The 144,179-nt window shown below is 35.7% G+C and overlaps 1 protein-coding gene and 1 non-coding gene across 5 annotated transcripts; one reads left to right on the top strand and one right to left on the bottom strand.

Moving 5' to 3' along the window:
• Window positions 1-35,779: 35,779 nt before the first annotated feature.
• LOC149072940 (uncharacterized) lies at window positions 35,780-138,457 on the top strand. 4 transcript variants are annotated; one of them, XM_089246873.1, is made up of 3 exons: window positions 35,780-36,004; window positions 132,701-132,801; window positions 136,294-138,457. In XM_089246873.1, the coding sequence occupies exons 2-3, from the start codon at window positions 132,711-132,713 to the stop codon at window positions 137,865-137,867; spliced, it is 1,665 nt and encodes a 554-aa protein (XP_089102999.1). In that variant the 5' UTR covers window positions 35,780-36,004; window positions 132,701-132,710; the 3' UTR covers window positions 137,868-138,457. The 4 variants fall into 4 exon arrangements, with proteins under 4 accessions (XP_089102999.1, XP_089102998.1, XP_089102997.1 ...); XM_089246872.1 differs by having other exon boundaries at window positions 132,696-132,801; XM_089246871.1 differs by having other exon boundaries at window positions 35,780-36,047.
• TRNAA-GGC (transfer RNA alanine (anticodon GGC)) lies at window positions 101,711-101,782 on the bottom strand. Its single transcript has one exon. It is a non-coding gene; the product is annotated as a tRNA-Ala (tRNA).
• Window positions 138,458-144,179: the final 5,722 nt, after the last annotated feature.

Below are 144,179 nucleotides of genomic sequence, written 5' to 3'. Positions count from 1 at the left end.
CTATGTTCGTGCCATTTTGATCTTTCCTAAGCATAACGAAAGGAAATATATGTAATGGTGAAATATTATAGAGACCAGCTCCGGAATTTTTAATTATTGCATCAATAGCCGAATTTCGATTCATTTTTCGGATTTACCACCGCACATAGTCTTTAGTTCGAAAATTTTCTCAAAATGTGGAAGATCAAACCTTAAACCTTTAAGCAATTTTTTAAAATTTCCCTGATCCCCATTATAACTGCCAATCCGTTTCTAGGACTCCGAAGATTCTGGGTGTGAACTTTTACAACGGCTCCTGTGCATAACCGATGGTTATCAGTAAACCAACACTGAAAAAATTACCATAATTCGCAAGAGATGGAATGAAAACGATACCAGGACAAAGTCTAGTTTTGTGTGAATATGTATAATTTATAATCTCGATGTCAAAGCCCTCAAAATCTCCGCTTTCAACACTAAATCGCCACAAAATGCACTCCAAGTCAAATCGATGTCTCTGTGAGACACTGCTGTCTAGCTTTGTAAATAAGAAGTGCGCAATGTAGGACGATAAAATGTTTCCAGAAATTACTGACTATTAGTTCTATGTCAGATATTATTGCAAAACATCTTTGTAAAAGTTATTTTCTTCAGAACTTCATAAAGCTTGAAATGATCCTCTGTTGGATATGAGAAGTGGTATCTGGTGGCGGTATCTTTACTTTGATGAAATATAATTCTTCAAATCAAATTCTGTCAAGAAAAAAAATTGTAATCTCAGACTTCTGAAATATGCTTCTTTCGGGAATAGAATCGTTTTGCCAGTTCGTAAATCAAAATTAAGTCGTAAACCGAATCCTTTTTAGTTGTTCGGAAACCGAGACGTTCATAAACCGAGGGTTGACTATATATCGATATGGTTCCTTGTAACCTGAATTTAAGGAATTCTGAGATGAATTTTTATCCGTGAAGTTATGGATACCGAGTTTGGTAGCACGTAATCCCGACGGAAGCTTCAGTTGATGGTAAAAACTTCCATTATGATGACTTAATGCCACCTGACTCTATTTGGCGATAAATCTCTATTTGCTATTTTTTTAATACTAGTTCAGGCGGCAAGGGCCGAAACTGTCCCGTAAAACAACGATTCAAAGAAAGAAGCCCAACCAGCAAAGTGTCCAAAGCAAGACACTAGAGTTGGGCTACCTTCCTTTCCCTCGGAGGATTCTGGTCGCTGTTTTAGTGGACTTTAATCTGGGGCACTATAACATCAGTTAGCAAGCTATGGATTTCTCAAGGGCGCAAGATTCTGTATCTTGATCGTAGGAAAGTGTCCCAAAAAAAACCCCGAAAAGATCGGTACCTATCCAATCTTCGGTTTTGTTTACTCTGGGTTCCCATAGACCAAAACCTATGGGTCACGGTCCAATCTTTGGTCGCAGGGGCTTCCGAGATGGGTCATTGAGCTATGTGTCCTGACCGATACTGTATTCGCAGGGAGGTTCCGAGAACTGTCATACGAATCTACTTACAGCTAGAGATTCTTGACCTATGGATCATGACCCAAACTTCATTCGCAGGGGATTCCGAGATGGGTCATACAAATTCACCTTTGGCCAGGAATTCTTCAGGTATAGATCACGAGCTAAACTTCATTCAAAATGGTTTCCGAGAAAAGGGTCGTAGCAATCCACTTACAGCAAAGGATTCTTGAGCTATGAGTCACGACCCAGTCTTGATTTTCAGTGGCTTCCAGTTGGGTCGTAAAAATCCACTTACAGTCATGTTATAAATACATTTATTACGTCACTGGTTTCACTAATTTCGACTTGACTTGACTAGAATATTATTCAGGGCTTTATGCATATATGGCCATACCCTGGAATGAATCATGGTAAGAGGAAAAGGTAGACACACATATATATACTTTAGAGGAGATATTCCTCTCCTGAAAAAAAATTAAAGAAATGTATGATGAAAAGTATTCCCTTGATGAGTATTTGAAAAATTGGAAAAAAAAAATCGGAGAGAAAAATTTACAGAAACATGTGAGCAAAATTTAGAAATTAGAAAAACGTTTACATTTAGTTATATATTCTCTCTTCCAAAGTTTTCATGCTTTCAATAAGGTTGTGTGAGCAAAAATCATGACCAATCTTTAATATTTGGATGTTTATTATTGAAGGTGCAGTCACGGAAGTGCGTGAAGAAAACGAGAGTATAAGTGAAGAGAAAATGGACAGAAGATTCGAGAACCTTACATACGGCATAATCTGGACTATCTCGCTCTTTTATGAAATGAAGATAAGAATTAAGAGCAGCTGTCAACAATAGGTTTGTAGAAAAGGTTTTCAAATCTTCTAAATGTGAAAAGATGAGAATATTTAGTGCAGCATTTGTAAAAGATGAAAAAACTGGGGAGTGAATACTGAAGGGAATATTGTGTATAGAAGATTTGAATTTGAGTCGAAGAATGGCTTTAAGACCTTCAGGGTACATATGATGTTGGATGAGGAGGCCTTATTTCTGACTCTATTGTCAGTGATTTCATTCATAATGATATCAGAGTGGCTAGGAACCCAAATTAGATGAATGTACGTAGAATAAGAACTAGCCCACACACAAGACATGAAAACAGAAGATGAATGACTGAGTGAGATTTATATATATAAAAGAGAAAAACTTCAGTGCCACGAGAACAGATTTACAATCTGAAAAAATTATGAGAGGACGGTTATGAATAGTTAATGATTTTTCAAAGCCATTATAATAGCGATTGCTTCACCAGTAAATACTGAAGAATTGGTGTTAATATACCAGGTTTTCATAATGTTGAGTGAAGGGATGTAAGCACCACAAGCAACTTGCTGGAGGCGTCCGTGGCCAATAATATTGTGTGTAGGTCCAGAGAGTCCACATAAACCTGAAAGAGGTGTTGAAGGTCAGAAAAAATTTAGGGAAGTTTTGACATAACAATGAATCAGTAGTGGTGGTGGTAACATTTTCTGGGAGCCATGGTTTATCAGGATGTATAGGTTGCAAAAGTGACTGGAGGGTGAATTGAGTGAATGAGAAAAACTGTCCAATATTGTTTTTTGGAGAGAGGAGGGCACTTTTCTGAAGCCAGTGTCTATACGGTTGGAAGTACCTTGGGTGGGCGATGTAGTTGAGTTGATATGCAGAAGCTACTGATTGTTAAAAGAAGGTGATCAACCAGAGTGGGATAATTCAGTATAATTCTCATTTTCTCAAAATTTTTGTAGCGCGAGGTAAAAGAAAGGTGGATCTCATGATAGAGTTGTAAATGGAGTTTGGCTTTTGTAGACCAAAGTCTGAAGCATTCAATCAGACAACAGCTCCATACCCAATGATACCAATGATTATGTTCAAGAAGATACGTTTTACATACATGCAAGGAATATTTCTAGCTGAGTGTTGATGGATCTGCAAATATTCATACTTTAGCTTGAAGACTTTGTAAGTGTTTTTCCCAACGTAATGTGCTATCGAAATAGTCACCCAGGATTTTCATATATGGTACCGAAGGAATGTTTATGTTGTTGATAGAGAAAGAAGGAAAAATTAATCTTATATATATATACACTGCTCAAAACAATTAGGGGAGCACATGGTTTTAACAAAATTACGCAAAGATGTGTACCGATAAGTAAGATAAAATGAATCATCCATAATTTAAAGCCTAGCAGGAAACGGAAGAAGAAAACTTCATATGCAAATCAAAGTTCATGACGTCAAAAACCAGAAAAAGGAGATAAGGGCAGAAATCGCGATGTTGCAGAAACGTCTGTTTTACTGCCGTACCTGTGAAATTCGATTGCGCAGTATTGTTTTTTGAGACAAGGTGACTTGAGGATGTCTCAACAACGTGATTTACCGGAATCCATGGTATGGCGTGTTATAGGCAGACTGGAATCCGGGCAAACACAACGTAGTGTCGCGGACGCTGTAAGAGTCGCCAGAAGTGTTGTTGCAAGGCTGTGGATTCGATTCCAAGAAACAGGAAATGTTAGACGTCGACCAGGGCAAGGTCGGCCACGCGCCACTACAGCAACTGATGACCGGTATATACGGTTAACAGCCCGTCGAAACAGAACAGAGAATGCTACGCAGCTGCAAAGACGGTTGCTCTTGGCGACAGGACGAAGGGTGTCCAGCCAAACAGTACGTAATCGGCTTAATGAGGGAGGGCTCTATGCACGTAGGCCAATGGTCTGCATTCCGTTGACCCCAAGCCACCGTGCGGCCCGAAGATGGGCTGCTGAACATCGAGATTGGGAGCAACATGATTGGAGCCAAGTGCTGTTTACAGACGAGTCCCGATTCAGTCTGGAGTGTGACACCCGACGTGTTCTGGTATGGAGAGACAGGGGCACTCGAAATAACCCCGCATACAGACGAGCTGGTTGGATGGTATGGGGTGGAATCAGCATAGGCGGACGTACGGACCTGCATATCATTCGAAATGGCACTTTGACGGCCCGAAGGTATGCAGACGAAATACTGCGACCTCATGTCATCCCTTACGCTGGAGCCATTGGAGATTCCTTTGTTTTCCAGGATGATAATGCCCGACCGCATAGAGCTCGTCTGGTGGAGAACATGCTTGAAGCTGAAACAATACAGCGTATGGAATGGCCAGCGTGCTCTCCTGACCTGAATCCGATGCATTGCTGCGCGACCAAGGCCGCCTGTTACTGTCCGAGACTTGCAGATTGCACTTCTTGAGGAGTAGAACAGTATTCCCCAAAGTCTGATCGATCACCTCATCGCATCCATGGCAAACAGGTGTGCAGCAGTCTTAGCTGTTCGAGGAGACCACACGCCCTATTAAAACTCATGCATCATGTCTAAACAGTACTTTTTTTTATTGTTTACATGTAACCAAATTGTTGCCCTAAATCATCTTTTCATGTTTTTTCCATATTTTCAAAGAATTAAAGCTTAATTCCAAATTTTTTTACGTCTTTTTTCTGTATTGCGCATTGATACGCGTGTACTATCCATTGTATGCCAATACGTGGCTGTCTCGCACGGTTTTCTTCACTTTTTTGCTTGCTCCCCTAATTGTTTTGAGCAGTGTATATATATATGTTTGTGAGTAAAAATCGAGAAGTTGGATTTATCCAAGGATATCTCAAGTTGGAGGCCCACATTAAAATTTTTGACATGGTAATGTTGCAGAAAATAATTTAAATGAATCCATCAGATGAACTACTCATAATAAAAATATTATCTGCAAACAGGAAAGTTTTGGTGTGAGGAATAAATTCAGTGATGTCTAATGTAAGATTATTTTTTAAGCCATGCGAGGAAATCCTTTAAAAAACCCATCTTAGCCAATTTGTGTAAATGCAAACAGAAAGGAACTGAATCATAAGCACTGTGAATATCTATATCCATAATGTAGCAGAGTTCATTTTTCTGAAAAGAATTGTGAATTTCTGATGCAATGTCTCTTAAGCAGGCATCAGATCCTCTTTTAGGTCTGAAACCATAAAAGCAAAACTGAAAAATCTCATATTCAAGTGTAATCCAGATAAGCCTGTTAGAATAATTCTTTCAAAAATCTTGATGGAGGTTTTCCTGATTTGTGGATAAAAATTATAATACCTTCTTCGAAAGCTTGTGGGACAGACGAGGAAAGCCATGTTATTGAAAGATTGTAGAAATTTCAAGCCTTTCTTAGGAAGAAGTCTGAAAGTTTTAAGTGGTGTCCCATCAGAACCTGGAGTATTAGATCTACCAGTCTGCTTTGAGAAGTTCACTTTCTGTAAATGGGATTTCTAAAATATTGTTTAAGTCACGCGAGATGGATTGATAAAGTGGAATGATAAATTTTTTGTTTGGCCTAAAAGGAATGTGGGCAGATTTCAATAAGTTAATTTGATCCATGGGATCAGTAATATGATTCTGACCTACATTAAAAATATGATTAAACTGATCCCAAGTCTTGGAGGCCACATAGCGATGTTTGTGAAGAATGCTATAAATTTTTGATGGGATGAAACAAGAAAGATGGGAATCGAATTTAAGATGTAAAAACTGGCATAACAAGTTTTTCACGACAGAAATCAAACAAATAAATAAGTTCCATAAACCTAATGGAACCATAAACAAACAGTTTCATAAACCTAATGGAAGAAAGAAATAAGAAGGAAAATATTTTTTTTTTCAGCTCTCTTCACCCCGACCCACCAAAGCAGCATCAAACTTGATGGGTCTGTAAGAAATTGCTTGATTCACAAATTTAGAGGAATTGGCTTTCTTATGAGGTCCCAATGGAATTCCCCAATGGAAGTCCTCCTTTGTGGAGAGGGGTTGCAGCTGATTCACAATCGTAGTAATTAAAATTCGGGGATGAATTCCTTGATGGAACTAGTTATAGCTTCCGCTATACTGATTTTCAGATCGGCCATTTTATAGAGTCTTTCATTTTTTTTATTTCCTCAGACAACTATTTGTTGAATTTCATTTCGGATGGAGCTAGTATATCCTTGGTAGGGTTGATAAACACTACGTTAGCGTATGAATCTCTCGGTGATCGGCAGGATCTTCTTGCTTCATGAAGAGGAACATTATGTAATGCCTTGTACTTCAATATTCTTTGTTCATGCATGATTTTTATCTGTAACAATGTGATCAGTTGATCTACAACTCAGACATTTTTTTTTTATTACTGCAGTCTTTCGCTAAATGAGAAGCACCACAGAACAGGCATGATGGAAGTGAATTAGAACAAAGCTTTGTTCTATGTGTATATTGAAAACACTTCTGACACAGCCGAGACCTATCTATAAACAATTGGGGGCGGAAAATTTGCCACCAAAGCTTCAGCTCACTAGGGAATGTTGCACACCAATTACAGTAACAATAATAGATGTGGTAGGTACTTTTTTATGTACTATTCGCCTAATATTAAGAAGAATTATGTTATTTTGTTCTAGTTCATCAGCCAATTCAGCCAAAGTGATAGATGTGGGAATATTCCTAATAAGAAATTTCAATGAGAGAGTGTCCGTCAACAAACGTGTAGAGATTGTAATGTTGAGGATAGAGGATAAATTCAACAATTCTATAGCAGCGAATGCTGATGAAGTTGAAATCATAACGTCACCTGCTCTAGAGAGAATCTGATTTCCTTGATAGAAACTTAAGATGCTATGAAATCTTTAACTTGTTCAAGGCAAGAGCTTGGAATACTTTTGTCACCGATGACAATTTTATGGTAAAGCAGTTTTTTTCCTCTTTTGATGCAATGTCAATGATATCTTTACCCAGAAGAGCTGAATTCCATATAACCACATTGTCCCCTACGTCATTACTAGGCGCACTTGCAATGTCGCTACCGTCCATTTTTTCCGTCATCTTGAGAATAAGTTATTCAACATATTGGTAAACACATGATACAGCTTTTTAAAGGCCGGATATATATTAAGAGCTTTACAAATGAACCTTGTACACACTACGATGACCAGATGGGGAGCCTTCTCACCAGTGGGCCACGCCCTGGGAGCTTAAACCTAATGTGAAGAACTTAATACCTAGATCGATACTACAAAAACTCCACAGAAATAAATGAATAAAGTTATAAGATATACGGAAGACTGGATGTTGTGAAGATATTTATTATTTGAGATGTTAATTTTTTTAAGGAAGGAAAAACTCATCTCTGCCTCTACCGGGAGTCGAACCCGGGTTCCTCGATTGCCAGACGAGTGCTCTGACCACTAAGCTACAGAGAAGATAGAGATTTTCCTTCGCTAGAGCGTGTGTGTGTGTGTGTGTATATATATATATATATATTAACAAATGAAGAGCGACATTCATGTCACGAATAAAGTTACGATAGTCTCATGGGTCGCGATGCTGACCTTGTTGCTGATTTTGGGTCGCGGCTGAAAAAGGTTAACCTCTGCCATAGATGGTGGGTTTTCAAATATTTCATGCCAGTGTCTCAGTTCGGCGCGATGCCCTTGACGAAGTTTGGTGACACACACTTTAAGGTTATTTACATACGAAATCAGTGTTCTGCGATTTCCCATAGACCAACATCACAGATCCATGGTCTCCCATCTTGGATAGATGTCATTATGTTTTATAGTCTGAATGTAGGTGTGGAGAGAGACGCGTGACTAAGTCGATAGACCGTCATTAGATTTATTCACGATTTGTCGTCAGAACATTCGCGGTATTTTGTCTACAGTGTGGACTTGGCTTAAGAAACACTCGTATAGCCTGAGATGTGCTGGTGGCATTGCAGCGTTGAGCGAACTAGAGGCACGTCCACACTCATAGACGCAATCACGCAACACGTGTCTGTAGACAATGTTCTCTGCGACTGTCTATAGACAGTCACGCAACAAATTGGGTATTCTGCAACTTCTCACAGACTAAAGTCGCAGGTCTTTGGTCTGTCATCTCGAATGGAAAACTTGATACAAGTTACCTTAGTGACAATAAGTCGAGTGTGTGCGTGTGTGTTGGAACCATCTCTTATTACCACTTCTCGTAAACTTAGCATATCAATGAGCTAAATGAAAATGGTTTCATATTCTGTCCTGCAACGGTCATCTACTAGAGACTAGACTAGAATTAACTAGAGCAAGGGTGCTCAACCTTTGGGAGAATGCGGGCCACTTCACTGGTTTGAAAATGGCCACGGGCCACTTAATTAAGTGATCTCGGACAGCGCCGCTGGTCACTCAAGTGATCCGTAAATATGTCGCGTGTCTCTTAAGTGATCTGTAAATGTGCCGCGGACCGCTCAAGTGCTCTGGAACTGTGCCGTGAGAATAAGCTTGTTTCAATTGAGTGATCTGTAAATGTCATGTGGGTCACTTAAGTGATCTTAAGTCTTCTTAAGTGATGTGTCTGAGGCCACTTGAAGGTCTTGAAACTGTGCTGCAGTTCACTTAAGTTACTTGGAAATGCGCCACACGTTACTCGAATGATATAAATATGCCTCCTTCAGTGACCTGTTCAGTTAATGTGCCGCTTAGCTCATTTTTATAAAATTATGTTTGAAGTCGCAGGCCCCATCAGATGACTCCGAAGGCCACATAAACTACAGACTAGATAGAGAACCGCAATTTGAAGCCGGTTACCAACAATGCCTCTCCCCAAACTCAGACCAAGCTACGTTGAGCACCTGAATGCAAGTTGGCTCCTGGCGCATGAACATCCTTACCAACATTATTTAAACACAATCCTTATCGTAAATATTTCAAAACATCGAATAATCATTAATTATAGTTACTACATAAGCCTAAAGAAATAGCTTAAGAAACAATTTATTAATTAAGAAATAATGCAATTAATCCACTAATTAAATTTCTCAATAAATATCTCCCAATAAAATAGAGGAAAAAAATACGATTTAAAATCCACAAATCTATTTTTCAGTTAAAAATAAATAGAAACAATTCAAACAAGCTTATAATTATGAACCAATTAAGCGCTTAATTGTAAAACAAAATGGCTTTCGTTCATTTTTTTCACTATTCAAATCAGAATCATTGAGATTCACTTTTTACACGTTATTTAAGAAAAAAAAATTAATTGCAAATTGAAATCCACATGACCAATATTTGCATAGTTTATGACGTCATTTGCATATGGTGAAGAAACTTCAATTACGTGTTGTTTTCTTTCACACGTGATTGCCGGTTAGTGAAAATAAAAATTATTTTAATTATTAGTACTGATTGGGTGTTAATGAGAGATATGTAGATTGTGTGTACTCGTTTAACGAGATAAGATGTGACGCGTGATTAAATTGAACCTCGTGTAATGGATACTTACCAGTATTTTTTTTCTGGGACGCATTAAGTAGTTAACTACTCTCTCGTGGGCAAAAAATACATTAAGTTGCGTACTAAGTATTTTAATGATGCCTACGTGTATGTCTAATACTACTAACAAAACCTTCGTGGGAATTACTTATATACGTACTACAACCACGTAATTTTACAATGTGCATGTGAAGTCCGGGTTATATAACAAGGGCTGTCCCATGAGGCGCTGGAGTCGGTACCAGCTGACGTCACGCGTGACGTCATTTCCCCTGAAGAATAGAGTGATCCCGCTTTGCTGCAGCCTTGTTAATTATGGCAGTTTGCACAATCGCTGTACTGTACATTTTACTGAATTATGTCTAAAATTATCTGTTCTCTCCATTGTCATTAATATTTGTATATTTACTTTGGTTTGCTCCGTTCAACCATTTAAACATTTAAAATAGTTAAATGTTTAATGTGCGTTTGCTTATGAAGTGACTTCCAGTAAGAATATTTTCCTCAGATCTCTATTTCCGGTTGAATCACTACGTTATTCGTATACCTCTCGTTGAGTTGATTGAAAGCAAACTAGACAGATAATTTCAATCGTGGGCGGATGTACGGTGGGGGGGCATTGCCCTCTAGCGTCAAAGGTGGAGTCGACTGATCTAATGTATATATGTATTGACATGATCATCATCATCGTGCCCCATAGACCTTCAAGTCTATCTTCGCCATGGCCCCCACATAGGGGGGTTGCTTTTTCACGCTATAAATTAACTACAGAAGGGGTCCGCAAAAGATCCCAGCCTAGGGGCCCCGCTACAGGATGTGGGGGGCCATGATCTTCGCTTATGATTTGAATTGTCTTTTTGAAATAACCGAGTAGAAGGCAGTCGTAAGGAAGCACTCGACACCGTTGTATGCAGAAGAACACAACGGAGATTTAGTCCTTTAATCCCTTATGGAGTTAATAAGAACTAATTAATTAATGCATTGGAAACAAACAATTGCGCATTTAAACATACTGGCCTCGAGCACACATAAGCATCACAATGCAATGAAAAGGCATAATGAAAAAGCATGCGTACTGGAAGACATAATGGAAGGCCCCAACTCACGGTGTTGCACGGGATATATATAGATATACAAATATTTCAGTGGTGCCACCTAAGGTTACAACCATGAACAGATATGCAACACTTTTGAACTTTCTAGAATTTTAATTATATAGTTCAATTATGTGTATAGCTTTAAGATGATTTCATTATTACCAATACAACTGCAACATAAAAACATGGGAAACCGGTGGCATTGGAGCCAGCCATGCTGTGGGGTGTTCGAGCACCCACGGTAATTTATAGTATGGGTCTGAGCACCCACTGAACTGATTCAGAAATCTAAATTTCATATGTAAAGATCAAGATGAGCACCCACAAGTTCCAAACGATTCCGACGCCCTGTGGGAAGCAAATATAAAAAAAATTCCTATGCAATGATTTTCTTAAAGAGAAATTTCGAGCTCTTAGCCTTCAAATAGTATTCAAATTAACAGAAATTTTGATTCATATAAAGATATTTTCATTCGAAATTTTAATTTTTTTTAAATATTTCTTGCATTAAAAAAAGTAAAAAAAAAATGTATCGTCTGGGGACTACGAGCCCCCCCCCCTCCCCGCGTACGTCTCTGATCCCACCAATACGCGTTAGGAGGTAGGGGGCAGAACTGACGAAATTTTGCTGACAAGGGGGGGGGGGCCAAAAATTTCTAAAAATTTGCTAACGTAATACCTGAACGGGCCCATACTTCTTCGAGGAAAAATACGGAAACAGAAGTCCTAACTATATGGTAAAAATGAAGGAACATCGTCATTTCTCGAAAAAAAAAGATGCCGAAGCTAGGAAAAATTGCCAATTATGGCTGCAATCGTTAAAAAATTTATAATTTGCGTAGTGAATTTAAAAAAAAAACAATGAAAATTATCTTCATTTACGATTTGAGAGTTAAGATTACAAATTCAAATGAGCTTCATTTAAAACACGGAAAAACAGGCATTATTATTCGAAAAAACAGTTGAAAAAAAGCCGACGTTCTGGAAAAATACAGGAATGCTCCATAAATACGGGTCACAAGGTCACCCTGACTCATACTTGCTCAACCCATGGCAAGCGGGCCAAGTGTCGCCGTCGGGTTCATATGATATAGCCCGTGATCTCGAACTTAATTTTGCAAAAATGAACTAACAGTAAGCAGCACATTTACCGATCACTTGAGTGACTAGCAGCACAGTCCCAGATCGCCTAAGTGGCCCGCGGCACATTTACAGATCACTTAAGTGACTCGTGGTTCAGTCTCGCATCACTCAAGTGGCACGCAGTACATTTCCAGTTTACTGAAGTGACCCGTGGCATATTTCCAGATCACTTGAGTAACCTACGGTGCTGCTCCAGATTACTTAAGTGGTCCACGGTGGGTGCGGTTCCAAATCAAAAGTTACCCGTCGCACAGCTTCCTTCAAATCACTCAAGCGGCCCGTGGCATATTTATAGATCACAAGTGAACCGCGATCACTGTTCCAGATCACTTGAGTGAAGTGACCTGCGGCGCTGTTCGAGATCACTTAAGTGGCCAGCGAGACGTTTTCAAACCAACAAAGAAAATGACCCGTACTTTTCTAAAGGTTGAACACTCTTGCTCTAGCTAATTGCAGTTTTACTGTATGTAGAGTGTAAACATTGGACGAAGGTCAGTCTGAGTGTATTTTATCTTTTACTGATTGTATTAGTAATGCTCCACATCCAGAGGCGCATTTACAGGGCGGGGGCTGAGCAGGCTATAGCCCAGGGTGGCAAATTAAAGGAATGAGTGATCAAAAAAATTGAAATCGAATGATAGAAGGTTCAAAAATTAGTAGATTCCACAGGTGGCAGAAATATTAATCCACCTCTGCGTAGTAGAGGGTAAGGGACTAATTAGGTCAGTGTGCGACCAAAAGAGTGACCTAGAGAGTGTGCAAGCATGTAGGTAATCAAAAGAGTGGCCTAGAGAGTTAGGAATCAGGTCAGTGAGCAGCAAAAGACCTAGAGACCATGCAAGCCCGTGAGTGACAAAAAATTCTGGTAATCTGTGTCATAGACACGACCGCAAGTTTTGACATGAATACGTTCTTTGTGCCTTGAATCGCGTGGTAGGTACTGATTTAGTGGAATGGACACATCATCGGATTTCTCCTTGGAATATCTAACAGACGATGCTGCCATTGTCCTCTATTTACGTTGATCTGCCGTACGGAAGATCCTCCGCACGAAGATAATTGCTTTCTCCTTCACACTATGTGCACTTAGCTATTCTGTGTGTGAAATATGGAGAAAATCAAATTATTGCTTTATTACAGAGTAACTTCGTACAGCTGAATGTCCGTAGCGTGCGAATGCATGCATATAGTCACGTAGGCCACTGTGTTCTCGGAAACGGCACGGCAGCCGTCTGTTGTAGTGGTAGTTGACGGCAGCTTCACTGCACGGTGACTTGTCCGTATCATGTAAAATGTAAAAGCTACCCCAATTGCTCATGCCACTAATTGAATGTCTCCGTACGGAGGATCTGATATCGATCCACTATCTATACGAAGCTGTTCTGAGTGGTTTGGTTATAAGGTTTTCATTCATTTTACTGTATTTAATTAAAATTGAGTTCTTAGTTCAGTATTTGTTCTCTCTAAATTTCACTTTCAAAATTAGCAAGAATGGCGGCTATATTGATAGTGAAGTTCCTGTTACATTGGTTGAATATACTTGATTATTACTTGCCAAATAACCTGAAATAAAGTTATATTGGGTTATAAATCCCTAAACAGGAGGAGTGGGGATGGTTGAGCTTGCAGTAGCCCAAAGAACGGCAAGTTCTGAGAGGCGACAAATTTGATTAATGAGTGATCAAGAAAGATGTACCAGGATGGTAGAAAGGCAGCAAAACTATATAGTCACCTCCGTTTATATAACAATCAACTATTTAATTTTACTTCCTAACACTTTCGAGACATCCATCACCACAACTTCCGACTTAAATTTCCAAAAGATGACGCACAGCGACACACTCAACCGAACCTAAACAGTACAGCACGTTCTTGGAATTATTATCCAAAAATCACGTGGGCGTAAAAAGTCTCTTAGAAACATAAAATTTCGCTGACTTAAACATTCCCTTAACGACATTATCATTATCATCATCATCGCATAAAATGCGCGTCTCTCAGACATGACTTTTTCCCACCACATACCTGAATACACACAATGCATATAAAACCAACACAGCTCCAGGGTATTAAGTTAAACGTATCATTTTTCAGCCGACGTCCATAGAATTTTTTTATTTCTCATTCTCCGAGAAGATGCGAGAAAGAACGAGATTCCAACGTGATATAACAAATGTGGATTCGGTAATTTCACGTATTTTAATGATTTACCCTAAAGCGGTAAAAATGCGGTTTTTACTTCAAAGATTTCAATTTGGAAAATCAGCACACACACACGCACACACAGAAAAAAAATTATTACGCATAAAATACAAGTGAACAAACCAACTTTTGTAAAAATTTTCTCTTTCTTTCCTTTTTAAATAAATAATAAAAAATTATAAAAACCGCAATTTTTAAGGAATTCTAATTTATGTAAATTTTTTTTTCTTTATATACCGATATTTAAGATGTATGCAAATTAAAAGGGTTTTTTTCCCCCCACCGATGTTACGCTTATTCAACCTGAAATTAGACTGATTTTCTCTGTGAAAGAGAATACGATATTTCTCTCTACGAGATATTGAAAGAGGGAGAAAAATATTTGGAATATTTTTGAAGGTGAAATCCCAAAAGCACCCGATTACGTGAGCAAATATTTAACTAAATTACGGAATGTTCCGTTCACGGAAAGTACACATGGGTAGTTTCCTATAATTTGATTTCCTTTAAATGACTCTATTTTCTGATTTCTGTAAGGAAATCGCTTTTTAAACGGCAATATTTAGCGCTTATCGGCTATTGCAGACTTTTATTAATAATTTTTTGTCAATAAGTATGAACAGGGTGTCTGGAAAATGACTATACAAATTCGAAGCTGATTGAAAAATGATTACTGATAGAAATTATCTGAATGCTGAATTTTTATTGAAAAGCCCATAAATTTTGGAATTTCTAAATTACTTAACAAGTTCTGCCTAAAGATGTCACTACAGGTGATTTTCCGTACCTTGATGTTAAAAATCATGAAAAAATCAGCAGATTGGCGTACGGGGTTGCTTCTTGTGCTCTTAGGCTTGTCGAAGAGTCAAATTTTGTTTGACACAAGAAAAAACTAGTAAAATTATGATCAATAGGCAGTGCTGTTTAGTCATGTTTCCTGATGATAAGCAAATTTAATTCTTTCAAAAGACACAACACACAACTATCTTATAAACAAATTCCTTTCTAGACTTTTGTGAATGTAGATCAAATTACGGCTTTGTTGCATTATTATTTTTACGATTTTTAAAAATTCATCCAAATTTATGGGACACCCTGTATGTTACAGCATAAACGTAAGTCTTCATCCGCGTGCTTTGCGTTTTCATTGAGTGGTTTGCTGAATTTTTCCATCAATGTGTACGTATGTCACAAAATATTTCATTGCAAACCAAGACACACGCAATATACGAACGTCATACTAGGGACAACTCGCTGACGTTCTGTACATCGAAGTGGCTGGAGTTGCGCCTCTTGGAATTAGTTCGGTGAAAAGCTGGCGTGGTGCTGCGATCGCAACCAGTTTGTGCGTGGGCGGAAAAAGAATAAAAAGCAAAAGTTAAATCTGTATTTATTTTGATCCCCACAATGGGGTCAAATATATTCGAATTCAAAAATCGGAGCAAAAGTTGGTGAAAGGACAGAATAAATGAGGGAAAGGGAAGCGTTGTCCGCTAGTTTTTGCTGTTCTTTCATAACTTTTCTCTCTCGTCGATGCTTGAATTCAATTATCTTGGAGAATATTGCACTAAGAAACATGTAGTGGGTTTTTTTTTTCTGTTGGCCTCAGGAGATACAGGGCAACAACTTTCTAACTGGAAGTTAGAGAACAAGGGGACCGTATAGAAATTTAGATTTTTTATTTTGTAACGCGCTGTATTTTCACTTTCAAAACTGGCACAAGGTAATTTTTGAACGCCCTTTGAGCATTTTTTCAATTGAAATCATAGCTTTACGGCGGACGGTTGATGAGATAAACGCCATATTAGCACTTACAGGACACCCTGTATATCCTCAACTACACCTTTCAAAGGGGTTCAAAAGTTAACACCTTTTACACCTTTAAAATGGGTTTAGTGTCTGAGTAAAGTGAACGTCTTTTAAAGTCATGGGTGGTCTTCACACACCATTATTAAATGCGTATTTTTGAACTTATTACCCACGTTTTGCATATAAATGCAAACCCCTAGATGTTCAGATTGAAAAATCCAAGTTTAACTGCTCATAGTAAAGTATCGCTTTATTTTATTTTGTGATCAAAACACATCCGAGCTCATTAGGTTCCATGATAAGAACTCCAGACAGATCCGTCTGGACTCTTATCATACGTATAATATACCACGTCTGTACAGTATATTCTACCATCGATTTCGAGTGAAAACGAAGATTGTGTGCTTTGAACACGAGTATCTGGCATGTTCCGCCGCGTGTTTTACATACTCGTTCTACGTTTGGAGACGAGTGAATGCGCGGAAACTTTTATGGCCCGTTGCATTTTGCCGGTTATTCTAGCTCTTCGTATATAACTAATCCTTTCTCACAAACATAACGCTCATAACTCACGGGCGGCTGATTACAGGGGACAGAGAAAATAAATTCTCTGGTATTTCTCAAATGAAATCTTCAACTAGAATGATCTATAAAACCTTTTCCCGCAGGATTCATGAAGAGAACTTCGTTATACATCACCAGTACCGTAGATATAATAACACGCGATTCTGTAATCTATTCTTAAGTATTTATAGCAATTTATATCCATTTATAAATCCATTAAACTCATCGATTAGTTTGGGGAAAATAGTTCAGATTATTCCATGAAAAGAGGAATTTATACTTAGAAATATATTCCTGAGGCTGATATTTGAAATAAAGTGAAACCTGTCGAAAAAGTCCGCGTTTCGTTCTTCTGAAAATCCTCCGTTGGTTACAAATTTGTACGGTATATAGTTGAAGTATCAGAGATATATCTCAGAAACTTGTATCTTTGCTGAGATTTGGGAAATAAAAGGGAAAAAAGATGAAATGAACAGGGTTTTTTTCCTTCTTTCTTTCCCGGTCGCTCTTCCTCTATGAGTAATGTTGAGGTAAAGGGAAAAAATTGGATCCCGTTCATAGGGTTACCAACGAAACGTCACGAGGATTAGAGGGAAAGAAAAACAGAGAGAGAGAGGGTTGCAAAAAGGAGCGTTTTCCAACCAATGGTTCGTAAATTAGAAGTTGTCCGTGATTATTGGATAGGTAGTCCGCAGACAGACTTGATAATTTGATTCTAATTGGATGAAAAACTATCCGATTGTGCAATTGATATCAGCGATATCTTCATGGGTAACAATATTTCATAGAGGAAATATCGGATATTGTTAATCTTAACCAAAAAATTCAATTTACAAATAACTTTTGTAATTATTGTAAACAAAAATGCTAAAGAGCGGAAAAAAAAGGGCTACTGCAAATCGCAGTTAACAAAAATGTGTTTCGAGGAAAAAAATCCACTATGACTAGGGCAACAATTAAGAACATTAAAGGAAATTGGGATCTTTACACATCTCTTATGCAGGCAATTTTCAGCTGTAATGGTAAGAGTGTTTTATCGTTTCTTTTAGGAGTAACATTGGCCCGATATTTGCAACCCTGTTACCCTTCTTTCTTTTCTTTCCCTCTCTCATCAGTATACAAAAGGAAGGGAAAAATAATCAGTTCGAACACCATTTCTTTTCCCTCGTTTTAAAAATGTAACAAAGGATTCCCCACTCGGCAACTTTCTGCAGCTGAATAATGACTTTTGAATTCCAGTCCAAGAAGAGGTTGGACTGTGATTTCACTCCCCTGCTTGCGATGTGTTACATACGACAAAATACGGGACATCGCGAATTGTCGCCATAAACGAGGCCATGAGTCACTAGTTATTGCTAAAACTAATGAAAAATTACCAGTGATCGGGAAATGAAGAGGTTGTTGCAAATCGTAATGAACAGAAATGCAGTTCACGGAAAAGGACGTTGAACATGAAAAATACATGAGATTGATATATATATATTTATTTATAGCCATAATTTATAAATTATAAAAATCATCTGCATCCACGGTTTTTAGTATAAAGATTATAAATTCAAATAAGCTTTGTTGAAGAAACGGGGCAAGTTGTATAAAACAATCGGAATACCAAAGACACAAGAATATCCCGTAAAATATGGTCACTCGACTCGTACTGTTAGTAGTGATCGAATTTTTGCAGACATTTTACCGGTCCTTGGGTTTAGAAAAGTTGAGAATTACTCTGCTGTAAAGTACTTCTTCTAGCTATTGTACAGGGTGATACAGAAAAGATGAGAAAAACTCTAAGAGGTGATAGTACACACCAATACAAACAATTGTCATCGAAGAATACATGGCCTAACATGACACACAAATGCGCTAGCGCGTTTCGAAACGGTCACTCCGCAAACGTTAAAACGGCATTCCTGTTGAAATTTATCGGGAGAAAAAGAACACTATATATGCAAACGTAACCTGGGGAAGAAGAAGAAACCGTATACAAATCTGCGTCACAGTGAATAAAAGGTGTGGACACCAGCCCTGTGAAGTTATTTTAGCGTTCAATCGCGCGCGTTCTAACAGTTGTAACGTACGGGATAATGGCGCACTTTATTAATACTGAAAAAGCAGACGTGCATTTCATTTACGGAACTGCAAACGGAAGTACCACACAGGCAGCACAAATATACGGTGAGCGGTATTGTGCAGTTGTGCGAAACGGGATCCTTTCTTGCTTCCCGGTCTGATGCATGTCGTACAAGGTTGTGACGCTTATTTGTGCATACGGTTCCTTCTTCTTCCCCAGTTTACCTTTGCTTGCATAGTGTTCTTTTTTTCCCGATAAATTTTAACAGGAATGCCGCGTTAACGGAGCGCGTTTTCGTTTCATGTTAGACCATGCATTCTTTGATGACAATTGTTTGTATTGGTGTGTACTATCACCTCTTAAAGGTTTTCCCATCATTTCTGAATCACCCTGTGTAGCAGGAGATATCTCGTTTTTTTTTACGGGGAGATGTTAACTCTTAAATGCATAATTTGCATTTGGGAAAGGATCCTTTAAATGTTCATTATTACAGCCAGTTTGACGATAAAAATTCAGAATCACCTTTGCATATAAAGCGAGGTCGTATTCTTTCCATTTTATATTTTGAATTTCTTGGTAGTTGTCTCAATTAACGACAACAACTCAAATGTGGCCGTTATTTCACTAATTTGTTAAAATGCTTTGTTTGTTGTCCGAATTTTTGATTTATAATTTGAATCACAAAGAAGGTAGTTACATATTTGGAAACTAATATATATATTATCTATTTATTATTTAGCGCAAAAGAAATTTACAAACATACATACACAAATAGAGACAACTTTTCATCCAAGATGAACATGACTGTCACGTACTGGACGATGGGCTTTTGATATATAATCCAAAATATTTAAGATGCTGATAAATATAATGGGAAATAATCAATAACTTTAATTAGTGTGGGGACAAATGTTTAAAAAACATTTAAAGATGCACTAATGTTACTTCAATACACTGAGTTTATATGCGATTTTTGAGGCTCTGTACGTGCTCTTTGTGGCCCTGTATAAGCTGTACACAACTCGAAATCGATTTTTTTAATGTATTTTTTGCCTTCTTTCAATACGTGTCACTAACTATGGAAAAAAAAATATCAGCTTGAGAAAAAAAACCATGCATTTCAGGCTGGGCGCACACCGGTTAGACACAACCAACAGACAAACTTAGTGATAGTTGTTCAGGTTAATTTGTATGGCACAACGCACACCGGTTAGTAAGATAAGTTGAAACGTTGCGTCATACAAATCAATAATGTGAACAAAAATGACTAAGCTCGTCTATAAAGCTGTCTTGTCTTGTTGTGTCTAACTGGTGTGCGCCCATCCTAAGAATTAACAAAGGTGCATCGAAAAAATTCTTGAACAAAAATAAAAGCGACCTAAAACAGATTTTGCTGTAGTTGTTATTCTTTGGCTACATTTGACTTAGCAATTATTATTTCTGATCTTTACCCGTTCGATACATATTACAACAAACAGCAATGCTTTCGTTGTATTTTCAATTGTTAGAAGTGTTTCCACAAAGTATTGTCACCGTTTAAAACTCGGGTCAAGGAACCTCAATATCTATGATTCACCTCTTTAATGTGTGAACACATTTTCAAGTTATGAAATCTCGACGTTTCTTGAATGTAAGTAGACCTATCATATTGCAATTCTCGGGAAAATCATACGGCGAAATATCAAATACATGAAATACATAGCCTTTGTATACTCGGTGTATATCGCCTACCGGAACAGTATTATCTCCTCGGTACGTCTTCTCCATTAGTCTCCATTGCGGGACGATACAGAATTCCAGATGACGAATCTCCATCAATGTTTCCTTTGATATCTTTCATTTGGAAGGACCCAGACTTATTGACCGACCTTGTATCCAGGATTCGGTTATTCGGCTGGACATTCGTACTGCAGGCAAAGAGGTATGGGGGGGAGGATGTGAAAGACGAAGACGTGTGATGAATGAGTCCCTTCAGAATCTTCTATCAGAGTAAGATGTCAACTTTTGGCTTTAGGAAAGTGGGCGCCGCTAATGCAGTTTTATGTGAAGTGGATTGAATTTTGATGTCAGCTGAATCCCTAATATCAAACGGTGCTACCGAACGGCTTGCGCGGACCGTGACCGACCTCGACATTGACGATGAATGTATTTATCGATTTGTTGAGACTAAGCTCACATGGTTCCGTAACTGAAACCCGTAAAGATCTAAAATGCATCAGTGTTCTCCTCTTAGTGCGCCACTGGAGAATTTCTATCGCTGAAATGTACACACACTGTATACAGTATCGTTTGAATGGGAGTCACATTTCAAGTAGCTTCTGTTGGTAGAGATTCGTTTAGAAATTGTTTTTTTCGCCGTTTATTTTTCAACTTCCAAATGGGTTTCGGTCCAGTGTTTAGTACAGTATTTTGCATTCGTTAATACCTATTCTAAAAAGTCCGTTCGATTCGCTAAAATTTGTGAATTTTCAATCTATTTATTTTTCAAGTTCCATATTTTATCGCTCCTTTAATTATTTTATATAATTACCAAGACTAGTTATACAGAGGGGTTCACCGTTTAAATCAGATTCCCACTTGCAACAAAGACATTCGTGCTATAGTTATGATTTTACATTGCTTTTTGACTAGATTTTTGTATTCTGCCCTTTTTTCAATCCGTAGAACCCTGTAGTGCAGTGTTTCTTAACCTTTATTTGCCCGTGGCCCCCTTTGAACCATATTTTTTTTCTCGTGGCTCCTCTGTCTTACCCAGAGTCTTCGACCCTCATCTAGAAGCAAGATCCTTTATATGTATTGAATTGATTTTTTCAGTGAATTTATACTAAACGAAAATTTTGCAAATAAGATTGGCCTCCAGACCACTAGCCTAGAATTTATTGAGCTCCCGCTAGTCCGAATTCTATTCAGGACCGTCTCAACATCATGGGCACCCCCCTCAGGCAAAGTGATGCTATGGTAGTCCCATACTTGGCTGGAAATAAACAGCCAACATATTTCCTACTTATTTTCAAAATTTATTGTACTATACAAAATATCATAAGGTGGGGGTCACTTATGGACCTGAGACCCCCGGGCATGACCCCTCACAAGAGTGGGACTGACAGAGCTGCAGAGCGGGGCCTGATATTGTTTTCATCCTTTTTTGTTTTTTTCACTCTATAAATTTAATATGGGGGGGGGGGGGTTCTGAGAAAAATCTAGCCGGGGTCAGCGAAAAACCCCATCCTAGGGAACCTGCTGTAAATGTAGGTGGTGAGGCCCGGGTGGGTGCATGGCCTAAGACGGCCCTGGTTTTATGGGTGGTTTTGTTGTATTCTGTAAGTGTATAGTTACTAATATAAAAACTTTATTTCTTCACACCTTAATTTTTCTTCTCAGCTCTCTGCAGCCCTCCAAACCACCTGTCATGGCCCCTTTCTCCATTTTCTTCCGTGGCCCCCTTGATGTATCCCAATACCACTAGGGGGCCATAACCACTGCTGTAGTGTACCCATTATTCTCTAGATTAACCAACCGGAAAGAACGATTCTTATTTCGCACTAAGGTAATTTAATTACACGATGATAAATTAGACCTCGACCCACATTTACAGGATAATTTCCAACTTTTACTGCTTATGTACCCGATATGAGATTCAAACTACACGCCCATTCAACCAGAGGTTAGTACGCAAACCCTCACGGTTACCAGGAAAATTCATTTTAACCCAGCAGAGTGCGTGGAGTCCAACAGACTCCAGTCCTTATAAAGTAGACTCGTCCTCTCAACCCACGGACTTGAGCTTCTTCATTCCTTCAGTACCTGAATTTGAGGTCGTTATCTTCACAGTGCTGTTAAAAATACGTATCATTTTGGTCATAAATCGGGTTTTTCGATAGGGGAAACGAATTGGTGTTTAGCAAGATAATTCTTGTTTACGCGCGATTTTCAGAATGGGTCGCAAGAAGGGGATTCAGAATCAATTACTTGTCCTATGAAAAAACGTAGAGATGATAAGTTATTCTGGCTGCCAAAAATCGTACAGATGAAGAAACGCTCGAAGGCAACGAGGGCAACGTGCATGAGCATGAACGCCAGGGTTTCTGCCACCGGACTTATCCCGTTGTCGAGATCTCTTCCAGCCCAGCTTCGTGGCAGAGTCTGGAACAACAACGAGGGCAACGAGAAAATGAGTGAAGAAGTATTTTGCAGTGCCTATGATTTTGACTCGCAGTTTACAGTGTGACAGACCAGATAAAAAAAACAAAGAATGTAATTTAATCGAAGAAAACTCTCTAAGTTAGCGTTGACATTGATTTTTTTTTAAATTAAAAAATACAAATTCCTGTACTTTAATACTCATATCATGAAAATGAACATCAGAATCTGATAGACCCTACGAGCATCGTCGAGCGCGAACTACAAATGATAGTGATTTATATTAGAGTCCCATGCTTTTCATGAAATTATTTGATCAGGATTCAAGTAACGAAGTGTAAAAATATTAGTAAACATCAAACAGTTAACGCGTTGAAAACGAAAATTTAGTCTTTCATCCAAAACTAACGAACCAATCTCTCACTGCCATGAAAATTTGCAAACACAGAATCCTTTCAATCACATGATCCGCTATTGAAATTGAAAATAGTCGTGGGAATCGAACCATTCTCGAATTTGAAGATGTACAAAGAGTGTAAGCCCCCATTTTATTTTGAAGATATACGGGATTGTATGTATTTCCAGTAAAACACGTGGACTTTCGATATTTTCTTTTCCATAAATTCGCGAGACGCTTTCTAATAATATACCTCTCTTAATCAGATTTTCAAGAAAATATCGTTCTCGACAATAGCGAATTCAAAAATGTAAGTTTTTCAAAAATAAAGTATTTCTCTAGGTATATTTTAAGTGTTCTACGATATTGCCTCCCTAAATTGTTGTCACGCACAGTCTATGTTGCCGTGATATTTTCTGAGAAAATTCTAGTCACGGAAAATGGCCGTCTATTGCTATATATGTTGATGAATACTTTATTATCAGAAAGCAAGTAATACAACCTTGTGAATATATCTCGTATTTCACGATATGAAAGTCAATAGTTCGATATTTTTATGAAAATATCGGAAAGCTTTAAATTTTTCTCGAACTCGCCACTCACTCTTGCCAGTCTGTATTCGAATAGAAAACTTGATCTCTTGGTAATAATTGGATGACAAATATTTACTGCGGGAAATCCAATAATATTTCCACAAGACAATTTGATATTTATGCACATTTCCAAAACAGTTACTAAACCATTTATTTCCTTACATATTTTAGCATTAAAGCTCATGAATTCGCTATGGTCAGCCGCAGATTAAATCTCAATATCTTATTAAGTCATGCATAAGGTTAAACAGTGAAAGCTGGAATTACCTTGACGTCACAAAATTGAATATGCCAATAAGTTACCAAAAAATATGTACAGAACCAAATTATGTGGTATATACAGGGTGGGCAAAAAGTCCGTATAAACTTTAAAAATTCATAGAAACAGGAAAAATAACCGAAATAAGGAACGGTTTGCAAGGTTAACATCGCCAGGTCACGGGAATTTTTTTAAGACAGGAAAAAAAAACTAGAAAAAAAAACTGTCGATAGGTGGCGCTGACATACACAAGTCAAAGAAAAGATACACAAATAACGAAAAGAATGCCTCCAAATCGTTTATTACAGCAGCAAGTGTTCCACGTGACCACCACCACAGGATATAACACATTGCAGGCGAGTCACAAATCCAGCAACGGCAGAGTGCAGCAGATCGGGATGTATACATGGCGCCTCTCGGCGGATCACATCTTTCAGTTTCGACAGATTGGACGGACCGGATCGATACACTTTTCTTTGACTTGTGTACGTCAGCGCCACCTATCAGCTGTTTTTTTTAGTTTTTTTTTTTTTTTCGTATGTTAAAAAAATTCCCGTGACCTAGCGATGCTAACCCTACAAACCGTTTTTTATTTCGGTTATTTTTCCAGTTTTTATGCATTTTTCAAATTTCTACGGACTTTTTGCCCACCCTGTATTATGTACGTAGCATCAAAACAAATAGACAGGGTGAACGAGGAGTCCTGTACACATTTTAAAAATTAATAACAAATCAACTAATTGAAATAAAAAGGTGTGGTTTGTATTAACATACTTATCATGACAGGTTTTTTTTTGATAAATTTAAAAAAATCAAATTTCACTCACAGGTGACGCTGTAAAACGAAAAATCGACATAACACAAAATTCACCATAAATAGTGTATAATTAATGTTTATGACAATTTGCGTTACATAAAACTCCCATATTTCAACATCAGCACCCGTTTAGATGTAGCCCGAGCTAAAAAGGGCGCTCATATTGGAATGTGATAGTTCCGTGTAACGAGATTGTCATAAACATTAATTATACACTAATTGTGCTACATTTTTATGTGTGTTTTATCGAGTTTTTCGTTTTACAGCGCCACTTTTGAGTGAAATTTGAACTTTTTTTTTCAAATTTATCAAAAAACACTTCAAGCCATGATGAATATTTTAGTGCTGACCGCACCATTGCACCATTTTATGTCATATGGTTGACTTGTTATTAATTTCTAAAATGTGTCCAGGACTTTTCCTCCATCCTGTATTTTTTCCCAAGTTTTCCAGGAATGTTAACAGTGTTTAATTAACAAAAATTGAAATGTCCAGAGGAGAAAAGTTTTTAGGGGTGCCCACTAAGCAAGTGGAGTACCCTGTAATGCTATATATAATAAATATTTATATATATTTAATAAAATATGGGACGTTGCACTTCAGGTTGCACACTATACTTATATGATTTACATAGATTTGAATAGTATAAAAATGTCATTTATTGTTTGCCAACTTACTTTTCTATCATTGTTGAAGAATGCACAGCAATATGTTCTCTCCACACATGGTATTTCCCTCTGAAATGCAATGGTCGAAAATCGTTCTTTCTTGGCTTGTCAAGAAGAAGGAGGAATGTGTACCTTTAAGCCATTCGGCTGATAATTAGAGAAACTTCATGAACAGCTCACAAGTAAAAATCGAATGTTTAGGAGTTGCAGAATCATCAATGCCGAAACTAGCTCGAAATTTAAAATGTATTTATTTGAAAAATATGAGGAATTCATGCTGTGTGTGTGCCAAACAAAGGGTTAAGAAAAATTCAAAAATTTTATTTAATTTTTTCTTGAATTTTATCCCAAAGATATATCTTTTATTTTGCTCTAATAAAGACTTGATATAAGTCAGAGTACTGAAAGCCTTACGTGTAGTTTGTCTCTCTCAAATCGAACTCACAATAAGCAGTTAAACTTGTCTAGCGTCTATTGTCCAAGATTTATTATCCGTAAGTAATAAGAAGTTTTTTATTGATGCTCCGCCGTTTAATGAAAGTTAACTCTCGACGAAAAGTCATGACTTCTTGAAAGATAGAGGCACTTTCATTACAGAAAGTTGGATAATTCAACTGCTTACGCCTCATCGTATCAATCCCATCGGGAGAAATACGTGATGTCTAGGATATGTATATAATCAACGACTTCAATTTCGTCTTTATATAGCGAGAATAACATGCCTGTCACTTTATGCTGACTACATTTGATCATCGAGTTTTTTGTAATTCAATTGACTCTAGAATGATCATAACTCACGCTTTTTATGGAAGTATTTAAACTTGGATAGGCGTTAACATTAGCACCTAGGCATTTTCAGGCCTCTCTGCAAAGTTGGCTTTGAAGTAAATACTCCACTAAAATTCTTTCTTTTCTGTTCAAACTTAATTTTCGCGTTGGCCTTGTAAAAATCGGACTTTTGGTAGATATTCCCTTGAAATTCAAGGCTTTTTCAGCCCTCGTTCAAATTCGGCTTTATGATAGATACTCTCCTTAATTCTTTCCTTTTTGTGTATAGGCCTGTGATATTTTCCGGCCTCACGTACATTCAGCTTTATGTTAGATTACTCCAACGGAATTCTTTCTGTTTTACTTAGAAAATAATCGCGTTATCATTGCGAAAATTTGCTTTTGGGTAGATACTTCCTTGGAATGTAGAGGTTTTCACGCCTTTTGTAAAGACGGCTTTGTAGCAGATACTGACCTTAATTTTTTGTTTTTTTCCTTTTCTATACAGGATGTCCTGTAAGTGCTAATGCTGTCTTTATCTCATCGACCGTAAGTCGTAGAGGTATAGTTTCAGTTTAAAATCTGCTCAAAAGACGTTCAAAAATTACCCTGCACCAGTTTTGAAAATGACAATACTGTGTGTAACAAAATAAAAAAATCTGAATTTATATACGGTCCCCGTCCCTAACCTTCAATTAAAAAATTGTTGCCCTGTCTCTCCTGAGGCCAACAAAAAACTTCCAAGTTTTTAAGTGCAGTATTCGCTGAGATATTCCAATTTAAAAACAGAGTGAAGGTGGGAAAGGAGCGTTGTTCGTGTTTGCTGTTCTTTAATTATTTCCCTCCGATTTTTGAAATCAAATATCTCTGCGAATACTGCACTTAGAAACATGGAAATTTTTTCTGTTTGACTCAAGAGATACAGGGCAACAACTTCCTAACTGGAAGTTAGAGGACAAGAAGACCGTATAAAAATTTAGATTTTTTTTTATTTTGTGACACACTGTATGTTCACTCTCAAAACGGGTAGAGGGTAATTTTTGAACGCTTTTTGAGCATTTTTTAAAAATTGGAGTCATAACTCTACGATGGACGATTAAAGGGATAAAAGCCACATTAGCACTTACAGGACACCCTGTATGAGTCTGGGACATTTTCATGCCTCAATGTAAAGTTGGCTATGTGATAGATACTCCATTCGAGTTGAGGAGATTATTTTCAAAAGGTAAAAGTGGAAAAATGTTACCTTTTGATTAACGTTTGAGCTTGTCAAGTCTGAAAAATTGGAAATTTCTACGTCACCTATTGGTTTCAGAAGGTTTACCATGCCCAGGAAGGTGCCTTTTCTGCCCTCTCGTCATCAACATGAGAAACACGATCAGTCTACAGCGGAACCTCCTATAACGGACTCTCCCCGTTACCGGACACCTTCACTAACGGACACTTTTTTTGAATTACGTCGATGGGACTCCCTGTATTTTAGTATCCATTAACGCGCACTCCTCGTTAGCGGACAAAATTTTAGGTCCCATGGGTGACCGTTATCGAGAGGTCCTACCAAAAAATACCGAAGTGAATGGACGAGGTGGATATGCTCCCTTTTGGTAGAAACGACTAACTTTACATTGTAATTTTTACCAAAAATATTTCCATTGGAATAAACCCTGTTGCACAATTCGGTATAGCCCATCCCAAAGATTCAGAAGCCGTTTGAAAATAAATTTCATAAAGAAAAATGGAAATTTTCCCTTTTGAAAAAACTGCTCATTTCTTTTTCTGTTCCAATGTAAAACATTTTTGCGTCAGAATTGCAGAAATTCCCTTTTTGATATAGATATTCCCTTTATTGTGGCTTCCCGTTAATTCAGCTTTATGGTAAGTACCCCTTGAAATCTTTCTTCTCTGCATAATCATGTATGTGAAAGCAAAAGCTAATTTACAGGAACACTGCCTACATCAACCCAAAAACAACCTCATCGACGACAGTGGTGTGACATTTCTATCTAACGGTGTCAATGTTACGGGAAATGTGATAAATCGGTTATTATGCATACTTACTTATCGTTTTGGTAAGTTTGATATGTATATGTGTGTATATCACTTTAACGGTGAATACGCATAATACCCAAGCGTCGTTGGTAAATTTGATAAATACTTAGCAAATTATCTTATTTAGCGGTGATTATGCATAATTAACCAAGTGTGGTTGTAAATTTCATAAATACTTGAAATTTATCCCCTTCATCTGTGATTATGCAATACCCTAGTGCATTTGGTAAATTTGTTAAATATGAAAAAAATTCCTGATATAATGATAACAAATTTTATCATCATACCCTGATATAATGATAACAAATTTTATTATTATACCCCGATATAATGATACAATACGTGTATGAATTATCGTGTATGGTATATAATATAGTACGATCTACCATGTTTATCAACGACACGATAACCACATGCTACAAGGAATAATTTAGGGAAATTTATCAAATTTACCAACGACGTTTGTGTACTATGCATAATCGCCGGTAAAAGTGATTAATTTAGGGTAATTTATTAAATTTATCAACGACAATTGGGTACTATGCATAATCGCAGGTAAAAGTGACTAATTTAGGGAAATTTATCAACTTTACCAACGACGCTTGGATACTATGCAAGTAAAAATAATTGATTTAGGGAAATTTATCAACTTTACCAACGACGCTTGGGTACTGTGCAAGTAAAAATGATTGATTTAGGAAAATTCATCAAATTTACCAACGACGCTTGGGTACATAACCGCAGGTAAAAGTGAATAATTTAGGGAAATTTATCAAATTTACTAACGACGCTTACGTGCGTCTCAATCCTGCGGTAGACCCTGATACAACTGGCCAATGAAAACACGTATTTTAATGACGTCACTAAATAAAGAGAACGCGAAGCATTGTGGGTTAAAGATGAGGGAGCTCTTCCAATTCACTGAAAAGAGGATTTCCCTCTCAGCGTTTGAAGTTCTTAAGCATTCACTCTGAAAATTCACAGCCAATTCTTGTAAGCGTGTGTCGTCACGTCGAGAGAAATTTGTCATTTTTCCAAAAAAGGTTGTTTATTGTAAAAATTTGATGTGCAGATCACATTTTTTTTATTTAATATTTTACTAAATACAGGATCAAATTTTATTTCCTACGAAGTTCAACAACATTTCTCAAATTTGGTTTAAAAATTGGAATTTATTATTTTTAATTCATTTAAATATCATTAAAAAAAGGGTGGAGCGGTGAATTAAAAGTTTATTAAAAGTCATTTAACCAATTTGGTGGTGACCAATTTGTTTCAACATGACGACACATGGAACAAAGGATTATTTTAAAGATAAATTTCTGAAGAAAAAATTATGTGACACGAGTTCAGATGCCCTCGAAACATTTGGGCCCTTTTTTTGTTCTATTATGTTTACCAAACATTACTTAATTTAAACCTAGTACCGTATTAATGCATTGGTCCACCCGGGCACGGCCCGTGGGCCTCAAGTACAGAGGGGACTCGTGAAAATTAGATCTGATTCAAATTTTAGAGAATAAGCATATGCTAGGAATGATTGTCTACAAATTAACATGTTAATTGGTAGGCAATCATTTCTGGCCAGGGGAGGGGGGGGGGGGGCCTCAGAAAAATCACTGGACCCAAGCATTTTCACTATCTAGTCCTTTAATCGAATTGCTGATCACAAATACACTTCAATATTGAAGAGAATAAAATTTTAAAAAAAAATAAATTCTTTTGATTTTGGGACCTCTTATATTTCATTTGTGACCTCTAGCCAGTGCCATAACTTGGATTTTTTTAAGGGTGCGGGGCGAAAATCATTTTGTCGCCCCATCACTGTGGAATTCGATTATTTTATAAAGGTAATTTTTTTCTCAAATGAAATTTGCTGCCACTCTAAATTGTGCCGCCAGAGGCAGTTTCTGACTCTGTTCAAGTCATAGCCCCTCCAGATACCCCCGTGGTTACAAATTTTCCGGGTCCCATAAGCAGTTAAATTAGGACGTTACTTGAAGTACTGTATAAGTAAGAGTAATTATAAATTTGAATTTATTGAATGTTATGTACTGTCTTCAGTTCGATCTGGAACGAAAAAAGAAATTAAAAAATGTATCATTTATTTTATTTTTAAATCTTGGTGGTAATAATTTTTCAATCAAACCTGAGCGGCAAAATTAGTTTAGAATTTATATAATTCATGGAATTCATATCGCACATATTGCATTTCAAATTTGCGAGTTTATATTAAAAGAAGACAATTTTAAATTTTTGAATGAATTAATTCATTTATACGCAAATAAATTACTAGCTATAATGTTCTCGTTCTCGGCGAACAACTCGAGGAAAAGTACACTTGACGGACTGCTCATGCGCACTCTCAATTCACTGACGTAATAGAGTGCTGTTTTTCCATTGGGTATTGTCAGGGTCTACCGCAAAATGGAGAAGCTTGGGTACTATGCAGGTGGTAAAAGTGATTAATTTAGGGAAATTTACCAAATTCACGAAAATACTTGGTAAGTATGTATAATAACCGACCGAATTTATCACAGTTACCCCGTAACATAATACAGTATACATTTAAAACTTCATTTCTAAGTAACAGGTTTCCAAATATTGCTCAGTGGAACTTCATGGTTTTACAAAAGCTTTATTGCGTTTCCACGATATCAAAAGCTGTGGAATTCGTCATTGATGTTTCAGTAAAAAACTTTATAGCAGAAAAAATTCCATAGGAGCCTAAAATAGAAATTTTAGGTTTCTATGGAACAAAATTTAGGAGATTAGTATCAAGTAACAATTAAGGGCTCTATGGGAATATAAATGTTAAAAATTGCTAAGTTTTTTCGACAAGCAATGCCCATTTTATTACCTACAAGCTGTTACCAGTGGCTCCAATCGCGTGGCATGGTAATCTGAAAATTACTCGGCGATGATTCCCCCATACAACATTTGAAACTATCATGATCCCTTGGTTGTTGAATTTTCAGAAATACTGTCGTAGAGTAGGTGTCTACATTATAAAATATAATGCTAACCAAATTTCATATTTATAGCTTCAGCAGTGATTGCTCCATATATAACCTTTGAACCCCACTTAAGGGGGTGAATTTTGAAAAACCCCTTTTTAGTGAGTCTCTACATTACATAATAAAAATACGGACCAAATTTCATATTTTTCACTCCAGCGGTTTCAGTTCGTCGTGTTTTCTCTATATAACCTGAGAATCAACTTAGGTGTCGAATTTCAAAAAAATCCTTCTTAGTGAAGCTTTACGTCATGAAATAAAACTACTGACCACACAAATTTCGTGTTTTTAGCTTCAGCGGTTTCGGCTCAGCGATGATGAATCAGTCAGTCAGTCAATGAGTGAGTCAGAACATGTTATTTTATATGTATAGACTGAAAAATGGTTGTAAGTAAAACCTTAACGGAACCTGTATTAAGTGGAAACCCGTCTTCAACGGAAAAAAAATCTTGGTTCCCGTGATTTCAATGCCAAAATACCATTAAGAAACCTGGATTAAACGGAACCTGTCTAATATGGAAACGGAGTGAAAAATTAAACACTCTAACCGGAAAATTTCACGCAAACACTTCAACTTTCTCGCGGTCACTGTAAACAAACGGATCATACAAAATGTTAAAGTGCTCTATCGGAATTTTTTTATGCAATCCTTGCTTGAAAATGTGAGTTCTACTTCGGCCTACAATTATATTAGCAAAGACCTTTTCCGTACTTGATGCTGTTGCTTTAAAAAGCCAGATGTAGTGGAGCAGTTGCTTTCTGAAATTGTAACAAAAGTTTTCGGGAATAGCGAGCTTTTCTACGGGAGAAATCAGTTCAAGAGTGGGATTGATTTTCAAATGATATGAGAAACTTGCAAAATTGTACGCAAGCTGCTTTCCGTGATCATAGTGCTGAGCAGGGCCGGAATTGGAGGGAAGCGAAGGAGACGATTGCCCTGGTTGCAAAATTTAGAGATGGCAAATTTTAGGTGGGAACAAAACCACCGTTGTAAAATCATCAAATTTCACAGTGGTCGGGATAGCAAAATCATGTTGCCAACCCCCCCCCCCTTCCCCCTCACAAAAATCCTAGTTACTGCCGTAATACTGAGGATTAAATGAATATAGATGACAATGTACAAATTGAACCTGACACGACAGACATTGAAAATTTTAGAGAAGGTCAAATGAACGGTCTTGTATATGAAATTTGGGAGAAAACAGCTCTAAAAATGCGGAAAACCCGTTTCACCCGCATTTTACGCTGTCCCCCCCCCCCCCCACACACACACAAATTTCCTCCGTTTTTCGAATTCGTATATCTCAGTGAATATTGCACTTATATAAATATAGAGACGCGGCAATTTTTTTTTTGCTGGGATCACAGAAGAGACAATGCAACATCTTTTTAATTGGAAATTAGAGGGCGGGGGACTGTATAAAAAATTAAATTTTGTTTCTCGATACACATATACGGCCCCTAGTGAAATAAATGACATATCTAAGATGGACATGTTATTTGAATACTTTATCTAATTGAAAGTATGATTCTACAACCAACGGTTCAAAAGGTAAACAGTGTCTAAGGACTTGAATTCACACCCCGTATATATATTTCAATTAATTATTTTATTTCAATTAATTATTTTATTTCAATTAATTATTTTATTTCAATTAATTATTTTATTTCAATTAATTATTTTATTTCAATTAATTATTTTATTTCAATTACATACGAGGTCATTACATAACTTTACACATTATCCCAATGGAACCTTAATTAAGCGGAAACCTGTGTTGAACGGAAACAAATCGCGGTCCCTTGCGGTTTCGTTGAAGACGGGTTTTACTGTATTATTTATCTCGATGCTTGGTTTCAAGAAAAAATTGATCAATTATTGCAATTATCAATTATTATCAATCATTGATCAATTAATTAAACTTGAGACTTGATATGCAGTTAATCTGACAGACTAAAAATGATGTCTGACAAATGAATCGTGTCATATCTATCACTAGACGTCACATTCATGTGTCCGATATGGTACTTTATACAGGGTGATCCCATAATTCCGAGAAAAGGATGGAAAAGAACGGAATAAATGAGGGAAAGAAGCGTTGTCCGTTGGTTTATGACGTTCTTTCCCAACTTTTCTCTGTTTTTCGAATTCAAATATTTCACAGAAAATTGCTATCTCTTGACGTGGATGTTTCTTTTTGCTGGCCTTCACGTTGCAAGGGGTTGTATAGTTATCAAAATATAAAAATTGACTTTTTCTACGGACACCCTGTCCTCAAAAACCCGATTAGAAGGTTGTTGCTCTGTCACAAAAAAATCTACGTCTGCAAGGGCAATATTCACAGAAATATTTGAATTCAAAAATCGGAGGAAAGTTGAGAAAAAACAGCAAAACCCAACGGATGTAACACTTCTTTCTCTGATTAATGCTGTTCCCCCCCCCCTGAATTTTTTTCCGATTTTTAAATTCAAATATCTCTGTGAATATTGCACTTATAAACGTAGAATTTTTTTTTTGCCTCGGGGAGACAGAGCAACAATTTTCTAAATGGGTTTTCGTATAGTTATTTGGATAATTTTCCAGTAGCAGGTATGCTTCTAGGATTAACGGTTCACCACTAAAATATTGAAAAGGAAATCAAACACTTCACGTACAAGAGTTTCTTTTCACTCTCACCCTACGTGTTCTCTTTCACTCTTATATGTATATAGTAGAAAGATACATTATGTATGTGTGGGGGGGGGGAATCATTAACAGGAGTATAGAAAAAGGGAGAGAAAGAAAAACTACTTCAGTAAGGGTTACTATAAAGCTTCGCAATGGTGAAGAGAGAGAGAGAAGAAAGAAAACACAGAGAATTTGTTTAAATTTATTCCACTGGTGTTTGGGCGCAATGTCACGTCCGTGATCGTAAATAGGGTTAACTAATCACCCTGTGTATACTGCCCATAGTAAAATAAATGACGCATCTAAGGTGAGCGCATCATTTGGATACTTTTCCTAATTGAAAATGTGTTTCTATAGTCATCGGTTTGTGAATTATTTGAGGTAAAACCGTCAGGTTTTCACCCTGTATATCGACACATCACCGTCTCAAACATAACGACTACGGTGGAACCTCCCCTTACGGACACTTCCCGTTAACGGACAGCTCCCTATAACGGACACTTTTCTGATCCCCGGTCCCGTGGAATACGGCTTTAATGTATTTCGTTCCCCCATTAGGGACACTCTCAATAGCGGACAGTAAAATCAAGCAAACTCTAATTTCTTCTCTAAAATTTAATTTTTTTCCAAACCCTCATTTATTCATTTTTTGGTCATAAAAATCAAGAATTCATAATATTCAACTAAGACTATGTTTAATCCCAAGCTCTAGTTGGTAAACATGATAAATCGTCAATTACTTAATTAACTGAACATAACTGAATTCGAATGGTAATGTTGGTTTTGTTTATTAATACGCGTGACGAAAGCCAACATTACAAGACTGATAATGTTGTTATGAAAGTTCTTATGTTCTTCATCTTCCTCATACTCATTTTAATTTAATTTAATTCAATTTTTATTGTAAAATATGTGTAATGCACACACATATCATGTGTATAAGTAAAAATAATTATTTTTTTCAATGAAGAGTTTCTTATTTATTACACTTTCTAACTTTGGGAATTATGCATAATCGTCGATAAAAGTGATATAACTGCAGTAAAATTTAATCGAACTTTCTTTATCGAGACGATAAGTGATTATGCATAACCACCGGTGTGTATCACTTTTGCGCGCACACACACACACAGTAACATATATTCAAATGTATAGGAACAAATTGTGAACGAAGCCAAACGTCGTATAAATGTGAAATCGTATAATTGATGTTCCACTGTATATCGCACGTCCCCCATTAACGAACACTCCCCGTTTAGTGGACAAAATTTTTAGTCCCACGAGTGTCCGTTATCGCGAGGTTCTACTGTATCTATAACACAATATCTCAGACATTTCAGGGAAATAAAAAGCTCAATACACATCTGTGGAATGTACTGTCTAATATCAACCATAGATAGAAAAAAAATAAAATAAAACAAAAGTATATAAAAAGCGCGTATATATATAAAATATAGACAAGAAAATGCAACCATGATTGAAATTAAGTGCACATAAACTCTCAGAGACAACCGGAGAAACTCTGACTTTATCAAATATGACGTCACGGGAAAAGCAAAAAGAAACGTAACGAAAATCGCACCAATCAGGGATCGAGCCGCGCATCTGCGCAGATACGTCACCAGTTGAGTTTTCTTACCCTAGTTATGAAGGGGGAGTGGAAAATTCCACAGGAAAAACTGGATAAAACAGGGTAGGAGACACACATAGAGATTTATATATCTATACATACGGGGATCCTGGAAGAAAAGGACTTAGAGAAGTAGTGGGTGGGAGAATTAGATATACAGCGGGGGCGAAAAAAAGCGGTAAAGGGGGCGTAGGCGCAGCTAACTTAAAAGCGATTTCCCGCGAAAATTCCTCACTCAAACATTCTGCACTTAACGGGAAACAAGTTGTCAAGATGCTCGCTTTTTGAACGCTTTCCGACGGGAAAAAACTCCAACACATCAAGGTAAGAAGCTTCAATCTTGGACGTGGGCCGTTTCGACAACAAGGTAAGTTTGCGCTTGTTTCCATTTTAAATATTAAAAAAATTTAGTTTTTTTTAAATTTACGAAAAATTCCAATTTTCATTATTATCGTATGTTCGATTCGTGTTACTCGAATCCCGTGTGTGTTCGCGGAATCCGTGTGTATTCGCACCTATTCGCCTCGAGGAAGCTCCGCTTTAATTTCCCGTTATTAAACTATTTAACTTACCGGAATTTGATTGAATTTATTTTATATAAATTATTTGAAACTTTTGAAATTGTGATACGAAAGTTTCCGTCGATATGGTTTAGTACGTTTAAGGCGACTGCCTGCCTTCGGGGTATTTTTTGTGTGAAAAAAAAGTCATTTTTGTATAAAACGAATGCGGCTTTGGTTTGGATGTAATATAAAATTAGGAAAATAACTATTATTTCATGAATATTTTGCCAAAAGAAATTTTTATTGATAATTTTAGATGTAAAATTAGCACATTTTCAGTACTTCTGCTAGACATTGTACACTAAAAGCTACTGCAACATGTTCTGCGCACAGATTATTGCTATGACATTTGTGTGCGCAATGAACTGAAAGTTTTAGAATACTATGAAAACTGTAGATGGCAGATTCATGAGTCTCCAGTGGTGTAGATGGTAGCATGCTTACCCGGTATGCAAGAGGGCCTGGGTTCGAATCCCGGCGGAGACGTGGTGAATTTTCTTTCCGAGCTCACCTCAGCATAATATCCGGAAAATAACTGTTTCCTTACTATGAAAACTGTTTGACATATGGTTGTTTATGCGAAAAAATTCACATTTCTTATAAGAAATGCTTGATATTCTCAATCCGAAATCATATAAATCAAAAACGTTTCCAACAAATCACTTACAGTTTTATTTCGTTGCACAGTCAGAGCTGTTTAAAATATAGTGAGAAAGTTCATTTTGAAAAATGTTATTCATGAAGTGAAAGCAAAGAAAAAAAACAACACAAATCTTCACAAAACACATTCAAAGATTTCATTTTCATTAAATTCAAGAGCTTTTAGTTCGTTTTATTTAATTCACAATAACTTTGCTTCTGGATATTGTAGGAATGAAAGTGAAACAGTTTTAGATTCTAGAATAACTTCACTTTCAAATTAGCAAATGAAAACAATTTTGAGAATTATAAAATTCGTCATTTGAAGGCAGGCAGCCGTCTAAATAAGACTTGATTCTAACTGAGACGAATTTTATCATTATACTCATGGAGTTAACATTTTTACGGCCAATGTGTTCCCCCGGGAACATCGGTTTTACTAATTAGAAAAAAATATTTTCATGAAAGCACTTGATTTTTTCCCCTGAAAGTGCGAGATTCCACAGAAACTTTATTTACAAAACAAAAATTTCATTCATTTCAGCGCTTACGGATCGGAAGGAGAAATATAAAACGGAAAAAATTAAGAAAATCAATCCAAATATATGAATTCGGCTTGTAAAAGCTTTAATTAAATCAATTCTAATCTATTTTTAATTGGTCCATTATTTTGATTGGTTTACTTTTTTGCTCAATGAGCATTAGAAGCAGTAATGTTCATGTAATATCAGTTTTTTAACAATGTCTGTGCATGTTGAGTTTTTACTGCGGAAAAATATAGAGATAAGCTTCTTGGTGTCGATAACGTGTCATTTTCTGGTGTTGACAAAATAAGTCATTTATTGTCATTTCCGTCTATATTTTCATTATCAATCGGCTGATCAATAATTTTTCCGGCCGATAACCGGCTGATCAATCATTTTTCTGGGTGGATATACGATCGTATCATAAAAAAGGTATCACTTTTATTAAATTGAAGTTATATTTTCCCCCTATCTTTTAATTAAATTGATACAATGAAATCTCGATATAACGATACTCTACGAACGAAGAAAAAATGTCATTGTAGAGAGGTTAACGTTACATCGAGAGGTAGCATTATCATTAGTCGCCATTTTTATGCTGTTCGCATCTTTTCTCAATTGGCGTTGTTTGTACTACTATAAAATGCATTATTAAGCATTTATTCGCAAGTAGTTATAATTGATTATAACTTCAAAAAGTTATAATTGATTAATTTACTAATAAAATTCAGTTGTCTTTCACACTGTAAAGTGGTTTACCGCACAACATTTTTGTGTACTACACAGAAAGTAACTTCACGGAAACTTCATTAACACTTTCGGAGGGTAGATATTGCTAAATACCGATGTTAATAAACACTATCGAAAGAACAAACACTGATAAAGAATATAAAAATATACCAGAGTGAAATATAAATAATATCGTCGTAACAGAGTTTCGAAATATCGTCAAAACATATCGTTATAGAGGGGTTTATCGTAGTAAGAGATATCGTTGTATCGAGAGGAGTTTAACATTAGACATTTAGGTAATTCCAAACAAGATTTGAAAAAATATCATTGTAGAGGGATTTATCTTTATATCGAGTATCGTTGTCTCGCCAGGTTTCACTGTATTTCGTATATATTTGGATTCAAGAGGTATCACTGCCCCTGAAATTATAATTTTTCAAAAATGAGTAATAATAATTAAAGATATTTCATTCGATTACAAATCAAATGTAAAAAATTTCGTGTCAACCGAATTGCAATTGACTAATGAGAAGTATTTTAAAAAGTGTTGAAATCAGAGATTTATGAAGTTTTTATATTTTTTCCAATTTTAAATATTCATAAAATACCAACGAATAGTCCAAGAAGAATATCCAAGTTCGATATTCAGTTTACTAACACATGTCGAATAAGCATTTCTGCAAAATTTCAGGATTTTTAGTGCAGTTGTTTTTTTTTTCTGTTTAAATTTTACGGATGAACTGAAAAAACTGCAATCTGAGAAAATCACGGTCAAAATGTTTTTTCTCGTACACATTTACACTATAATTCATTAATTCTTTCATAAATTTTGAAAGAATGAATTAACCGATTGACACGAAATTTTTGCCTTTGATTTGCAATCGAATGAAATATTTTTCAGTCATTCTCGAAAAATCGACTTCAGGGGTCGTGACACTCCCTTAATTTGCCCGGAAAAATGACTGCGGCATTAAAGGGTCTCCTACCTTTTAACATGATAAAAAAAAACTTTCTTATGTAAAAATATTATTAAAAATATTATTTATTCATTGATTTCAAATTTTTACCACATGTATTTGATTGTATATGCTATCCTATACGAGTATAAAAGTTTACATATCTTTAATACTCAAAGTTTTACAAATTTTCCAAAAAAAGCTTTAAAAACAGCTTGCTCGCAGAATAAATTAACATGAAATTTAACAAAAATTAATTCAGAATAATGGAACCTGTCCAGTTCATAAAATGACAAGAAAGATTTGAGATCCATTCATAAATACTTAGGTTATAAAAAATTTTAAATTTTTCCGAACTCTTTTTTGAAATTTAACTTTAAATAAGATTGAGTCGATAAAATCTCAATTTTTTCACCATTTTATGAAAATTTTTCTTTATTTTGAAACATTTTTTTATTCAAATTATATTGATTTAATGCAATTTTATTATCAAACTGTTTTTAATTGATTTTTCGAAATTTGTAAAAAGTCAAGTATTAAAGATATCGGAAATTATGTGGTGTCATAGGATAGCACATACAATTAAATATATGTGGTAAAAATTTGAAATATAAATGAATGGATAAATAATATTTCAATTATATTTCTACATAAAGTTTTTTACCGTGTTAAAGGTAGGAGACCCCCGTTATATATATAATTTCAAATTTAGCCGTCTTTGTGATAATTTTTGTGTTTTTTTTCGTCAATAAATATTTTATTACCATCTTATATCGAATCTACAAGGGTCTTTAATACCTAGGGAAAGTATCGATTAAAAAATATGTGCACTTCATATTCTATCTTGATTTCTCATGAATTCCGAAACTATCAGTTAATTGGAATTACCTTTCGTGGTGATGTTAACAAGAGTGAAAATGGTTTCGCTAATACTTACCTAGTTGTTATAATTTGTTTTCCCAGCCAAAAACCTCCCTTTTAATGCAAATTTGTCAGCGGGATGTTTGTTCGGCCAAAGCCGATCGAACGCTTGTTCGAACTGACCGCAAAATCAGTTCCTGGTAAAGATTCGTGAATTATTGTGTTGGGAAACAACGGAAAAAGTAATTTCGCCTTGTTTGTTTCAGTAACTGGGGATAACCCGTTTTTAATTAAAACGAAAATGGCCAGATTAGCTGAGGGAAGGCATTGCTGAATTCTATCAGCGTTTGCTGTTCGACCTGATAAGCACGTCAAGATCGTGGGACTGAAAATTACATTATTACGTCGCGTCGTGTTGAAAATTACATTTGCTTTTGGAAGCATATTTCATTGGAGGTTTTCCCATCAATATATTCGAGATAAAATTTTAAAATGACAGTAATTTTTGAAATATTCATCTTTTCCATTCGCTTATCACTCGTGTATGTTTTAGGATTATCTGCAGTTCAAAGAGTAGCATTATTGCGGATTCCGAAAGAGTTATGCGTTCATCATTCTTTTGTAAAAGTTTAAGAATCATAATAACTAAACTTGTCGTAACATAGATAGCGGAACACTAGTTCGGACATAGACAACAAACTATGAATATCCTCATCATCATTTTTACAGTTTTTTATTCTATGGACTCGATAACTTTCTGTCCAGCATAAAAACATCCACAGTTTAAGGATGATATTGTTTTCTCACAAACATAATGCCACTTATTATGGAACAGTATGCAATGACAAATTACAGCGAGGTCGCAGTGTTTAGTTACCAAATGAATATTCAACAAAATTTGACACATTTCTCTGAGAGTTATGTGTTTAGAAGTGCTGCCATTTTGCAAATTGGGTGTGAAAATTTTGCAATAGAGTGGATTTTTATATATATACGGAGTGTAAATTTTTGTGCTCTGTGGCAGAGTTTGATTTCTTGGGCCCATAATTTAAACAAAATATTCACTAACAATCATATTTCACCCTGGTCGTAAGGTTTGATACTTGCCCTCCCAAATCAATGCCCTCCCAGTCCCTAATGTAATATTGATAAGGTTGAATAGCGACCCGATTTCAACCATTAAATGCATAATTTTTTTTCCAGCTGATAATTTTATTCATAGTTACTGACACGCGTAGAAAGCCAGAAAATCACTTTAAAAAATCTATTTCGAATTGTACAGCTTATACAGGGCCACAAAGAGGACGTACAGAGCCTCAAAAATCTCATATAAACTCAATGTATTGAAATAACATTACTTTCCAAATACTGTATGTAACTACCTTCTTTTTGTTATTCAAACTATAATAAGAAAGAAAATTCGGGTTGCAAAATTCAAGGTGAAAAAAATGCAAACAAAACATTTTAACAAATTAGCAATATCACAGCCTCACACGCTCTGCAACAAACAAAGAAATTTGCCGTTAATTGGGACATCTACCAGCAAATTCAAAATATAAAATTGAAAGAGTATGACCTCATCTTATGTGGCAAAGGCGATTCTGAATTTTTATCTTTAAACTGGCTGCAGTAATGAACTTTTAAAGGACCCTTAGCACATATGCAAAGCAGGGTTATTGTTTTCTCAAAAATCTCAAATTTCAGTCACCTTGTTTGACATTGTGCCTGTTTGGACGGTTGAATTAGTATTTGTATTTATATGAAATCAGTCACTTGTCAGTTCAGCCAACAACGGCCATTTTAGGATCTAATCAGATAAAGATATACAAAAGCCGATTCCGAAAACCGGATACAAAGACATTCCATGCGCAAGTTGTAGTTTATATGATGAAAAGCACATACGGCTGGAGGCAGCATATGCATTAATACAATTCATCTGCTATTTCCATATACCCACGTATAAAATTCATTTCCATTTTAACAAACGTCATTCAACTCATTTACATTCTGATGCATTTCTAGCATAAAATATCTAATTAAAACTTACATTGTGTCCATATATATGCATTTGCTTATAAGAGAGATAACAAACTCAATACAAATGCACTTTTATATAACTGATAACGAAATCTATTAATGTGGTCTATACGACGCAGACCAAACCGTTCGTTGCCTTTTAAATTTATGAATTTAAAATGGCGTGCTGGGATATAATGTAGAAACCTTTTTAGTATTTTTTGACTGAACCGAATGTTCAATATTCTTGGGCGTCATACTTTAAAATGGAGTGAAGGAATTGTATTGTTGTCTGAAATTTTATCGCATTTTATGCTCGAAATTTAGGAGCAAGAAGAAATCGAATTTTATTTAGAATTCAGAAAATTTGCATTCGTTTCTATTATAATACGCACTTGAAAGGCACACAAAATGTCTTGGTATAAATATTTTATCATTTATTGTAGAAAGAATTTATATCTACAAGATTGTTTCTCTGTCTTGTTCCGGAAGAAAATAAAATCTAGAAAACCGAGGAATCACCTCGGGAAAATGTATAAATATCTATGTATATTTCAAAAAATCAAATTTTCCGGACGGAAATGTACCTGCAAGTAAAGAGAAATGCAACTGAAATGATCATTTTGACTTCTCGTGTTCTTTCAGCAATAATATTACCCTAAAAAAAAAATTGCATTTTTTTTTTATGAAATTTGAATATTTCACTTTTGATATTCATTCCAACTGAAATATGTCTTTATTCATTTTCTTCCCTGGAAACAAATACATTATTACCTTTCCATGGAGATGTCGTGTAATAAGTGAAAAACCTTAACTAAATCTTTTATTGAAAATCAAAAGAGAGGATGTATATAGATATTCTCGTTTATTTCTGTATTGATGTTCTTTCGCCAGCCACTTCTTATAATGAATCCTTTTCATCCTCTCTACCTTACAAACCTAGCTTTATTCGACATCCAACAGCGTGTACAGTATGATGTATCCTCTCTCTCTTACTGTCAATCCTACTTGCCTAATCAAGCTTGAGTTTTGTTCATCTAAGCATGATGAATTGAAACCAAAGCTCTGTGTATGTAACAAAACCTAGAGAAGCATCTTTTTTTACTTTGCTTTCCTCTCATGCACGGGGACAGCAGATTCTACGAAAAGTATGTTCACATCGACAAACATGGATATACATTCAGTAAATTAGAAGTAGACTTCCTCACCATTTCTCGTTATTTCCTATTTGATTTCGGATACACAATATCCTGAAATGATTTTTTTTTGTTAAAAACATAAAGACCAAAAATAATTGCTAAAAATAGTGATAGTCTATAGTGATATAGTCTTCTAATATACATACATCAATCAAAGAACTGTGCTCGAGAATGAGCACGAGAAGTAAAACGGAAAATCAGTTGAATAAGTTCTTTTATTTCCATACTAGCTTATAATTCCCGGTGCTGCCCGGGTTTTCTTCAATTACTGGGAGGATTGGAAAAGTGACAAACCATTATAAACGAATAAACTGTTACAAAAATACTGGCAACATTAAAGAACTGACAAACCATTGTAAAGGCATGTGCATGTCCAACACGCATTGCTAGAAAACCACGGTAACCAAAATAAACATTCCAAGAGTCATTGTTGAGGTCCAGGAACCATTGTTGTCCGACAGTTTTTGCCAATTTCGGACATTTACCCTGCTCTGAGAAACCTTTAAAGTAGCCTATCATTTAATTCGGGTTCTATTTGGTATACATGAGAAATTTGGCGACGATCGATCTGAAATTGTAGATTTGTATAGAGAACATACACACACACAGAAAATAAATCTTATAAATTTCCATATAGTCTGTTTTTCCGAAAAAAAAGGTACCGGTATCAACCATGAAGATGTTATGGAGAAATATATCGTCTCTACTTGTTAATACAAGATTCCTCGAAAGACTGGTTATATTTGGAGACGATGACGGTGACTTTGAGAAGAAAATATATTAGTCTTTCGAGGAATCTTCTATGAAGATGTTACTATAGCAATTTAACATTCAATAAAAACGTACTTCTGCGTACCGTTGCTTACTACCAGGAAAAACTTCTGGTTTAGAATGAAAAGCTCTGATTCCATCTAAGCCTTTTCCTGGGAAAAAAACTCAAGTTCTCCATCCAAGCCTGGATCAGGAAAAAAGCTCTGGTGTCACACTATCGCAGGAACACATTGTTACTCATTGATTCCATACGTAGAAATAGGTACGTTTTGCAATCTGAGAATTTAATTAGCAGATTTGTCATTAGAACGACGGTTAAAGATTGGAAAAGGCTGATCACTCACACACACATCGTAACGTGAACACTAGTAATGCTTACTTTGAGAAAATAGTGAACGCTAACGTTAGTAAAAATCAAAACAAATTTTCTAATAGCAGGGTTAAGAGCGACGTGAATTGTATAGAAAATTAATGAGCGAAGGAGAGCTGATAAATTGCGATTTTTCTGTAGCGCAAAAACTGTGTTGCCAACCCCAAGCTCGGCTGTGTAACACACAATAACCATTTTTACCAAAAAATCCACAAGTTTGTAAAATAATTTCGAATTTCTTCTAAACAATATCCATGTTCACACAACCGGAATCTGACTCTGATTTGGTTGGATTAGTGCTTTGTGGACCAAATCTTGGTCCGACAGGTCTGAGGGAGTTCTGGGATTGCATGGAAGAACAGAGCCGTAGTTGGAAGGGCCACAATTTAATTACCTCTCGTGTGTATGAAATGATTATGGTGCGAAAAATGCGATCAAAATGATTGCTGTGCCAATCATTCTGTTACCGCAGTAATCAGGGGAATTATGGGAAGAAGGATGGTAAGACAAAAATAAGTTTGGGAGACTGTGAGACAGTCGATGTATTTAACCCTCTATGGTCCCCTGTATATTTGAATATACTTGGCAAATGCATGGTCGAAAAAAATTCATTATACCAATTTTTTTCTCAATTTTTGTGGTACTTTAGAAAGTATAATTAGTGTCATTTCATTACAAAATACGGCTATATATGTATATATTTATATAGGCTAAATAATTCAACGTAAAAACTATTCAACTTTGCTAAACAAGATTTTATCTGTTTACAAGATACGTGTTACATTAAAATCAAGGTAAACTGCATATTTTACCACTTTATATAATAAAAAATCCACTGTAATTAATTAAATTGCTGTGCTGGCTTATTGTTTCAATTAAAAATATGCTAACAGCACCCAATTTCATCAGTATTTTAAAAAATTTCAATACGTTTTCATGGGGATGAACCATAGAATGTTAAGTTATTTGCGAGTTCTCCATCTGCCGTCGCTGATTTATGATTTTATAAAGACCGAAAAAAACATTTTCATACCCATGAACCAGAGGTCTTCAACCTTTTTCTAGTCGCGAGCACTGCCTGTATCCATCATCAAAAGAAGAGCACCCTTACGGCAAGTTTGACGTACAAATGCATGAAATCAAGGTGATTTTAATCCTTTAATGAAATTTGTACAAGGTGTTAAATTGGAACGTTGGTCAAGAGTGCTCGTGAGCACGAAATTGAACACGAGCATCGAGCACTCTGGGTGCTTCAATGAGCACCGTGGTGCTCGCGAGCAACGGATTGAAGATGCCTGCCATAAACAGTACAAGAACACGGGTGCACAAAGTTTTTAGTCCGCGAGCCAGATATAGGATATTTCTGCTTCTCGCGGGCCAGAAATCGGGTGTATAGGTAATTGTACACATAGGGTGACCATATGATCAGTATTTTACGGGACATTCCCGTAATTTTGGCCGTTCCAACTTTTTTATAAAATGTCCCTTTGCTTTATTTTCAAAGAGGCTTATAGTTGAATTTTTTTCAAATCAAGAATTAAGATTATTTCCATGAGTTTAAATTACATTATGATAATTACGAATCTAATAATTATCATAATTAATTATAGTCATATAAATATATTCATCTCACATATTTGTCAAAGTTGTCTAAATCAAGTCTAACGATAGTTGGCAAACTTGCCAACAACTCCTATTTGTTGGCAAGTTTGCCAACTATCGTTAAAATTTTTGAGAAATTGTCAATCGCGGAAAATGCTGGGTATTGCAAGTCAAAATGTAATTCGCCAGAAAACGTATATGTTTGATTGCCTTTGACATTTGTTTTGGCTGTGCATGGCATTTCGGCGGCAAAATAGCCACTTCACTTGCCTTTTGGCTGCAACTGACAACTTTACTTCCGATTGTTATTTTATTTTTGGCTGAAACTATAAACTTTACTTCCCTTTGACAATTTTTCTCTCTGTAACTGTCAATTTTATTTTTCTTTGGGTAGTTTTCACCGACAGGATTTAAACTATAGTCACAATTTTTGGAAAAGGAGATCGACACAAATTGGTTAAAAACCTGAATTTAACTAATCCTTGTCGATCTCCTATCCAGAAATTGTGACTATAATTTAAATCCTGTCGGTGAATTTCACCCTTTGACAATTTTTGGGCTGTAAATGTCAACTATACTTGCTTTAAAAAAATTTTGGCAGTAACTGGCAACTTTACTTGACTTGATAATCTTTTTTTGGAGATAACCGTATTTTAATGAAAAAGTATGGTCACTCTAGGTATTTATAGTGTTGTATATATATTGATACTTTTCTATCGGAACAACTTTTGCGGGCCGGAGATTCTGCACCTCAGGTCAAGAGCTTGAAACCCTACACACGAGATTCATGATACTTCAATAAAAATACATTCGAACACCGTTTTAACACCACCATTCATCCCAAAGAATTTTGGCGTTATACCAGATCACGGTAGGAATAGCGTTTCAGAAAAGCCTCGTTTTATAAATTCATACGTTTACGAACTACTGTGTATTTCAGTGTCTTATCAGTGTCACTCCATAAATAAAATAACCTATTTTGTACACATTCAATTTAAAGTTGAGAAAATTGTGTGTGATGAAACTGTAATTATTTAAATATGTCTGCATATAAAACTTGACAAAAACATACACTTACCACTGAAATTATTGTAATTCTGCATAAATTTAGAGACGCATTTCATAAGTGCAAAAACAAAATAAGCAAAATGAAGTAATGGCTGCATTGCTTTTTTTTTTACTCCATATTGGTTTCATAATAAAAAGTTTTCCGGATTTCAGATATTGAAAGAACTCTTTTTAACATTATTGAATGAAGCAAATCGAGGTAGATGATTTCTTAATGACCAGGGCTGCAACTAGGCGGGGTAGCAGGAGGGTCTGGGTCTGGGGCTCCAGGCGTCGGACCAGAGGGGGCTTAAATTTCATCCTTTAACCTCTCCATCAACATTATCAGAATGAACCAAAATGCATGCTTACCCCGACTGACCAAGCACCACGTTGCAGCCCTGTTGACTACCCATACCACTTTAACTTTAAGACCAGTCGAGGCCCAGGCTCTGTCCCTAGTGGGATGTAAGCCTTATACCCCGAGGGGTTGGACCACGCTGGAGAAACCATACCACTGGAAATGTAATGACCAGAGAAGTAAAAAACATGCACTACTGAAAAACTTATCTTGTCAACGTTGAACAAACTGGTGCACAGCACGCTTTCCCTTATCAATAAATCCGTTTCTTTGAATACCTTGGTTTTATTTAGCTCTAAAAGGTTCTTACACATGCTCAGGTATTCATGAGAAATGTGCTCTAGACCCCTGACCACACCATTCTTTATTTTTAAGTCATTCGCTTTAAACTATTCTTATGTTGACGGATAATAACACTGGAGAATGAAAAAAGAATAAAACCTCTCTCTCTCTCTCTCTCTCAATCGAAAAAAAAACTATGGTAGAAGAAATTGGAAAAATTCTCGGAAAATAACACATAAACTTTGTTTTATAGATCCAAACAATAGTTGGCGTTATAACGAATTGCAGCTAAGACGGGGTTTTTTTTTGCATTATAATCCCTATATGGAATATTTGTTCACTGAACGTTTGTGGTACTAAGCGGGGTTCGACTGTAACTTACATGAGTAGGACTTGAATTTCACAAACCAGCTGTCACTGGGGGGGAGAATCCAAATTTTATCAACAGAAATCCATCCTGACAATACACGAAATTGGGGCACGAATATCGTTCACAATACAGTCCAACAAGCCCCACTTCCTCTAACATTGAATCATATTCCTATCACACACACACGTACGGAAAGATAAATATTTTCCATTGCTATTTCAATAGAACGTCGGCGAAGAGCTGTTATAGTTTCCGTGAGAGAGAGAGAGAGAGAAAATGTGTTTTAAAAGAAATCCTCTTACTTCAAAGAAACTCGATTTTAAGCCAGAGCCGATGCAGATTTCGTACTGAATATCTAATCAGCCCACGTTGGGAAAAATGTGAGGAAGCCATATTGTTTTTCAGCTATAATATATACATACCTGGGTATATATAAAAAGAAATATCCTACATGACTTTCCACTCTATTTAAATGGATGTGAAAGGCGATTATAAAAGAAATCTCGAGATCTTCTAGTAGTGATATTTATTGTTGATGCATACTTATAATGAATTCTTTAATATATTATTAAACATTTTTATGTATTGAAAGCCACACTTGTGTCATAATCTAGTCCAAAAGAGGACACGTCTAGGTCTATCCTCTAAGACATATATGTTCAATCCATGGCCCGCAGGCCAAATGTGGCCCTCGGAAACATCTGATGTGGCCCGTGACATTTAACATACATTTGTAAAAATGAACTAAGCCGCACATTACCAAATCACTTCATGTGCCCAGCAATGCAGTCCCACATGAATTAAGTGGTTCGCGGCACATTCCGAGTTCACTTCAGTGAAACACAGCACATTTACAGATCACTTCAGTGACTTGGGACGCTGTTTCAGATCACTTCAGTGACTTGGGACGCTGTTTCAGATCACTTCAGTGACTTGGGACGCTGTTTCAGATCACTTCAGTGACTTGGGACGCTGTTTCAGATCACTTCAGTGACTTGGGACGCTGTTTCAGATCACTTCAGTGACTTGGGACGCTGTTTCAGATCACTTCAGTGACTTGGGACGCTGTTTCAGATCACTTCAGTGACTTGGGACGCTGTTTCAGATCACTTCAGTGACCTGGAACGCTGTTTCGGATCACTTAACTGGCCTGCGACACATTTTCACTCCAATTCAGTTTCCCCCGGCAAACTTCCAGATAACTGAAGTGCCCCGCCACACATTTAGAGATCACTCAAGTGACTTGGGGCACATCCACAGATAACTTAAGCAGACCGTTGCACATATTTTATTCAATTTTGTTATGAATTCTATAATAACATCTTAGAAAAAAAAAGTTTTCCTTAAAAAGGGATTCACATTGTTCTTATAACCCATTTGCACCCACTCTACACATTTGAGTACAGTGAGGATGTGGCTTCGTATAATATTTTAGCCTTGCAGCTAAATGTTGTATATTTTAGCAGGTGTAGATGACAACCCTACTCAGAGATTGGCATCGAAAACATTCTCGAGAAGTCATTTCTGTTTCAGATATTGACACCCCCCCCCCCTGAAGTTGGTGTTTTTTGTGCCCAATTGAGAACACTTGTCGTCCAGCGTCATACTTCCTGTTGATGTATTTAAAAAATCTCTTAATTGGTGCGATTTCAACAAAGTATACCAATATTGAAATGGAATTCAAAGCGAATCGGAGGTGTGGGCACACAGACGGGTTAAAAAATTAATTTCACGGTCTAATTAGCAAATATGGGTTAATGTACATTTTTAGGCAGTAGTTGTAGTAAGATGTCATTTATGTAAAGCGTTTTTATGATACTGAAACTTGAAAGAGATATTAAAATCGGAGTGAGATATCATCGGGTTAGTATTTGCAATACCCATCTGACGATACCATTGATTTTGATTTGCGTTGGGAACTTTCCGAGATATAACGGAAAACAATTTCGTTACGAATCAGGGCAGCGGTCCTGGTGCCCGGACAAGAAGAGGTATCGAAACCGGAAGAGTGTCATCGGATTGGTTTTTGTAATGCCCATCTGACGATACCATTGAATTTGATTTGCGTCGCGTACTTTCTGAGGTATGAGCGTTTAAAGCATTTCGTTACTCAACTTTTTGGTGATGTACCAGGTATCGTCAGATGATTTAGAGGACGTATTCACGTCAAAATGTCACCACAATTAATTGTATAATTTTGCGACACATTGAACTACATGACTTTACACTCTATTTAAATGGACGTGAAAGACGATTATAAAATAAATCTCAATCTTCCAGTACTCATATTTATTGTTGACTTATAATCCATTCTTTAATACATTATTAAAGTTTCTGTGTATTAGCAGCTATACCTGTAGCTTATTATGTCATAATCTAGTCCAAGAGAGGACATGTCAAGGTCTATCCTCCAAGATAAGTTAAATATCCAGAAAATTTCACCACAAAAAGGAATACCGAGATCGGAAGAGTAAAAAAGTAAAAAAATAGTCATGTAGATTTTAAACTAGATTTAAATTTTTCATGTATTCTAGTATAGTATCTTAAAATTTTTTCCTTAAAAAGGGATTCATTTTGTGTTTTGAAAAATAATTTCACGGTCTAACGAAGTAGCAAATATGGAGTTGATGAACATTTCTAGGCAGTAGTTGGAGTAAAATTTCATTTATGTAAAGCCTTTTTATGATTTTAAAACTTGAAACCAAGTAACTACGGGCTTTATTTCAAGTGAAATCTTCGTTTTACGGTTCATTTTCAGGAGCCAAAAAATGTCACCACTGTTAATTGTATAATTTTGCGATACGTAAAGAGAGAGAGAGAGAGAGATTTTTTACTTTAATTATGACATACTGAATTCAACAATGCGTACTTGAATTTCAACGCTGAACGTTTTAAAACTAAATTCACGAGACAAAGCGTTTTTTTTAATAGACTATAAATCAGGTTTCAGATTCGAGCGATAAAAGCTTCCAAAGCTTTGAAAATAGCTTTTTTTACCAGAAAATGGTAAGTTTCTTTTTTATTGTTATTATTCCATAAAAAGAATTTTAAAGATAGTGTGGGGAGCAATTTTTGTTTAGGAAAAACCTTAAAGTAAGTTTTATAGACTTTCATACATCTTAATGTTGGGGGGAAATATGCTCGATTTCTTGTGGAATAATACCAAAGGTAAGGCTGTTTTTAAACAACTGACGTTTGTTTGTTCAGTGGATGAATATGAATATTTGTGATTGTGGGGTGTTAAATATTATTTATGGATTTATAAGTTTGTTATATTTCTGCATTTAACATGTTTTATTTTAGTTGATTTATATGGTGAAAATATTTGAAATTGATGTAGCATGTACATCGGTTTGTTGGCTTATGTGTAGTCTATTTTGTTAAAAAGAATGGATAATCAACAAAATATTTTAGGGTTTTTTTTTCAAGGAAGAAACTGCCAAAAAAAGACTAAATATGGGTAGAATATTTTCAACCTTTTAGATGATACGCAGTTTTCGATAAAAGTGGTGGAAATGTATGTGAGTCCACAATCCTTGAGGAATCATATGGGCACAGAAAAAAATTGAAAACTTTTTGTTTGTCAATCTGTTTCTTCTCTTTCTCTGAAGAAGTGTAAGTTCCAAAATAAAGCTAGAAAATATCTAAAACTGGGATGTAACTGATAAACTGGTCGGGCTTTCCTTCTACATCCAATAGACAGACATAAAAAAGAAAAAGTAACCGAAGTCTTTGCTTTCTGTGATTTCCATTCTATCATTCCTAGCTCTTCATACTACCTCAATATTAGCGTGCAAGTGTGCTTGAGCGTAACGTCGAAAAATTTTATTATGAACCAGTTTGTTTCTTGTAACTCTGGAACTAGAAGAAGTGTGTTTACTCAACGGCGTATTTTGTTAATGGCATTTCTTAATTTCCAAGAGGTTACTATTTTCTCGGTCATATTTTCTGGAGGGGGGGGGGAGATTTAGGGGAAGGGGATAAGAATGGTCCTGGAGTTTGTTAGAAACCAACTTAATAGGCTGAATACACGCGAAACCTGTCATCTGATATGTGATACTAAAGCCGGTTCTCCACCCACAGCGTTACGCCAATCCAAGTCACGCAAAACCGGTTTTTGACGGCAAAATAACCTCAGCCACACCTCAAAACCAGATTTTAAGCGGCTCGGAGTGGCATAGCACTGCGGTTGTGGATCTGGCTTAACACTCTATTTATGAAAAGTTTTACATGACATGAATGTCGCTCTCCACTTGTTAATACAAGATATACAGAAGACTGGATAAATCTATCCAGTCTTCTGTATATCTTGTAGAAGTTTTACAGTTGTTTGTAAAGTAGAAGGTGTATGTATTCACGTATAGACTATCAGATAGTTTTAATTTTGATTAATTGTACCACGTGTTAAGATGAATATTAGTGAATCATTGAATGTTTAGTTCTATTATATCTTTTAAGAGGAAAAAAAAAACTCTTACATGTACTTACTCAATAGATAAAAAAGATGTGGGGGAAGAGAATCTACACAAGTCTCAATTTTAAGTTCATCATCTTGATTGAGTCAATATCATGATCACGCCAAGACTGAGCGAGTCCAACTGATGCAAGTTACGATACTTTTATAAGTCCTGCCATATTTTATTAAACAAAATTAAAGTGACAAGTTAGCACAATCGACTTAGATTACTAATAGTCATAATTGATCACAATATTTTCGTTGATAAACACTTAAAATTTTTTTACTTCCATGTTTCATAACTTATTTCTTTCGATTCATTTCATACGAGCATGGGTAATACTAGACCACTTCTGGTACTAGCATCCCTAAACTAGCTTTGATTTAAATTTGGTTGTATTACGAGTTTCAGGCATTTTATGAGTACTAAAATTAGAAATTTGGTTAATCAGAGTAAATTTGTCCATGTGAGTAAAAAACTTCCTTTCTTAAATTTCAAATGACAAAAAAACTGTTCACCACTAGTGAAGTTTTCAAAACTTTTTCTTCTATTATTTTATAATAATAAATCAAGTTTATACATTCTATTACTATAGAACTGATCAAAGATACAGTGTTATTCATAAATGAATAAATTTATAAAACCCTTACGTTTCATTTTATGTTTGAAAGCGCGCGAGGAATAACAATGGTCGCCCTAAATATGAGATATTGATCAGTATCGATGAGAATGACCTGAATTGGGAGTGAAATTACTGTGCGTTGATGAGAACAAATAAAAATATAATCAATGGATTTCCGTTTAAATAAAATTTAGGCTGACACTTGCGTCAGAGAATGTAGACTGTATTTGAAACGAAAGCTGGTGAGGATGGTTTTTTTACGGGTATGACAAGTGAATGGTAATTGTTTTAACTTTTTAGAATAATTATATGCAATTTATTAGCTAGTCAAAAACACTATTGCTTCGTACGATCGTAAGACAACAATCGAGTGGTACAAGCAAAGTGTCATCAGTATGCGTATAACATTGCTACAAACGTGATCGAATAAAAAACCGTGAACGAACTTCCAGCTGATGGCACAGAACTCGCATCGAGAATCCCATATAAATGAAACAATAAAACCTTTAAACTTTCCCAAAATTTTAACACGTAAAACTCTATAAAATAAGAGGAAATTTCCGAAAATCGATTTTCCACGAATTTGAAATCTCATAATATAACTCGAACATATCTATACCCTAAAAAGTAGAAATCTAACCATAAATTCCTATCATTTCTAGTTCTTCTCTCCACACAAAAACTTACTTACTCTCCAACTTCCGAAAATGTCTTCAACAAGAAACCAATCCTCGAGGAAATCAGAATTGTTAAACAATGGAAATATGGAGCTCCCTTTCACTCCGTGACTTGGACTGGGTGGTCCATTTCAGAAAGAATAACTATGACTTATTCATCACGCTAGTCAAATATATATATATATATCTTACATACATACATAGACAGATAGAGAATACATTTTAAGTTAGAGTGGGAAGGGGTTCTCCCAACGACCTTATTTTTAGAAATGATGTGGAAAAGCTAACAGCAAGAATTTCCGAACACGAGAACGTCAAAAGCAAGTGGTTTCTTTCTTAGAAAAAATATATAAATAAAATAAAAATGAAGTATTTCCTACCATAAATGCATCAAATAGTACCGAAACTTCTTCAGAGAAGTCTTTGAAATTCGAAAAGCATTCTAAAATAACGTTTTATTCCTCCCTCTAAGTTCTTTCTATCATAGAAGAACTTCTCCTGTGCTTTTAGACATTTTTTTGGGCCCATATAAAGTTGTGTTAAGATTGAGTTCTAGCTTTAGGGGAACGTATTTAGAAAAGAATTTCAGTTCGTTTCTCTTTGTTCTACTATATATTTTTTTCTAGTCTGACTTCATTTACATTCTGCTTCTAATATTATATAGATCTTTCTAGAAATATTGTAGAAAGTTAAACGCGTAACAATCTCTTTTTCGGTAAGAATTACTTATACCTCGAGGCCTAGTATATAGTGTTACTCAACCTTTTTTATATGGGATAATTTCCGGACATTACAAAAATGAATAAAGGAGTCGTCCAGTTGCAAAACTCGTTAAGCGCCAACCAGAAAAACGAAATTTATACCAATTTTTCCATTAATTTATAAAAATTATTCATTTCTTTATCTTATATATTGTGTTGTTTCCTTCCTGCAAAAACCAACAGTAATCACTCATCATTGAAGGGTCTCACTTGCCTTGATATTCTCTAAAACCCCCTTCATAGCAGATGTGGATGATTGAAATGCAACGCATTCTATGTGAAAACAAAATCACTTGATAATTTCCTTATTTGAGGACTTACAAATACTTCTTCTAAAAGACCTATTAGAAGAAAATCTGATTTATAATTTCGGAAAAAAATTTCTTTTAGGAGCGAAACACCTGGAAAAGATTTTTCCATAGCCTTCGTAATGTTTCCATCAGGGCCCAGGGGCGTACGCAGGATCGATTAAGGAGGAGTCACAAAAGGCTAGGGGAAGGTATCCACAATGATTTTATTCCACATAATTATTAGTTATTAACCTTCAAAAACATTTAAACTTAACAGAAATTTATTAAAATAGCTGATAAAGGTATTTTATTAGTCTTTCGATATTTTTGTATAAAAAAATTATTTTTTTCAAAAATATGTTTAATTTCTGATCATCATGGGAGGGGCATAAGCCCTCATGCTCCCCTGTGTACACCTCTAATCAGCCCTAATTTAATGTGACGTGGTAGTAGGAAAACTTATTTGGAGCATTAATGCATCTACACAACATTGACCTAGCTCCATTTTTTGAATAAATACAAATACAACGCCACAACAGGCAAATTGCCCAACGAGGTGGCTGACTTAAGAACATCATGGATCCCCGAGAAAAAGTGTAATTTTCTGGAGGTGGGTGGGTTTGAACCCATGTACCCTGAACTCTTCCCATTCTCTAACTCTGTATCTTACCAACCCACCACTACAGCACTGGGGTTAAGGGTTGTACATACACAAACATAAAGCACGCGTTTCTCTTTCAATTAAACTGAGAATCAGGTTACAATTACAGTTAAAATCAGTGTTGCCATTCCCCAAGTTTTAGATGGCAAAAAATATATTATGATTTCTAGTATAATTTCACGTATATATGGCCTAAATATGTTGTACCACCATGGATGTGGCCTCAAGAAATTATTGCTATTCAGAACCGCATGGTGATAACAACTAATATTTACTCATCTGATTCTATTAATTGCCACTACTCCAGATCTTGGTAATTTGAACAATTAATTTATTAAAAACATAACTTCACAGAACAAACTGGTTAACGTGTTAAAAAATTATATAACTTAAAAACGGGTAACGGGGATTCAATAAGGTTAAAAGTAAAAATTTGAATGCCAAGGACGAGTCGTCAACCGGATAGGAAAAATAATTGGCAGACCCGGGAAAAATAATTAGAAATAATTTTCCCAGCAGAATCGATTAAAGATTGAAGAAGAAATAATTTACGGGCCGGGGCAAAAAATAAATAAATGGGAGAAATACCTGTTGAGACGGAAATAGACGTAAGACAGAAATAAAAGCCAATATAGAGAGGGTATGTTATTTATTAAATCTAAAATAATTTAGCGGCCTTATGAATTGGACGAAATGTTTCGCAGACCACCAGACTTCTCACGGACAGGCACTGGTCCGCTGACCAGCGGTTGAATGACAGCTGTCTAGTGCAGTGGTTCTCAACCTTTGGAAGCCCGCGGCCCGGTTTCATGTATTTTTATTAGTGGAAGGCCCGGTGAAATACACGACTAATGGAAAATGAATGGGGAAAAATATGAAACGGCAGATCAGTCACGGCCGGGCGGTTGAGAAACACTGGTCTAGTGGACACAACCAAGGGCGTAGCGACGGGGGGGACTTGGGGTCTTATCCCCCCCCCCCCGAAATGTGAGAAAATGACCCAAAAAAGGGGAAAAGATGGCCAAATCTATTTTTTTTTCACTTTGGTTTCCACCCTCCCGAACGAAATTTCTGGCTACGCCCCTGGACACAACATTAATATTCGTTCGGATAAAGTATAGAAGAGTGGCATTAATCCTTTAAGTATGTGTTGCTTTATTTCGTAATCTATCACGAACTGCATCTCAATGAAATGAATAGATTCTGAATAAATCATCGCTTTCAATTATCGTTCAGTGGTGCTTGTCAATCCACGTGGATTCGTAATTGGGAGGCAATTACAAACTAAAGCGTGGATGGCTCTTTACCCCATTTATTGGCATGAGGAAAATATATATTAATTTAAATTGCTCGTGTGGGGGTGACAATTTGCTGTATAATTTGAAAAGTGCTATTACTCACGGCAGAGAAATGTTTCGTTACCTTAAACACAAACGAGGTGACACTTATGGGGAAACTAAATCTTTACTGGGCCACTTACCGCGATTACAGTGCAAAGGATTACCATCCAAATTTGCTGCAACTTTTAGACATTTTGCATACCTAAGCGGCTTAAAGTGGAATTCAATATTTTCTGGAAAGCTCACAGACCACAAGATTGGCTTCGTGAATGCCACTAATACTTTTTGTGCGGCCGATTTTTAGCCGTAACGGTAAAAGTGTTTTATTCCTTCCTTTAGGGTAAGGACATAGTGCTCGCTGGTTTCCGATTCTGCAAGTCGGTGCCTTTGCTGATTGGTTAAAAACTAGAAATTCAGGTTTTTAACCAATCAGCAACGACACCGACTTGCAGAATCAGAAACCAGCGTGCACTATGTTAATACCCTTAGGCGCAACACTGGCACAATATTGCAACCCTATCAAAGTGAGGATTGCACACACTCATCCCGTTTTTGTTTTTTCCCCTATTTTATATTTTTTTGCCAACTTTAATTAGACAAAGACAAGGAAGTGGGAAAAGATCTAACACCATTTCTTTTCCCCTCGTTTTAAAAATGTAGCAAAGGATTCCACACTCGGCAACTTTTTGCATCGAAAAAAACTAGTTTTATATTCCAGTCACAGACGAGGTTGGACTTAGATCTCAGTCCCCTGTTTACGATGAGTTAAATAACTAACTTACAGCCTAAAAGGGATGAAAACGTGAAAAGGCTCCGTAATTACAGGGCTATTTAATAAGGGCTGTTCCATGACGCAACGGAGTCGGTACAAGCTGACGTCATGTGTAACGTCATTGCTCAAACAGAACCGAGTGCGCCAGCTTGGCTACCCTGTTAAGTCAACACCATCTATAGCAGAAGCGCCCCCCCCCCCGCACGAAGCTCGTGACGTCACTGGATATACTGCAAAAAAAAAGGTAAAGATACCGCATGCGTCGGCCTTCTATATCCAATGGCTGCAGGTAAAATGGACTTCAGTTACGTCACGAGCTTCGCGCGGAGGCCTTCTGATATAGATAGTGTTGGTTAATTACGATAGTTTGCAATCACTGTACTGCCCACATTTCACTGAATTATTTCCAAAATTATCTTTCCGATTATTTTCACTAGTATTTGTATACTATTTATTGGCTTGGTTCGTTCAGCCATTTAAAATAAGAAATTTAGCATTTGCTTATGAGGTAACTTCCACTGACAATATTTTTGTCTGATCCCCATTTCAATCACGTGCGTTAGTTAATTTTTATTGGGTTGAAGCCAACACATCTCGAGAGCGACAACTAGTTTCAATCATCTTTTGAACTTTATAATAATTTTTGGTAATTTTTTGTTTTCATTTGAATTATGTGTATATTTTAGAAGCCTTGGAGACTTTGCTATTACCAATACAACTGCAACATAAACACATGAAAAGCAAATAAAAAAAATCCTAACATCTTAATTTTAAATGTTTGAAGTTATTATTATTTGAGATGCTAATATATTAAAAGGCATTATTACTTACTAAATATTTCTCGGATTTAATCCATGTTTCTTAAAAATACCACACGCGTATACCTGTGACATAAAACAACACCATCAACGAGAGACCACTCTCTTAAAACAGTAAAATCAACAACCGCAATGTAAAAAAAAAGCCCCCGTCAATTCAGACGTTTCGTGTCGTCTGCTAAAAAACGTGTTTGAGCAATGACGTCACGCAGCAGTTCCGAAACCACACCCCCATAACCAAGGCGGCAAGCGTGACTTCAAAGAATGAAACAGCCCTTACTATATAACTCTGCCGTAATTATGGCCGAATTTAGTACGGTGAAATTGACATGTTAAATATACAAGTAAAATGTTGTAAATTCGAGAAATACGAAATGTAATTCTCATTGAATCCCGACAAGTTGGATCATGAGGAAACAAATTGCGATCAAATCTAAGTAAGATTTTGTTTGCTGTTATAACGCATTTTTTAAGCAGTAGCTGTACCTGAGATAGATTCGGTACTTATCGGAGATGAAAGCCTTTTTATAACACCTCCCAAAACGAGAAAAATAATATTATAAAGATAGCCGCGTGCATAAAAGATGAAAATTAATATAAGCGTGAATATTTACATGCTTTTATCGTACCATCGAACTTTTCATGAGTTGAACCGTTATAAAATGAGGCATTAAATCACTGAGTTTTTTTTTTTTTAGTATTATCTTAGTAGCCTTTAGACACGTCAACACGATTATTATCCGTCACAATGCCTTCCCCAATATTCAAATATCCATCCTGCCTAGTATCTTTATATACCTTGTGAGTTAAAGAAAAAAACTCGCGCCATTATTATTTCCAGGACCATCATGGCGAGATTTATTATCCCCTCATCGTCGTTTAATCTTTTTGCGTCTTGACAGTTTTGACAAGGAAAGTTGAAACTTATTCTCTTGTTCAGTCATCTTGTTTGTAGCAACGTGCCATTTCCGCACTGATTTCATTAAAAGAGTCCCGTTATTAAAGCATTAGTTAAAAAAATTGCTTCTTTATTTTTAGTCATTAAATAACTGCTAATGGCTCTTAATATCACGGTTTTATGAATTTTTCATGAGGTAAAATTAAACCTAAAATATCACTTATTTTTTTATTGCGATCACAATCAGAACCTCAGAACGGACTTTGTGTTGCTTACAGATTGAGAAAGAAGAAATGCCTGTGAAAATACGACACCGAGAATGTTTTTATCCAATTAAGTTTAATCATAGGCTTGAACAGCTATGTTTTTATATGTCGTATTGTAGTAAAAATTCTACAAGTGTAGATTGAAACTCTAGACGATGGTGGTTAAGGCCAAAAAATGTGCATTGTTTTAACGGGACGGATGCACTCTGACCAGAAATAACTAAGCAGAAATCAACGAATTCAACCCGATGCCTCTCAATCAACATTATATTCGCACTGTAACCGTGAAAATCATTAATTTCTCACAATGCAGTGGTAAGAGGATCTATCTCAGAATCTTCACATTGAGTGCAACGCTTGATGTTCCATATTTCACAAGCAACTCAGAAATAACATACGATTCAATCGTGTGAAGAAAATAGTTCTGGGAAAAAATATTTCCTACTTATGAGCCTCAGATAACAGACAGTAATTGTTGGGAAAACAACTCTTCTCTCTATAACACGTAAAAAACACGATATATTAGCACGTATATTGACAATTCACTGTCAACAGATGGAAAATCATTTTTTTGTTAAACATCAGCAACAGGTGGTTATCGTATCCAAAATACTCTCCTATGTTTATTTTCACAAGCAATCCAGAAGCAAGACATAATTCGGCCTTAAAAAACTTCCAGTTCAGCTCCGTAAACAGTTGGGCATCGAATCGAAAATGCGGTCTGTTTTTTAATCTTTACAAGCCATCATTCTCAGCTTCATTGAAAGTATACCATTATCAAATGAAGAAAAACTCCAGCAACAGGTAGTCATAGAAAAAATCCGCCTTTCCGTTTTATATTTACAAACCGCCCAAAAAAAAAATGTAATTCAGCCGTGTCTGAAATATACTTCGTTTGATATAGAAAACTTCAACAACAAATGTCCTGTAACTAGTTACTATCACGCTGTAATAAAACTTGGCTCAGTAACAGATGCTCATTGTATCAAAAATCCGCCCTTTTCGTTTTATATTTACAAGCTGCTTGGAAACGAGATATAATTCAAAAATAAGGGGGAAAACTTCCAGTTTAGCTCTGAAACAGGTAGCCATCGTATCAAAAATGCGCTCTTTTTAAATATTTATTACACAGTTCAATTTTGTGTCGAAAGTATACCGTCATCGAATGAGGAGAAACTTCTGTAACAGGTTACAAATATTCTGTTGTATGATCAAATTTCTGTAACGGGCGGTCATCGTATTAAAAACCAACCTTTTCATTTTATATTTATTATTATAAGCCACCAAGAACCAAAACGTAATTCAAACGTGTCGATAGGACACTTTCGCATGAAGAAAAACTCCCATAAAAGAGCAAAAAAAGTTCGCTTTTCTTTTTACATTTATAAGCAACCCAGAAGCAAGATATAATTCATCCTTGAGGAAATAAAGTTCAGCTCCGTAACAGGTGCTCATTATATCCAAAATGCGCTCTTTTTTATCTTTACGAGACAATTCAGCTGAATCGAATGTACAAAATCATCGAATGAAGAAAAACTTCAATATATGTTCTGTGACAGGTTTCAAATATTCGACTGTGCAAACAAATTTCAGTAACTGGTGGTCATCGTATCAAAAATCCGACTTTTCTTTTTATTCTTACAAGCCACCCAGAGGCAAGATGTAATTCAGCCTTGAAGATAGGAAAGAAACCGTCATTAGATGAAAAAAATCTTCCAGTTCAGCTTCATTAAATTGGTTGTCATATCAAAAATTCGCTCTTCTTGTTACATTTACTAGCAAGATATAATTCAGTCGAGAGCGAAAAATTTCGAGTTCAGATCCGTAACAGGTGGTCATCGTATCAAAAACCCACCTTTTCGGTTTGTATTTACAAGCCACCCAGAATCAAGATGTCATTCAGCCGTGTCGATAAGACGCCGTCATTAGATGAAAAAAATCTTCCAGTTCAGCTTTACTCACAGATGGTCGTCGTATCAAAAATGCGCTCTTTTTTTATTCAGCCGAGACAAAATTCAGCCGTGTCGAAAGTACACCGTCATCGAATGAAGAAAACCTTCAGTAAACTTCAGTAACAGGTGGCCAAAATGTGCTGTTCTTCTAAAACCTTGACACAAACAACACTGTGCTCAATTCAGCCGTATATGCTGCCAACAGATATAGAAAAAAATTCAGTTTATCTTCACTAATGGGTGGTCATCGTTTAAAAAAAGATGAGAAAAATGTCGATATTATTATTTTTTCTCGTGAACCAATAACCATCATACAATTTAATATCCCCTTTCCATCCCTTTCAATGAAATAAACCTTTAAATCTTGATATTCTCTAACATTCCCAAAAAATCATAAATAAAAGTATAATATTTTCAAATCTATACATAATCTACCGAATTAATATAAATTCGAACACCTATAAATAAAAAAATAATAATTGAACAAACACTAACTAAAGACTCGTTGATGGGGAAAAAAAAAATCAAAACAAACTATATCAAAGCCGATAAGAACAAAACAATCTTATTAAATAATAGTTCCCAATCCCTTTTGATAGAATAAAATTCCAAAAATGTCGAAAATTCGCAAATTTATACCAATGAGGAAAAGAATTCTCTCTTTCGAACACATTAGGGCCATTACTTTCCACGAAAAAACTGCAATACATCGAAAGTAAAAAACAAACAACTTCATAATCCCGAAGTTGAAAATGTAAGAGATTACCAGGATTTTAGTTTATTTTTGGTAAACGTTGGTCGCTCCATTCCTTTAACATTGCGTGGGATTGTGTGGTCTGTAGTTATTATTATTATTATTTTATTATTCCACGTTATTGCATATTCAATTCAAGAAAATATTTTTTAAAAAACCAAAAACTAATGCCTTCGAACTGTTAAATAAAATAAAATATCTCTCGAAACTGAATTCACTCATTTCAAATATCGTTTTTTCTTCTTTCTATCTACTTATGAATTAGTTTTCCTGAAATGAAAGTGAATGGATTTATGCATTCTAATCTTTTAGATATAAAATGATTTAAAGCCGGTTTTGCTTTGAGCTAAAAGAGCAGTAAATACTCTCATAAATAATTCTATAAAGTTTGTTTTTTTCAGTCAATTTAAAAAAGAATATTTAAAAAAGGATAAAAAGACAGGAATTTCTTATCCGACTAGATGCAGCCGCTTCATGATGAATGAATGTCCCGTAAAAAAATAAGAGAAGATGGCCTTTATTATTTTTCGTGTTCACGGAATTTTTTAGGGTTTTTTTTTTTTTTCCTGTAGGGAACGTCTAGAATTTTTCTGGTGGTTGGTTGAGTAACAAGGCATATTTGAGCCGTTATTAGTTAGACAAGCTCGCGCATACAAAGAGGGAGCGAGTCCCGGTGAGTCTTGCGATGGAATTGTCGTAGTAATGTCTAAGCTTCAAAACATGTGCGTTGTTGGGATTAAGTATTGTGGTTAATGAGGAATCGCTTCATCTTTCGGGTCGACAGGATGCATCATTAAATTTTGTTTTCTGTGCGGTCGGTCGTTCTTCCCATTAAAAGCGTTATCTGTGGGGAAGTTCGGCCTTTTGCGATTTCAAGTTATGATCGCTCTTTCTATGGTCTGGACTTTTGTAGGACTATGTGTTTTCTTTCAACTTTTTTTTTTTTTTGAGACGTAAAATAATGATCATGTTCGTTGATGAGTGACATGATACTTTTTTTGCTTTTGTTCAAAAATCACGTCTTTTAATCCGATTTACTGGCTGTTTTTTCATCTGTGGCTACTCTCGAGTAATTATTTCGGAACTTTTTTTCACAAAAAATACATTCAAACATTATTAAGCGAATGAAACAGGCAGGGCCCCCACTTTGACTTGATGGGGCCTTGGGCAAAAGAGGCATTGGGGGGGGGGGGGGGAATTGACTGTGGTCGAAGAGGTTTGGTAGCAAATGCAGTACATATTGTTTGTAAACACATAAAAAAAAAAGATTTTAAATGAGAAATGTAATGTAAAATTCTAAATGAAATTTGTGTTACAATAAATGGTTTTTTTCGCACTCTCATATGCAAAATCATTGGTAATGTCATGAAAATCTGATTTTTGAGTTATCTCAGCCTCAATTTTCAATAAAGCTATAGAGATGGCAGTTTTCCTTGTAAAAGACTTGAGCGAACTGGTAATTTTATCCTTTTTTAATAAGAAGAGTGATCTGTCTTTAGAGAACGGTTTGATATTGGTGATGTTGTCAATGATGATTCAATGCTGTCTCAACATTTGGAAACGTGTCTTCTAAACCTCTAGCGTTATTTAACATTTGTGACATTGTGTCACCAACCTGAACCAAGGGTGAAAATTATTGCAGTTCATCTGAAAAAGTGTTTACAAGATTTGATACATAAAGTTATGCATTGCAAATATACAGAATCTTCATGAAGATTTGAGGATTTCATGCTGATCAAGCATGCTAACTTTCTTGTCATCGTTTCATAAATCATTTTACGGGATATTATCATTTGTAATATTATCATTTGTCGTGGAGATAATATTGCAATAATGGCAATATATTGCATGGTGCATTGTACATGATGTGTAAAGTCTATTACTGATTAATATAATATTAAAATTGATATATAATGGGGTTTGCTAATAATGGACACTCTTGAAATAGTATTATGTGATTTAGAGAAAATTCTTTGATTTTCCAAAGTTTTACCAAATAAAATTTATAAATATTTGAGTAAAATATATACTGTTATAAATTTGGGACCCCCTTTCGAACATGGGGCCTTGGGCAAATGCCCATGTTGCCCATGCGGAAATCGGGCCCTGAAAATAAGATTAGAGAGAGTATCCTTAGCGATGGAAGCGAGCTCTTTTACTAAGTACAAACTTTTATTTACTCTTTATCAAATAAAGTAGATCGATAAATTTGCCACTGAATAAATTCTTTCTCACACATTTATAAAATGCGCAATTATTTCATTACTCATCCATAAAATCCAAAAAATCTATTTACAGACCAATAGTTATCCAAAAGTTTTATTTCATTAATTCAAACACATCGATGGCTATTTTTATGCTAATATGGCTATTATTATGGCCATTATTAATGTGGCCTAATATGGCCATAGTTTATGCTAATCTCCTTTGCTTTATATTTGTGATAACCCTAGTTCAGTGTTTGCTGAGTCGAGTCATCAAACAGTTCTAGAACCAAAAGCTTCCAGTGAGTATATATACATTAATAGCCGAAATCAGTCAAATGAGTACCGTTCTAACCTCCAGTTCAAAAGGTAAATGTCCGAATCTTGCTTCGGGGGCATTTGCATTCATCTGACTATTCGGAATCAACTCTAATTTGTAGGTATCGGTCTGATTAGCTCATTCAAATGCATAAAATGACCTTAGAGTGACAACGTGAACCGAAACATCGGTACACACACATTTATACTTAATAATAGTCATGAACAACTTATCTTTTGTAAATTTTTGTTTCATAGAACCAAAGGCGTACGCGGGAGGGGGGAAGCATGCACCTATACCTTCTCAAGCCAACCAAAAATGAGAAAAAATTAATATTTCGGTAAAAGAAAATTAAAATATATGTCTAAAGTTAATCGTTTTTATGCTATTTTAACCAATTTCTGCAAATTTAAATGCTTTTTGAAGGCTGGTAACTAAAAATGTCTAGGGAAGAAAATTTTTTGAAATCTTTCCCCCAAGCCTTTTGTGCCCCATCAAAGGTCAATCATGCGTACGCCCTCGCGTACAACATGGGGGAATCGTCCGAAAACATTCATATACACAATATTAAATGCAGGTGTATTTATAAGGATGATGAAACATTTTATAATTTTTCGCTGCTTTTTTTTTCAGACGAAATATCTGGATATTCCATTTTTCATTATCCTACTTTCATTAGAAATTACTTACTAAAAACACCATAAAATATTTTAAATACAATTTCATTCCTTGACATGAAGAAATTAGCATTCTCAGCTAGAGACACACTCGAGTTCAACCACTGCTAGGGATAATGAAAATCTCTGGTTTTCAAAATGGCTCACATAAAACAAAAATAAATAAATAGAATTAAAACGAAAACGCTTTTGACAGTTCGGGGAGGGGGAGCAGAGAAGCAATTTCCTCGCCTAATTAGCTTAATTAAACACGAGATTTACATTAATTCTTTGGATTTCCAGCGAGGGAAAAACAACTTCTCGTTCGGTAAGTAGTATTATCTCTCTTTCTCTATCTGGTAGCATGTAATAGGATTTACATCGTAAAAGAACAACAGATTTTTCTTCGGAATTCTCATCCAAGAAAAATCTCATCCGTATTTTATTTTTCTAATATAAAAATCCGCTAATTCAAATTCTTTCCAAATAAAATTTAAATCTCAAAGAGAAATAATAGTTAAAACTAAAGGCTTTTAAAAAAGTCAAATGTGCCATTCGCTCTTATATTAATCCCGAAAAAGCATTTTATTGTAAGTAATTTACATTTTTGTTCAAATATTATAGAAGAAAAATTGTATATTGAAAGAAAGTACCACACCTATTAATACTCTATATCTTAAAATAAAATAGAGTTTTTTATACAATCGTTTATCTTCGAATAGTAGTCGTAAAACTGTCAACAAAACGGTTGATCAATGATAAATTACTCCGTCTTTTTAGTCGTATCCGACGCTGCTACATAGTTACTATCGGAAAAATTTGTGGAAAAATATTTCAAGTTATTCAGCTCCATGACAAGCTATCCTAGAACTATTCTGAAATTGTTTTGAAAATTTTAAAAAATTGAAATTTTGCAGCTTTTTTCTAAAGAAAAACTCGACAGTTCATGACTCATATCTAGAAAAGCCTAGAAGTCTTTCAAACTTTCCGAGTCACGCGAGCACAGTTTATTCCCATAAAAAAAACACCCGTATAGCAAATCTGACATATAGAGAGATGTTTTTTCTCAGCTATATTACATCTAAATCTGAGATATGTTCAAATTCAATCCATCATAAAGTGAATTTCTTGTGGGCAGCTTTATTAGGTGTCGATCGAGACTTCGCGAGCACAATCATCGGACAATCTTATTGAAAGGGTCAACAATGACTCCCTTTCCTTGCTGCCCTTGTTGCACTGAGCACGATACCATTTTGAGAAGCTACGGGTGAAAATAATTGATAAGGAAGCCGTGACAAGTGGTTAAAGAGCCACAGAGAGCTGTGAGAAAATGCAAGTGCGAAGAAATGAAGCTTTCAAGTAAAGTATGCTCGAAAAAAATTGCGACTATTTTTAAAATTCAATTGATTTATCCATCAAAACTTCACAAATCGAAGACTGAAAGGAGTTTGTCCCGGAGTGAACTATTACTACTACTGCTGTGAACCGCACATGCACCTTGTAAACATTCATCTAAGAAATTCACCCGAGTCTAGAGATTGACCTCATCTATAAAAATTTTCTACACTATAAAACTAAATTTAATCAGATTTCATTAGAAACCGTTTAACACCTGGATGTGGGGCCCTAGTCAATACAATAGCCCATTAAAAGAAATTATGGTCCAAAGGTGACCATGGGAGAAGAAAGATTAAGTAACACTGGTTGTTACTAGTCCACAGTTGTCCTCAACCTTTATATGCCTAGGGGGGCATATAAACTTGTAATTTATATATAACATATAACATATAGCTTGTAATAAGCACTTGTAATTGTTCATGAGGGCCGAAGCGTAAATGTCCAACTATATCGTCAAAAATGGTTTACTTAATTAACTATTTAACGGTAAGATATTGTAGTTGTTGCCATTGTTACATAGCAATTTGTTGGTCGATCCCGGGTGCCGAGAAAAAGCCCGGCGGCTCGTGGGTTTACCGGGTTGAAAACCATTGTCTAGAGCAGTAATTCTCAAACTTCTGTCACCCACGGCTCGGTTCCACAATTCATAGTTCATCTGTGTCTCCCCAGAGTAGTTTATTTAGTAGATATTTTCACGTATAAAAGAACCACTTCTCTCAAAGCACAAAGAGATCCACACATCAATTATCTCCAGTTCGTCGTGACGCCCTTGAGAAGTGTTGGTGACGTCCCTAGGAGCCGCGACGCACACTTTGAGAAACACTGATCTAGTGCCAGACGCTACCACATCCTGAGAATTCGAAAGGGTTTTTCGTTTGTTGTGAGGCAACCTTAAGGTCTTCATGTGTACTCGAAACTTATTGACACAAAACAGTCAATAATGTCAAATCATTCTTGAATTGGCGAATGCAATTGCCAAAATTCATTTGTGCGACGTTATTCTAAACATTAATAGATACTATTCTAATCATTGAAAATTTCTGACCATTTCGCATGAGGCTTTATGGAGAGAGAGCCTTGACTATCCTCTCATAATGTCCTCTTAGAATAGTCAGTCATAATGGAACTTAATCCGTTGAAAATAATGAAATTCCACTGCCAATAATGAATTTCGTTTCGTCAAATATTTCTTATAAACGTGTCAAAACTGTAGTCGAAAGTGGCTCTTTATATCCAAAACGATATTGTGGAGAGGAGGAGTTTAATAAGAAATTGGTGCTTGGGGTTTAATAAGAACGAAAAGACTCTCCAGAGTGAACTTTAATGAAATTTTATGAGTGTTTTGGAAATATTTATCTAATTCAGGAAAAACGTAGATATTTCCAATAATATTCAATAGCAGCGTTAAAACTGTTTTTTAAACCGAGTTTTCCTCTCCCTTCCGTTCTGTGGGTGCGTGCGTGGACGGTTCGCAACCATTACTTATGCAGGGTGTTTACGTAATTCCATTGCCGCTTTTACTGACGAGCCGCCGATCCTAGCAATAGTCACTGAGATATTTGAATTCAAAATTTTGAGAGAAATTGGGAGAGAGTAGCATAAAATAGAGCACAACACTTTTTCCCTCGTTTTTGCTTTTTTTTCCCCCCAACGTTTCTCCGATTTTTGAATTCAAATATCTCAGTGAATATTGCATTTAGAAACGTGGAAAAATGTTTTGGCCTCGGGAAAGACAGGGCAACAACTTTCTTATTGGGTTTTTGAGAACAGGGTGTCTATATAAAAAGTGAATTTTCACATTTTAATAAACTATACAACCCCTTGCAACATGAATAGCGAATTTGAGTTTTACACGTTATTCGGATGCTTTTTTCTAATTGGAAGTACTTCTCTGGGATCAACGTTTCACCAGTAAAATGCGGTAAAATGCGGCAAGAGGGATTACGTAATCACCCTGTGTAACAAGAATAAATACGGCAACCTTATCGAATGGAAAAATGGAACCATGTTGGTTCCGATAAAAATCAATGTTGTGATTGCTACTGATGAGAGTAAAACCAATTATTAGTTCCATCCCAGAAAGGCATTAGGACGTTTAGCGGTTCCTAATCACCCTTAAAACTCGATCGATGTAATTAGGCCTAACGTGTGGAAATATCGACCTCAACAGAAGCCAAAAAATATTTCCTGCAATCTTGGATAACTGATTCATATTGGCGTTTGAGTCACACTTCTGTAATTTCCATCTACAACATCAAGGTCAAAACTAAATCTAAAATCTATACAGGCTGTCCCAAATCGTTTACACAGTGGATATCTCTGCAACCGCTGGCTTGAGGGGTCAGCCTATACCTTTTTTAACATGGTAAAAACTTTCTTATGTCGAAATAGTACTAAAAATATAATTTTCTATTGATTTATTTCAAATTTTCACCACATTTATTTGATTGTGTATGCCAGTGTTTCCAAAAGCGGGCAATATCACCCCCCTAGGGGTTGATAGAAGGGTCCAGGGGGCAATAGAAACTACGGGTTTAGTATGGGGTTCTATGGGTTGGCTTGAGTTCGGGGTGGCGATGAGAAGATACATTTCTTGAAGAATGGGCGATGAAACAAAAAGTTTATGAAACTATGGTGTATTCGGCGGGTTTTCACATCAGTGAAGTGGCCCGCACTCTCCCAAAGGTTGAACATTAAAAATGTGGTTGGTGGGCATCTTCAGTAGTAACGCTATGTCAAGGACAGATTTCGTATTTCTTCCAGGCTTAGCTTGTCTTCAATCCCGAGATAGCATTGTAATCCAAGCATCCTTACATCAAAATATGTGATAAATATTCACTAAGACTGCCCAGTGGATCGAATTTTAGCTCAAATACACTTTGAAGGAAAAATATTATGCTATTTTAAGCAGAAAGACGTGGGATTAAACCCTTGTGGTCAAAAATTCGTACTTCTCGGAATCTATTCCATATGCCTTCTTCAGTGAAACTTAGTCAAGACATTCCTGACTCGAATACGTAATAGGATTATCACGGATTGAAGATTTCTGTCCGAGGAATCCCGAGAGTTTGTGGAAAAGTATTTTCAGATATTATGTGCGTGTAGCTAGGGGAAAAAAAACAAGTTTTTCAAAATATAAATTTATTCACTACAAGTTCTCATAACTTATAGAGCTATACAGGGTAATTCTATAATTCCTGTTGTCGCATTTTACTGGCGAACACCGTTGATCCTAGAGGCTTACTTTCAATTAACAAAAGTATTTAAAATACGTGTAGAACTCATAAATGCCATTTATATTGCAAGGGATTGAATAGTTATTAAAATATAAAAATTTACTTTTTATACGGACACCTTGTTCCTTACAACCCAATTAGAAAGTTGTTGGCCTATCTCTCCTGAGGCAAAAAAAACCTCACATTTATAACAAGGAAAGGGTCTCAAGGCGTCGTCACCCAATTAGTTTATCTCACCTAGAAACATGTAAAAACAAAAACTTAGCAGTGGTGTGCAATTATTAAAGAAGTGAAAATTATTAAAAATGACAACAGTTGGCTACTCATCGCTACTTGCACTGCTTCGCTGATTTATATATACATATATATATACAGGGTGATTCAAAACTCAACGTACAAACTTTTAGGAGAGGTATAAAACACAAAAACAAAACAGAATCACAATTTTTTTTTGTTCATAACTGTGGATGGCAAGAGCTTTGACTGTTTCACTTGTGAAATTTAACGTGTACACATACTGTCCTTGTGTAAAATATCGCTAACTAAAGAGTTTTGCCGCCCATTATTGGCGGCTTGTCGTTTCTACGTTTTCATTTATCCTCCAGCTGATCAGGTTGGGGTTTCCTGTTACACATTCTTATGTGATTCTGTTTTGTTTTTGTGTTTTCTACCTCCTCTAAAAGTTTGTACGTTGAGTTTTGAATCACCCTGTATATGTATAACTTCTTTTCACATTCTCTCGGGCTTTTCTTTATCTTTTCTTCCGTATTTCATTGAGAAAAATAAAATTCGTTTAACTCAGATCTTAAACAATAATCTGTAAAATACGGGACATCGCCAATTGTCATAAAAAAACATTGCCAGAAGTGGGCGCAATCACCAGTCGTAATTAAAATTCCAAAAAAAACAGGACAAAACGTTAAACCTGACAAATTTTTGCCACAGTTATCATAATATAATTTGTATTATGGAAACGCTGCATGTGCGTGTATGTATTCACGACTTAAGTAAATATTACATATTCAAATAAGTATTGTTGAAAAAATGGGACAAATGTATAAAAAAAATTGGAACAACGAAAATTACAGGAATGTCCCTTGATACGGGGCACAAGTGGTCCGTCAAAGTATTTCACACATTTTACTTTACTGGTCCTCGTTTTCAGAAAGGTTGAAAAACACTGCCTTAAAAAAATGGATCTGTGTAAAAGCTATGAGGTAATTACTAACAAACAACATCATTCTTGAACTTCAATGAACTGCTACCCACGCTTAAATCTCTTGATATGTTTCTCTTCATTCATTTACTCATCAACAAAACCACGTTGTTTTAAGTAGGAATAATTCGAAATTTCATAAATGTTTTATCCTCAAAGCGATCGACGACGACGAAAATTATCAAAATGATTCGTGATTGATCATTTATAAAATTCAGCTGCAATTCTTAAAAAATCTACAGCGGAAATTAAAAATATAAAAATCCAATAGAGAGTGGGGTTGAACGAGATTACGTGCAGCCAGTGATACAATTCCTAAAAATCGATTACGTGAACAATCGCGACAAGTTTGAAATGTCTACGTGAGAAATTTCTCGATTATAACATTCGTTTCAACGTTTTAACGATTCAACAACCACCGCTCTCATTCACCAAACATTTCAAACTAGTAATCACTTATTGCTCGATGATACCGTCAGTACAGCCATTATTCATGCTCTCGATGCCGACATTTCATGAATCTTTACATAGAATGTCGTCAACAGATATATTTCAGTTTTATAAATGCTCTATCACAAATATTTCGTACGGCAAATAATTTATAGTACAAAGTTCTCACTGATAATTACAAAACAAAAGCAATCGACGTTTGTTCCTAGCTGCATGATTATTTACTCAGTCACAACAACATCGTGAAACAATGAATTCCTATTTCGAAAATTCGGAACTGATTAATTATCCTGTGTCGATAACAAATCAACGCGTCTTTATTTTATTCATACGTTGTCTATGGATTTCAAATAGAGGGTAGCTATAAATAAACTGACACTATTCAGACGTATTTAGCGCCCATTTTGATGGAGGTATTTTGATGAAACTAGGTATATATAGGATATATGGACTATGGGGGAAAAAGGAAAGATTCGATAAAAAATAGTTCAATTTTTGACTACCAGCGGAAAAGTGGCTCTTTTATCGCAGTTGTCTTTTTCCCATGGTCCAAATCGAGTATATACCAAGTTTCAATGAAATACGTTCGCTAAAACGGGAGCTACATAGGTCGGAGTAGTGCTAGTATAATCTAGTATAGTAACTGTGTGACACTACTCAGATTAATTATACTGACACTACTCCGACGTATATAACGCTCACTGTGGTGAACGTATTTCATTGAAACTTTGTATATACGTTATTTGGACAATGGAAAAGAGATGACTGCGATAAAATGCACTACTTTCCACCTGGTGGTCGAAAATTAAACTGTTTTGCGTTGAATCTTTTTTTCTCAATGGTCCATGTTTTTTTTCATCTTTGTGTGCCACAGATTAGCCATTCCTGGGCTATAGTATGCAGTATAGAGGAGACCGCTTTACCTACGGGCAAAATTCACATTTAATTTTTCTCAGCCGCTGAGAAACACATTTTCACTTAGTAAAATGTTCAGGTGTGTTATTCTCGTTATGCTTTAAACCTAAATGAATAAAATAGTATTTTTTAAAATCTAAAATTTTGAATATTGAATTTTTAAAAGTTTAAAATTTGGAGGTGTAATTTTCGTCCTTAGGTACAACAACCTGTTGTACCCACCTACACACCCGGTTTTACCTGCGGACATAATGCCATAAAAATGTTTAATCAATTTTATTCCTCTAACAATCACAAGCACATAGTCGCCGACCAATTACGTATCTAGAAAAAAAACAATTTGAAACTCTCTTGCAGGACCTATAAATTCTTGATAACTTTACAATCATGTTATTGTATTGTTTTTACCGTTAGCAACCCCCTTCTACATTCCCACCTGTTTTCGAATTTTAAAATGAAATGTCCGTAGATACAACTGTCATTATTGCACAGCGGTCTCCCCTACCGTACGAAAACATTCTAATAGGTTTCCGGATTGGTATACGTGAGAGAATATCCAGATGAATTTCTAGTCCATCAGCTTAACCATTTCTCCAACGCCAGCGCAGTTGTGAAATATTGAATACCTCAAGCTTTATTTTTATCTAAAGTAATATGAGAATAAACCTCAGAAGAGCAGCGCACGTGAATTTTTTCTCTTGATATTTTAGCCACAAAAGTAAGAATAAATCCTCGTAGGCAGCAAGAATTTGAACCTGGTGGATAAAGTTAACCTTAACCACTCGGCCACAACCACTTCACGCTAAAGTATTAGTAATGCAGGAATATTTGTGATCTTTATTTTTACGAAATGAATAAAGCACGCGCGATAGCATTGGTTAACACACGTAAAACTTTCCTCCTGTTATTTTCACTGCAAAGCAAAAGCAGGATATAATCTCGTTGTTGCGGGATTCGAACTTGCAGCTGCTGGCGAATATCCCTTCTAACAGCAAGAAAGAACTCATCTTTTGTTCCGATCCTCGGATATTTCTTTGTGAAGGAGATATGAGAAAAGTCACTTTTCAAGACTCTTCAGCGCGCTCGCCCGTGTTTTAATCACTTCCAAAATTTGCATTTTTCTTAGATAATTTAGTTTGCAATAAGAATAAGAGTTTTCTCTAAGAAAATAAGAATTTTGGGATAGATAAATATGTATGTATTCTGTTTTTCGTTGAACAATATTATGTTCTATTAGTGGTTAGTGTTTGACAATTGTTGTCCTTCAAGAAAATAAGCTCGTTTTATCTTTTACTTGTGACTGTATTTGATAAAAGCATACTTCAAATTCAATAAGGAATTCAATTTTATCGGATAAGGAAAACTCTAAACCTTCGTAATAATTGAAAGTCTACTTGATTAAATTTCATAGTTTGATTAACACGTGAATTCTCCGTATATTCTGAACAAAAAACATATCTATAGAAATGTGCATTTTTATTTATGCGTCTAATGACTCAAAATACACTGAAGAGCCAAAAAAACTGGTACACCTGCCTAATATAGTGTAGGGCCCCCGCGAGCCCGCAGAAGTGCCACAACACGACGTGGCATGGACTCGATTAATGTCTGAAGTAGTGCTGGAGGTAATTGACACCATGAATCCTTCAGGGCTGTCCATAAATCTGTAGGAGTAAGAGTGGGTGGAGATCTCTTCTGAACAGCCTGTTGCAAGGCATCCCAGATATGTTCAATAATGTTCATGTCTGGGGATTTAGGTGGCCAGCGGAAGTGTCTAAAGTCAGAAGAGTGTTCCTGGAGCCACTTTGTAGCAATTCTGGACGTGTGGGGTGTCGCATTGTCCTGCTGAAATTGTCCAAGTCCGTCGGAATGCACAATGGACATGAATGGGTGCAGGTAATCAGACAGGATGCTTACGTACCGGTCACCTGTCAGAGTCGTATCTAGACGTATCAGGGGTCCCATATCACGCCAACTGCACACGCCCCATACCATCACAGAGCCTCCACCAGCTTGAACAGTCCCCTGTTGACATGTAGGGTCCATGGATTCATGAGGTTGTCTCCATACCCGTACACGTCCATCAGATCGAAGCAATTGGAACCGAGACTCGTCAGACCAGGCAACGTGTTTCCAGTCCTCAACAGTCCAATGTCGGTGTTTTCGGGCCCAGGCGAGGCGTAAAGCTTTGTGTCGTGCAGTCATCAAGGGTACACGAGTGGGCCTCCGAAAGCCCATATCGATGATGTTTCGTTGAATGGTTCCCACGCTGACACTTGTTGATGGCCCAGCATTGAAATCTGCAGCAATTTGCGGAAGGGTTGCACGTCTGTCACGTTTAATGATTCTCGTCAGTTCCGTTCTTGCATCATCTTTTTCCGGCCGCAGCGATGTCGTAGATTTAATTTTTTACCGGATTCCCGATACACTCGTGAAATGGTCGTACGTGAAAATCCAAATTTCATCGCTACCTCGAAGATGCTATGTCCCATCTCTCGTGCGCCGACTACAACACTACGTTCAAACTCACTTAAATCTCGATAACCTGCCATTGTAGCAGCAGTAACCGATCTAACAACTATGCCAGACACTTGTTGTGTTATATAGGCGTTGCCGACCGCAGCGCCGTACTCTGATTGGTTCCATATCTCTTTATTTGCATACGCATGCCTGTACCAGTTTTTTTTTGGCTCTTCAGTTTGATTTAAACCACATTAATTTACACATTAAACTCACGTGGAGTATTATTCATTTCGCTACTTGATTAATATTTATTTTTTTTAAATTTTCTATCTTAATTTACAGAAAAGTTTATTTTCATAGTAATCTTTAAATAAAAATAAGAGAGCATACTTTTTTAGCTCACCCTACGTAGACCATTATGGAAATATCAAGTTTATAATCTTATTTACAGACACACCTAAAAAAAATCAAATCATGAACACTTTCAACATATTCGTGATAGACAAATAGAAAAAAGAAATTCCTCTCAGTGGTAATTAACGTTTTCGTAATTAAAAACTCTTCAATCATTTGTTGGCAGTGTCAACAAGAAAAGCACTAGAATTTCCAGGGTGAAGTCGCAGTATTTTTAATTTGGAAACCTTCAAGTTTTATTGACAAATTAGTTGAACTATAGCAAATGAAAATTTAGGTTAAAATTAAAAAACAAAAATTCCAAAACCGCGTCTCTTCGGTTGATTCCGTAAATCTATACGTCCTAAAGGAAATTTTGAATTTTTTCATCTCCCGTCACACACCTGAATTTATCGCTAGAATTCTTTGGCACAGCTAAATATATATTTTGCATACGTTTTTGTTACTGAAAAAATCCGAAAAATTGATAAATCCTAGGATTTCACCTGTAAAATGGCAACATTCCAAAAAATACTGAAGTACTAGATGTATAAAAATGAATAAATATATCATAATATACGTGTAATATGATTATTTAAATATATTTATATAATTAATAAATTCCAAGTGTTTTGACGGTAAAACCATGAAATATAAAATCAATAGTATCAATTGATTTTAGTTTATGATTTCTAATATCAGATAATATCACCTGATACTAGTCTGTATCTATTATTAATCAATAATATATAAAATTCTATATGAAATCATTATTAATTTTATATGAAATCATTATTAACTAATACGTTCATTAAATGAGGCAAAATATTGAAATTTCATATGCTCAATGTAATTTAAAATCCAGTTTAACTTTCAAATTTTAGAAAAAAATTTTAAAATTTTTAATATAAATCAAATATTTATGAATGTGTATGTGTGGATCTCAAAACTTTTACCTCATTCTATGAACTGAACAGTTTTCTTTATTTTGAAACAATTTTTATCTAACTGCATTCATGTCTTGCTATTTTATCATGCTCAAAGAGTTAACAATGCATTTTTCTCTTAATGTTTCAAAAATTTACAAAAAAAAAAAATTTGGAGATAGGTAAAATATTTCTCTGCCATAACACAGCATATAGAATCGAAAATATGTGAACCGAATTTGAAATAAATCAATGATTAAATGATATTTTTAATGATAATTCTTTTAGAGCATAGTTTTTGACCATGTTTTTACAGGTACGAAACCCTTAACCTTATGTAAGAGTGATCATTGTTTTCGTAATTCATCCCAAAAACAATGATTTATTATATTTCTCAGTACACATAAGTATACCTGACATTTTATTGTTATTCGGTTATTCCATCTATTTAATTTGTCATGAAGGCATATCTCATTAAAAACTCAAAAACAAAACACCCACCATTCGATCAAATCATTAGGATTATTCAAGATGTTCTCACCAGAAATTAAAACAAAAATAATATAATATAACGCAGGTTTATTAATATTATATATATATATATATATATATATTTTTAGGATTTTCACATTGATAATTAATATGCTTTCACTAATGAGTGATTTTTGTATATTTGAATCAAGATGAAAATACCATTCTGCGTTTCCTTCTTTTAATAATTAAAGAGAGAAATAAGAAATAAAACCAAAGATCCTCGTTGAATATTTCCGAAAAATCTCGAAATTTTTTGCCAATTAATTCAATTACATTCATCATTATTGCTTTATTGTTTCAATACCAACATTGAAATAATAATAATAATAAATCCAAACTAATGATAAAGAACTAATTAAAGATTAACGACTTCATGAATGAATGATTTGTATATATTTTAGAATGAAAATATTGATTTAATATCTCCCGCATAAAAAGATAATATTTTCATCATAATTTAAAATACATCCTATAATTTTTGTAATTAAACTTCTAAATATGATTTAAAAGATGAGAAAAGATTATAATATATACTATACAGGGTGTCCTGTAAGTCATAATTCAGCCTTTATCTCATCAACCGTTCGTCGTAGAGTTATGGTGCTAATTTAAAAATTGCTCAAAATATGTTTAAAAATCACTTTGTACTAGTTTCGAGAATGAAAATACAGTGTGTCATAAAATAAAAAAAATAAAAATTTTTATCTGGTTCCCCCATTTTTTAATTCCCAATTAGAAAGTCGTTGCCCTGTCTCTTCTGAGGCGACTAAGAAAAATTCATGTTTCTAAGTTCAATTATCATTAGTTTCTTATATATTTGAATTCAAAAATCTGAGAAAAGTTGGAAAAGAACAGCATGAATGAAGGAAAGAAACGTTATCCGTTAGTTTATGCTGTTCTATCCCAATTTTTTTCAAACTTTTTTACTTCCAATACATCAGCGAATATTTCACTTGGAAACATGAGTTTTTTTGTTGGCTTTAGGAGAAACAAGACAACAACTTTCTAATTGAAGTCAGAGGACAGGAGCACCTACAAATATTTAGATTGTTTTATTTTACAGCACACTGCATTCACACTCAAAACTAATACAAAGTGATTTTTTGAACAGATTCTGAACAATTTTTAAATTATAACCATACCTCTACGACGAGCGATTGATGAGATAAAGGCCGAATAATGACTTGCAGGAAACCCTGTATATCTAACGACTTTGTGACTAAAATTATTAAAATAGTCACTTGGCATTTATGAGTTTGTAAAAAAAATTAATGAGGAGAAAAGTTCGAAAATGGCAGCAAAAGGAGAGAAAAATGTGAATCTTCGTTATTTCTGCTTAATTAAAATACAAATTAAACATGAAAATGCTCTTAAAACATAAGCAGTATTTGAGCAGTGGTTTTTTCTTTTTTTTTTTTTGAAAAGGAAATTGCAGAAACATAAATTTTTTTTTAGAATTTAGAAGAAAAAAATTCAAATGATGAAAAATAGAAAATAATTAGCGAATGAAGAATTTAATGTTCTAATATTCTGGTTTTTTTGAATAAATTTTAAGATTTTTTATCGTTTATTATCATTAGTTTCTTCGGTAGTAAGTTTTATGTTAGTGTTATGGATAGTGATGAAAATAATGATGTTGATAGAGGCGATTTTTGAACGCTGATGTCTTTTTTTGGATGAATCCTTCTAAAAACACTGTGGATGTTTTTAGAAGGCTTTATTGGGGCTTACGGTGTTTACGTCGATGCCGTGTAGTTACAAATATTTACTTTGGAGAAAAACAGCGATATTTAAACGAATTCAATAAAGAGTAAATTACGAACGAATTTTTGATAGCGCGGGATCGAAAATCGATTTTCAGCATGTGCGAAGTAAGGGGGAGATGGAGCTGAACAATGTTAAATTAAGCGTTATATTATCACAAAAAAATAGAGAAAAACCGAATTTTCTAACTTTTATTAGTCTTTAAAAATTTTCTGGTTAACAACTTCATCAAGAAAAAGAAAGCTTAGCTTCTTGTAGAATATTTCCAAACTAAATTTGCTCATACCAAGATCATGTTCTTTCCACTCCAACTTCAAATTATCCAAAATCCAAAATTCAAATTAACCACGTTTGAATTAACCAAACTCTATTGCAATTTATGGAATGCTAAAAATACATTTACAGTATTCACATTTAGTTTTATTACTTTCGGAAGATACCATGTGTACCGTATTAATGAAGGTACCGCGGGTTACTTTGACTCTGGGATCCTTCTTTGGCCCAAAACGATAAATAATAGAACATAGCTATTCTAATTACTGTAGAAAAAAAAAAATTCGCAGCTAGTTTTTGCAGTTTTCGCTAAGTAGCGGTACTAAGCAAGGCATTGGGTAGTTCACAAATGGAAGACTGGGCAGCAACATGGTTGTTTCGCATGCTGTGATTGCACGTGGTTTTTGATCTCTCAAAACTTTCAGCTGGGGGGTTGTAATCCAGCTATATATGTACGTATATTGGGTTTACTGAAAAGTGAATTTGAAATTTGTAAAATAAACTTCCAAAATAGTCAGCATTTACGGTAATCTAATTGTAATAGAAAAATTTATTGGCCTATAAACCGATATTTCATTATTTGGTTAAGTACAAATTAACTATTTTGCTGTTTAATTCCTTTCCCAAAAATATTTGTCGTACAGCAACGAAAAACGTATTTTGTTCTACATATTTCTGAAAGTACAAGTTCCAGATAAAATTATAGGGACTAAGAGTAAACGCAAAAATTAATATTTCGTAAATATTTTAAAAAATTAATTTGTTAACGCGTAATGATATGAATATTTACTGAATTTAAAATACATACTTTTGCGAGTGAAAGTTTTTGTCTACGACGAACGATTGAGAAAGAGCTGGGTAAGGACTTTGTGGATGGTCTGTATATATATATTGGATATATTTTGTTTCCGTGCCCGTGTCGTAAAGTTGTCAAGAATTCCACATTCATCAAATAATTAAGTAATTTTCTCATCCCGCGACCGGAACACAATGAAAGTCCATCCCGAAACTACGGAAACTGCAAAATAATTTGAAAAACGTATCTTATTTTATTTACACTAAACATTCGCGATGTATCATTTTGTCTCCGAAAATTGGATACGTCAAAAACGTCCCGGATATACAGTATATGACGGTTGACAGTTTTAACCGTTAAAATAGAATAATTTATTAAAACGTATTCCTGATTCTCGCCATGTTTTGAGGTTGATGAAATAATCCTTGACAACTCTTCGCCGTTTAAATATTCACCGCAAATCTCGACGGTAAGTTTCCAGAAACGTGAGATAACAGATAATTAGTTTCTCCTCATGGCGGTGAAAAATAAATCAATAAATTATACGAGAGATTGATTGATATGGTCAATATAATTTATATACATTTTTTTTTAAGTTTAATAGAACATTCCCTTTTTAAAGGGCTGTTGATCATTTCCGAGGATGAATTAGATCGGCATCTACAGTTTATTTTCTTCCATGTTGTAACATTATCCTTTGGTTTATAGAGCAGGGTCGTTCTTGCCAGACGCGGGGCCCCGTGCGGAAATAAAATTTCCTGGAAAAAAAATAAAGTACTAATATCCGAGAATTCATATATTATTACAGAATGTGCTATAAAATATCTATACAAAAAATCTAAACAAACGTTTAAGTGTAAATTAACACAAAAACTAATGGAAATTCTGAAGTACAGAAGATCTAAAGAGAAAGAAAGAAATTGTGTATAAAAACCTAATGAAAATTAGAACCTAATGAAAGAAATTGTGATAAAAATTTATGAAAGAAATTGTGATAAAAATTTATGAAAGAAATTGTGATAAAAATTTATGAAAGAAATTGTGATAAAAATTTATGAAAGAAATTGTGATAAAAATTTATGAAAGAAATTGTGATAAAAATTTATGAAAGAAATTGTGATAAAAATTTATGAAAGAAATTGTGATAAAAATTTATGAAAGAAATTGTGATAAAAATTTATGAAAGAAATTGTGATAAAAATTTATGAAAGAAATTGTGATAAAAATTTATGAAAGAAATTCACCAAAAATTTATGAAAGGCATTGTACCAAAAATTTATGAAAGAAATAATTCCATAATTGATGAAATAAATATATATAAGCCTATATAATTCCAGAATTCATGAAAGAAATAATTCCAGAATTGATTAAAATTCAGAATTCATGAAAGAAGTAATTTAAGAGCCTTCAAAATTCCCACCCCCGTTTGATTTAGAATTCTGGGTCCGTTTCCATTTTGTCTAGAACTAGAAACAAAAATGCATTGATTTATCCTGAAAGAAAATGCATTAAATACACGGGACGAACATCTATTTTTAGGCTCTCAATATGATTTCGTATGAAAAAAAGGGGGGGGGGGGTAAAGAATTTGGTCCTTTGTAACATCTAATTGCTATTGGATCTAACTGTTATGAACAAAGATGGTTAAGTGGGAAAACGTTTTCATTCATTTCCTTGTCGTTGTTTGCAGTAGTTCTCCACCTTAGGAAGCCCGCGGCCCGGTCGATTGATTTTTTTTGTAAATGGCAGGCCCGTTTCATATACACGACTGATGGGAAATAAATTAGGAAAAATGAAACAGTGAATCACTCGGGGCCCGGTTTGACTGATGTCAGGGCCCGGTGGTTGAGAAACACTGTACATAACTTGGATAGAGTAGAGATCCGGGAGTGCACATTGGTTATGTTGTACTATCATATACACCTGGGCATCAAATATACCTGCTTTCTCCTAGTACAGTGAAACCTCGACTAACGAAGATCTCTTCCGGGATTTTTCTGCCTCGGCTAACAAATGCGGATTCGGCTAATGAACATTTTTGTTGATATGGATGCATACGGCTAACATAAAACAGCCACGTCGCGAGCTGAATTATAGCTCTAATCATCACCAAAATTACTGTAACTCGAGAGCGATTTTAACTCATGTTCACCTCGGAATCTTTTTCCTGATGTACCTTTATTTCTCCCTGGGTTATGTCAACACCAGCTTTAGTAGACTAAAGCTTTGCATAGAGCAAAATAAAATATCTTCAGTATCTCGTCTTCCTATCAATTCTCATTCATCCGATTTTCAAACTGTCCATTTTTAGCCTTCGGTTAGTTTTCGTCTTTTTTACAGCGCTCTTTGGTGTTTTAAAACGTATCTTTGAATTTTGGACAGTTCTTAGAACTAATTGAACGATTTTCTATAGAAACCTATTGGAAATCACGTTTCGGCTAACGAAGATTTCGGTTAAAGAACGGGATTCCGGAATGAATCATCTTCGTTATCGAACGTATCACTGTATTGGCTCCACGGCAGAGTTCCCTTCGCAAGACGAACATTTCTAACATTAATTTTTATATTTTCATAGTTGAAGCTCAGACAGCTTTTTTAACTTACTACAAAAAATTTAATTGATTCAATTACCAGGAATGCGAAGCTTCCCGAAAAATGGGAGCCCAGTGTTACCGTACCTGTCACACACCCGTGAGGGCGGCTCTGGTTTGTGAAATTTCGTGGTATCCATCTTGGTGTTTTTTACAGTGATGAGAAATAATAGATATATATGGTGAAGAAAGTTTTTAACAAGGGTTTAACCTCACGAAACATTTCATTTCTTACAACAGTCTAAATAAATAACTTTATTCTCTATTCATCTTCCCACGGTATCTTTTCCTCTTCACGTCCGAATCTGTAATAATTAAGGCAGAGACGGAGATTCGAATTTAATATTTCATGTCGTAATTAGAGTCCACGTCCGGACATGACAAAAAAATAGCTTTATTATAACAGAGAAAAATGTCACCGGTTTTTATATAGAATTGTCACAGACATAATATAAAGAACACAACGATCTAGCTAATTCGCTTGACTAGAGATTTTCCTATTCCTTTTTTATTATTATTATTTCGGAAAAAGAATTAGGAAAACAGAAAATTATCACGAAAAGAAGGTTCTAGGAGGCTTTTATAAATAACATCGCCACACACGAATCTAGTTAAGGAAACGGCGAGAAGAAAGTGAAGTGGATCTTAGTGTATGTAAGTACAGTTACAGGCACCAAAACCAAGTCTAAGCCTTACATACACACAACATGACGAAACAAAGGGGCTCTAACAAGTTCTTTTCGCTAGTTTTATGGTTTTTATTTTGTTGATGTTTGTGTATATGTTTGGTGAGTCTGTTCTTACATTGGTGAGTCTGTGGATCTTAAAGAAAACATTGGTGGTTAGAAGAATTGGGTTTTTTTTTGTAAAGCAATTGCAGGGGGCTTGGCTCATGAAGGAAAGCGAAAAGCACCGTCAACAAACTAAATTAACATTTTTTGCTTAAAAGAAGAACCAGACTTAAAAGTCGACCTAAAAGATGAACGATGATGTGAGAAAAGTTTTTGTTATTATTTTTTTTTTCAAGGTATTCCGACAAGTAATTTCTGAAAAACTTTGGGAATTTTCTAGACATGGTAATAATAATAATTTTAAGCAAGTAAAATTCTTTTTAAAAAAAAGTCTCATGCTAAGAAAGTACCGCGGTTTTTCAACCACCTGGAGCTAACTTTATTTTTTTTATTATCAAATTATGAAGTTTTTGTTGGAAATAATTCATTCCGGACTGCGTGAAAGTGAAGACTGAGTTCCGACTAAGAAATATATGATATCTTATTGGAGCTCTTACTTTTTTGTTAGACTTTGTTCGAGAATATTTTAAAGGTTATTCGAATGTAATATTTAAATTTAATTCTTGGCTGAAATTTCGGAAGTATTGCTCTGGTTTTACTCAATGCTGATGTATTAAAAAGAAGCACTGATAATACAGTATTTACAGAGCTAACTAAATTTTGTTTTAGTTAAACTCAAGTATAGAATACAAATTGGACTTGTTTTATACCTAGAAAGTTTAAAAAATTATTCAAGGAATTATTAGCAAAAGGAATTCTTCACTTTCAGTTAATTGAATAAAACTGACGTGAAACGTAACTAACGATTAGTTTGATTAGTTGAGATAATAACCATTTTTCTCTGTTTTACGCTTTCCCTAATACAAATACAAAGGCCGCAACAAGCAAATCGCCCAACGAGGTGGCTGAATAAAGATGTCCATAAAATATTAGTCTATACTCGTGATATTCAACAGATGTCTGAATATCTGGGCTGTTTTAAGGTAGAAAAATACTGCTAGATATGTGCTTTTTGTAAAATTCAAGAACGTAAAAATTTCTTGAAAATATTTATGATAGAAAATTCTTCCTTTAAACAAAGATGGTTGCTTTCTTTCGGGAACTTTTCCTGAAGTATCGTACTTTTTCCTCTTGATGCATCATACCGTTCCCGTAACTCTTTCATGTACGAGTATTCTGTGACAGCGTGTTTTAACACGGAAAGCAGCACTCAAAAAATCGAATCTGCTTTCGGTTTTCGATAGCATGTCCTGCTTTTACGCTGTGCCATCAATAACCTATATTTGTTTCCAATTCAGACTCGAAGTTTTAGATGAACTTACGATTGGGGCACCTGGTAACCGAGCCGTTAGCACAAAAACCCTTCGGTTTGACAAGCTTTGGTTGAAATCCCAGTGACAGGCATGTAAGCGTGAACGTTCGAAATTGTAAGTACTGGTCGTATTATATAGCCCTCGTGGGCATAACTCGAAAAAATGATTGGAGATGACTGGATGAAATCGAGGGGGTCTCCATACCTTTTAGCATGGCCAAAAGCCTCAAAAACTAAACTATGTTTCAGTAGAAATATCATTAAAAATATTATTTAACATTTATTTATGATTTATTTCAAAATTTGGTACATATATTCGCAATTGTATGCACACATTGCACTCATGATAAAATAACATGACAAAAATGGAACTGAATGAAATTGATTCAAAATAAACAAAACTGTTCAGTGAAACAAATGAGGCAAAAGATTGCAATTTCTTTGGCTTATTCAAAATGTTAAAATAAATGATGAATATAATATATTATAAAAAAAAATCGTATTTATTTAAATTTAAAACTAAAATTTTACAAGATGAAACAGAAATTGAATATTTTTTTTATAAATGAAGTATTTATGAATGGACTTGAATATTTTGACTCATTTGATGAACTAAATAGTTTTATTTATTTTGAATCAATTTTTATTCAATTACATTGATGTCACGCTATTTAATCATGCGCGTGAGGGGTTAACCATTTTCTTCTTAATAAATAATTTTAATAAATAATTTTAATAAATAATTTTCTTCATATAAATTATTTATATGAAGAAAAAAATGCGATTATTGAATGAAATAATTGAATTAATTGTGTGTGTGTGTGTGTGTGTGTGTGTGTGTGTGTGTGTGTGTGTGTGTGTGTGTGTGTTAGCATAAAGACATGAAAATATGTGTATCAAATTTGAAATAAATCAATGGTTAAATTATATTTTTAGTGATATTTTGGTAAAATTATCACTAAAATCTTTATTTACTTATCTCATTCATCTTTATCATATCTTTATTTCACTAAAGCATAGCTTTGAATCTTTTTGACCATGCCAAAATCTATGAGACCCCTTGAGCAACTTTTTGCTTAAAATAAAAGGGGTTTAACTTTTTCACCACAGAATATACTGTGTCATTGTGAGATCCGATAATGAGCAGGATGTTTTACGGCTGAACATTCAAACTTAAAGATGACGTAAGCTAAAGAATTCACGCTCATTTCTATGAGAATGTTTCTCACAAAATGCACATCCGAAATCGAAATCCTTGATATTTATGTAATATTTTCCACTGATACACTGCGTACTGAATCCAGCGGTGCCAATGATAAATAACGAAAATCTCTCTATTAATATGCGTGATATTTCGGTCAATAACTTTGTGTATAAAGAGATATTTGACTAGCTTCTGTATCAAAGAAAAAAACGTTTTCGCAAATGCCCAATTGAAGTGTAAGAGTCAATAAGACGGAAACTGAATCGATTCCCAAAAGATAGATGCGGCAGGAACTCCTAATGAGTATAAGCGGGGAAAAATCTCCAAACCGAAATGGCACGAATAAGTAAAGAAAGCGACAAACTTATTTACTGTTGAAGAAAAGACGGCGATTGCCGGAGAAATACGAAATAAAAAAAAAAGCCGATCCAGAAAGATTCATAAAGTTCCCTCGAGGCTACATCCTCAAAAGACCGGGAGAAAATGTCGAAATTTCGTTTGCCGTTTCCTACGCGATCCATCGTATTGAAAAGAGAGAGAGCACACAGAAACCACTTCCATATAAATATCTATAAAAATATTGTATGCTTCCTAAAATGTACATACTAACTAGGCCTTCGGGCAGTTGAAGCCTCTCTACTACTTGCTTAAAGAACCTCAAAGTAAGAATAGAAACGATCCCGTTGCTCATTCTTTTCAGCAGATGTCTTCAATATATCAATTGTGAATTGTTGTTTTGAAGGAAAGCAGTTCCGAAATCCGTCACATCACTAATTTTAGTTACTCGACACGTTAATTAAATTCAAATATGAGTTGATTGCTTTTTTAATGCTTTTACGGTGGAAGATCCTTGGTTGTATGCAAGTATAAAATAGCCCAAAACTTTCAGGATTCTAATAATTTTATGTGAAAAAAAACGGAATTTCTGACAAAATAACGATTCGGGATGTTGTATCTAACTTTGTAAATATCGATCGTAAAGTCATTGATTGAAACAAAAAACACACGGTGTCATTGCATTATGTCGATTAAATTTCCTCCAGATATTTTTTAGCTGGTACTTTTGACCAGGGCCGCCCTTACCATACGCGGCCCGGTATGAAAATAATAGTAGAGCCCCCTTAGCCCCGATTTTATATATTCTGTGAGAAGGGAATCAGCCTTCAACTGCATACATTACTACAAATACAAGAGAATGCTGAAAAAAATGTATAAATTAAATGTGAATCAATAAAAAAGTTTTCTAACACGGAAGTTTCTAAAAAGAAAATTTCTAACTGAAGAAAATTTTAAATTGATGAAAGAAGTCGTTTTTAAAACCAAATAAAATTAGGACTTAATTAAAGGAATTGTTTGAGAAGTAATGAAATTCAGAATCAATGAATATAAAATAAAAAAATAATTGGCAGGGGATAATTCCAACATCCATGAAAATTCAGAAAAATGAAAGAAATACTTTCAAAATTATTGAAAGAAATAATTTCGGATTTGATGAAAATTCCAAATTCCAAATCTGAGGAAAATTCTGAATTGCAAATCTGATGAAAGTTCAGAATTTATATCTATATTGAAGAAACAATTCCAGAATTTTCGCGGAAATTCAAAATCTATGAAAGAAATAATTTCAGAATTGATCAAAATGCGGAATTTATGAATGAAATATCCCAGAATTGCTGAAAATTCATTTATGAAAGAAATCATCACTATCGTAAGTGTTACCCACCCAAAACGCCGGGCCCAGTGTGACCGCACCGGTCACACACACCTAAGGACAGCTCTGCTTTTGACAAAATACACTTCAATAAATCTCAATAAAAGCCAGTATTATATTAAGAGTGCATTTCTTTAACCCTTATCTGCTTACTGTACTTTAAAGCATCAGGTTAGATAATTTGTTATGTACAGACTAATTGTATATAACAGTATTTATTTTAATTTTCTTTATCTTTAATTAGAACTAAAAAACGACCTACCAAAAAATTTATCCATAATAATTATTTATCATTATCATTATATTTTTATTTATTATCATTTTCTTCTTGTTCTGCTTTTCACGATCTGATAGATAAAGTGTTAAAGACGCATTGATATAAAAATTATATCTCATGAAATCTTACACTAACAAATTCTCTGGACAGATCATACGGATCTCTTGGGAATACCTGAAGACCACGTTATTATAAAAAAGAACTAAATTATTTTGACATTCTTCCGTGGTCCAGTACAGTGCTCTTCAATCGCTGGTCCGCGGACCGGTGCCGGTCCGTGAGAATTTGCTGTCAGTCCGTGAAATATTTCAATCGATTCACATAGCCACTACATAATCTCAGATTTATGTATTTTTCTGTCTCTAGGTGCTCTGCGAATTATTTCTCGCATTTATTCATTTTTTGTCGGTGCCCTCAAATTATTTCTTCTATTGAATCATTTTTTGTCAGTCCACAAATTATTTATCCTATTTATTTAATTATTTTTCGCCAGTCCTCAAATTATTCCTTCCATTTATTTGTTTCCGCTGGTCCTCAAATTATATCTTCCATTTATATATTTTTGCCAATGTCCACAAATTATTTCCCCCCATTTATTTATTTTTTTGCCGGTGTCCGCAAATTATTTATTCTATTAATTAATTTTTTTCCGGTTCTCAAATTACTTCTCCTGATTATTCATTATTTCACTTATCTATTCATTTTTTGTCGGTAAGTAAATTATTGCTACAACATTTCCGCGAGTCCATGAAATTGCTCAACTGCTTTTCCCGGTTCGCAGCCGTAAAAACTTTGCAGAACATTGATCTAGTAAATAAATCTATCCCATACTACATGAAATTTATTCTATTATTAATATCCGCATAAACCTCAAGTTACCAGAAATAACAGAAGTAAACTATTCGGTTTGGCTTTGTTGAACGTAAATAATAAACTGGAAAAAAAAAATCCCATAGTTTCCAAAATTTTATTTTAAATATATATAGTTTTGATTTTCACAGCCTTTAGGAGAAAATAAAAATCTAAAACGTCCACGAGAGAGAGACGAAAAAATTTGAATGGAATCCAATTCCAAAACTCACTCGCTCTCTGTCAACGAGTGAAATCAGTTTGAATTCCAGTGCGTGATGCTCCTCATTCTGATCGTATTTCGTCTTTTTCTCCCGCTTTTTACACTCATCCAAAATACAATTTCTGGAAGATAAGCTAAAATGCTGAGATATGAGTAGACATTAGGAAGTGAACTAGAATTCAAGCGCCAATACCATCTCTTAAATAAGATATGGATATATACTGTATAAGCTTCCATTTTCCAACCCAGAACGAAACTATTCCAGCGGAAAAATAGATCTAAGTTTAAGAATCTATTGAAGTAGCAAATATGTGAATCGGTTTTTTTTTGTTTAACTCTTCTCTCAAAATATTTGTACAATACGAAATTTTTATCCGGCCTAAACGAAGATGTGTTTTAAGAAACGATGTACAAAATGGCATCTCGCATGCAAATTTCTCACGACTTCATGGATTTATGCAAATGCTCGATGCCGATGAAGCGGTGACACGGATGAAGCAGAAGCGATGAAACTCGAGAAGTTTCTGACAGTTCCATGCAGAGCACGTTCGTAGTCTTCATTTACACGGTAGCCGTATAATGGTATTAACCAAGTCTGGATCGAAAATATTCAAGTAGATGCAAATCGACGATTTCGAAAGCAATAATGTAATCCTAAAAAAGGCTTGCGTGGCATAAAAAGTGAGTCAGTGGCAACTATCTTAGTATATGCTGATCCAAGCATGTACTATCATTGAGCAAAAAACGTGTTTCTAAATAAGAAGTGGCTCTTTCAAGAATCGAAAGGTTTTTTAGCATTGGAGTAAAGTTCAGTTGGAACTACGTATTTATAGTTTTATCCCATGCCCTCATCCGCCAAATTTTATCACCATCATCCATTAGAGTTCCAATAGGAAAAATCTGAAGAATTCAACAGAGTTCATCTGAAAATAAGGTGCAGATTGGATTTTTTACATTGGTTTTTAATGTGTAGTCAGGTTTTCGCGGTTATTCCAGATGCATCTGCGCAGGTCAGAAAAAAGGTTTTAGCCCAAAGAAAAGGATAACATAAGGCAAAGCAAACCGTTGGGAGCAAACTAAAGATTTTATGAAATTTCATAGGACGCAATCTACATATAAAACTAGCTGTGTGACCCGTGGCTTCGCTTGCGTGGATTTGGTAATCTAAAAATTACTTTGCGGTGATTCCCCCCCATTTAACATTTGAACGCGTCATGACCCCCTTGAGGGTTGAGTTTTCAGAAATCCCATTTTAGTGGGTATCTACATTGTCTATATATATAAAATTGATTTTATGTGTGTCTGTGGGTATGTCCTCTATACAAATCCACAATTTTAGACCGATCGTCACCAAATTTTTCGTATATACTAGACGGTATCCGACTTGAAGGATAGGCTACCTTAAAAGTTTGTCAGAGTTGGGGAAATGCCCTAAATGGGCAAAAACACTGTCGAGCAACAATGATTCTTGGACCTCAACAATGACTTTTGGAATGTTTACTTTCGTTACCATGGTTCCAGCACAATGCGTTTCAGACATGTCTATACTTCGTTAATGCTGCAGTAAAATCTGTATAATAGTTTATTCCTTTATAATGGTTTGTCACTTTTTCAATCCTCCCAGTAACTGAAGAAAACCCGGGCAACGGCGGGTACAATAGCTAGTAAAATATAATACTGGCCAAATTTCATGTTTGTAGCTTCAGCGGTTTCGGCACGGCCATAATTGCCCCATATAACCTTTGAATCGCTTTATGAATCCTCAGATGTTGAGATTTGAAAAGTCCTTCCTTAGAGAGCCTTTACGTCATGAAATAAAACTACTCACCGAATTTCATATTTGTAGCACCGGCGGTTTCGGCTCGGCATGATTTCTCTATGTAACCTTTGAACCATCCCTCCATGACCCTCGGAATTTCGGAAAACCCCTTCTGAGTGAGTCATCATGAAATGAAACTGCTGACCGAATTTCATATTTACAGTTTCAGCGGTTTTCGCTCGGCATGAATTCATTATATAACATTTGAACCCCCTTATAACCTCCTTAGGGGTAGAATTTTGAAAAACCCCTTCTTAGAAAGTCTTTGCATTATAAAATGAAGCTGAAACTATTGACAAAATTTCTTATTTATAGCTTCAGCGGTTTTGGCTCGGCGATAATGAATCAGTCAGTCAGTCAGGACATGTTATTTTATACGTATAGATTGATTTTGGGCTAGACTGACCACACATTTCAAGATCAAACGGTAAATTACAATTCGATTATACCAGTGGTTCATCTACCCGTCGATTGCGATCGACCAGTAGATCGCAAGTCGTATTTCAATGGATCGCCTGACCATTTTTTCTGGCGATATTTCTTTGAAAATTTTCACAATGAAAGTTAAGAAAGCCTTTAAATTGCAAAGATATTTGCAATTTTATTTAAGATATTGGTTATAACCCGATAAAAGACAGAACGTAAAGTAGTTTTTCGGTAGATTTTAAATGATAGCACAGGATGTCTATAATTGAAGTTGGCGTGCTCTAAGCTGCGTCTAAAGCTTTAACTAAGCCTCAAAAAAAATTGTGAAAATTTAGGCACGTATCAATAGAGAGTTGGGGAGGATTTGCAAAACCCTTTTAAAGACCCAAAATCACTTTGCTTGTTAGAGTTTCACCACCAAAGCACGTTCTTCTGAAATCAACGTCATACTCGGTGAAGAAATGCGAATTGAAATGTCATAAGGCTTGAGCGATTTTGTCTCATGCTGGCAAAAAAATGGCATAAACGCTACAATCTGCATAGAAAACTTTCTACATATAATAAAGTAGCAGCCTATTTGTTTTACTCTCAATTTTCCTTTCCATCCATTCATAAAAGATGTCCGAAAGTTTAATTGGGTGCTGATGACTAGTAAAAGCTATAGACAGCTCAGAACACACCAACTTTTATCATGTATGTTACGCGGAAAATGTGATAAATCATGTTATTGTACGCAATAACCGGTTATTATTAATAATCTCCGCAAATTTTGGTAAATTCGATAAATTTCCCTAAATTAATCACTTTTACCGGTGATTATGCATAGTACTCAAGCGTCGTTGGTAAATTTGATCAATTTCCCTAAATTAATCACTTTTACCGGTGATTATGGGCAATACCCAAGTGTCGTGTCGTTGGTAAACATGATAGATCTTACTATATGATATACTATACATGATAATTCATACATGTATTGTATCATTATATCGGGGTATGATCGTAAAATGTGATATCATTATATCGAAGTCCGACTATATTCATCACTTCTAGTAGACTCATTTGAAATTTTTTTCATATTCATTTAATTTACCAATTACACTAAAATATTATTCATAATCCCAGATAAAGGCGGTAAATTTCAAGGATTTATCAAATTTACCGACGACATTTGGTTATTATGCATAGTAACCGATTTATCACATTTACCGTAACAGAAACATCCTGTATACAGTAAAAAAATTGCGGGCACTCGCACGATACAAGGAAGTCGATCTTTGATAAGCGAAAAATTCATAAAATTGATCGCCATGTAAATTTGATAAATTTGATAAAAATAAGGGGTCATTTAAGTATTACGGCAGCATCGATGGGGGGAGGGGTTTTGGATTTGCATGACAAGGGGAGGGGGTTTGAATGGCCCCTTACGTCATCCACCACTTTTTATAACAATATCATATATTCTTAATCACATCTTACCAGTTTGCGGGCACCTGAGCTAACATTCTATCTACTGATAAGTACTCTATAGAGCTACTATAGTGATCTCCAAATGTTTCGCGGATCCTTCAAATGATCTGGAAATGTGTCAGGGCCGCTGAAGTGTTCTAGTAATGCGTTGCGGGCCACTTTAGTGCTCTATAAATGTGTCACGGGCAGCTTAAGTGCTCTGGAACTGTGCCGCGCGTCACGCTAGTAATCCGTAAATATGCCGTGGATCACTTAAGTAATCTGGGAATGTACCGCGGGTGAAATGAATGATGTAAAACTGCACTGCGGGCCGCTTAAGTGCTCCAAAATTGTTCCACGTGTCACTTAATGGATCTCTAAATGTGCCACAGACCTCTTAAGTGTTCTGGAACTGTGCTGCGGCCTGCACTTAAGTCACCTGTGAATGAGCTGCTTAGTTCACTTTTACAAAATTAAATTTGAGGTGACGGGCCACATCAGATTACCCCAAGGAGCACATTTGGCCTGCGAGTCATGGGTTTAGCGTATATGCCTTAGAAAGTGGGTCGCAATAAATTTCTTAAAGAGAAATTTTGAGTTCTTGGCTTTCAAATAGCTTTGAAATTAATAGAAATTTATTATAAAAACATATAAAAGTATTTTCTTCTGACATGTTCATTTTTTCAATATTTTTTGCATCAAAAAAATTGTGCTCGCGTACGTCGTTGATCTCAATATGCGTTGGGGGAGCAGAGCTGACGAAATTTTGCTGACAAGTGGGGGGGTCAGAGTTTTGCTGACTTTTGCTGACAAGGGTGGGGGAGGGGGTCAAAAATGACTAAAAATCTGCTGACGTGATACTTGAACTGCCCCCCCCCCCTAAGTCGGGAAAACGTTCTACGTGGGAACGTTATAACTGGGATCCACTATAATCAGCCAATAACAGAGTGTCATCGAAATTCATCACTTCAACTACGAAATTTAAGTAGCAAAATCAAAAAACCGAAACATGTATGAAAGGAGAGAAAATTTTAAAATGTTTGCTCTCGAGATGTTATTGAATTAACGGACTCCACGCGAATAATTATTTTATCTAATTTTCCAAACCAAACTCTACAGCCATATTCGAAGACCACATCGATATACTCGAATGTTTTATTACGTACATCGTTCATAATTATAATTGGGAAAATTGTAAATTAAGATTTCCAATCCAATACAATATGAATAGTACAATAGTTTGATCCAAATAATATTTGTTAGTCGTTTCATATACTGAAAATCGGAATGGAAGTTCAAACTTATCGAAAGGAGCAATTCATGAATGATAGAGAAATCCTATTATAATGATTTCCATAATAATAATGCATTGCCCCCTCCCCCTCTAAACGTCATCCTTAATTACAGCGTTAATGAGGCGCGTGGGAGAACGAGCTCATATCAAGTTGCTATCTGAGCTTAGAGTATGAATTGCCCCCTGGAATCGTTCAGGGGTACGATTTCTGCCCGAGTTGCACGTCACGTTGCATGAATTATTGCCGACGGTTGTTGTTCGGGGGGGGGGGGGGAAGGGCTCCTACATGTAGCATATGTACATTCGGCCATCCATCCACGCGGAAGCCCTCAGGACTATGACGATGTCAGATCGTTTCCTGTCTATATTTGACATTCGGCACTGAGAGCAATTGTTTCGAGTCTAGTAGGGCGACAGCTCCTACTACATGAAAACGGCGTTAATTGCACGCACGCGTGCTGCTGTGGTGAAACTGCTTGTCTCAGCTAAAAATTCTTAGACTTTTGGGTTATTTTGCCGAAGGTGAAAGATTTCTGAGGGTTCGGAAAATTCGCTTGATTTCATCCATTTTTTAAGGAAAATATAGTTTTGTATTTTTTTAGAGAAATATGTGACATCCATATTTGTTATGGGCATCTTTTTCCCCAGCCACGTCGTTGGGCATTTTACCTGTTGTGGCCTTGTATTTGTATTTCCATGGCATTTAAACCATATTTGCTCAACCCATGGGCCTCGGAGTCGTCTGGTGTGGTCCGTGACATCAAACCGAATTTTGTAAAAATCAACAAAGTGGCACATTTCAAGATCACTTAAGTGGCCTGTGACGCGTTTCATACCAATGAAGTGTTCCCGCACTAGGACCGTCTTAAGAGTCAACGTGTCAAGTGATTTTTCTGAGGCCATACCTGGCAAATTTTCGAAAAATTCAACTACTTCCCATTTCTCTGAGGCTCTCGGGCCGTGACCGGGTGGGCCGGTAAATAATACATTAAAAAACATAAATGTCAGCAAATCTTTATTTTTTCAGTTTTTTATCAAATTTCCAAACTTTATTTTTTCGTGAAGAAATAACTCACTTCATTCAAATTTTTCAGCCCGATGAGGAGACGATGGAAAATTCATCTTCACATACAATTTTTTCCAGTTCTCCTGGAAGCCATCTTAAAAAACCCCTGAAAGGTCAACTGTAGGTGCTGCTCTCTGATGAAAGCCGTCAAAGTTCATATTCACCATATTTCTAACTCAAAACTTACACAATTCTTTAAGGGCTTAATTCCCTGAGGTCAAAAGAAAATATTCTGCAGGGAAAAAAGGCAACCCCCCAAATTTGTGGCACCAGGGTCTAAAAGGGTTAGGCCATCTCTCTTATGCTGGCAACTTTGAACCCTAAAAGTAGGAGTACACAAACTTTTCGGTCCGCGGACCAGATAAGCGATATTGCTACCGTTCGCGGGACAGAAACTACTGTATACAAAGTAACCAAGTGACTAGCATACGGGAATACGAGGGACATTACCGTAATTTTTGTTGTCCCGACATTTTTTATGAAAATGTCTCATTTTTCCGTATTTTCAACAAAGTATGTTTTAAATTTTCTTTCTTTCCTGAAACCAAGATTATTATTTTCATAACTTATGATTTTTGCATGATAATTGTGACTTAACCATATTACGAACAAGCACGTCCAAACGCCTGTAGAATAAGTTCAAATAAGTTCTCTCTGTTTTCTTTCTTCTCTCCTCATCATCGCAAAGCTTTGTTGTAACCGTATAATTTTTTCCCCTCTTCCTTTTTTGTATCCCCGATAGGAATTTTTTTTTCCACACATGATGTACCTTTTCACTATATACGTATAAGAGTAAAAGAGAACAAGTAGGGTGAGGGTGAATAAAAATAAATCTTCTTTGTACCTAGACTCTTATCAACTTATCTATTATACTATTTTATTTTTCCCCTTCCTTTGTTTTACTTTTTTCTTTCTCCTTTTTTTTTAACGTGCGGTTAGATTAGGACGAGATTACCATATTTATTGCCGATTTATCAAATAGAGATCACTTATTGCCAATAACTTGTAAGCGAAGGGGAGTAAAATTATTATACATAATTATTGTATAATTATATAAATATTCACTTAAACACATTCGTCAGGCTAAACTTTTTTCCGGAAATGTCATTTTTATCAACTGCGATTTGCAGTAGCGCTCCATTTCTCGCCATTGGCGATTTTTCAGTGATAAATGACAATCTTTTGGCGATAATAATTGGCGATGCTACTTATTTTACCTTTTAAGGATCCCAATTCTCGTATTTTTATCGATAATATGGTCAGCATAAGTATACATTGTGTTGCGTGTATTGATACTTTTCTACCGGAACACGGTGGCCGCATTTGGCCCGTGGGCCGGAGAATGTTAACTCCTGCTATGACGATTCTGTGAACAATTAATCCTTAAGAAAGCGGCATGAAACAGATGCAAATAATATTTTCTAGCCAAAGTATTGTATCTAATTAAGTAAAAGTAATTTAGTAACCATTCATGATTCATGAATACAACACCAGACGTTCACGTGTCTGAGAATGAAAAAAAAAAGATTACAACTCTCTCTGTATATCAGATCCTACAACACCGTGTGGGAACAATGCTGTTTCAGCTTACATTGTATTCTAAGGGATGAGAAATTTGGCGATATATATATACAGATGTCAGCCAAACAATGGCGAAAATGCTTTTGTCCGGTAAGATTAATGTCCACCCGTAAATTAAATAACTGTCGTCATTCGAAAGTTATGTACGATTAGTTTTAATGAAATAAGTTATTAAGAACATTTAGTCTTTTCTCTCTTGTAGAGCTTATTTTAACTCATGTATCACATTCCTCAACATGATGAAATAGCCACCACCCTACGTTCTATCTTAGTGTTCGATACGGTATGTACCAAAGATAAAAACGTATCATTCTCTGCCCACAGGAGAGAGAAAAACAAAAACATATATATACAAGTGTCACTGAGAGATTCTGCCGAAAAAGATTGATGGTAAACACGACAGTATCAGCAATACTTTCTTCATTTTACAGAAATGTAGTTCAACGCTCTCACCAACTCCCAACATGTGTTGCGTCATCATGTGTCCCGTATTTTACGGGACATTCCCGTGTACCGTTACAACCGTTCCGTTGTTTTCAACGAAGTTTATTCGAATTTGTGTGTTATCTTTACTTGAAATGGTGAATGAAGATAACTTTCATAACTTACAAATTATACTATAATAATTACGACTATAGATGAATACCCATCTCACATACTTGTCATGATAAACGTTTTTTCCGTGAACCACATTTCAAGTTACTGTTTGTTCCAGTAGAGTCCTTCATTTCTCCACTCATTCATAATTTCCAGCCATTTCAGCAACAACTGGTGATTTTGCCAATTTGTGGCAATGTTTAAGAAAACAATTGGCAATATCCCGTATTTTGCCGTATTTGAGATCAGTTTCCTGCATTTTTCTCAATGGAAATGGTTCCCAGTGATGATGACGTTTTCATGAAATGCATTTTAGTTAACTGCGATTTGTTGCAGTCCTTTATTTCTCCTTCCCCCCCCCTCATCAATTTTATCAATAATCAGAAAATTTGTCGTAAATTGCACACATTTTTGGGCTACAATTTACTCCATATTTAGTATTTCCATAAACAGTATTTTCCTCAATTAGATATAGTTACACTAAGAGTGAAAGTCTAATTTCTATTTGAACCCATAAGAATATTACTAAAATCAATAAAATTTATTGATAGAATATTGTTGAAATCAATTACAACATTTTTCCTTTGGTTAGAATTAAAATAACCAAGCCTGCCTGCGAACCACCTCTGGTCCGCTGGCCATAGGTTGAGAAACGCTGCCATATGGGAACAATGCTGTTTCAGTCTAAATTGTATTCTAAGGTATGAGAAATCTGACGCTATATATACAGGGTGATCAGCGAATAAGCCCTTATTTCAAAATTAAATATCTCTACAACAAAGATCAATAGAATTATGCGGTAAACGGTACGTTTATTAGCAAAACTGTAAGAATGTTGTACAGAAATTTCGAAAATTTCGTTTTTTTTTTAATTTTTTAAAATTTAAAAAAACAAAACAAAACTGGAGATTTTGGGGTTCGGAAAATCCTCATTTGTGTGAAGAGAAACCACTTCATTCGCCTAAAGTTGCTGCGGTATGCGCCAGAGGCATTATCGGCCCTTTCTTCGTGCGAGAAACGATTACTACTGAACGTTACGTTACAATTTTGGAACAATTTGTCAGCACACATGGCGCATACCGCAGCCCATGCAGTAACTTTAGGCGAATGCAGTGGTTTCTCTTCACACAAATGAGGATTTTCGGAACCCCAAAATCTCCAGTTTTTTTTTGTTTTTTTTTAATTTTAAAAATTTTTTAAAAAAACTAAATTTTCGAAATTTCTGTACAACATTTTTACAGTTTTGCTAATAAACGTACCGTTTACCGCATAATTCTATTGATCTTTGTTGTAGAGATATTTAATTTTGAAATAAGGGCTTATTCGCTGATCACCCTGTATATATATACAGATGTCAGACAAACAATGATGAGAATTCTTTTGTCCTGTAAGATTAATGTCCACCGGTAAATAAAATAACTATCGGCATCAGAGAGTTCTGTACGATTAGTTTTAATAAAATATGATATTAAGAAAGTTTTTCTCAGCATTTTTCTTCAAGGGGAACTTAATTCATGTATGACGATCCTCAACACGGAAAAATAGCCACTAACCTACGTTCTGTTTTGGTCTCCGATACCGTGTATGTACCGAAGATAAAAACGTATCATTCTCTGCCCACAGGAGAGAGGAACAAAAAAAAAAAATAGAAGTGTCACTGAGAGCCTCTGCCGAAAATGATTGATGGTAAACACCACAGTATCAGCAATACTTTTTTTACTTTACTCAAAGCTAGTATTTTATGTCCGAGATTTCTCTATTTCTGTCGCTGCCTAACCTCTTGGACAGCTTGGATGTGGTGGGAGGAGAATCCAAGCACTTCCTTTAACTTTTACCCGTGACGTTTTCCGTGGCTGTTCTACAAGACATCATCCAGAAACAGCATTCTTATATATATACAGAATACATCTAAGCAATAGTCAACGCCACAAATCGACAAAAGAAAAGAAAAATAAATGAAAGGTATTCTATATAGCAAATACTGTTATTTGTTTTACCTGTTTCCATGTCACTCACAAGCTTTTTGACATCATCTCATGCATAATGCAGTATCTTTGGGGAAAAAAACAAAAAAAAAACGTTTCGGTCAAAACACAAAGAGGAGAGGAAAATAGAGAATAAAAAACACTTATATCGGAAATTCCTGAGATAACCTATAAAAGTGTTGCAATAAATCAAAAACAAACACGTGGTAACGCTAAAGCGAATATGCTGGTGTTTCAAGTTCGGTAGAATTAATTCTATTTCTATTCTTTTTCACGCTAGAGTATTGGAAGTATTCCCTGGGACGGTAGTAGTAGTAGTACGTATTCCGTTGTGTGATAGATGATTGGTTTCTCTGGAATTTCATACGCAAGAATTCATCAATACGAAAGTGATGAAGTGGATTTTACACATTCCGAGTAATGTCTTGACGCATATTTCTGTGTTTCCAAGAGCTAAAAACATCTCAAATCTTTTCTGTTTTAATAGGAATCGGTTGTTATGCACAAATTGTGGCACTACACCGTGTTTGATTTCGCTGTTAGAAGTATTTTCCTTTGCAGCAGTAGTGATTTTCAAACTTGTGTCACCCATGCTTTCGTGCACAATTCATGGTTCATCTGCGGCTTCCTAGAATAGTTTTTAGTAGATATTTTTATTAAAACATAACCACTTCAAAGCACAAATAGGCACACAAATCGATATCTCAAGCTCACCGCGACGCACACTTTGAGAAACACTGCTGTACAGTGTACGCACTCTTTCAGGGTAGGAAATAGAAATCATTGTGTAAGTACTTTCTAAACGGAAGGATGTCACTTTAACACTCACTTATTCTCAGGAGTAATGTTATACATACAGCCAAACTCGGTTATAACGACCTCGGTTTTAATGACATCTTGGCTATAATGACATTAAGTTGTGGAGATATTAAAAAAATTATTACTTTTTTACCAACGATTATGCCTAATATCCAAATGTCGTAGGTAAATTTGATTAAATGCTAAAAAAGGTATCACTTTCACCGGTTATTATACGTAATGCCCAAACGCCGTTGGTTATAGTTAAATTATAGTTAAGGTTGTTAAGTGAGAGTTCATTATATCAGGGTACACAATCGTAAGATTTGTCAAATAGATGTTCGTTATATGAAGGTCCGATTGTAGAATTCATCAAATAGTAGTTTGTTATATTGGGGTTTGATTATATACGCACAAAACTTGTAAAAATCCGATAAATCGAAAAATTTGTTAAATGAGAATTCATTATATCGGGTTACGATCGTAAAATTTGGTGAATGAGAGGCCATTATATCGAAGTGCGATCGCAGAATTTTGTAAATGAGACATCGTTATATCGGTGCACGATCGTTAAATTTGTTAAATTCGTTATATCGAGGCTAAATAATAAATCTTATCTCAGCAATGGGACAAACTCATCATATTTACCAATACGAAATGTTGATCATGCACAATAACCGGTAAATGTGATGAATTTGAATTTAGTGCAATTCATTATGTCTAACAACGACGCTTAGGTATTATGCATAATCACCGGTAAAAGTGATAAATTTAGAGAAATTTATCAAACTTACCAAAATTGTCGGCGATTATGCATAATAACCGAATTTATCACATTAGCGCATACTAAAGTATACACATCATAAACAATAATGCCTAGCATATTGAATAGTTTAAAAGCTTCACACATAACATATTATTGCATCTGATTACATTTGTATACTTAAAAACGTCAACCTCCGTTGTAATGACACCCCGTTTCTGCACGACCATATTACATGAGGAGTATGACCATATTACAAAAAACTTGTTTTACCAATTTCATTGAAAACCCACAACGCAACGAAGAAGCATTCTATTGTGTTATTATAAGTGTTAACAAAAGCATTCGAATGCTTACCTTAATGTCTGCGGTGCTCTGGGTTGTTTTATCAAATTAAAAGTTCCTTCGACTTGGAGACAAGAGTGTTTTAATTTTAAACAGAACAGTTTCGGAATCTCCTATTAAAAGCGTGGCTTCTGCAAGTGACAGTGAGTTATTGCAACAATTATCTCTGGCTCTAGCATGGAAAAGAACAAAAAAAGAAAATAACTGGGAAAAAAACAGAAACCGGTGGAAACTAATCACGTGGAAAGAGCTTCGTCGTGTCCTTAAGCAAAAGAACTCCTAAAAATTCTCCTCCAATTCCGTTTATACCACCGTTTGCAACACAGACCTTCATTCAGAGCTAAATCTCACCCACTTACAGAATTAACAGTTCGTTTTAGTAAGGACATTCCGTTTTCTCAGGTCTAAAACTGTCTATTATTATGCTGTGCGATAAGAATAGAGAGCACCACATATCGGAAGGTATGTGGAATGTTGCCGTTTATATGCGGCTTGAGACTTTCACGATAAACTGACAGAACTTTATTACAGTCCTTTGATTGAGCCGAGTTTGTCTTGAAGTTCATTATTCGGTCCATCAGTTGATTTGCAGGTAATGCATTTCAAATATTAATTCGTTAACGTAGAGAAAGACAACCTCTCCATTTGTAAATACAATTTATACACAATTATACGTATTATACAATTATACGGAAAACTGGCTGTGTGAGGAGATATTGATGTTTCGGAAAAAGTAAAATCCCATCTGGTAGCCTTGATTTCATTTCCGAGCTATTAACAGAATACAAGATTCATCGAAAGACGGGTTATTTGTGGAGATGAAGATTACAAGGAAGAAAATTCGTCACTGCCCCCACGGGGACTCGAACCCCGGTCTCTCGCTTGCCGGACGAGTGCTCTACCATCTAAGCTATGGAAGCAGATAGAATATTTCAACCTTGGAGCGTATATATATGTTGAAAGGCACCGTACATGGGCGGCGTCAACAATTAACTAATAGCTCGTGAATGACAAAGGCCAACCAGATGCCATATGCATATAGAAACGTCCTCTCCACTTGTCAATACAAGATTCATCGAAAAACTGGTTATTTGTGGAGATTGTGATCTTCATCTCCACAAATAACCAGTCTTTCGATGAATCTTGTATTGACAAGTGGAGAGGACGTTTCTATATGTATTAACAGAATGTTGCCGCCATCCATCGCACGGAGCCATTCAGCACCTATAGCAGGCATCTTCAACCCCTTTGCTCGCGAGCACCATGGTGCTACCTGAAGTACCCAGAGTGCTCAATGATCGTGTCCGATTTCATGCTCGCGAGCAATTGACCAACGTTCCAAATAAACACCTTGGAGGAATTGCATTCAACGATTGAAATAATTGCCGTTTTATGCATTCATGCATGTTATACTTGCTTTAAGGATACTCTTTTGATGATGGGGTACAGGCGGTGCTCGCGAATGAAAAAAAAAGGTGAAGTCCTCCGACCTACAGGGTGCATAGGTATTGGGCGTACGGCATTTTACTGGCGAACCGTCGACTTCTGATTACAAAGAGTACCCGAATAACGCGTAGTACTCAGATATGTCATTAATGTTGCAGGGGGTTGCATAGTTATTGAAATAAAAAAAATTAGCTTTTTTATACAATCCCCGTGTGCCCAAAAAACCCAATTGGGAACTTGTTCCCCAGTCTCTCCTGATGCCGCTGTGGTGGTCGAGTGGTCATAGTGACGGACTCGCGTCGCGAGGTCCCAGGTTTGAACTCCACTGTCGCCACAGTGGTGGTCGGCTGAAGTTGGTTTTCTGTAGCTCCCAACTTCAAGGCGCAAATGCGAGCCGATCTCTTCTTTAAAAAGTCTCTCCACAGACAGTAACAGACCTACAAACAGTACAAATGTAATTCAATCATAACACATCACTCAATTCACTTCTGAAATATAGATGGCGGCACTGAAAAATCAAACACAACACTACATACGCACTCAGACTGTTAGGTGCACGCACATTTACACTTCCGGCACAACTCACTGGGTAGTAAATCACGCATAGATGGTGATAGACCTGAGTTGTACTCGGTTTTTGAAAGAAAGTCTCTCCTGATGCCAACAAAAAAAATCCCATGCTTGTGAGATATTTGAATACAAAGAACGGAGGAAAGTTGGGGGGAAAACAACTGAAATGCTGAAAAAACTTTTTAGAGTGTTTAACGCTGCTTTTTCCCAAATTTCCTCCGTTTTTCGAATTCGAATATCTCAGTGAATATTACATTTAGAAACATGGAAGTTTTATAACAGACATCAGGAAAGCTAAAAAAACCAGAAACAGGAAAAATTCTAGGATTTCCACGGCTATTGGTGAATGTGTGTGGGGGGAAAAAACACAAAAACACTCATGTCAATGAGAAAGATATGCTTCAAAGTGGAGAAAAAAAATTCCCCAGAAAAAAAGAAAAACAATTCCGGAAACATTCCTAAACGCTTTAAATGACATCAAAAAGGAGGACATGTCCTCGTAATAGAGGATGGTTGGTAGCCCATATGCGGTATAGGCACCGTAATACCATATATGCACAGACTGTTAGTTAGGGGCCGTTCAAGTATTACGTAAGCAAATATTTAGCCATTTTCGACCCTCCCCCCCTTGTCAGCAAAATTTCGTCACCAGCTCTGCCCCTCTGAATCCTAACTCATATTTTCATGAAGGGTAGTTGATGACGCAAGCATTATCCAAACCTCCCCCCCATCGATGATGACGTAATACTTGAACGGCCCCCTTACGCACACCAACACTTCCTGCACAACTCAGGGCCGATAGATCGGAGTTGTGCTCTATTTGAAATAAAAAATGGCAGTAAGAAGCCGGGACACCAAACTTGGAATTGGTTTGGTCACCAATTACCCGCTTGTTATGATCCTTAAAGAGCATCTAATAAAACATTTCGTCAATATTATCATCTTCGCACACCTGGGAAAAAAATTCATCATCAAGATATGCATCTATGAATTTCCCACGCGAGATGGATCAACGAAACTCCTCCTACACACCATCCATAATAGTGTTCGTAACCGCGCACGTAATAAATATAATTTCTTTTCCACATCCCGAACATAAAAACAACTAGAAAAAACTTCGTCGTAAATTAATTACTTAAATATGCCATCTTTTCCACTTCATCGGACTTTCCGAGGCAAATGTAAATATTTCTGAGAAAATATTCCAGGAAAAAAAATTTCTCGAAAAAAATAAAATTTATGGAAAAAAAAGGGGATAAAAACACGGTGACCGATACTTTATATAGGTGACCGAAAATAAAATTTTCAACCTGAATAAGTTTAGCATAGTGGAGTATTATTTACTTTTAAGTAAGTTTTTAAGCGTGCGTTTTTCCGTAGGGCGAAAACCCTTTAAAACATGCCGAGAGAATATTTACTAGTTTTTTTGTGTTTTTTTTGGAATTTCAAATTCCTTAAACAAACATTCCAAAAATTCTTTTTATCGACCGAAAAAAAAAAATGTTTCTTTGGCGTCGCCCACGCCGTGTTACTTTAGGCAACTCTTAAAAATGTCCAACAAATCTTTACTCAAATCGGTGGTTATTTACGCAGTTTAAAGCTTTTAGAGAAGCATGAATTTCAAGTTCGTTGTCCTTTGGGGTATGTGTATATGTGCGTACGGTAAAGATTTCAGAAAGTCTTTGGTTGGATACTGATCGTGGACTCTGATCTGAAATCGTATGGAAAAGTTTTTTGTATGTATGTATATTCTGTTTCGTTTCCTCTAGGGTTTATCCAAGTTTAACTTGTGTAAGAGCTTCTGCTTAGAAATAAGAAGGATGGGGGTTTTTTTTAAGTTCACATTCAATCGTATATCCACGGTTATGTGCGGGAATTTCCAGCATTTTCAAGCTAGAAACTAACCACATCACAAAATGTGTATGAATATTTCACATTTTTACAACACTTTACATCAGTGTACTTCAACCTTTTTACACTTGCGGACCGTGAATATTGTTTAAAAAAAATCTCTCGCGTACCGGCAGAAATCAGAGAAATAGTTTGAGGACCGGCAAAAGGTAAATAAATAGCAGACATAATTTGTGGAGCGGTTGAAAATAAACTAATAAGAGAGGAATAATTTGTGGAGCAGCAAAAAAAGTACATAAATTCAAATCGGTTATAGCGATATCCAAGATGAAATCTTGTTGTTATATCTGGGGGTTTGCATTTTCCAAGACATTAGATGCGATTAAGTAAAAAGATTGAATTGTTTCACTAGGATTATAGGATGTCCGTATTTTATCGAGAAAATTACGGGAATATTAAAACATATGGGACATCACTAAGTCTTACCAAAAATATTGACATTTTTCGGCAAAATCACCAATTATTGCGTATATATGCTACAGTAAATGTGATAATCACGATTATCCATAATTACTGGTTATTATGCATAGTCACCGCAATTGTCTCGGTAAGTTTAATAAATTTTCCTACATTTATCACTTATATGTACCGGTGCTTATGCATAATTCCGGGATGAACTTGTTAAGTATGATACATATGGAAGAAATCATGCGGAAATGTCACTTAAATTCAATCACTCTTGGTTTCTCCCGAGGGTGATAGGTGCACTGCACATATTTTGCCATGAAAAGTAAATTAAATGAAAATAAGTGTTATAACGAGATAAAAAAAATGTATAAATTTTTGTCTTGTAATGTTAGCTTTTTTCACATTTATCAACATTTTTGAACATAATCAGCATCATCCTATGATCGAATCCATCATCCTAGACTGAAATTGGAGCAAAATTTCCGGTAAATTTAAGTAATTCATTGACGATTTATCATATTTACCAATTTGAGCTGGGAATTATACATAATCTCCGGTGAATGTGATGAAAATTCGCAAAATTTATCAAACTTTCCAAAATTGTCGGTGATTATGCATAATAACCAACCATTCACATTTGCCGTAGCTAATATTATAATATTCCTTAGTTGGAAATAAAGTGCGTTTACAAGTCTGCAAAAAATTCAAAATTATTCTACAGCAAAGAAGTTCTACATGACAAATATGTGAGGCCTTTTGTATTTATTATCAAATTCTTATGACATAATCTATAAATTATGCAAATTATCTTCATCCGTGATTTTAATATTTGAATTAAAAAAAGCTTGTAAGAGTAGGTAAACTTTGCCTAAGGTAGGTCTGCACTGTAAAAGTTTGATAAAAGTAATTTTATAAAACTTGAAAATGCAATCAATAAGCGCATCGGTTACATTCAAGCGAATGTGACTAACAGGCTTATTGGTTGTTTTTCCAAGTTTTATAAAATATATTTTATCAAACTTTTATAGAGTGTAATCCCAGCCTAATAATACTCAGAAAACCACCAACGAAAAAGGCCAATTGTATTTTCCTTGTAATTGCCTTATTCGTTGTTGATTTTCTGTGTGAAGAGAGTTTCGTCTAGAAAATGGGACATTTGTTTGGGTATTTTGCAAGGATTTCCGTGGGAAACGGAATCAAAATGACGAAGAATATGTCGTTATATCCGAGGTCGTTACGTTTTCATCGACGTTATAACCAAGATCCATTTACATTATTCATTACATAGGAATCAGCCGGGGCAGCCGAATATTGACGTTATAGCTGAGGCGTCATTACAAACGAGGTCGTTATAACCGAGTTTCACTGTATATAGGAGAAATGGTATGAGAACTGGCAAAAAATGAATAAATAAAGAAGAGAAATAATTTGAAGAGAGAGAGAGAGAGAGGCTCTATAATTAAAAAATAAATTAATCAGAGCAATAATTTGCAAAGCGACAAAAAATTTGCGGACCGGCAAACAGTATATGAACAGGAGAAAAAATAATTTGCGGACCGATGAAAAGTACATAAATAGGAGTATTTGTGGGCAAGTAATTTGTGTGTGTGGGCTGGAAAATAATAAATAAATAGGAGAAATGATTTGCGGATCCAATATATAGACTGCATTTTATTTATTAAATCTAAAATTATCATTGGCTACATGCTAAATGTTTTAATGGGCTAAATGTTTAAAACTTACATTTGAAGGATGCTGCTTTACATCACTCTGATTAGGCTTAACATTTTACCTCAAAATGATACAGTAAAGTTTAGCCAGCAAGGGATAGAGGATTGATGGAGCTTATTCTGCACATTTTTTGACTAGAACTTTATCTTGTTTAGTTTATAGTTTCGAATTTTTCAGGCAATTTTTTCTCTGTATCATCGTATACCTAAATTGCACAATTTTTTGCTTCATTCTCCTAAAAAAAAGGGTATTCGTTGTTCTTTTTTGCCAAACAGTGTTAAGAATGATAGAGTTACAAGGATAACACAGAGAGAGAAACGGGATGTGTCTTCGCCTATACACCTACTTACCTTGATCGCTAAGGCGATCTCCGGTTCTACCGATAAAACAGGAATTAATTTCGGGAGCGAGGCGAGTTGCTTGTACTCTTCTGCAAGAGAGTTAAGAGACGGAAGATCTTGCCTTTGCTCTCTTGAGATACTGTAGTGTCCGCGAGTTGGTGACTGGCAGCATCAATCTATTGTTGTGGACGTCTTGAGAGAGAGAGAGAGGATGAGGCGAGCGAATATTTGGCGTTTTCTTATCTGGATGAGGGCCCTTTGGCTATATGTCAGAGATGACAGCTAATCACACCGACAAGCTGCCATAAAAGGAAAAGATGAAAACCTTTCAGGAATTCCCTTTTCTACATGGTCTCTATCTGTCATAATGTTCGGGAGGGGGGGAATGTATAAAAGAACGAGAGATATGTACGTATATAAAATTTCTCTTAAGACCTTCGAAGCTCTACGGGGTTAGGTTTTAGATTCTAGAAGATTGTTTTTCTATTTTATATGAGAACGGTTTTTTTTTAAATATAGGAAGTGCAGGTATTAATGGAATAGTCAGGTAATATGGAATTTTTTACCGCGTTTTCTCTGTCTTCAGGTATGGCCCCCCCAAGTAAACAACAGTGATAAACTACTTCAAAATGTCCCCGTGAAGCCCCGTTTGCCGCTGTGGTGGTCGAGTGGTTATAGTGACGGACTCGCGATGCGAAGGATCCGGGTTCGAACCCCACAGTCGTGGTCGGCTGAAGTTGGTTTTCTGTGGTTCCCAACTTCAAGGCGCAAATGCGAGCCGATCTCCCCGTTAAAAAGTCTCGCCACAGAGAGCAACAGTCCTACAACGATAAATCATTCAATCATAACACATCACTCATAGTTAGAAAAACTGGTGGCAGATGGCAGCACTACACATAACAAGCATTACAGAGAAACAAAAAACTTCACGTCAGGTTTCACTACACGTACACGCACATTCCCGCATGTACCGATTCGTTGGGGGTTCCGCGGGGGCGGGGGGGGGGGTGCATGTGTGGTGTAGCAGTAGTCCGTAGGGCCTCCAAAAAATGGCTCGGGGATCCATGATGTTCTTAAGTCAGCCACCTCGTTGGGCAATTTGCCTGTTGTGGCGTTGTATTTGTATTTGATGTAGTAGAGACAGTGTCGCTCGGTTTTCACCATCATCACGACTGCTATAACCCTTTCAGACCCTGGTGGCACAAATGTGTAGGTTGCTTTTTCTCCACTGTGGAATTTTTTTCTTTTGACCGCAAGGAGTTAAGCCCTGACTTAAAGGATTGTGTAAGTTTTGAGTTAGAAATACGGTGAATATGTATTTCGGGACTTTCATCATAGGGGAGGTCATAATCTCGAAAAAGAAAGGCAAGAAGAACCTATGTTTTGCGCAAGCGTCCGCACATTCTCACTGTGCGGATCTGTCTATACAGCATTATGGTAATGTTCTGGAATTGAAATGACTCTACAATTTCTTAATTATGCTTAAAGCCTGCTTTGTGAGAACAGTTCTTAATTGTCCGTTGCTACTTTTCAAGCCGAGTGAATTTTTCACATGAGTGAAAATGAACGGCCCCATTGTGTGTGCAGAAACATATTTCAGGTATTTAAACTTGTTTAAGGGTTTATTATTTAAAAACTTTGTGGAATAAAAATTCTGGCATATCTTATAAGATATTTTCTTAACCGTTATTTACACTCGTACTGAAATGGTGATTCTTTTTTTTTCCCCCTTGAACTTCGAATTATCTAAACATTGGAAAAAAATCAAATTAACCAACTAATTTCTACACTGAATTCGGTAGAAAACTCGAGAAGAGTACGTAAAAATTCGAATTAACAAAAGTATCTCGTAAAACAACCCAAACCAATTTGATCTTAGATCGATTCCTTGTTTTGTAGGAAAATCGAAAGATACCAGAAAAATCTGGGATTAAGCGGGGATTTCAAAAATACGATTCTGATTGGAAATTGGGGTTAAATACATCCGAGAAAGGCAATTTTTAACAACGAGTGATGTTGTATGAGCCAAAAGAGCCTGGTAAACCACATGAGAAAAGAAACTAGAAAAGTAAGAGTGATTTGCGCAACAACATCATTCACAAAGATGGATAGACGAGTAGAAAAGATGTTTTTTTCGTTGGAATGAAACATCAAGAACAAGAAGAAGAAGCCATCTCAACAACTTGCCAGTATCCCAAAACTATTTCAATCAAATGGCGAAAAACAACTTCGTCTGGCTTTTCGAGTGGAGACTCTTTCAAGAGGATCGGATACTGATGTTTTCTTATTCTTTGTTTCACCCACCTTCTTTCTCATCATCACAAAAAATCTCTCCCAATCTTTCTTTTCCTGGTGAAAAAGATACCTGATTCGTTCTTGGTCCTGTTTTCATAAGAAAAAATAATAAATAAAATTGAATTGCAGATCTCCAGATATTTTCTTGTTCATCTTCAATTTTAAAATAGAATTCTACACCTGAAAAAAAAATAGATTTGTTTATCGTTTCCTGGAAACAACAAGACATGATGGAGGGTTTGAAACATGAGTATCTACCCAACTTTCCAACTTCCACTCGATCTTAGATTGATTCCTTGTTTTCGTCCGATTCGAGAACTTCTCAAATAAGCCCAATCAAGTTTGACACTTTTTTGTCAACATCTCGTATATTCTTCGAATGTCCAGCAGGTCACCTTGGATGGTCTTCGTGGTCACTGTTGAAAACGATTCATACTAATTGGAATCTCTTTATATGATAGTGAGGCTTAGTTACTCAGAGGAAATGAAATAATTTAGTGCATATCCAATGTCTGGGGTTTGTTCGAACAGTTTTTGGAAGATACAGTAGACTCTCGACTATATCCGGTCTCCGTACTATCTGGGTCTAGTTAAAAATTAATACATAATAATGGTCCATGATTCCAAAGCTACACTAAAACCGGTTTTGGGATGTGACTACGCAAAATCGGCCATTAAAATCTCCCGCGCTGTTAACACGCGAGACTAACCGCACATCAAAACCGGTTTTTGCGTTGGTTAGAGTGCAAGAGGAGGGACATTGCGTCGTGGAAGAGTGCTAAGGCCGGTCGTCCACTGAAAGCTACTAGAAGCCGAAACAAGTCGCGTGTATGCGCAAAAATCCTATAGTGGTCTTGTTCATACACACGACTTGTTTCCGCTTGTAGTAGCTGCCAGTGGACTACTAGTCTAAAATGGAGAAGCAGTCATCTATCAAAGAATATTTCAAAATACTTAAAACTGTGAGTTTGGACTCTTTCATCTTAGGCTCTCTCTCTCTTACCTTTTGATGATTGCGTAATCATTTATCAATTAACATCCAAATAAGTTTAAATAATTTTTGTACGAAACAAACCTGCGTTTTGCGTTTTTGTTTTGTTTATTCTGACAGCGTATGTATTCATACTGTACGGTGTACATGGTTTTATGTTACCTGCAATCAAGTTATACATAATATAATTTATCCTAAAAAATTTGCCAAATATTTTTATTCTTGGATTTTATTCTGTAATAAAATTTTAAAATGTACAGTTCAGTACACAACAAGCATTTATTAAGTATTCGTCTGTATTTAGAAGTCAGAAAATATTAATAAGAGCGGGTTTTGTTATAAAAAGGAATTTATTTATGAAAATGGGTGGGATAGGAAATGAGAATTTATAGAACTCCACCTGATACGGCTTTTCTATTACCCGGCTCACCCTACCGCCACAATAGGCTAGATAGTCCAGAATTTACTGTACTATCTTCTAGTTACCCCTTCATATTTTCTATAAAGTCTAATAGTCTTGTGGTACAATTTTCAAAAAATAACCCAAAATAGATGTTTCGAAAGTTATTGATAACAGAGTTCATATAGTACAAGTATATTGCAAGATTCAATTTTGTGAGTCCTTTGTTAGAAATACAAAGCTAAAAAGACAATGTTAGGTATGGAATCGAAACACATAACTCAGAAACGATACTAGAAACTGGAAATATTTCTGAATTCTTTTGTGAAAGGATATATTAGTTTTTCTTCAAAAGAAAAATTCTAAAATTGTAGGAATACAATCCATAGCAGTCTCTATATTTACTAAATTCTCACTTTACCCAATGTGTTTCAGTCTGTTCTATTTTCTCAATTTTTAGGCTCTTTGAAAGACACATATGGGATCATAGCGATAACGATTTCGGTAGTCTCTTATATTGGTATCGTAACACACACCGTTACGAAATCTGGAATAGGTACATTCCATGAAAACGTCTGGCTAAAGAAAGAAGGTAATACGGTTGCCTATATCCTTCGAAGAGATTTTCATTTCAGTACCATTAACGCTGATTGTGGGGACTTTGATTCGAAGATTTTTGCTCCCCAGAGGAACCTTAACAGCTTCCAAACTCATTTTCTTGATCTAGTATTGATACTAGCCACTTGAATGGAGGATGGTGATCGAACACCAATCAAGGAATAAAGCCTACAGAAATCCAAGAAACAGTTTTTCCTATATAATATGAATGAATATACGTCCTAATATTTCTAGGCAACTGACTACTTGCGGGGCACATTTTTTATAAACAGTGTGGTTTTTACATAACGTATGGTTTCAATCATAATACTGTATAAAATAAGAAATTCAGCGATATTTTTTAAATTTCTGTAATTTTTAATTCTATAATAATTAGCTTATTTTCAGTACTTACTAGAGACATTGTACACTGAAAACTACAGCATATCAGTGCCGTCTTAACGCATGGGCCCACGTGGGCACGGCTCGGAGGCCCCAAGAAAAGAGGAGCGTCACAAAACTGCGATCTAGTTGAAATTTTCGAGAATTTGCCCCTGGTAGGACTTCAGAAAAATTCCTCTACCCGGGGCCATGATGCTCTTAGGCGGTAGGTAGGTGGAACAATACCTGAATTTTGACAACAAAAAAAATTCAATGTTTTATTTTCAAAAAGCTGTAAAATATTAAATTCTAAGCATATAGCCATGATCTTAGTTCATTGCATAGCTGATATTATTTGGAATGCTGTTGAGAAATTTCATGAAAATATCTTGCGTAGTTCTTGAGGAATTTAGTTTCGTATGGAATAAAGTAACGAAAAAATGAATTTTCTAAAAAAGTTTCAAAATTGTTTGTTGCCTTTGAAAAAATCATTGTTTCAAATGATTCAAAAGTTAGCTATAACTTTAAATTTAATTATTGCATGTATAAGAATATAAAGGTTTCGGATTTTGTGTAAAAAACTGTTTCAAATAAATTTATAAAACTGTTTTCGGCAATTTTCAATTTTAAAAAACTTGTCATTTCAAGATAGTCAATTGCCTTAATTTTTCACAAATTCCAATAGATTATCAAAATCCTCGTATAAACATTTCAGTTCAATAGAAAGATTTCGGTAAAACTTTGGTTATTTTCGGTGTTATTTCCCCATCACATGGATACTTTTCTATAATTTTATGTTAAAAGAAAAAAATTGTAATTGCAAAACTTGGTAATAAGTGATGAGCAACTAATTACTGTCAGTTATCTGATGTTCAATCTCGTTTATGTAAATATCAATTTTCTATTGATCGATTCATCTGAAACTAATTTGCTATCGCATACAAAGTTTGTTGGCGAGATTGAGATTCTCTAAAGGTGGAAGCGATGTTTGCTCAGTTTTCCTTCCAGTATTTTTGTCATTGGATTCCCACTTGAATACACTAATTTCTCGGAGTAAATATTTACTCATCCCTGTACTTTGAAAATTCACCCTCTGCATAATTACCTAGTTTTTATTTTTAGTGTAAAAAGAATTACAAAAACGTTTGATATATATATTTTTTTAAACAAGCTGTTCTGACGCAAAAGTTGATGTTTTATTCGTGAAACGTTTCGTGGAATCTCTAATTGGCATCAAAAAATAGTTTTTACTCAAATGGTTTCATCGCTGTGTTTTGAAACAAAAAATGCAGTATTATAACTCCTTTTTTTATTCACATCTATTTTAATAAATGAGCTTGAACTATGGGTTTCTCCTTCAAGGATTTTTAGTGAAGTTAGAATCAATGCTCGGTGTATACAGAGTGTCCCAGAAACGACTAACGGTTTTCAAAATTGGATAGCAAGAAAACGGTGACAGATATTAAAGTCATTCTTGCGGAACATAAATGTGCAAAGTCAGGAATTTCAGCTACGCCATTCATGTTGCAAGGGGTTGTATGTTTATTAAAATAAAAAAAAATTAACTTTTCATATGGATACCCTGTTATCATAGTCCCTCCTATCGCATCCCACTGAAAATTTTAAACACCTCGATCACATTCTCCCGACACCTGCGTTCCTCCAATCTAAACATATTCAAGAAATCAAGTCTTTCTTCATAGCTCAAGCCTTGTGTGCCATCAAGAGCTCAAATAGCTCTTCCTTGCAACCCCTCAACTTAGTCTATTGTATAGTACGGTGTCGCAAGGCGTCGAGAAATTTTGTGTGATAAGGGGCGATGAGTCAAATACGTTTCATATAACCACTGCTTTAGTTCGTTCGAGAAAGCATGGAAATCCCCAGGTCCGAATCTAAACTGACTTAAAAGATCTAACACATGATGGCGATATTCAATCAAGCCTTTTAAATATTAAATACAAAAGATTATCAAACTACAAGATTTCTAGCCCCCATTTACATAGACCGTATTCCTCTTATGGGAATAGCAAAAGTTTCAATATACGTATATAAGTCCTATTTACGTATTTATGGTGTAATAAATTTCACAAAATCTTGTTGAAATCTGTTCTATGTTGTCATTGTTAACGCTCGCTTGGATTATGAGCATTGTAAAGACGAATAACATAAAAGGAATAGGGAGGTATTCTCACGGATCAAGCCTCGTGGTAAATGGATAGCTACTAATGCGTTTGGCCGTCACTTTCCACAGCGTTTGTCTAATGGGTTTCGCTTAATCTTGTTAATTGAGATAAAGGCAACCGAGTCGAGCCTTTCACGAATAATTCCAAAGCTAACAAGGGGCGCCATTAATCGTGGCAAAACCCTTCCTTTGTTATGCCTCGATTTGTACAATCACCACCAATAAGTATCATTTCGGTACGTGACTATTGACATTTAAACCGAAGGAATATACCAAAATGGAACCGACATTGAAGTTTCAAATTGGTTCTAAATGAAGCAACAGCTTTTGTATTCGGTTTTCTGGTGGAAGTGTATATAAATTGGTCATTTGCGTACCCATCCGATTCGACAGTTTCATGGCGTGTTGGCATTCTAAAGCCAACTCACCTTTCTCTCACCTTCCTGAACCCAAAGACCGATGAATGTCTGAAACAGTTCGAAAGGCTACTTACCTACCAACTTACATAATGAGTAGTGTGACCATACGTCTCATATTTTACGGGGCATTCCTTTGTGTTTTTGGCCGTTCACTTTTTTTTCAACGAAGCTTGTTTGAAATTGTAATGTTTATTAAAATTGTAAATGAAAATAATTTTTAATACTTATAAATTATATTATGGCAGTTATGTGGCAATAAATATAAATATTCATTATACAGACTGTCCCGCATTGTTTGCCAATATTAGATGCAACGCGATATCGGCTGCAAGCTCCGACCTTAAAAACATACTGCAAATAGTTTTCAAATGACGTGCAGTTAGTTGTAGCCTCAAAATTTGTTTGCAGGGTCGTATACATAAAAAAAAATAAAGAAATTAATTTTTATACACTCCCCCGTGTGCTAAGTTCCAATTATTGAAAAAGGTAGATCGAGCTTCAAAAAGTTATTCGAAAAAGAAATTGCATGTTTTTAAATGCAATGTTTATCGAGATATTAAATATATAAAATCACTATGTTTTGGCAACTTATCACTCAGCTGGCAAGCTCTCATTGGCTCAAAAGTTGCCATTTTTAGGGACGAAAGACTCTGTGGTGTTTGGTCAGAACACGATAACCCCAAAATCACATTTTTGAGATATAGGCATTTTCATTATTATTTAAAAATCAAAAATAAAGCATACACACAAATACAAATGAAAATGTCATACATCAGCATGTTGTTTAGCCGTACGCACGTATTTGTGCATTTGTCTCACTTTTAATTAGTTATAATTAGCAAGACTTACTTTTAGATCAAAAAAAACATATTTTGGAGATATCATATTCTGACCATACACCACAGAATTCACTCGCAGTTTGAAGAGAGAGGCTGGAATATAAATAACACTTATTTGACAATTATTTTGACACAGAATTTTTACAACTTTGAATTAAATTTACGTTTCGCAATGTGTGAAGGACCCAACCCTCAATAATTGGCGATAAATGCTGAAAACTTCAAAGTCGAATGTTTACGTTAATATTATATTTTTAAATATGCATTTTTTTGTAAATGACTGATCACAGATCCGCATTTACGTTTCACTAATAGAAAGTTTTAGGTCACGTGGTCTACATAAAAAGTTATTTTTTTTTCATATATACGACCCCTTAAAAAATTGTAAAATTTTAAATAACTGCACATCATTCGAAAACTTTTTGTAATTGAAAGTATGTTTCCAAAGTCAACGGTTGTTGTGAGATGTCCGCTGTGCAAACAATTTGGGACAGCTATAATAATCAACGTTTTTTTTCTTCCGCACACTACATCTCAATTCACTGCGATTTCCAGTAGCCCTTTATTTCCTTTAAATTGGTAATTTTTCCAGCAATTTTAGTAGCAATTGGTGATTTTGTGTAATTCATGGCAACGCGTTTAGTAATAATTGGCGATATCCCGTATTTAAGGTGACAGTTTCCCGTAAATGAAATATGATCACCACAAGTCATGATGACTGTTTTTCTTCCGAGAGAAATACATTTTTATTTATTGCAATCAGCAAAAGCAGCAACTCTTCGTTTCCCCACTTTCAACAACCAATTATTAGCAAATTAGTCGAAAATTGCAATTTTGGCTGCATTTAGGGGATTACCATTTCTCACATTTCCCTCGATTTCATATGATGGCCTTAAGTATGAAAGTGTAATTTTTTTTTGAACCTATATATAAGGATATTACTAATATTAATTATAAAAATTGAATAATTTCTCATTCAGTTAAAATTAAATTATCAAGTCTGTCTGTGGACCACTTATGCCATATATGCTGAACCCATTACCTGCTGGCCAAATACGGCCCTCGGGGTCATCTGATGTGGCCTGTGACTTCATACGTAATTTTTTAAAAATGAACTCTATAAGCGGCACATTTATATATCACTTAAGGGACCCTTGGCATATTTACAGATCACTTGAGCGACCCACGGCACAGTGAAAATCAAATTATTAGTTAAAATTAAATTATCAAGTCTATCAGCGGCCCACTTATTCCAGGGTTTCTTAACCTGTGGATCGTGACCCAGACTTGGGTCCCAGGGGCTTCCGAGATGGGTCGTACACAAACAATTTTTGAAAAATTAATCTAATTTCGAAAAACAAACAGTCCCACGGTTAGCGAAGCTAATTTTTTTGTTCATTTCGGGTCACATATCTTATCATTGTTGTACGCAAAGGGGGATGCGAGATGATAGTGTTATTTTGCAAGAAAAAACGTAAACCCTCCCCCCCCCCCCCGAGAATATTCTGCGTACGCCTATGTATCTTATATATAAATGTAAGTATGTATGTATGTTTGTTCTTTATACAAATCTACAATTTTAGACCGATCGTCGCCAAATTTTGCATACATACCAAACAGAACCGGGATTGAACCATATACTACTTTAAAAATTCATCAGAGCTGGGAAAATGTCCGAAATGGATGAAAAACCGACGGGCAACAATTATTCCTGGGCCCTGGATCACTTTCGGAATGTTTACTTCGGTTACCGTGGTTCCCTAACAATGCGTTTGAGACATGCACATGCCTTTATAATGGTTTGTCACTTCTTTGATGCCGCCAGGATTATGTATAATAGATTAATCCTTTGAATCAACCCACACTTTTGAATCATCACTTGAATTTGTCACTTTTTGAATCATCCCAATAATTGATGAAAACCCGGGAAACGCCGGGTATTTTTGCTAGTATATTATATATATCCTAACGGACCATGGGTTGAGAAACGCTGTTCTAAAGTACATCAAGCTGAAACGCCCCACGGCAATGCCAAATACCATTTTCAACAAGATATCCTCTTATTTATGTTTTTTCCCCCCGATCTCATCAAATCATGGAAATAAAATGGATCAATTCTAAAGGCCATTCGCTGTTGTGAGAACATTTATTACTAAAGGGGAAGAAAAAAAGTTTCGTTAATCAATAAATTGATTTTTTTTTTGTTAAAAATCTCCTTATATACATATATTCTTCTCCCACCATCAAATCATAATTTTTCTTTTGGGGTACATTTAATGGCATAGCGGTTAATCACATATTCTGATTCCTAACGCTTTTCGAGCCTGCAGGGGCTGCTTTTCTTTCAAATGTCGTATCGAAAGCCTTCTATTTACTCGCACGTGTTGTTATTCATTTCCACGAAATGGATAAGAAAAATAGAATTTGAGCAAAGATCGCCTATTTTTGGTTTGTTTTTAAAGATAAATACTCCAGGGTCTAATTCTAGATGAAAAACATGTCCTGAAGGAAAAATTTGAAGATTGTGTTTTTCTCGTTTTTATGAGATAAAAAAAGCATCCGTCAGGTATGGTTTGTACAGGTAAAATGAAGTTTCTTATGTACTGGAAATTCTTTTTGGACGTATTCTACAGTGTGTACAAAATGGTTCCTTTCAGATAAAAAGCATTAGTAAAATGAAATACTTTTCTTTCCTTCAAATTAACTGGATACCTGTTTTGTCACCGTTTCTTAAGGTGAGTACTTTTTGTGAAATAGTGCCGGAGTGAACTTCAATAACATTTTTTGATAGAAAGTGTCTCAAAACGGTGAAAACGTTAATAGATTTTTGGACTACCTACGTCATTTTTGTGATTTTCCTCACTTTTTGAAAGCTTTTGATTCCGTCTTCACATACGCTGTCGTTAAAGCTCTAGATGGTATTGGGTGGAGTATATTTACATCAATATCATTAAGAAAATCTATGGCAAAGCAACTGCAACCATTCGTTTGGATAAAGGAAAAGCAAAAATTCACTTGGAAAAGGAGTCCGACGGGATGTCTCACCAAAGCTATTTACCGCTGTTTTAGAAGAAGTATTTAGAAAACTGGATTGAGATAAGAAAGGAATTAAAATAAATGGAGAATTTCCCAACTATTTACGTTTTGCCGCGACATCGTTATTATCAGCAATAATCAAGATGAAATAGAAGAAATGATACAAGAACTCGTAAAGGCAAGTATTCGGGTGGGTTTGAAAAAGAATCTGCAAAATACTAAAGTTATGTTCAACTCGTTCGCTTCGAATAAAAGATTCTGCTCAACAACACAGAGGTGGGAATAAGTAGGAAAAGTTATGCATACCTGTGGCAAGAAATTTCCATGGTCATGGCCTCCTCAATGAAATAAACAGAAGAATCAGGATCGGGTGTGGCACTTTTGGCAAAACTGTGTAATTTTGAAGAGCCTCATGCCATTATAGGGCCGTTCAAGTATTACAAGTCATCATCGATGGGAGGGGGGGGGGGGGTTCCGATTTGCTGACTTTTGATGTCAAGGGGGGAGGCGGGGTTTGGATAATGCTTACGTCATCAACCACCCTTTATGAAAATATGAGTTAGGATTCAGGGGGGCAGAGCTGATGACGAAATTTTGCTGACAAGGGGGGGGGGAGAGTCAGCGTTTTGCTGACTTTTGCTGACGCGGGGGAGGGGTCAAAAATGGCTAAAAATTTGCTTACGTAATACTTGAACGGCCCCTATGCCTGAAAAGAAAAGTATTCAATCAGCGTATGCTACCAGCACTGACTTATGAAACTGAAGCATGGACACTCACAAGCAAAACGATACAAAGACTACAGAGCGCACAAAGGAGTATGGTATGCTAGGCTATCACAAGGAGAGACAGGAAACTAATCAAGTGGATAAGGAGTCAAAATGCAAAAAATTAAACCTCTAAAATGGAAATGGGCTCGAAATTTCAAGAAGACAGGGCAACAGATGAACCATAAAGTATTCTGGATCGGTAACCCTGTAATGTTTAACGTCCGAGAAGGCGTCCCTAACTAGATGGAATGGTGAGATCCGAAAGGTGGCTGGAGTCAACTTAATGGCAAAAACATCAGAACGAGTAGAATGAAAAAATTGAGAGAAGACCTACATTCAGCAATGGATTGAAAGTGTTTTTGATTATGATGATTTCATTTTCGATTTAAAGTCACTTTATGTCATATTTTAAGCAAAATTGATGTAATATTCGAACAGGGCCGCAACTAGTGGGGTGCAGTCGGTTCTGGTGCCCCGGGCGCCGGACTAGAGGGAGCGCAAATTTCACTCTTTAACCTCTCCTTCGACATTATGAGGGGGCGCCAAAATGCGTGCTTGCCCCGACTGATCGAGCATCTAGTTGCAGCCCTGTAATCGAAACACAATTTTAAAAAATTCTATGAACGAAATGTTTTGTTATTGTCCCAGTACATTTAGCTAGTGTTGATGTAAGTCGTGTACTAAAATTTAAAGGATTGTATGGTATGCGCGTAAGTTACGCACAAATCTTTTAATGTATGTGTGAATTTTTCGAAATTTCATTTAACATGTTTAACATGTCATAACGTGTATTAGACAAATACATGTGATAGACCTTAGACTTTATTTCTTTATTTCATGACCTTAACATTATAGGACAAAATATTAAAATTTTGTAATGATACAATACATTTTTAGAAAGCATGTTTAAAACTCAATAAATGTCAAAAATAGCATTCTTCGTGGAATACGTTTGAAGTTTTTATTTACAGATTACTTGTATGTACAAATGCAACACTAAAGTGACGTTACTTCGTTTCTAAGCGTTGTATAAACAAAACAAGGCCAGTCTTGGAATCACAAAAATGGGGCTTTCATTAAAAATAATAATAAATAAAAATCGATATTCTCTTCCAAAATGACGTTTTAAGGTATTCGACAACCTTTATTGTCACTTTCCTTTAAAATTGTACTGGAGTGAAGTTAATAAAAAATTTTCGATTGAGAGCGTCTCAAAATAGTGAAAAAAATAAAAAAATTGTGGACTACCTAATGTCATTTTCTATGAAAAGTCATTTCTATGTCAAATTTCAAGCAAAATTCATGTAATATTCAAAACGTCATTGCAAAAAGTTCTATGAATGAAATGTTTTGTTATTTTGAAGGCACATTTAACTAGTGGCGATGCAATTTATTTACTAAAAATTTAAAGGATTGTATGGTATGTGCTCATAAATTACACCCAAATCTGTTGATATAGTAAAAAACACTAATTAGACAAATACATGTGATAGACCTTAGATTTCAATTGAAAACAAAAACATTACATGGCAGAATATCATATTAAAATTTCGTGCGATACAGATCAAATATTTTTAGAAATCATGTTGTAAACTCAAGTAAAATGTTAAAAACAGCATTCTTCGTAAAACAAGTTTTAAGTTGTTATTCACAGATTATTTTGCATGTAAAAACGAAACGCTCCAAAGTGGACGTAACTTCGGTTCTAAGCGTCATATAAACAAAACAATGCCTGTTTTGGAATCACAAAAAAAATCGAACTTTCACAAAAAAAAAATCGATATTTTCTTCCAGAATGACGTTTTAGACGTAGTCGGATACCTTAAAGAATAAGAACTTATTATTGAATATTTCTCAAGAATTTAAGCATCAAAATTATGTCAAGTTTTGTTATGAAAAATTGTGAAAAGTTTCTTCTCCCAAATAAACGTAGATCAGATAAGATTTTTGAGAATTCGGTATCGTTTTATATCCAAACTAAAACGTTGTTGGGAATATTACTGCATGTTAAATTAATACCGGAGTGAACAAATTTAGCTCTAGACATTAATTGCTAGAAATAAATTTCTGTTCTCATAAAAGGATGTCGTCCCGTACAGCAGATGCAACAATAATTCTTGCCCTATCGGGATTTATAAATCCGTCTCGTAATTTGTATTTCGGGTAACTTTACGGCCTATAGCGGGATGGGTATTATAATGGTTCGTCGAATATTTTAATAATTTCCCAACAGACAGATTCTGGAACTTTTATAAAAGACAATTTTTACCTGAACCTTACGTGTGGGTGTGTGTGTGGTTATTTTTTTTTTTTTGTCTTGGTTACAAATTACAATTCTTCAATTGCTTACGTACAATAAGGAAAAAAACAATTGTTTCCGCACAATAGGAAATCAGCCTACTAACTATTCTGTAATTGAGCGCATGGAAGCTGTTACGTTTAATCGGATAAAGTGCTGAGTATTATAAGAGTCTGATTCTCTTTTTTTTTTTTCCTATTTTCATACTTTTCCTTTGAAGACGGTAAATCCGGCAGCACAAGCAGTTTTTCCTTTATATTTTTCCCGCTAGTAACGTTGTGTTCCTGTTTTCTAATCTCTCTTGGGAGATGTCTATTGTTCAGACTTAGGTAAAAAATATCGTTTTCTATGCACGTTCGAATGGAGGCAGAAATTGTTCTCTTAAGAATTTTTCTCAAGTCCTTGTTCCTATATTCCCGTTAGAAACCACTGGAGCAGCCAAGAGATGTACATTTCCATCAATTTTCTAGATTATTTTTTTTTTGTTCAATTTTTCTATCTCGTATTCGGCAGAGTCTTAAACCTTTTTCTAAGAAATTTCATCGGTCCTTGAAAATTCTAATGTCATATTGTTTCACTTTGTTTTCTTTCGTGCTTATTTGTACTTTTTTCACTCCGAAAAAGCGTTTGAAGTTTCTCATTTTCTACTATGTCCGTGCTTTATTTTTTAATTTATATCCAATTTGTTCATTGTTATTCCACATACTGTCAATATTGTTGTAATTGACGAGTTACTCACCTGTATGTAGTGTTAATTTCTTTTCTTTTTTTTGGGTAGAAACTCTTCATTGGACAGGAACAATAAGCGTTAGTACCGCAATCGGAGAAATTTTGCGTCGTAATTTTACCGGATCTTGCTACCCAGGGCCACCCTTACCCGATGCAAGGCCCGGTGCGAAAATAATAGCGAAGCAATCTACACCCGATTGCTTTTTTTTTTTTTGTGATAGAGGAGAATCCAAACTATTCTGAAAATGAAAATCACGAAAATTTAGAATGAATAAAAGAAATTGTTTCAGAATATATGAATGTTCAGAATTCCAGAATTGATGAAAATTTGGAATTTACTTGAAAAACCATTCGAGACATGTTGGAAATTATTTTTATTTATTATTAAATTTATGAAAGAAATAATTCCAGAATTTTATTTTTTTTATACATTAAAATGCAGAAAAGACTCCAGAATTATTTCTTTCTAGATGAGAATGCAGAGATTCCAGAATTGCTCTTTTCTAAATGAAAATACAGATTTACGGAATTGATAAAAATTCAGAACTTATGAAAGAAATTATTATTACCGTAAATGCCTGCTCCCCCCCCCCCAAAACGTGAGGCCCGCTGCAACCGCACCTATCGCACACTCCTAAGAACGGCTCTGTTGCAACCGTTAAAAAATATTTTGGAAAGAAATTTTGTTTTGGTGAATGCGGTGATATATCATAAAATATGTTACGGCCAAAGTCCGAAGTGCATCCAGTTCCAAATTTTGGCCAAAGTCCGATTTTTTCAGAAATGATTCAGGATTTGGCCGGCCAATTTGCGAAGTGGCTGGAAATGCCTGGAAATGTTCAATGTGCTTATGAAAGACGGTCCAGAGAGAGAGTAGGCTCCACATACACTTTTTTCGTCGCCATGCGAGAGATGGCTATATACAAGGTGTCTTTTAAGTCCTAATGAGGCCTTTATCTCATCAACTGTTCGTAGTACAGGTATGGTTCCAACTTAAAAAATGCTCAAAATGTATTCAGAAATTACTCTGTACCAGTTTCAAGTGTGAAAATACAGTGTGACATAAAATAAAAAATCTAAATTTTTATACGGTCCCACTTTTTTGTCGGAACTTTTTTGTTGGCCCCAAGAGAGACAGAACAACTTTCTAATTAGATGTTAGAAGACAGTGGGGACCATTTAAAAATTTAGATTAATTTTTATTTTATAACACACTATTTTCAAATACAAATACAAGGATACAACAGGTAAAATGCCCAGCAAGGTGGCTGAGAAGAAGATGCCCATAACAAATATGGATGTCATATACAGGGTGATCAGCGAATAAGCCCTTATTTCAAAATTAAATATCTCTACAACAAAGATCAATAGAATTATGCGGTAAACGGTACGTTTATTAGCAAAACTGTAAAAATGCTGTACAGAAATTTCGAAAATTTAGTTTTTTTTTAAATTTTTTAAAATTTAAAAAAAAAAAAACAAAACTGGAGATTTTGGGGTTCCGAAAATCCTCATTTGTGTGAAGAGAAACCACTGCATTCGCCTAAAGTTACTGCATGGGCTGCGGTATGCGCCATGTGTGCTGACAAATTGTTCCAAAATTGTAACGTAACGTTCAGTAGTAATCGTTTCTCACACGAAGAAGGGGCCGATAATGCCTCTGGCGCATACCGCAGCCCATGCAGTAACTTTAATCGAATGCAGTGGTTTCTCTTCACGCAAATGAGGATTTTCAATTTTATCTATCATACAAATGACGTTCTTTCTTAAAGAGTTTGGCAGTTTCCAACGAACTAAACAAAGTATTTTTTAAATATGATACGCCTTTCTATATACAGGATGATTACATAATTCACCTTAGTGCATTTCACTAGCGAACTGTTGTTCCAACAGGGATACTTCCAGTTAGAAAAATTATTCAAATAACGTGTGAAACTCAGATACGTCATTCATGTTGCGAGAGGTTGTATAGTTATTAAAATATAAAAATTAACTTTTTTGTACAGACACCCTGATCCCCAAAAACCCAATTAGAAAGTTGTTGCCTTGTCTCTCCTGAGGCCAAGAAAGAAAGTTTCACTTTTCTAAGTACAATATTCGCAGAGATATTAGAATTCAAAAATCGGGGGAAAGTTAGGAAAAAGCCGCATAAAATAACGGAGAGAAGAGTTGTCCGTTAGTTTTTGCTGTTCTTTCCCCACTTCCCTTCGATTTTTGTAATTAAATATCTCGGTGAATATATATATATTGCACTTAGAAACGTGGATGTTTTTTTGTTGGCCCCGGGAAAGAAAGGGGAACAACTTTCTGATTGGGTTTATAAGGACAGGGTGTCTGTACAAAAAGTTAATATTTTTATTTTAATAACTATATACATTCCCTTGCAACAAGAATGGCGAATCTGAGTTCTACACATTATTTGGACAATTTTTCTTATTGGAAATATGCCTCAAGGATCAACGGTTCGGCAGTAAAATGCGGCAAGGGAAATTAAGTAATCACCCTGTATACATACTCATATCAAAATACGAAACATCTTATCAGCTGCATCTATACACGCAAGATTGTTTTTTTTTTTTTTTAGTCAATCAAAAGCTTTCTTTCATTTCATACATTTTTAAACAACTCACGGAGATGCGAAGTGCATTGATGAGATTATGGGACTCAAAAAATCAGTAACTCTACTCATACTTGTAGTTTATATTATCTGCACCAAGAAATTTTCGTGAAACAAAAAAATTTTTTTTTTTTTTTTACGCTGAATAAACTTTTGTTTTAAAATCTAACGAGAAATCGGATTTCAAGTTCGCCATCAAAGAAAAATTTCGATTTTAAGGGAGAAAAAATGTCGCCCACGATGTGGAAAAAATGGTAGATATTTTTCTGTTATATCTTTTTCTACATCTTCTTTGAAGTCTCCTGAGGACTCGTATCTTAGAAATAGAAGGTAAAAGTATTAAATTAGTCTCGAAAAGCTTTTTAAAGCTCACAAAGCCGTAATAGCGATAATATATCATATTGATTCTGGTATTAAGTACCCGTAAGATATACGGTAAAGATGGCACAGGATATGGAAGCATTTTTCTTAAATAATCTCCAACGAGAAATTTTCTAATGCATTATTTTTGAATGTCAACGTTTTTCCTGTACGTATTTTACATCGAGATGTTTTCGAAAAAAAAATGACCGACTTCATAACGAATCGAAACTTTTTCATTGTTTCGTAAATACCTACAAATCACGAGGAGTTTCTTAGCGTTGTTTGATCAATTCCGTGTCTTTCCTCTATATACACTTTTAAAATAACTTTTGAAAGAATGTATTTGAACAAGCGCCTATGCAAACACGATATTCGTTGACAGTTTATCGTCCACATGGGGAAGAAACTAAAACTAACTCTTATACGAACATTTACACAAATTACATTCGCTCTTCGTGAATTTTATTCGCCGCTTGAAAAATGCCTGAACGTGAATTCATTTAGAATTTGTAGGAACTACTTCTGGAAACTGGAAAATCACTGGTTTAGTATAAGCATACAGTTGTAAATATTCTCTATTATTACAATAATGCTCATTAGTTAAGCAACAAAATCAAAAATGCTTATAAAAGTAAATATTTCAATTCTTTTTTGTTGGAACTTACACAGATCATAGGGTGAAGCAAAGGACACTCTCTGGTGAAATTACAAAGAAAATAGAGAAAATTCAAAATGGAGAAAAAGTCGGCCAATATATGGGATATGACCGCCTATGCTGGAGGCACAGGCTCGACAACGTCGATCTATATCAATAATAAGATTATCAATGGCGTTTTGCGGTATCAGGGTCCATTTAAGCGAAAGACTTGTTCGCAGCTCACCGAGACTTTAGGGAGGATCAGTTGAATGTCTTCCATGGATGTCTAATATATCCTCCTGGGTTCAAGTCAAAAGAAATGGGTGGCTATTCCATACGAGTCAACGATTCAGACCGCGCGAACGTAATACTCGACAACACAAACTGTGTTAACTTTTTCATTATCGTCCATAAACATGGCATTGGGTCTCGTGACAGAAACAAATGGTGCGAGCGTGTGGTGCAAGGATGTCATCTAGATAGCGCACGCACTACCGTCTCTGAACATCTAGTGAAGGCATGGGGGGTTCGGTACGGTCGCTAATAGCAATTTCTGTCCAGATCATCATACCGTTACCCGTTACAATGGAGAATTATCAGTTTGTTGCTTGAATTTTGTGCATGAGTGCATTTCAGTCCTAAGGAAAAAGAAGTATTGTGCGATGAAAATATTGGTTGGGGTTTTTGAATTGTTGCGTCAGAATCAGACGTTCCATCTACTGATGCGATAAGTCTTGTTAATTCTTTAAGTGGTTTTTAGAATTTTCCTGATCTGCATTACAATTGCCTCATTTGAAATTGTGAAACCTTCACAAATTGCCACCTTATATTCGACAATAATTTTTTTTTCCGATTGTGAGCTGATAACTGCTTTCCCCTAACAAGAAGATTTACTCTGCCCATCGCTTTTATTTCCCTCACTACCATACAGAAACACCTGCCATGACGTGTGTGGCTTTCTAGGAAGAGAGGTACTTTTTTTGGAAAAAAAATCTCTGTATTATATTTATACTGAGCTTATATTTTTCTTTACAGTGTTGAAAGAAAGGGGAAAAACAACCTGCGTCCCTTTTTCACGCTCTTTCTCTTATGTAACCTTGAACAGGAGCTGATTCCTCCCACTGGTAGTTGATTGGTGATTGGAGGGAGGGTGGAAAATATGTTTTACCGGAAAGACAATTTCAACGCATTTTTAGAAGACGAGATATTTCGGGGTAGCGGGAAAAAAAAGCAGATCAAGTTTGACGAGATATCTCGAAATTGCCGCGATGCAGCCTGCAATTTGACGCGGATTGGTTAAAACCTGAATTTCAGGTGGTTTAACCAATCAGCGCTGAGTTACATGCTGCATCGCTTGCAATATGGCGCCAGTTTGCACCCTGCCGTACAGCTTTCAGTAACGTGAAAGCAGTACCCTCCAGTCCAAAAGAAACGAATAGGTTTCCAAGCAACCCCGAATACCAAATGAAGAAAAGAGCATTTGCACGTAAGTGCTGTACAACAAGCCGTTTTCCAACATGCTTGTTGGTGCATCTGCGCCTTTGGGTGTCAACAATGAGCTTTTTGGAGATGAAATTGAATTGAAAAATTTCAATAAGTTAGTAATTCCTAACAGGAGCGTACGAAGGACCGACCTTTCGGGGGAGGGGAGCACAAAAAAGCTTGAGGGGGACACAACATAGACATCTTATATATAAATGTGAAAGTCTGTATGTATGTATACAAATCTACAGTTTTAGACCGATCGTCGCCAGATTTTGCATATATACCAAACAGGACCGGGATTGAACCGTAGGCTACTTTAAAAGTTCGTCAGAGCTGGCCGAATGCCCGAAATGGGCAAAAAAACTGTCGGGCAACAATGATTTTGGGCCTCAACAATCACATTCGGAACGTTTACTTTGGCTACCGTGATTCCCAACAATACGCTTCAGACGTGTATATGCCTTTACAATGGTTTGTCACATCTTTAATGCTGCCATTATGACAGTTTATTCCTTTATAATGGTTTGTCACTTTTCCAATCCTCCCAGTAATTGAAGAAAACCCGGGAAGCGCCGGGTATTATGGCTAGTAATATTATAATTAACCCATTCACGTACTGGCTTTTTACGACAAATTTGGATGATCTGTATTAGAAGTATCGGTGATAAAACTGGTTCTCTCGCTTGTTTGTATTTTAGAAACAAAAGGGAAAAATATTTTTTTCGCCCTTCCACCTTTTCGCCCCTCCCCCTTTACCACCCTCCCCTATTTCCACAGAATGTATATAATTGTTTCCCTCCCCTATGTGTTCTTTTTTTCCTCTCGCATATAATAAAGATACATTATGTGTGTGAAGGGGGAATCACTAAACTGGAGTGTAGAAAGATAGGGGAAAAAACAACTTTCGCGTTCAATAGGATTACAATGAAGTTTCGCGATGATAAAACACATGGGATAGCTGGCATGAATTTCTTTCACTGGCGTTTGGATGAGATATTTCGCCGGTGATCGTAAATGGGGTTATAATATTATAATCTTATGTCTATGAGGCCGAAGGAATTTTTTTTTTCAGAGAAATTTTGAGTTACCAACCTTCAAAAGAGCAATTAAATTGACAGAAATTTATAAAAATAGCATATAAAAGATATTTTCTTTCGATATTTGTAATTTTTTTACGAAAATATTCAAAAGAAAATCGGGGTTGGGCCTCGCGCGTACGCCTCTTATTCCTGACCAGGGTACCACTAAAAAATCTCAAGATTGAGTATATATGTGGGGGATATTTATAATTCCGTTCTCATTTCAAAGGGTGCCACGAGCATAAAAATTGGGGAATGCTCTTCGAATGTTTTTTTTGTATGTGTCCCACGAGTAGAAATTTCTTTTTTAACGAAACCTTTGGCAAAACGTAAAAAAAAAATCTAGGAGCCAGAACAATTTTTTAGGCGACAAAAAAAAGTCCAAAAATAATGCTTCAATTTTTCAGGGCATAGTGACCCTCTTTCATGTTGGCAGATAAGCTACTATAAATTCCATACATTTTGTGTTGCTCTCAGCCAGCAATTTAGTAACTACACAAAGAAAATTTCAGGCGTCGATACCGATTTTTTAGTCGACATGGTGACCTGGCTTCTGGGATTTGACTAGCTCTGCTGTACAGTACATATGCATTTCTTTGAAATTCAGCAATGAGATGTTCTAGCTCACAAACTCATTCTGCGAACGAGTATAATAAAATTTCACTCATCTTTCACGAAATTAACATAAGTTCCCGTCACAGAAAGAGAATTCTGTGCGGTGGATACATTTTCCCATTAGAAGAAAAATGTCGTTAAGTATATATCGAGCTGCTAAATAAATCTCTTCAATGAATTGACGGCAATAGTAAACAACTTTGTGAGACTTCATGGAACAAAACAAGAGCTGACCTTGCGAGACAACAACAAGAAGATTTTATAGCTTCTTTTTGATGTGGATCCATTTTCTTTCACTGCTGCTATTGAGCACATTGATCCAGAGGGGGCCACATTATTCCACCGAGTCGATGCGGGCTTATACACAGACAATACCAATTTAATCCAAGTTTAATAAGACATAGACACTATAGAAACGAGACATAGACACTTTCTGAAAATGAGGAGCGGCATTGCTTAGTTTTATTACATTTTCACTGCGGGATATGTCTGAGAAAAATAAATGATATATAGCAGAGTAATTTCTGTCTTCGATGAAATCCTCTCATCAACATACCATTATTGCCTTAGACTATTATGGTGTGATACCTATACTTTCTTCTGACTCGGATTGGTAATACATCAGTTTAAAGATGGTAACTATTTAAGAAGATCAGTTGAATGTATGTTTTCGATGGTTAGAAACTGAGACAATTTGCTCAGTGAAGGAAAAGTAGCTGCTCAGAGAAAGAAATATAATACCAAAGTTGAATTTATTGGAATTTGAAAGAAGTTAAATTTTTTTACATTGGGGAAAATTGTATTATGATTACCCTCTTATATATTACGTAACAACTTTTTTATCATTCATTTATATAAATATGTATTACTAGCTGCTACCCGCGGCTTCGCTCGCGTGGATTTGGTAATCTGGGAATTGCTTGGTGATGACCCCCCTCCCCTCCCGGGGGTTTAATTTTGAGAATTCCCGTCTTAGTGAGTGTCTGTATACGGACTAACTTATAGCACTCACTGTATACAGGATTATTCAGAAGAGATGGGAAAAACTTTAAGAGGCGATAGTACACACCAACACAAACAATTGCCATCAAAGAATGCATGTCCTAACATGAAACGCAAACGCACTAGCGCGTTTCGAAACGGCCGCTCCGCAAACGTTGACGCGGCATTCCCGTTGAAATTTATCGGAAGAAAAAGAACATCATGCATGCAAATGTAACCTGGGGAAGAAGAAGAAACCATACGCAAATCTGCGTCACAGTGAATGAAAGGCACGGACGCCAGCCGTGTGAAGTTATTCCAGCGTGCTATCGTTCTAACAGTTGTAACGTACGAGATAATGGCGCATTTTGGTAATACTGAGTCCGCGCCTTTTATTCACTGTGACGCAGATTTGCATACGGTTTCTTCTTCTTCCCCAGGTTACATTTGCATACACGTGGCGTTCTTTTTCTCCTGATAAATTTCAACGGGAATGCCGTTTCAACGTTTGCGGAGCGGCCGTTTCGAAATGCGCTAGCGCATTTGCATTTCATGTTAGACCATGCATTCTTTGATGATAGTTGTTTGTATTGGTGTGTACTGTCACCTCTTAAAGTTTTCTTATCTTTTCTTAATCACCCTGTATACAGACTCACTTATAAAATATAATACTGACCAATATTTATTGCTTCAGTGGTTTGTGCTCAGCGATGATTGCCCCATATAACCTCTGAACCCCCCTCCTTATGACCCACAAAATTTCATATTTATAGTTTCAGTGGTTCTCCATGTAACCTTTGAACTCCCCTTATGACCCCCTTAAGGGTCGAATTTCAAAAAATCGTTTCTTAGTGAGTCTTTACGTCATAAAGTAAAACTACTGCGCAATTCAATATTTATAGCTGCTCTCCATATAGGGGCGCGCGGTAGCCCAGGTCAATAAGATACTCGTCTAAAGTACCAAAGTTTAGAGGTGTCGCGAGTTCGATACCCGGTTTATCCTTGTCAGAAAATTTTCCTAACACAGAGGTACAACAGAATCAGCGACATGACCGCAGAAAAAATTGCTACCTCAGGGAGTCCCACATCAAGGGGTTAGCGCACCAACCTCTCGATGAGTATAAAAATGCTCTGTCGTTCGGAATCGGCAATAAATTGTAGGTCCCGGTCTAATTAGCCCTCGTGTACAAAAAATGGCCATAGTACGACAAAAATGATCAAACTCTCCATATAACCTTTGAACCTTGTTGTGATCCTGCTCAGGGATCGAATTTCGGAAAAACCCTTCTTAGTGAACCTTTACGTCATAAAATAAAACTACTACTCGAATTTCATATTTATAGCTTCAGCGGTTCTCCATATAATCTTTGAACCCACCTTATGACCCCCTCAATGGGGTCATAAGGCGGGACATAAACTCTATAGCTCTTCTTTTTCTTTTCTTCCTTCTTTTTTTTTTCTCTTTCTTATTCTGTGCTGTACCTGATCTTGTGTTATTTGAATGTTGGGTTGGGGATTCTCTCTAGGGTTGGGGGATTTTTAAATTCATTCTTGGCGTCTCTTGGTGTTCAAAATATTAATGTTTAGAATTTTTTTTTTTAGTGATCCATAATTGATTCCGCCGATTTTTTCATATTTCTATGCACATTTAAATGAGTAAAATTAGTGGTAATTTTTTTCAAAACGTTTCGAAGACGTCGCCCCGGAACCCTTTCCTTGTTAGAGAGTCTTTACGTCATGAAATAAAACTACTGATCAAATTTCATATTTATAGCTTCAGTGGTTTCGGCTCGGCGATGATGAATCGGTGAATCAGTCAGGACATGTTATTTTATATACAGTTGTATATAGATAATCAAAATTGAAATTAGCGTTTTTCATTACTTCAGACGTAATCCGTGAAGGACAAGATGACTATTTCATCCATCGTCTAGCCCGTGATGGGAATTTTTCGTAAATTTTGCTACACCCACAAACAGGATGCCCATGATAGCTTCAATTTATATTTCCGAGTACAAAGAGTGAGATACATCCAAAGAGTGTTCTATTAGATGTATATAACATGAAAATCGCGCAGCAACTCTTCTCTGCAAGATCTTGCAACTTATAGTAATACCTGCTTTCTTATAAGACAGATAAAAAAATGAAGCTCCTCTAAGCAATGAAAGTCTCGCAAGACTGGTGTCCCGTTTCCACAATCATTGCATCGTTAGTCAGTACGAGTATTATGTAACTCTGTATACAGAGATTTCTGATACGTTTTGAGAAATAGATGATTCGTCAACTCCATCCGTCAACTTGCCCCGTTTCTCCAAAAATTTTCGGGATGATACAATTTAATCTGCATCTTCACTTCACGGTAGATCCTAAAAATTCTTACCTCTTAATATAGTACCTATATTTTTCATGGAATTCTAATACATCTGTTGGTATATCATTTACAAAAACCAATACATTAAAATTCTTAAAATTTTGTAATAAAGGCTCCCAAATTCCTCGGATAGTTCTCCGTTTCAATTCTGAGATACTTCGTGTTTCTGTCATGATTGTGGGAAAGCAAAAACTCACTGCATGTGCGTTTAATACCTGCACTATGAGATCGAGTTCAAACCATACATTAAGTTATTCTTACTGATTAAATGTAATTGATTTCAATGCAATGTTGATTTTTCATATCTTTCGCTACATAGAATATTTTTGTTTTCTTTTTTCAGTCTAGGCTGAGCAAAATGAATTTCCTGAAGGAAAGCCTATTGATCCTTTTGTGCGTTGCACTGCATGTCGGTGGAGGATTACTAGACGATAGAAACACAGCCCCGGGTATGTTCGATGAGTAATAAATATATACTCATTTACGTCTCGATAAACTTAACAGTAAGGCCGGGATTACACTATAAAAGTTTTAAAAAATATCTTTTACAAAACTTGAAGAGAACAACCAGTAAGCCTATTGGTTACATTTGCTTGAATGTAACCGATACGCTTAGTAGTTGCATTTTCAAATATTATAAAAGAACTTTTATTGTATGATCCCGGCATAACAGTAAATTCTTATATTTTAAAATCTGCTGGAATATCTTATGTAATTTTGAAGGAAGGCAAAAGAAGTCTTCTAACCCATCTTTTATATTTTTTTATTATCAAGTAAAAGTAGCGCTAATCTGCAGTGCGTAAAATCTAGCTATATTTTGTATTGAACGTTTAAATATTAATTTAAAAATTTACTCAACCTCAAGTTCTTATGCTTCCCGTATAAATAAGACATGTTATTCCAAGGTCCAACTGGCTTGAAAATACAGCACTGTATATCAGTATGTGACACAATGTAGACACAGTTGCATGGTGGTATCACCAAAACTAAACTCAAAGAGATCTCTCAACATTGTAATAAACCTAGTGGTACCAGTTTGGCACAAGCATCGTACCTCTACGTTATTGCATCCTCTTTGCTTTGGCAGATCACTCATATTTCAGAAATTTTTTCAATGTTTTTATCGCACCAGTCCATTATCTCAATCTAAATAACTCTAGTTCAGGGCTAAGGACATTTCAGGGCACAAATCGCAAAAAAATCTAGACGGTCCAACATAATGCTTCTTTTGACTTTTTAGGGTATAGTGATCCATTTTCGTGTTGCAGGTAAACTACTATAAATTCCAAACACTTTCTGCTGCTCTCAGCCTGCAATTTGATAACAATACAAACAAAATTTTCGGTGCCGATACAAATTTTTTAGTCGCCTTGGTGACCTAGGGACCTTTGTACAGCCTTGCTGCAGTCCATATTATTAAGACGGCTTAGCTCAACTACAAGAATAAATTAAACAGCATATTTTTAAGATGTGTTAAATTCCTTAGCTGTAGATGTTTACCTAATGTTAATGAAATGATTTTCCATAATTCTCTACAGCAATTTATACCGTGTACACAATTATATTTACATCTATTATCAATTTAACTTCTTCTCGTACAAGGGCGAGGTATCTCGTAGTAGAGTAGCTCTCATCTTTCCCTCTCATCATTGCGACGTTCCGTTGGTAACCCTATGGTCGAAATTCGATTTTTCCTACTTTACCACAGCATTTTTTTTCTCCATGGTTACGGTTTGACGAATAAAAAATATATTGTACCACATATTGTACAATCATATCTCAGCTAATGAAGATGATTCGAAAATCACATTCAAGCCGAACTTCACATTCAAACCCGAAACTTGATTTCTTATAGGTGTCTATGGAAAATCATTTAATTAATTTCAAAATTTTCGGCCCAAAATTTGTCAGTAAGTTTTATAAGGGGCCGTTCAAGTATTACGCCATTTCAGCCATTTTTGACCCCCCTCCCCTTGTCAGCATTATTCCGTCAGTACTGTCCCCCTCCTAACGCATATTGGTGGGATCAGAAACGTACGCGGAAGGGGGGCATAGGGGGCTCGTGCGCCACCCCCTCCCAGACGAAAAAAAAAATTTTTAATGCAAAAAAAATTTTTTTTTTAATTAAAATTTCGAAAGAAAATACCTTTATATGTTATTATACAATCGATTTCTGTTAATTTCAATGCTATTTGAAGGGTAAGAACTCAAAATTTCTCTTTAAGAAATTGATTGCGACCCACCCTTTTAACCATATATGGTAAACCCTTGACCCGCAGACCAAATGTGTCACTGAAGGTTATCTGATGTGGCTTTCCCCCCCCCCAAAAGCCAATTTTGTAAAAATGAACTAAGCGGCACATTTACAAATCACTTAAACGACCCGTGGCACAATTCCAGAGTATTTAAGTGGCCCGTGGCACATTTTCAGATCACTGAAGAAGGCCTCAAAGATCACTTTCACATTCAAAGATCACTTAAGTAACCCGCGACACAGTTCCAGAACACTTAAACGATCCGTGACACATTTAGAGATCCCTTGAGTGACATGTGGTACAGTTTTAGAAAACTTAAGCGGTCCCCAGCGCGGTTTTACATCACTCAAGTTACCCGCCGGAACATTCCCGGATTACTTAAGTGATCCGTGGCATAATTACGGATCACTTGAGTGATGCGTGGCATAATTACGGATCACTTGAGTGATGCGTGGCACAGTTCTAGAGCACTTAAGTGGCCCGGACACATTTCCAGAGCACTTGAAGGATCCGTGAAATATTTAGAGATCACTAAAGTGGCTCGTAGGGGACTTATCAATAGGGAGAATGTTAGTTCTGGTGCCCAATAAATATCGAAATTTTTTTTTTTGCCCAACCAAACCCTCCTCCCTCTTGTCATCAAAAGTCAGCAAATCGGAAACCCACTCCCCCTCCCCCCTCATCGATGCTGACGTAATACTTGAATGACCCCTAAAACACTAAGAAGCGATACCAAAATGGCAAAATAGAAGGCTGACATGAATTAATTTCGCAATTAGATGAAGGAAAAATTTTAAAAATGATGAGATACCGAAGATCTTTTCATTTTACTTGCCGTACACAACCCAGTCGGGTTCATAGATCTTCCCCTATGTGATGTGGTCAGCTTATTTCTGCTTCTCATACTTACGCAGATGGAAAAGATAAGTCCCTAAAGATGTCCAAACAGCTCAGTTTGATGCAATAAAAGAAAGTCTTCCAATAAAAGAACGTATGCACTGAAAACTTCCAAGTCTATTTTGTGTGTAATGCATATTTCTCTTAGCTTAATCAATCATTTCACTTGAGATGGCTGAAAAGCTTTCTGAAAGAGTAATAAAGGTATATCTGGAAACTGATTCTCAGGTGGACATAAATTTAATCGGACTCGAGTGACAGTAATTTTGATGATTATTGTGCGAAAATGAAGCTCACAATGCTGCCGTTTTATGTGATAGCGTGCATCCATGTCACCTAAAACGTTCGTCAGCTGAATCCGTATTCGTTAGCCGAGGTAGAAACAACGCGAAAAAAATCTTCGTTAGTCGAAGTTATCACTGTATATAGGGAAAAGGTGACTAAGGGAAAACCTGCTCCCACTTATCTTTTTCCCCCTTAATTACCTAAATATTAATCAATATACCAGTTTCTGAGATATAATATATTGCTGGTGTTTCAACAAAACATCGTCCAAAATTTTGCCAACATCCCGTACGCGTAAAAGGTGTCAAAATACTATTTCTGCGTGAAAAGTGTAGGTGCATTTTTTAAGATTATTAGTTTAGAGCTGCAAAAGAACTGACGCCATCTGTTCTCATGGGGAATTCAGAAATTTGGTTCACTTATGTATTGTGTGCAGTCAGAATCATCGAAGTGACATGCAAAAAAATATTTAACACTTAAATCCTCGTCTTCTTTAAATTACAGTACTGCCGGAGAAAAATGAAGAAAAAAACGAACCTTTCCAGAGTTTCAATAATGGTGAATATGATTCCGAAAAGAGGAACACCGACTCCAAAGGACATAGCTACATGTATTTTGGCAAAAGATCTCCTGGACAGAAGAAAGTAGCGGATCTTCTTCAATACCTTCAAAGAAACCAAGAACCATCTTGGAAAAGAGGGCACAGTATCATGAGGTTTGGCAAACGAAGTGCAGATAAACATAATTTTATCCGAATCGGCAAAAGAAGTTCTGCAGTAGATTATGATTTCAGTGATATAACTCGTCCTGAAGAAAAGAAAACAGCAACAGCACATTCTATGATGTATTTTGGTAAGCGTGATTCACCTGTTGGTCAGAAGAAAATGGGTCATTCAATGATGTATTTTGGAAAGAGACAGTTTGATGCTGACACTGCTAATAACAAACGACTCGGTCACAACATGATGTACTTTGGCAAACGTGATAGCTACTCATATATTAAACCAGACGAATTGGAGAAAAAAGCAGGTCATTCCATGATGTACTTTGGGAAACGAGATGGCGATGATGATTTTGATAAGCGAAGTGGACACTCCATGATGTACTTTGGAAAACGAGATGGCGATGATGATTTTGATAAGCGAAGTGGACACTCCATGATGTACTTTGGAAAACGAGATGGCGATGATGATTTTGATAAGCGAAGTGGACACTCCATGATGTACTTTGGAAAACGAGATGGCGATGATGATTTTGATAAGCGAAGCGGACATTCCATGATGTACTTTGGCAAGCGAGATGACGATGATGATTTCAACAAGAGGAAAGAACATTCCATGATGTACTTTGGGAAACGTGAGCCCTTTGATGATTACAATGAATCTTCGGAGATCGAAGCTTTCATAAAACCTGATGAAGAACAGCGAGCCAACCAACGCATGATGATCTTGAGCAAGGAAAGAGATGGAGCAGAATTGAACGAAAAAAGAGCTCACAGCATGATACATTACGGCAAAAGTGAAAATAATGCAGAAAATGACAATGAGCGAATGGAAAAGAAAGCCACTAATTCGATGATACGCTCAGGAAAGCACCAGTTCTATCGTATCGGTCAAGACCCATCGTCCTGGCTACCAGCTAGTGGCCCTCTCGGTCCAGTTAATAGCCGGTACATTAATCTCTTTGGCTCTAACCCTGAAAGACGACAAGTTTACGACAAGAAGAAACACAATATGATGCATTTCGGAAAAAGATCCGTTGACGATTCATACGCTGACGCCATCTCCGCCAATGACGAAAGCCGAATGATCGACCGAGCCAATTCAACCGTTTCCAAATCAGAGATTAGCCAAGCTGCACCGACAACTAGAAACAAACGGGAAACAAATGAATCCGAGGACCTCTTGTTGCTGCCAGTCACTTCTTACGCATCTCACTACCCTGACGCGGAAAGTAATGAAAATGGCGACCTTCACATCATAGAAGAAGAAGATCAAGTCCCGAAAAATCTCGTTATACGGCGCAGAAGCGTGGGAGAACCACAGAACACAAAGAACATTTTTATGCGTTTTGGATGATTCTTCCGCCGAAACAATGTGGCGACCGAGCGTTTCACTAACGCTTCAATAAGAGAGGAAACATATTTCCATCCGCACCTTCAAAAGCTGCTTCCTCCCCAATTCCCCCTTGTTGTATGAGCGCCTATAACCAGTATTAAAAGAATGTGACTCTGCGATTATAATTTCATTCTCAGATTTCCTTTGACAAAAAATGTTTTCCATCGTTATGTTTCGTATCTTGTGTTATTATATACGTATATATATAAACATATGTGTGAAATTTCTAAGAATACTTAAACGTTTTTTAGGATCTTGGATAAGGTCATAGCTGGAATCAAAAATATATATGATATTATTATGAATTATTATATAGGAAAAAAATTATTATAATTATGTGAAATAAAATTTATGTCACGCAGTGCTCCCGAACAAAATTAATGTCAAATTAAAATTGTGTGAAATATGAATTATTGTTGTTGTTAATTCATTCGCCAGATTATATCTATTGTGATAAATGCTCAAAACAAAATGAGTGTATTTATGTGGAAAATCCAATAAAAATTCCAATAAAATCTTGAGTGTTAGATAGTAAGATTACAACATCAAAATTTGTTTGAAGTTTCTTTTCGGTGTTTTTTTTTTGTTTTTTTTTTTGGAAAATAAGATTTCGTGGGAATTTTAGTTTTTTTAAAAAAAATGTTAATGGAGACTTAAGTAAAATGGTTACAATTATAGCATTAAACTAATTGTATCAATAGTGAAAACAATCGGGGTTATATGGTTGGTGCCATAGAAATTCGATCGATGCTAGTTGTCCATATAACGTAAGTAACAAGTACTTAAAGAAACTTTTGAAACTCTGTGAATATTCGCCAAATACAGGTATCATATGACCATTCTACCAGAACTAGTTTCATCCGGATCAAACACACGCAATATATCTAACTCTTTGTTATTGTCTAACCCAAATCTAAACTCTTTTGTTGTGACTTTAAGCAACAAGTAAGAAACAATGTTTTTGTTAGCAGTTTCCACTTTCTAGTTTTGGTCTTTCCGTGTGCAGCTGGAATTTCACCGGTTCTTGGATTACTTAATTAGCACCTGCCATGAGCAGATGCAAATCCTACTACTCAGGAAATACGAAAGTTTATATATGTGTGAATAGCAATCTCCACACAGACGGAGTGTTCAAAACCTTGAAAATCCAGGTGCTGAAATCCCAATCACTTAACTGGTAAAATGTGTTGGGGAGTCATGTCTTTCTTTCGACATTGTTCGTTTAGTTTGGAATTTCCATGTAGCTTAGCAACATTTTTCTTTCACCATGTCTAACCAAAGCTGCTTTGCGGATATGGAAATTGATGAAATAGAATAAAGTCACGTTGAAGCTTATCATGATGAGAACCGAAAACGAACCATAGAAAGCAACAGAGATCCCTATTCCAGCACTTGCAGAAGCTACGGACATGTTAGAAAAAATAAGGCTGTTGAAGCTCGAATCGCATCTTCATTCTCTAAATCAACTTGAAGATTTTGTGCAATGTTAAAAATAACCCAAAAGAAAAAGAAAATTCAAATTTCCAATTTACAAATGAAATAGTTTTCGTGATTGTTTTTACGTTTCATACAGGCATAGTAAATGATAGCATTCAATACATTTTTATAATTATTAAAGTTTTGGATTCTTTATGAAAGCATAGTCATCCTATATTGATGAATTTGATAATTCAAATTTTGGATAATTCGAACTTTTTTGCTGTCCTCATGAGCTTCGAATTAACCAAGTTTGACTGTACCATTGTCAAACAAAATAGTGGAAAATGCTGTATCAAAAAACTGTTGCAGTAATGTTGCTGGCATCTGAGTTTGATGTTGTCATGTCATTTTAACAGATAAGTGGGCACGCATTACGTGTGTGTGTACTAAAAATTTCCTCACAAAACCCTAGGTACACTAGATAAACACGCGCACACATACAAGTCCTATCCTCTTTTTACTCTTGATACGCTGTCGGAGATTTTTGTATCAGCCACGTCCACTCACAAACTCTAGTTCGATTCATTGCTCGCTTACCTCACGTCGATTCAGTGTTTTTTAAAGTCTAAGCACAGGATCTATCCAGAAGAACAGGAAAGTTAACACTTGAACATTATTCAAATTTTGACATTTTTGCTCGCAACGGAAATCCTTGAATACCTTGTAACAACAAACTACGCACATTCGGTGTAGATGTTTAATCCGGATAAAACCGTTTCTGGCATGTTGATCGTAGGGTACTCTTTGCGTACTCGGCAGAGAATGATGTACCTGACTGACACACATTTGGCACATACGTAGTTTTCAAAAAATCCCGGAACTTTTTGAATGTACTACGTAGTATGAGACGCGACAAAATGTAACTTATCATTAGTTATTCGAGTGGATTTATTGAGACTGGCGAAAAAGTAATGGCTGTGATGGCACGGCAGAACGGAACGAAGCAATCAATAAGGAAGCTAGAATGTACAATCATGTGTTTGTTAGAAAAAGACACCATGCACATTCATTGCACAAGCATCAAATGACTTGAGGAAAAGACAAATACATTCCATGAAAAAGTACTTTGATTGATTCATTACAAAGACATTTAAACAAGCTGTATAAAGCAGTGATGGCTAAGCGATCGCCATACTTTCGAAAAATTGAGTTTCATGTTGCGAACATTTCTAAGGATGCTTTAGCTTGAAAATGATACAAAGTTCGGCACCACCCATCTTGAGCCTCCAATCTGTCCCTAAGTAACTTTCATTCGTTCAAAGTTTTAGGAAAAGCTTAAACAGATATGCATGAAGACGGATATTGAACATCGCAACAGCTTGCCCAATGTGTCATTTATAGCGGGAAAACTTGAGTACGCCTCTCTCGTAGTTCGAAATATAGAGGGCAGCACTGTAACATGCATTGCACAGAAACAAACTTCACGTTAGGTTCATAACACATACACGCACAACTTCTAGCATGGCCCAGGCCATCTTCAACCACTTGTTTATATCTCTTCATTGAGACAGAGCGGTGGGCCATGATCTGATTAGGATGAGGAGGTAAAACTTGAGTCCTTTTTCTTGGACGATATCTACTTTAGCCTCAAAAAGATGAATACCCGTCTGAAGATGAAATATGCCTATGATCATTTTTTTAACAAACACAAATACATTCTGGCATAATTAAGCTCTTTACGATCACGGGCGTAATACAGGGTGATTATAAAAAAACTATCCCGACATATGGGCCCCTAACTATCATACCATTCACAGAAACTGAATGAAATTTTGGCATAAGGTGTTTTGATGTATGCGCTCAAGAATGATATGGAAAACAGTGTCACTCTAACAGTTACGGTTACAGTGAGAAAATACCAAATGGCAACACCAAGTTTTTTGTATTGGAATGTGATCTCCATTGTGAAAAACCCTAAATAGCGTTCGAACAGCAACTGTAGCATGAAAATCACCGGCGGTAGATAGGCTAAAAGTGAGGACAACCAATAAGGACAGAGAAGCAGCATAAAATAAAGCATTTTATTGTGTTTCACAAATTTTCCACATGACCTTGTGGAGGACTAATCACGCTGGCATCTCAGCCGAAGAAACGGTGTGACGAATGAAACGAACATTAATGCTCTGGTGCACGGCAAAGTCCTTTTTCCTTGCCTAGCTCCGGGGATTTTCGTGCTACAGGTGCCATTCCAACGCTATTTAGTGTTTTTCAGTAACACTAAATAGCGTTGGAATGGCAACGCTATTTAGTATTGTATATATTTTTGTATTGGGATCGCATTCCAATACAAAAAACTTGGTGTTGCCATTTGATATTTTCGAAATTTTCTCACTGTAACCGTAACTGTTAGAGTGACACTGTTGTTTTCCATATCATTCTTGAGCGCATACCTCAAAATACCTTATGCCAAAATTTCATTCAGTTTCTGTGAATGGTATGATAGTTAGGGGCCCATATGTCGGGATAGTTTTTTCATAATCACCCCGTATTACATCCAAACACCAGTGGAATAATTGCAAACAAGTTCTCTGTGTTTTTTTTCCTCTCTCTTCACCATCGCGAAGCTTTATAGCAACCCTATTATCTACGAAAGTAGTTTTTATCTTTCCTTTCTTTCTTCATTGTGCATCTTTCTACTACATGCATGTAAGAGCGAAAGAGAACTCTAAAAAAATCTCTTATGCCTATTACCTATGATACTTTCCTTTTATATTTTTTCTTTCCCTTTTCTTCCTTTTTCTAACATGCGGTTAGGTTAGGATAAGGTTGCCATATTTATCGCCGATTCGTTAAATAGAGATAATCCAAATTTCTTGCCAAAACCTTGTATTTGAAGTGGTTAAAGCCACACCTAAAAGCTGCGGGTGAAAAAAAAAAAGCTCTTAATTTCCATTAACTTCAAGTGGATCAAATGTAATAAGTTTATTTCAAACCATCCACAATTACTATCTATCAAACTATGGTTACTTACAACCTCATCCCAACCTCTTAATAGAAACATAGAACTAATAATTTATTTATTACTTTCATATTACAGCCATCTATCAATGACATTACCTGAAATGAAGATATTCCCCACACGTCTTAACAAAAAACATCCATACCTTGCCAATTTGGCGCGAGAAAACATCCATCAAGGAAAGTGTTAAGGTTAACAGAAACAAATTCCTGTATCGACCAATACGAATTTAAACATTCAACAAAAAAAAGAACACATGAAAGAAATATTATTTTCGGATATTTTATATATATTGAGTACATTTCGTCAAAAATTCAAGCAATGCACACAAACATTATTAAAACAGCGTGATTTGTTTTTCCCCCACAATTTCTAGATATACTTGATCGTTTTTCAAATATTTAGGAAAAGAAATTTTGAAATACGAAACTTTTCCCTTAGAAAGAGTTAATATTTATTCTAGAAAATAAGAATTGATATATTAACAGGAAAAACATTGGAATAGTATTTTTTTTTTCTTCACGTTTTTGTTTGCCCTACGCCATTCAGTATAAAAATAACTTAAAAAATGAAAATATAAAACGAAAATATCAAAATAAAAGATAAAAATATTGGTTTCCAGGAAAACAAACAATCAACAGGTTTTAATAAAAAAAAAATGATTTATTTCGTTTGAATTCGCAAAGGTTTGCGTAACGCTTTCGGGGAAATCGTGTTCAATTGAAAGATGAAAATAATATGAGATCGAACTTCGATAAAAGAAATGATTATGATCATGATTATTCTGGAATCTTTTTTCCCGGTTGTTAAACAATTTTCCCAATTTGTCCTTAATAATCTAAAAGAGATACTGTAATAAAAAAAAAATTTATAGACCGATGTTTCGGTAATCATCGTTCGTCTATAGATTTTGCTTCTCATTCAAATTTGAAATTACAGTCGAATCTCAATGACCATTCAAAAAAAAACGGTAGATATTAATTTAAAAAGTACTTCTCTTTATATTTATTCAAAAAATTTATTCGAAAAATGTGAGAGAGCTTATTAGTTTGGAAATCGATGAAATAATTGGATGCACCAGCAATATTTACTACTGAAAACCAAAAACGAGGAATATCTTATATTCTCTCTTTAACTTCTTAATGTACTCCCTGTGTATGTGGAAGAAATACAAGGTGTCCCATAAATTCGTAAATAGTTTAAAAATTCTTAAAAGTTGAAGGAATTGGTGTATTTGAATGCAGTTTGCAAAAACGTTATTCCAACAGAAAGGGAAATTTTTTTTGGTGCGAAATAAAAAATTAGTTCAAATTTTTACATATTTCCAGTGCATTTACTGGAATTATTTATTTCCGGTTTTTTATTTTTTCCAGGCATTTATTTCCAGTGTCATTACTGGAAATATGTAAATGACAGTCCTATAAAATTCAGAGAGTACGATTGACAGCTCATTTCTTAATTTTGCTGTTACTGGCACTTACATAAGGTTTTAGTTGTGATGTTGGCATTTTTTAGATGAGGCACTGTGGGTGAAATTGCATATTATCTCAGACAGAAATCACCGGTTGAAAATGAGCATTTCCGACACAGAAAAAATTGAAAAAATGTAGAAATGATGTTCAGGTCCAATCACTCCTACCGGATTGGTGTCCCTGGTAACTATTGACGAAAATTTTAAATACAGCCCACGCCGCTTAATATGATCATATCGGAGATAGGGGGTTTCTGATAACAATAACAAAATGAAAACTTTATCCAAAAAAAAATCACGTTTGCAAGTAAGGTGACCATGCATCATGTTTGGTCGAATGAGACGTGTGGTTAACGGGTATTGG

The sequence above is a fragment of the Pholcus phalangioides genome, unplaced genomic scaffold (genome assembly GCF_987345545.1).
Source record: "Pholcus phalangioides strain wild (caught in Gottingen) unplaced genomic scaffold, Ppha-v1.0 ptg000017l_1, whole genome shotgun sequence".
Classification (NCBI taxonomy): domain Eukaryota; kingdom Metazoa; phylum Arthropoda; class Arachnida; order Araneae; family Pholcidae; genus Pholcus; species Pholcus phalangioides.
This window is presented reverse-complemented; position numbering and strand designations above follow the sequence as displayed.

Bases quoted from the DNA above. Each gene is read 5' to 3' on its own strand.
- LOC149072940 (XM_089246873.1), top strand. From the start codon at position 132,711: ATGAATTTCCTGAAGGAAAGCCTATTGATCCTTTTGTGCGTTGCACTG. The intron at 132,802-136,293 runs GTATGTTCGATG...TTTAAATTACAG, and splicing joins CGATAGAAACACAGCCCCGG to TACTGCCGGAGAAAAATGAA.